Below are 102,841 nucleotides of genomic sequence, written 5' to 3' on the forward strand. Positions count from 1 at the left end.
TCATCAAAACAAATGAACTCTTTTCTGCAGTCAGGGGTGCTGCCATTAATGTAGTCCTGATTTTTGAAGGGTACACAAGGGTGAAGGGAGGAGGCTGTCAGCCAGAGGCTGCTAGTGCACTCCACTTCCTGACCAGCCTAAGGCTCAGGCACACCTATGGCCTGTTCACTCCACACAATGGTTTGGGGGTGTTTTCAGTGGTTCTCACTTTGGCTGAACATTGGAATCACCTGGGTAGCTTTAAAAGTGCTGATGCCAAAGTCATTCCCAGGGAAGTTGACTTAATTGGCCTGGGGTGTGGCCTGGATGAGGGAATTTCAAGCATTCTTACACAGGTAGTTACAGCACTAACCTTTGAGAAAACAGCTGTAAACTGTGGCTATTTGAGAAAACATTTCACCAAATAATAGCTTACCCTCTACTTTGAACAGAAGTGCTAAGTAAGGGAGATTAATCTTCCCACCTCTCCCTGTCTTCCATTCATTTTTTCCTTAGAGCAGTAGTAGTTCAAGTGTGGTCCCTGGACCAGAAGCATCAACATCACCTGGAAACTCCTTAGAAGTGTCCATTCTTGGGCTCCACCCTAGACCTACTGAGTCAAACTCTGAGGGTAAAACCTAGTGACATTTTAACAAGCTCTCTAGGTGCATACTTAAGCTTGAGAACCCACTGTAAAGGATCAGACCAGAGCTGATGTTTCAGGGAGGGGGGCGGGGCTTGTCAAATATCACCATCACTAAGAAAGATGATGTAGCATATATGGCTTATGTCATTAGGAAAGCCTGACTTTGCTTTTTTAGAGCTGAGACTCTCTTAATTGGAAAAAACTCGGAGCTAATTATTTGAGAAAGAAGGGTCTAGAAGCCTGGCTCTACCATTCACTGTAGTGTTTTGTGGTTGTTGTATGGCATCCCTTCACCTTTTTGAGCCTGTTGCCCATCTGTAAAATGGGCATCATATCTATCTTAGAGGGGTTTTAGGAGAGTAAAATGAGGTCAGGTGTGGTTCAGCAGTCCTCCAAATGAATGAACTTTAGAGCTTTACTACAGAAAACAGTGGCATCAGCATGACATGAGTGTGGTGCTCCAAGGACAATGATGCTTCAAGGACAAAGAACGACCCTGCCTGAAAAAGTTGCAGTGTTACACCCCCTACCGGACTCTTAATCGCCCTCCCCACCATGTTGAGATGGTTACGAAATTCCTGAGCCCACCTGGGCAACACCCACCTGGGCAGTGGGACCTGTCCCAAATAAGGAAAGGCATCTGGGCTGTCCCACTCGCACCCTATAGAAGGAAGGTGTATGTGCCTCAGCCAATCAGTAAATGAAATTTTCACCCCGGACCATTCTTTTGTTTTGTGGCTATAAAAACTGATCAATAGCACATGTTCGGGCTTGACTCTCCCAGACTGCTAGGAAGTTGGGCCGCTGTTAGGGCAGCGACCCTTCCCTCTAATAAATTCTATCTTCTTTACATTCTGCCTTGTGTCGAAATTCTTTTCCAACCCGCGTACGGACCACAACATTTGATGGCTCGTACGGGGATCTCCAGGGGCATCTCTTTCCCCACCTCCTCTCCTCATTCCTTGGGACCCTCTGTGAACAGGCAAGTTGCTGTGGAAGCAACGGAGGAACTCTGGCCAGCGCCATACCCTGTGTGTTCCGAAGGCTCCACGGTTCACTTCGCCCCAGTAACTGCCACCCAGAGCGGGTGAGGATCCCTCTGTCTTCCTTCTGACTGAGGACTAGGCCGAAGGGTATCGTGCGGGAACGGGTCAGGCATTTAAAAGCCATTAGGGCACCTGCTGCTTGAAGACTCCCGTGAAAGGGTAAGGGGGTCACGGAACCGACCAGGCTATTAGAGCGTCTGCCCCCAGCAAGACAACTTCCTTGCAACGCGAGGCACATTGTGGACGAAGCAAAACACACAGCCCCCAGTCCCTTGGCCACCGCCTCCTCGGGAGGGATAGAAGGCGGAATCCTCAGTCCTCTTTTTTTTTTTTAAAGATTGATTGATTGATTGATTGATTGCTATGTTGGGTCTTCGTTTCTGTGCGAGGGCTTTGTCTAGTTGCGGCAAGTGGGGGCCACTCTTCATCGCGGTGCGCGGGCCTCTCACTATCGCGGCCTCTCTTGTTGCGGAGCACAGGCTCCAGACGCACAGGCTCAGTAGTTGTGGCTCACGGGCCTAGTTGCTCCGTGGCATGTGGGATCTTCCCGGACCAGGGCTCGAACACGTGTCCCCTGCATTAGCAGGCAGATTCTCAACCACTGCGCCACCAGGGAAGCCCCCTCAGTCCTCTTTTCTGTCGCTTCTGCTTCTTTCTCCTCAGCTCGGGCTGACTACAAAGGACCTCGCCGCCTCTAGGTCGTCCCGGGAGCTCCTTCCCATCCCTGAGAGTCTAATAACGGTGAGTCAATTCCCGGCTGGCTTCCGGGGATTCCCCTCTCTGGTCACTGATGCCCTGGCCGCACAGTTTCTCACTGCTCTGGCCACCTCAGTCGGACGCGACTGCTGAGACAGTCGGCATTTTTGTGCCTAAGTCGCACGGATACGTCACTGAGACAAAGAGGGCACGTATGCCTGTCAGTGATTTTTTTTTTGCCTGTCAGTGATTCTCAATACCCCCATTCTACGGCATTGGGGCTAAGAATGGGTTCAGGTACGTCTGTCCCCTTAGACTCACCTCTTGGTTGTATTCTCAGGAATTGGAAGGAATTTGACCCAGACAATCTCAAAAAGAAGAGGCTCATTTTCCTTTGTAACACGGCTTGGCCCCAATACAAACTGGGGGACCAAGAACAATGGCCTCTTAATGGGACGCTAAATTACAACACGATCCTCCAACTTGATCTCTATTGTCGGAAACTAGCAAAGGATTCCGAGGTTCCATATGTCCAGGCCTTCATGGCCCTCAGTCAGAAGCTGAGCCAGAGGGACTCCTGTCACATGTGTCTCTCCATTGCTGCTTTAATGCCTCATCCTCCCCCCCTCCTCCTCCTTCAGCTTCACTACCTCGTCCCTCCGCATCTCCCCCTCCACCAGGTATCTTGGATGAGCCTTCTTGTCCCCGATCTCACCAGCCTCCTCCTCAACCTTCTGCTCCCCAACCCCTACCTCTGTACCCAGAAGCAGACCTTCCACCCCCTCCCCACACTCGGTCACCAGCAGCCCAATGCTCTGAATCGAGTCCCAATATGCTTCCCCTACGAGAGGTCGCTAATGGAGACCTAGGTACTATCAGAGTTCATGTCCCCTTCCCCATGTCTGATCTCTCTCATATTCAAGGGAAACTGGGCTCCTTTAGCCAGGACCCCTCCATGTTCATAAGGGAATTCCAGGCCCTAACTATAGCCTTTGACTTAACTTGGCCAGATATTCACGTGGTCCTAACTACCTGCTGCATTACGAGGGAAAGGCCAGGATCGGGGCCGAGGCTCAGGCCTGGGCAGATGAGGCACACGCCTGAAATCCTAATGAGAACCGAGCGGGGGCAGAGGCAGTCCCACGGGCAGATGCAAGATGGAGATACCAGGAAAATAAAAATGGGCCAGCAGGAGGGCTCACTAGGAGAAATTACATGATTACCTGTCTACTAGAAGGTATGAAAAAGGCAATCATCAAACCTGTCAATTATAAGAAATTCAAAGAAGTCACACAGGAACCCTCTGAGAATCTGGCCCTTTTTCAGGCCCAATTAGTAGAGGCTATTAGGAAATACACCAGCCTAGACCCTGAGACCCCTGAAGGTCAGGCTATACTTGCAGTTCACTTTGTAAGCCAGGCATCCCCATGCATAAGACAGAAATTACAGAAACTAGAGCAAGGGCCACAGACCCCATTTTCTGTCCTACTTGACACGGCCTTTAAGGTTTTTAACAATAGGGAGGAGGCTTCTAGGAACAGACGAGAACTAAGAGAGGAGGAAAAATTAAAACGACATGCTCAATATACGGCTCTTGCCATTACTCAGTCCCTCCCACAAAAGGGACCCACGGGAGCCCCTCTCCCATCTCAGAAACCACCGCTGACCTGCTACCAATGCAGTCAGCAGGGGCACACTGTCAGGAACTGCCACACCCCACCACCGGATACCCCGTGCCCTTACTGTCATCAAAAGGGCCAATTGGAAGAGGAGTTGTCCCTGCCGCCCTCAAGCAGGTAGGCCAATTCCACAACCACCCAACACTTGGGGTATTTTGGGTCCCAGCCCCCTGGGCCGAGGTCAAAGCCAATTGCCCCTGTCAGTGGTAATTGACTACCAGGAGCAAGAACTGGATTGCACTGTAGATCTGGGTGCTCCTGGATGTGGATGACTGAAGGTGCTCGAGGCTCAACCTACAGGACCCTATGTTCCCCACAAGACTGGAGGAGCCCCAGGTAACCCTGGATGTGGCAGGGGCTAATATAACCTTTCTAATTGACACAGGGGCTACTTATTCAGCCCTGACCTCCTTCTCTGGTCCCACTCGCCGTTCCTCGATCCTCCTAACAGGGATGGGAACAGGCTCAGCAGGACTCTTAAACTCCATTTTCACTGCCCAACAGCTCTCTCTCGAACTCACACAACAGATTGCCAACCTAGCAGCTCAAATTAACATGCTACAAGAACAAATAAATTCTCTAACAGGAGTGGTTTTACAAAATAGAAGAGCTCAGGACCTCCTAACGGCTTATCAGGGAGGGACTTGTGCAGTGTTAAAGGAGGATTGCTGTTTTTTGGTTAACCAATCAGGCAAGGTCCAGACCAATTTTCGGGCCATGTATTTTTAACCTCCTTGCTAAGTTTGTCTCTTCCAGAATACAAGTGGTGATGCAACAAGAACACCGGCCAGACAACACTCGTACAACCCCTTGAACAAGCTGCCATCACTTTACATGGGGCCCACACTCCTCCCTAGATACACCCCGACAGAGAGCAGGCAACGGGAACCCAGGGCCCCATGATGCCCCTGCTCAGCAGGAAGCAGTCAGAGAGTTCGTCATCCCTTCTCACAAAGGGGTTCCAGACTGCCTGAGAGGGAATTAGGCAGTTAGGTAGATATGAGCAGGGTACCCAATAAGGCCAAGGAATTGGCCCTATAAATAGAAGGGGGAATGTGGTGCTCCAAGGACAATGATGCTTCAAGGACAAAGAATGACCCTGCCTGAAAAAGTTGCAGCGTTACACCCCCTACCGGACTCTTAATCACCCTCCCCACCATGTTGAGATGGTTATGAAATTCCTGAGCCCACCTGGGCAACACCCACCTGGGCAATGGGACCTGTCCCAAATAAGGAAAGGCATCTGAGCTGTCCCACTCTCACCCGATAGAAGGAAGGTATATGTGCCTCAGTCAATCAGTAAACGAAATTTTCACCCCGGACCATTCTTTTGTTTTCTGGCTATAAAAACTGATCAATAGCACATGTTCGGGTCGACTCTCCCAGACTACTAGGAAGTCGGCCCGCTGTTCTGGCAGCAACCCTTCCCTCTGATAAATTCTATCTTATTTCATTCTGCCTCGAGTCTGGAAATTCTTTTCCAACCCACGTTAGGACCACAACAATGAGAGCTTGTTAAATGCAGATCTCAGGCCCCACCCAAACCGCCTGAATCCTGTAGATTTAAACAGCATATTAAAAAGGCCCCCATGGGGACTTTCCTGGTTAAGAATCTGCCTGCCAATGCAGGGGACGTGGGTTCGAACCCTGGTCTGGGAAGATCCCACACGCTGTGGAGCAACTAACCCCTTGTGCCACAACTACTGAGCCTGCGTCTAGAGCCCGTGCTCCGCAACAAGAGAAGCTGCTGCAATGAGAAGCCCTCACACCGCGCAACTAGAGCAAAGCCCGCGCGCACCAACACAGACCCAACGCAGCCAAATAAATAAATAAATAATTAATTTAAAAATAAAAATAAAAAATGAAAAGGCCCCCAGATGATTCGTAGGAGCATTAAAATTTAAGAAGTACTTTTAGACCAGAGGCAAGTGAAATAAGAGGAAGCTAGGATAATGTGAGAATCCAAAGTGGACACGTGGCACTCCCTAGTAGCTGCCCTCACTCGTACCTCCAAGACCAATTAACTGGGAGAGGTTATGTTTAAAGCACCATCTAGAACAAGGTGCGGCAAGACTTTGTTGTCAAAGAGGTTTCGGTAATTAGCTTTACTGTTTATAACAGAGACAAATGAAAGTTCCACACACTAAAATGTCACCTCCAGGATCTTGCTACCTCCCAGGCAATGCTGACAATTTTTCTTGGTTGTCCCTCCAACTTCCATTTGCTACAATATAAAATCCCCTCTGACACCAGTGCCAGCAGCCCCCAACCCCTTAGAATGAGTCATGGTTAATGAATAAAAGCATATGTATACAAGAATTTGAACACAGAACGGAGGTTAGAGTCAAGCCTCTCTTTACTTCCAGCACGAGACTGGAGCACCCCAAAGTCCTTAAAGCACCTCCAACCACCACCACTCATTTCACTCCCGACTCCTCACTTCCAGCTGAGAGAAAAGCCCCGCCTCCCGACTAAGGCCCGGCCCCCATGTTTCCGGGCGAGGGGCGACCACGTGGTTGTCGCCAATAACAACCCAGCACTACTCCCGCCCTCTAGCTAAAGCTCGAGAGCGATAGTCGACTACACCAATTGACCCTTAAAGGTTGTCTGAGCGACGGCCAAAATGACCAATTAATACGAGGTAGGTAGGAGTCTAAGGCGGGACTCTGAGTGCGGAAGCTACCACGGGAGGGAAGGAGAGAGGGAAAGACCCGGTGAAGGGGTAAGAGGCAGGTGAGAACCTGGAAGAACTCAGCAGTCTGAAGCGTGGCGGGAAGAGACAGGATTCCGGGCTAGAAAGGGTGCGGAAGCCAGCAGAAGAAGGCGGCTGAGTTCTGGTCGCGGGTGGAGGGAGGGAACGCACTTAAAGGGGCCAAGGCCCAGAATAAGGTAGACATTTAAAGGGACAGGTGCCCCAAAGAGAAGAGGCATTTAAAGGTGCAGATGCCCAAGATAGAGCAGACCCTAGAGGAGCCGAGCTCAACGGACAGAAGACATTTAAAGTGGTAGGTTCGGGAGAGAAGGACATTTTAAGGAGACTAGGACCGAGCGTAGAAAACATTAAAAGAGGTATGGGCTAGGGTTTGAGAACACGTTTATTAAAGGGACATGGATAAAGGAGTCGATTAGTCAAGGGCGTGATGAGGAAGACTGCACTCCTGCTCTCCCCCATTGTCCTTTCTGGCTCCTCCAGGTTCCTTCACCCCGGAACCCCAGTTCCCAGGCTATGACCCCCAGTGCCCTGTAGACCTGGCGGGCCCCGCGTGCTTGCGCCCCCTATTTGGGGGTCTGGGTGGCTACTGGAGGGCCTTGCAGAGGGGCAGAGAAGGCAGGACCATGGCATCTAGGGCCTCTGAACCTCCCCCAGGGCGCAGCGTGACGGCGGGCATCATCATTGTTGGAGATGAGATCCTCAAGGTGTGTCTGGGACAGAGGAGGGGGGAGGGGCAGCGTTCTCCCGTCCTCCGGAGCTTGCTCCACGTTCTGTTGAGGGAGGGTGAACCAGGGTGGGAGCCCCCTTGCTGCAGTAGGGTCCTGGAGTGAGTCCAATATATTGGAGGAAAAGTGACCCTCATTCTTTCAATTACTGTGTTGAAAAACTTGTAGCAAAGTCCCTACAATTTGCCAAGCACTATGGTAGGGGGAGGGGTGGCTTTACAGAAGTGACAATGCATGTATTATTTCAGAGTTATATCCAACCTGTTTGGAAAGTGATCCAAGGCATTCCACAGAGTAGATAAGTGAGATAGAAGGAAAGTACTAGAAGGGGGAAATCACTTCTGAATAATCAGGGAAGTCTCACTAGAGGTCATGGTGGGCATCAGGTTTGTAATAGTAATATTGAGTGCTTACTAGCACCTGGCAGTGTGCTTATTACATCACACATGTGATTTTACTAATCCTCACAACAACCCCATGATGTGGGCACTTTTTTTTTTTTCCCTGCTGAGCCGCCCAACATGTGGGATCTTAGTTCCCTGACCAGGGATCAAACCCACGCACCCTGCATTGGAAGCACGGAGTCTTAACCACTGGACCGCCAGGGAAGTCCGATGTGGGTACTTTTATTATAAATCTCAATGAACAGATTATGAGACTGAGGCTCAGAGAGGTTGAGAAACTTGCCCACAGTTGAACAGCTAGTAAGTGGTAGGTGGGATTCCAACCTGATTCTCACTTACTCCAGAGCCACCCTTAACCACTAAACTCTCTGTAGAGAAGTAGAAGATGGGGCTGGAAAAGAAGAATGGACACACACCATAGATTCACAGCCTCAAATATTCTGCAAATGAATTTGAACTTTATTCTGTATATGGTTGGAAACAACACATGGCTTTTGAGCCAAGAGTGATGCAATCACAGTGACACGTTAGGAAAGTTGTTCAGGAGGCACAGGGCAGAGCGCTGTGGCTGGAGGCTGGGATTCTGGCCAGGGGTCTGCCGCCACTGTTCAGGTGAAAGGTGCCAAGGACCCGTTTGGTGGCAGTAGGAACAGAGAGAAGAGAGCAAATGGAGAGACATTTCAGAAGTAGAATTGACAGCTTGAAGGACCTGATGCTGTGGACAGTGTCTGGAGATGCCATTGACCAAAGGGACAACAGCCAGGGATAGGGTGAAGATGCTCAGTAAGCACCTGGAGCCAGAGGACTAAAACTGTCAGGGTTGGTGAGGAAGTAGATGAGTTGTCCCCATACAGTTGATGATTGAATCCATAAGCAGAGATGAAGGCCCAAGGGGGATCACATTACCCCTGACTCCATTCACATGGATTTTCCCGCTCTTGTGCCTAGTCTGGGCTTCTGGGCAGCCCAAGGTGGTGTCCCCCAAAGAGCAGAGTGCCCCATCATCAGGCAGATGCAGCCTGATCCTTCCCCCTTTGCCTTCATCCCTACGGCACTGACACTCTCATCTTCCCCATCCCCAATCTCGCAGGGACACACTCAGGACACCAATACCTACTTTCTGTGCCGGACACTGCGCTCCCTGGGGGTCCAGGTGTGCCGAGTCTCTGTCGTACCCGATGAGGTAGCCACCATCGCGGCTGAGATCACGTCTTTCTCCAGCCGCTTCACCCACGTCCTTACGGCAGGGGGCATTGGCCCCACCCATGATGATGTGACCTTCGAGGCAGTAGCACAGGCCTTTGGGGACGAACTCAAGCCACACCCTGAGCTGGAAGGGGCCATCAAAGCCCTAGGGGGGGAGGGCTGGGAGAAGCTGTCACGGGTGCCCTCCTCTGCCCGCCTACATTATGGCACAGATCCTCTCACTGGCCGTCCGTTCAGATTCCCACTAGTCTCCGTCCGAAACGTCTACCTCTTCCCGGGAATTCCGGAGCTGCTGCGGCGGGTGCTGGAGGGGCTAAAGGGACTGTTCCAAAACACAGCTGTTCAGTTCCACTTGCGGGAGCTGTATGTGGCAGCTAACGAGGCCTCTATCGCCCCCATCCTGGCTGAGGCCCAGGCCCACTTTGGGCGCAGGCTTGTCCTGGGCTCCTACCCTGACTGGGGCAGCAACTACTATCAGGTGAAGCTGACACTGGACTCGGAGGAAGAAGGGCCCCTGGAGGAATGCCTGGCCTACCTGACTGTCCGTCTGCCCCAGGGATCGCTAGTCCCCTACGTACCCAACGCTGTGGAGCAGGCCAGTGAGGCCGTGTACAAACTCACTGAGTCAGGTAGGGGCCTCCTGGGGGAGGGGCAGCATACACCAGACCTTTGGTGCCACCCTCGGTCTCAGGAATACAGGGGCTGTTGGAGGCTTCCCACAGATCCAGGAGAAGGTAGAAGATAGCTACAGCTGATTCATTCATTCTTCCAATAGATATCAATTGAATACCTCCTTTCAGCAACACTGTGCTGGCTGTTGGGGGTATAGCTCAACAGGACAGAGGTATGCCCTATTCTGGACAAGGAGTTTAACAGGAGAGGGAGATGTTAAACAGGTAATCGTGCATGAGGTGTCAGTGATGGGGGGGTCTCCACAGCAGGGAGATCAGCTTTGATGTGGGGTCAGAGAAGGCTTCTCTGGGCGAGTGACCTATAAGCTGAGTGCTAAGGAGGATTTGGTCAGACCAGGAGGTGGGCAAGAGTAAACAGTGTGAGAGGGGGTCTGAAAGGAAGCAGCATGAGGTTTAGGAGAATGGAAAGAAACCAGGACCTCCAGAGGGAAGTCACTGAGGTGAAGAGTGCCATGAGGTGTGGCTGAATGGCAGGCTGGGGGCAGACTGCAGGGCCAAGTGGGCAGATGAAGGCATGGGGAACACTGGGAAGATATGGAAGGGTTTTAAGCAAGGGCAGCTTGGCCCCCACTGCCCTTTGACAGCCATATGTCTCTATCTGATGCCCTCTTCCCTGCCTGCCTGGCAGGGTCTTCTCTGAGAGAAAAGGTGGCAGGAGCCCTACAGACCATTGAGACTGCCCTGGCTCAGTACAGCCTCACCCAGCTCTGCGTGGGATTCAACGGGGGCAAGGACTGCACCGCCCTCCTGCACCTCTTCCATGCCGCTGTGCAGAAGTGAGCCAACCCCCTGGAGGCAAGACCCCAGAGATAGATCTGCCCCATTCTCTAGTTCCCCATCCTAAGAAGTAGGGAGGAAAGGGGGTGTCTGGGTGGGGTTTGGGAGGATGGTAGCCATAGTGACCTCTCAGTTCCATTCCCCCACCATATTTATTGAGCGTCTGACACCTGCCTGGCCCGGGGTATGGACGTGCAAGCCACCATCCCCGACAACAGGGTGGTCACAGTCCTGTCAGGGAGGTAAGGCTTACATACTGGAAACAGGAGTGTATGCTCCAGATTTGAGAGGTAAGAGATCAGAGTGGGCTTCCCAGACTGAAGTGGGTTCTGATGGATGGGAAGGATGAGAAAGGGAGAGAAGGGGAGGGTATCCATCCCAGGGTCCAAAAGGCAAGTTCTCTGGAGAGCATTTCCCTGCCCATCCTGGCAAGCCAATGGATTCTGCCCCCTCCCCAGGAAATACCCTGATGCTCAAGAGCCCCTCCAGATCCTGTATATCCGCAGCATCTCCCCTTTCCCTGAGCTGGAGCAGTTTCTACAGGACACCATCAAGAGGTACTAGGGACCCGAAGGTTTGGGTTCCAAGAGGGCCTTGGCAGGGCCCACTCTTGATTCCCACTGCTCTTCCTCAGGTACAGTCTGCAGGTGCTGGAGGCTGAGGGTGACATGAAGCAGGCCCTGAGCGAGCTGCGGGCACAGCACCCCCAGCTGGAGGCCGTGCTGATGGGCACCCGCCGCACCGACCCCTACTCCTGCAGCCTCTGCCCCTTCAGTCCCACTGACCCAGGGTGGCCTTCATTCATGCGCATCAACCCGCTGCTGGTATGGGGGAAGGGGATTTATCGCCTTCAGTCTCATGTCCCGTATCAGTCATTGCTCCCTGGCTACCTGAGGTGGGGGAGGTTAGACCCTGGGGCTTGGATGAAACGGACCCATCATCCAGGGTAGGCTGTGCTATTTGTTCGTTCAGCCTTTTGACCAATTTTTATCGAGGACTAATTCAACGGCAGGCATCCTGCTTTCTCCTGTGGACAGAACAATGACTTAGACCTGTGCTGTCTGATATGGTAGCCATGAGCCATTTATTTACACTCAAATTGTAATTAATTGAAACAAAATACAAATTGCTAAAAAAAAAGAACCAAAAAACTGAATTGTATACTTTAGAAAGGTGAATTTCATGGCATGTGAATTATATCTCAATTTTTAAATTAAATTACAATTCACAATTCAGTTCTTTAGTTCTACTAATGACATGTCAAGCGACCACCATGTTAGCACAGATAAAGAACATTTCCATCATTGCAGAAAGTTCTACTGGACAGCACAGGCTTACACAGACATAGATATCCTCTCCCTGTCCTCCTGGAACTTAGATGCCAGTGGAGGGTGGGTTGAGAAATGGAGAGGGACAGGATAAAAGCTTTCTCTTTCTTATTGGTTGGCCTACACAGAGCAAGATGTACCAGAGAATTGGGTAGCAGGCCCTCCCTCAGAGGCCAAGGGAGCCAAAGAGCCCCGGATAGGCCCCTTCCCAGGTGGCAATGGGTAGGTGTGGGAGAGGAAAGTATGTGTGACTCTTCTCTGACCTCCCAGGACTGGACCTACAGAGACATCTGGGACTTTCTGCGTCAACTGTTTGTCCCATACTGTATCCTCTATGACCAAGGGTAAGGGATTTGGGGGAAGAGGATGGGTGTGTGGAAGATGTGAGGGTGCTGGGACTGGGAGAGCCGAGCCCACCACACTCACCCATGCCCTCCATTCCCATCCCCCCGCCCCACCAGCTATACGTCACTGGGGAGCCGGGAGAACACGGTGCGGAACCCGGCCCTGAAGTGCCCAAACCCAAGAGGACAGCCCACCTACCGTCCAGCCTACCTGCTTGAGAACGAAGACGAGGAGCGGAACTCCCGCACGTGACCTCCCATTCCTGCCCTGTCCAGGAGGAAGGGAAGGGGGCCATCCTGGGGTCTAACCTGTCAATAAACCACCTCTCCTGTGCCTGTTGCTCTTGCTGTGTCTTCCTGCTTCAGGGGACAGGAGAAGCAGAAGTGGGCCAGGCCCTGGCAGCTCGGAGCCCTCAGTGCTCACTCTGGGGGGGGGGGGTGAGGGGGAGAGGAGGCTGGAAAGGAGCTCTCATTGTTGAGTTTTAGTGCCAGCCTCAGCAGGAGCCCACCAGAGGGCAGGAGCAGGGAGCAGTGCCAACCCCTGGGGGAAGGGATAACCGGGCAGGGCAGCCAGGGTTTCAAGGCCCAGGCTGGAGGAAGGGAAGCTGAGCTGGCCTGGCTGTGGAGGATGAAAGATGGAGTGGCCGAGCCCTCCTCCTACTAACCCCACCCCACCATCCCTGGGCACAGGGGCTGACTCAGCCCATTCTCGGGCCCAGAACCTTCCCTGTGCTAGACCCTGGGGCCTTTGTCCCCACAGTCATGAGGTCTGAAGGGGGCGGGGACAATGTTGATAAAAGGCACTAGAGGCAGCTCCCACACCCTTCCTCAGCGCTGCTGCCCACATGCAGTCCCGGACACAGCCCCTAGCCCAGGCCCTGCCCTTCTCCCTTGGAGGAGTTCTGCGAGACACTGGACTCCGGGTACCCGTTATGAAGATGGGCACAGGGTGGGAGGGCCTGCAGCGGACCCTGAAGGAAGTCGCCTACATCCTCCTCTGCTGCTGGTGTATCAAGGAGCTGCTGGATTAATGGCAGCAGGGAGCTGCCTCCTCCCCGCTGGCACCATGGCCAGCATCGCTCAGGTGGGCAGGGTAGGGCAAACAGACAGGAGGCATGGCTGCAGCTTCTGTGGCAGAGCCTGCCTCTCAGCTTCCCATTCTCTTTTTTAGCACCCAGCCCAACCCCCATCAAGACTCCTGGGGCCAGCTGTGCTTGACCAAGGATGGGCCACAAACGACGAGTGAAGTGTGATCCTGCTTTGAGTTTGTCCCATCTGTCAGAACTGCCTCATCTCTGGGCCTCTATTCCCAGGCCCCACCTCCAGTGCACCTCTGGTGCACAGGAGCTTGGCCTGCTGGCTAGGACCCCAGTCAGACTGCAGCAGGACCTGGCACTCCTCCAAGCCTGGTACAGTGAGCCCACCGGCCCAGATGGCTGATCTTACCATACCCTCTTAGTACCAGGAATGGGCTGCCCCCAGTATCTCTGTATGAGAATCACTGAGCTGTATGTACAATAAATAAGCCTTGAGACCAAAAGTTCTAAATGTCTACAGGGAAGTCAGAAAAAGTCAGCACTGGAAGAGTCTGGGAGCCAAGGAGGGAAGGAAGTTTTCCTGGACAGAACAGAATGAAAGCCAGGTTTCCTGACTCACTGGTGCCTGGGTGGGGAGGGCGTTGGGTAGAAAGGCCAGGTTCCTCCCAACTTGTAGATAGGGAGGAGTCCAGCTTGGGTGGGGTCTTCTTCTGTGAGGCCCTGTGTGTAAGGATCGGAACCCAAATAGAAGACCTGGTCTGGCCAGCTCCCTTGCCCCTGAAGATCCTGAGGAAACCGCTGAGCTGGTGCTAGTTCCCAGCTTACGGAGGAAGTCCAGCCCTGCTCCTCTAGCTCACACAGAGCTGCAAGAGAAAGCCACCTGTGTGGCCACGCAGGTCCCTCAGGCTTATGACAATGCATAGGACACAAACAGCCAGAATGCACAGAATTGACTCCTCACTTCCCCTTGGCAGCCACCAACACATGCTCTCCCTGAATCACTCCCAGTGGTAGGTACACACCAGCCATTTACATCATCTTGCTCCTGCCTAATGACATGCCCACTCACAGCCCCCCACGACCTCAGAGCCAGCCAAAGTGTCCCTGGGATCTCTACCCAGCACTCTCTGGGGCCCAGTTATGCCCTCCCCCCTCCATTCTGTCCTGAGACACTGGCCTGGAGATGGTGTATGTGGCCCTCCCTCACTGCCAGGGACCAGCTCCTCCTCAGACTTCTTCTTAGTTAACTCCTTTTTCTCTGGGCTTATTTTCTTTTTCTTGCTTTCTCTCTCTCTTTCTTTCTTTTTTTTTTTTTTTCTCAAAGTAATATATGCCTAATGAACTCTGATAGTAAAAAGTATCTCCCTCCCACACCCATCCCCCAGCTCTCCTGCCTGGAGGTAACCATGGTGACCAGTTTCTTGGACAGCATTCCAGAGATAGTCTATGTATATACTGCATCATCATTCATTCTTTTTTTTTTTAATTGAAGTATAGTTGATTTACAGTATTCTATTAGTTTCTGGTGTACAACATAGTGATTCAAAATTTTTACAGATTATACTCCATTTGAAGTTATTATAAAATATTGGCTATATTCCCTGTGCTGTACAATATATTCTTGTAACTTATTTATTTTATACACAGTAGTTTGTACCTCTTAATCCCCTACCTCTGTCTTGCCCCTCCCCCTTCACTCTCCACTAGTAACCACTAGTTTGTTCTCTATATCTGTGAGTCCATTTTGTTTTGTTATATTCATTCGTTTTATTTTTTAGATTCCACATGGAAGTGACAACATACAGTATTTGTCTTTCTCTGTCTGACTTATTCATTAAGCATAATACCTTCCAGGTTCATCCATGTTGTTGCAAATAGCAAAACATTTATTCTTTCATTTAACAAATATTATTGAGCATCTGCTATATGCCAGTCTGGCTGATTTGAATACAGCAGTGAACAAAATAGATCCCTGTATTCATGGAGTTTACATTCTGGTGGGTAGAGACAGAAAATAAAATATAAACATTACAAAATAAGTACATTGATGTTACTAGGTGATAGGTTCTATGGAAAAAGAGAAAGTCGAGCTAAGGATGGGAGTGGAGGCAGGCCTAGTAGGCCATGGTAAGAACTTGAGATTTTATGCTGAGTGAAATGAGGAACTGTTGCAGGCAGTTGAGCATGAACTGATTTTTTATTTAAAAGGCTCACACTGGCTGCTGGGTTGAGAATAGACTTTAGGGGACCAAGGGTAGAATAGTAGAGACCTTTTAGGAGGTCATGGGCACAATCAGGGCCAGACATGTTGGTGGCTCAGAGCAGGCTTACAGCAATAGCAGTAGGGAGAAGTGGCTGCATTTGCATATACTTATCTTTCTAGTTAATAACATACTCTATACCCTGTTCTGTACCTTGCTATTTTCCCTTCACATACCTTGTACAGGATTCCACATCAGTATATTTAGAGCCTTCCCATTCTTTTTTACAGCAGTATGGTACTCTACAGTACTCCAACTCAAGGTTATTTCTTATCCCTGGCAGCCCCTCTTTAGACATCCAGAAAATGCAGGTCAGTGTTCTTGCCTGGTGCCTTCAGAGCCCCAGGGCACAGCAGTGAGAAGGTCCTAAATCCAAGCAGAGAGAGGTTAGTGGTAGAGATGGACACAGAATTCAACTTCCCATCTGAATTTGGAGTTCCCTCTCCCCCTCATAGCCTGCACCCTGCTTGGCCAACTCCAGCCCTTCCCTGACTCAAGCTCTAGACCTTTGCCTCCTTTTCCTTTCTTAGACCTCACTCCTACCAAGCTGGGGCAGTGCCTGGAGGTGGATCCTGAAGTCTGAGGGTTCTGACTTTGCCAGGGGAGGGGATGTCTGGCAAGGGCCACTGGGGAAGTAGTAGGGGTGGAAGGCAGGGCCTGTGATTGTGGCAGGTGGTGGGAGCTGAAGAGGGGAGAGAAGTAGTGACTGCCAGTAGCCCAAGGAGAGTGTCAGAGCTGGAAAGAGAGTGTCAGAGCCCTGAAAGTGGAAGGACTGAGGAGAGGGATGGGGAGGATAACAAAAACCTCATATACCATTCCACAGCCCTTTTCAGCTACAGAGTGTCTGAGCCTTACAAAAGTCCACTTCAAAAGTAGGCAGGGGGCTTCCCTGGTGGCGCAGTGGTTGAGAATCCGCCTGCCAATGCAGGGGACACGGGTTCGAGCCCTGGTCTGGGAAGATCCCACATGCCGCGGAGCAACTGGGCCCGTGAGCCGCAACTACTGAGCCTGCGCGTCTGGAGCCTGTGCTCTGCAACGGGAGAGGCCGTGACAGTGAGAGGCCCACGCACAGCGATGAAGAGTGTACCCCGCTCGCCACAACTAGAGAGAGCCCTCGCACAGAAACAAAAACCCAACACAGCCATAAATAAATAAATAAATAAATTTATTTAAAAAAAAAAAAAAAAAAAAGTAGGCAGGACGAGGGCAATTGTCCCATCTTAACATGACGGAACAAGCCCAGAGAGGTGTGGTGACCCCTCCAAAGTCATATGAACAGCACACTGCAGTAGGGTAGTCATTTGGTGAATCCAGATTTTCTCATCTCAAATTCAGGGCTTCTCTCCTGCCTTCCTCTTCTGAACTGGTGCTTGGGATGGTGGCCTAAGTGGCCTGGGAGGCAGGGCCAGGCTAGCAGAAATGTGGAGGGGACTATCCAACCCTATTCTGCACCCACTCCATGCTTTCCCACTTCACCTCAACCCTAATCTCCCCTTGTTCTTGATTTCCCCCCTCTCATTTGGGAGGCCCAGCTACGCCCTTTTCATGTAAGCCACAAAGCCAGGAGATGGTTCCCTGGACTACACCTCCCCACTGGCCTAGAAGGGAAAGTGAGATGTGGCAGCTTCCCTGCAATGTTCTCTTCCCAACTAGAGTAAGTTCAGGTTTTAAGTGTCCAAACTACTGTCTCAAGAACTCACTGGAGGGGGATGAGGGGAGCAATAAAGGAAGATGTGCAGGCACCTAGACAGGGAGGGATGGGTAAGATCTCATCTACCCTTCGGCGCCCCGGGGCCCTCTAGTGGCCACAAGGGGTAGGGGACTGGGCGGGGTAAAACAGGGAAGGAGACCAGGCAGAACTGGAAGTGACCCCCAAGTACGACAGCATGCGGAGGAGCGGCCTGATATCCAGGATTCCCAGCTGATTACGTCGGATATAAGACCGTCAGTGGTGTGCAGAAGCTGCAGAAGAGGGGTCAAGAGAAGTGGTCTGCGGAGCCGTGCGCAATAAACTGGATATTATAGTAATAATCTTGGGAGGGTCCCACGTTTTCCCAGCTAAACTGAAAGACGGGCAGAAAGGGGAGTGTGTGGCAGTTGTTTCACTAGCGCCAGAGCGCAGACCCCCAAGGGCATAAGCTCTTATTGGCGTCCCTATTTGCATCTCGTTTGCATATGAGTTATTTCCCCTTCAAAAGGCAGAAGTCCTTTCTCAGTTATGCCCAGCTGAGACTGTCTACTCCAGTCTTTGCCGGCCTTGGGGGCATACCCATTCTTCTGGCCATTCTCTGACCCCTCTGACCTCCACCCCTCAGTACCCTCAGGTCGTTCTTTCTCATCCCCTTACCTACCCCAGCTTCAAAGCAGCGACCCGGCTTCTCGAGCCGGGGGACCTGCGCCGCCTGGTGGCTGTCCGGAGGAGGCTGAGGGCAGAGGGGTTCTGTTCCGCCTTCTCTGGGACGTGGAGTTTTGGAAAATGTTCCCCCGAGCTTCCTGAGGCTAAATTTATCTCCCCCGGCCCTGGGGGGCGCAGAGATCCCGGCGATGATTAGCGCTGCGCGACACCGGGCTCCCGCCCAGAGGCCCGGAATAGGCGCCGAGTTATAAATAGTGCAGCCCGCAGGTGTGGGGGGAGTCGGCGGGAGGGGGGCAACCCTGGCAGCCACGGCTCCTTCAGGTGGGTTGGGCGGTCGCGGTGGGGGCGCCGGGGGGCGGCAGGGCTGCGGTCTGAGCGCCCCCAGCGGTTTCCTGGGCGGCGGGTTTTTCGAGGGAAGCGGAGGCAGCCGGGGGAAGGCGGAGAGCGGGGAAGAGGTGGGCGCCGAAGCTGATGCGCCGCTTCCAGCTCAGCCCCCCACATTCCACAGCAGGCCCCTAGACCCACTCACTCAGGACCCCGCCCAGTCACAGCCTTGCCTTTCTTCCCGCCAGAAGCCCTTTCTCCTCCAGGCTCTGCAAGCATCCAGCTCCTCTGCAGCTCACCCTTGGCGCACGTGGCCCGGCCTACGGCACCTGGCCCTCACTCCGAATCGCTGTCCCAGCCCCAGGTGTGCAGTTCTCCCTAAAAGGGGTTAACTCCCGGCCTGGGCGTTCATCCTTCTCTTTGGTCAACCACCTCACTCTCCGGGTATTTACCCACCTCCTGCCACACAAAATTAAGGTCTAGTTGGTCGCCTGAAGACCACTGAACGTGCGGATCTTGGACGCTCCCCGATCCCCTGGAGGGCCCTTGGGGAGCCCACACCTGCCCTCCAGTTCCCAGTTCCCGTCCAGGCCTAGTGGCGGGCAGGGGTGGCTGCAGGCCCCAGGGGCCAGGCTGGGGTTTCGTGGGAGAGGGCGGGGCCCCCAGTTAGGGTTTCTTGGCCGACGCGGTCTCAGTGGTTTGGCGAGGTAAGGGCCCGGAGTTGGGGGGTAGGCGGGAATTTCAAGTCGGGGTTCCCCACTCCGACTTCTGAGTGAGGGAGCTCTGTGGACCAGAAGAGAACGTGGGAGGGGGCGTCACTGAGAAACTAACAGGAGGTTCCCGGACTCTCGAGACTCAAGTGAGGAATGGCATTCCAGCCACTGAAAAATCCAGGTGGGGTCCAACAAGACGCCTGGGGCGACCCCCAGGGATGGGGGACATGGAGAGCCCGCTGTTCGCTCCTCTATACCTAAAGGCTGATGCCAAGGCGCCCTCCCTTCTATTGCCTCTAGAGGCCCTGGCTCTACCCTCCCCGAGCCACTTTCCCGCCCTCCTTTTCCTCGGCCATGCCCTCTCCACCCCGAAGCAGCCCCCTCTCAATTTCACTTGTGCTTCTGGCACTGCCGTCTTGCCCCTGGCACGGCCCTTCTCCAGGCTAGCGCGACCCCGAGCTGGGGAAGGGAGGGAAAAACCCTGGCCTGGACCCCGCCGGCTTCGGGCGCTTGCGAACCAGAATCTGTCCGGCGGGGCCGAGAAGAAAACCCGGAGCAGTGACCAGCCTCGGGACCCAAGAGGGACAGGGACGATAGGAAAACCTGGAGCGGATTACCCGAGCGGGAGAGCCCCATGCCTGCTACTGCTACCCCCTCCTTCCTAGAGCCCCCCTAAATCTACAGTGAGATAATGTCTAGGGTGGGGGGCTGTTTGGTTTGGCCTGGGCCCTCAGGGGCGCCTCACACTTTCCGCCCCTGGCTGGGGAGCAGGGCAGCGGCCCCGAGGCTGAGTCACGGCCGGAGGGAGAGAGAGGGAGGGACCGGGACTCCGCCCCTCCCCCTGCTCGGGGATCCCGGGTCAGCCCGGGTGAGGGCCAGGGCCCCCCTGGCGCCGCCTATTGTGGTCCAACAGGTTGAGCTGGTGTCCCGCGGAGCCACCTGCTGGAAAGGGAGGGAGGCCCTCTGCGGAGGGGGCTGGGGTTGGAGAAAGCAAGTTCGACCCGGTTCGGCCCTGACGGCCTCGGGGAGCGGAACCTGGCCCACCGGAGCCGGATTTGAATCAGTTTTACACTAGTGGGAGGGGCTCTTTGGGGTACGTAGCGCCGCAGGCCCAGTTGGAAGCGTCCCAAACAGGCTACCTTCCTCAGTTGGGGGGCACTGAAGTACGTATCCTGATCCCTCCCCAAATCCACATACACATCGTAAAACACTCAGTCCCCTCTCGCCTCCCAGGTCTCAGAGCGAATCCAAGTCCAGAGGTCCCTCCTTCACGGAGACTCAGTTTCTCCACTTAGGGAACAGCGGGATGGAGGCGGGGAGCAGGAGCGTGAGCGTTCCTCCCCCTCCCCCTTCACGGACCTGGCCCCTCCCCTCCGACAATGCCAAGGCCGCATCGGGCACCGGCTGGAGCGCAGAGGCTGCTTGCCCAGGGCGCCGTTCCCTCCCCGCGAGGCGCCGTCACGCGTGGGGAGGGACGCAGGGTGCCCGCAGCCTCAATTCCCCCGCCTCCAAGGGGTGGGGTGGGGCGTAGGAGCTGGAGTTGATGGCCGGGTGGCTCCCCTCCCCCTACCTGCAGGGGCCCTGACCTGATTATAGCCCCTCACGGGACCCCCTCCCTCAATCCCCTAAGTCCCCGCCTCGCCCCCACCTAGTGTATCTTTAACCTCCTCATACCCTTCCCTCCCGAGGTGCTGACCCTACGGAAGCCCCTCTTGTAGGAGTGGGAGCCCTTGATGGGGGTGCTCGGTTCCCCGGCCGCTGCGGACACTGCCCCCTCCTCTTCCCCTCCTCCAGGTTTCGGGCCAGCCCCTCGGCTCCGCCCCCTCCCTGGCCGAACGCAAGGCGGGACCCACTTGGGATGGGCGGGTGTTCAGGCCAATGGGCGGGCCGAGAGGTGGAGTGCAGGGGGCGGGACAGAGAAGCGGCGGAGGGCTGGATGGGGGTCGGGGGCGGAGCTCGAGTTAAGGTGGACTGGGAGAGATAGGGGCTAGAGAAAGAGAGAGAGAGGGAGAGGAGGAGGAGGAGGAAAGGGACCGCGGCAGGTGAAGGGAGAAAGAGAGAGAGAAGGAAAGAAGGAGGGAAAAGAGGAGGGTGGGAAAAGCTCGGAGAGCAAAGTAAGAGCTTGGAATAAGAGAGCGAAAAAGGAGGGAGGGATCCATCTGCGCCCTGCAGAGACTGGCTGGACCAAGGGGTTGAAGTTTATGTCCTTATTGGGCGGAGGGAGGGGGGCCTGGGGGGGCGGGTGAAAAACCAGGAAGTGACAGAGGGTGTTGCTAAGGGTTGGGAGGGGGAGTTTGGGGGGTGGCAGGGGGCGGGGGGAGGGATGGGGGGAAAGCAAGCAGGAGGACAGGTGAGACAGCAGGACAGGTGAGGCGGGCCCTGAGGGGGGGGCGGGTGGGAGCCAGGTGAATGTACGGTTCTCAGCGGCCGAGGGGGGGGCGGGCGGCAGGAGGAGGCAGAGGGCTGCGGAGGAGGAGCCCCCCAGCAGAGAGCGGCGAGCCACTGACCGCGGCCTTCTGACCAGGACCGGAGCAGGGCCCCAAGCCCCCGGGCCTGGCGGGGGACGCGCCTCTCCCCACACCCGGAGCCTCAGCAGCTCCAGCCAGAGGACCCAAAGGCAGAGAGGTGAGTGTACCCCACTTTTGTCTCCTGGCTAGAGGTCCCCCATACTCGAGACTGCTGCAGTGTCCTTCGTCCGTCCTGTAAGTGGGTTCCCCCCACACACACACACGCACGCAGACCAGATTCCCACCACTCCCCTTCCCCGTGCCTTCCCAACACTCCGGGTCTTTGGAATTGATTTTAACTGGGAGGAAAGGTAGAGAAGGAACTACAGCCGCCCCCAACCCAGGGCGGATGGTCCCCAGAAACTTTCTCTGCACTTCTGGGATCAGACAGACTGGCGGCTCCGGGATGGAGAGAGGGTGAGGCGGCGCTGAGCGCTCCCCCAGTCTCCTTCGTGACTTTAGGGGGAGACCCCCGACCCGTCCGAGTTGAGGGAATGGAAACGCTGACGGATTCTAACTAGGACAACGCTCCCCCCCCAACTCCGCGCCCCCTGGCGCGGTGGGTTGGACCCGGGCCAGTTGCATGGGGGGTGGGGGGAGCACAGGAGGAGCCGCGGCTTGGGGGAAAGTTACCGGCTGGACTATTCGGTTTCTTGCGCTTCCAGAGTCGCGCTCTCTCGCCGGTAGTGGGACTCAGCGACAACCTCCGAGCGACATAGAACGACCCCTCTCTCCTCCTCCCCTCAATCCCACTCTCTTCGTTCAGGCTCCAGTACCGCCGCCACCTTTTCAAAGCCAGCTCCGGCCCCCAGAGCCCAAGAGCGAGGGTGGGCGACTGGGAAGAATTCTACCTACTACCCGTCCCCCCACAGGCGCCGGCGCACCTGCCCCTACCCGGAGTGGGGGTCGCTACTGTGTTGTTGTAGAACCTACTCTGAGCGCCGCTGGCAGAGGGCTGCCATTCAAAGGGGTGGGGGGCGCTGCTTTCAATTTCTAGCTTTCTCTCTCTCCTCCCACCCCACCCCAAGTAAGAGAGCGACGTGTCCCGGCCAGAGCGAGGGGGGGCCGGGAGTGGGGGGGCGGCGTGGGCAGCGGGTTGTGCCCGGACACGTGCCTGCCCAGGCGCCCCGGCCCTGCTGGTGTTTGGAGAGAGGGCGGGTCCCCTGCGGGTCCCCTGCCCCCCGCCCCGCACAACCCCCACGTATCAAAGGGCGGCTGAGACGTGGTGAGACCTCGGGGCGCCCTGGGGGGCGGGGGGCGGGGAGCCTGGGTCCGGAGCAGGGGAGGGGCAGAGGCGCGGGTGCTAGCTGACCCACAGGAAACGAGCGCTGCTGACCTAGTTTGGGACACCGGAAGTGGGTGCTGGGGAGAGGGGGAGACCAGCAGGCTGTCCTGGCTTCCGGGCCAGGTGGAGGGCGTTCTTGAATTGACCCCCACCCGAGTGCCTTGGAGACCCTTAGCTGCAGCTGAGAATGGGAATGAGTCAGCGCAGCTATTCCGCCTTCCCCCAACTTATTCCTGGAGGAGGGAGACAGTTTATCAAGGGGCAGGGGGAGCCAGATTGGGCGGTGAGGGGTTAAATCAGGATGGGAACTCTGTTTCCTGAGGTTGCATGTGTGTAGGGGGGTGAGACCTGGATGATTATGGGGTTGCCTCCTGCTCCCCCCCACACACACACACCAGCTGGTTTGGTCACCCCTGTACCCTCCTGGCACTTCTGGGAGAGCTGGCATGGAGTGGGCATCAGGTTGGGAGGGGAGAGTGGGCATATGGAGTGTTGTGCTGGGCTGGAGAGGGACATATTTGTGACTGAGTTTGGGTAACACTTAGTGTTCCTCCTTAGTGGTGACTGGGGAGAAGGGCAGGGGGCTCCCCCTGGAGCAGCTGATGAAACAAGAAGAAATCTCTGTCAGTGCCTCCTGTCCCTGGCCCCCGGGACCCCGGCTCCCCCAGCGTGCCTCTGTTACATGGTTGCTGTGGGCACCACACAGCCTGCTGGCACCCCCAGACACTGTCCCCTCCCTTGGGTACCACACCCCCCAACCTTAGCACAGGGGTCAGGAAGGGGTTAATACCACCCGAAGGGGGCTCTGGGGAAGAAAGAAGGCAGTGCCCACTAGGCTCAGGTGTCAAGGAGAGAGACCTGCTCTAATGGGGCACTCTCATCACTGCTCAGCTCTGGCTGACATGGACCCCAGGGACTGGGAGACAGGTGCTGACCTCTTCCCCCTTCCCCATGGTGCCCCCTGGCACCCAGGGCCCCCAGCTCCTCCTTGGCCTAGTGCCTGCCCCGGGAGGGCGCGGCGGGCAGCGGGGGCTGGGCTAACAATGCACCATCGGGCCCTTTGTGTGCTTGCACTTGGCACCCTGGGGAAGGGTGGGGGAGGGGACCCAGCGGGCATGGGGGGCGGAGCGCCTCTGGGGTGGGGACAGTGAAGGCTGGGGGAGAAAAGCAGAGAATGAAAGCAGGTGGGGAGGAAAGGGAAGTAGGTCAGATAGGGTGCTGGCCCCTCATTCCAAGTCAAGGCCTAGAGAAACAGCCCCTGATCCTATGGCTGCCCAGATGGCATCATGCTGCCTGAGGCACAGCCTAGTACTGGGCATTTGGGGTCAGAAGTCACTGCCCAGGGGACTGGTCAGATGGAGGAGGCCTAGCCTGGTACTGCCCCCTTCTTGGTGGCGAAGAGACCCAGTTCTGGCCTAAGGCCGAGGTCCCAAGACGGGTAGTGAATGGGCTCCAGGCAGGGCACTGCCCTCTGATAGAAGCCTCTGGGCCTGCTTTGGGGCTTCCTGCCTCCAGCCTGCTTGGTTCCCTGACCTTCCGAGAGTTAAGACTGCCCTGCCACCAGGCCTTGGGGCCTATGCCTGTTTTGGCCTAGGACTGAAGAGGAGGGTGGGGGAGGAAGGTGGGGACAAGCAGACGGATAGGACCCTGGCATGGGGTGTGCCTGCCCTGGCCTCTTCCCCCTCCTTCTGCTGAGTAAACTCGTGAGTAAACTTGACGTTTTGCCCGGACAGTTTGAAGTTGCCTCGCCGCCCCCCCACCACCACCAGTCCTGCCAACACACAGGCGGCCAGGAGCCAAGGCGGGCCTGGGGGACTGGGGGGAAGGGGTAAGAGCTACTGTTGCCCACCATCAAAGGCCTTGGAGAGGCAAGAATGACCCACCACCCAGCCAGACCCAGGTCTTGGCAAGAATCTTGGCTGGGGCCTATAAGCATCTGTCCCAGAACCTTGGGGAGCCCAGGGAAAGTGGCCTGGAAGCAGAGCCTCTGCCCACTTCTGACCTCCACCCCCACTAAGAAAAGGCACCCAGCTGCCATCTGGTCCCCTGAGTTGCCACCGTTAATGTTCACAGGCTGCCTGGCACAAGGGGAAAAGCTACCTTTAGCAAATTCCACAGGGACACTAGGAAGGGCTGCCCTCTTCATTCTGTCCCACAGCCTGGGATGGGTGGGAGGCTGGTGGCCTTCCTTGGCATCTTAGCCCTCTCTTCACTGAGGCCTCCCAGTTGCCATGGCCTCAGCCCTAGAGGATGGCATCCTCATTTGCCAGCACAATTCCTTGACCTCATACCTGGGCCTAACCCCATACATGTCTCCCTCCACCATACCCATCAGGCCTGGCCCTAACCTCCCCCAACCCCTTCCTCTTCCTGCTAGCATCCTAGAACCTAGTCAGCTTTCAGAGCTCTCCAGCCAGCAGATACCTGTGACAGATCCGGGAGTTGAGGGTGCCCTAGACAAAAGACGGCTGGTGGCAGGTAAACGGAGTCACTGACCCCCACAAACACACCAGTCTACTGTTACTTGACATCACTAATTCCTCTTATGCCTCCCCAGGCCACCAGAATGGTGCCGAGGCCCAGCAGGGGGAAATGCCTTCCCAGTCCCTGCTGAGCCTCGGAGTGGGGCTCCACCAGGCCCTTGCTTTCGACCTCATGTCTCTGGCTTCAGTTTCCTTCCTGTTTCCACCACTCCCCCCAACTCCTCCCCACCCATATGCCCCTTTCAACAGACATCCTCTCCTCCTTCCTTCCTCCTTTCCTCCCCCTTTGCCTGGGAGCAGGGGTCCTCTCCCCCTACCATGGACCTCCTGCCTTGTACCTCTTCTAAACACAGTCCCCTTGGAGATTCATAACCAAGTCCTCTGCTCTGCCCTCCCCACCACATCAACAAGGCTCTGGGGAAGAGGAGAGCATTGGGCTTCTCAAGGGAACTACAGCTCCCAAGGTACATGCAAAGCAATTGTGGTGCATACTGGGAGTTGTAGTCCTCCTTGATTTCTCAATTTGGTTAAGTCTGGAAATTTTTCTGGACGGGACTAAAAGTGGACTGGGATGATTTGGAATGTGGGGACCCTCTGCATCCCCCCACCTTGTCCTCACCATCTTGTTCACACATGACACCATGTACCCATGATTGACATCCATCCCCCCAGCTGAGACATGCTACCCATTCTCACCTGAGGGCCCCACCCAAGAGATGCCCACACCCTGCCCTGCTGCCCCTGGCAGGGGTGAAATGGAGGGGCCCCATGAACTCCCTCCCTGCCCCCTGCCCTCTAGGCTGGTTCCCTCCCTTTATGGGGATCAAAGGGCAGAGAGCAGCCCCACCCCACTCCCTCACAGGCTGCAGGCACTAGGGCACTCAGGAATATCAGGGACTTTGGTGCCCAAGCAAATGCTTGGGCAGGGGGAATGCCGGGAGGCCGGTGCCTGGTGGCAGGGAGAGACACTGGCCCCCACCTTGGGGAGTGGAGCCTTCAATAACTGCTCATCAAGCTGTCCATAGCCCCCTGGGCTCTCTTTGTGTAGGCCCTAACCCGTGCGCTGCCTCTTGAGGAGATGGCTTGAGAACAGGGTCTTGTGCCTTATCTGTAGGACCTAAGGGCCTGGGCCCGCCTAGCTGGCACCAAGGCACAGGGGTGACCCTCCCCCACCCGAGGCCCACAGTTGGCATGGGGCGCTGGGAGCCAGGGGGGTAGGAGGGAGAGGAGGGCAGGACTGCCAGCATCCTGGTGGGTAGGTGCCAACCGGGCCGGGAGCTGGTGAGGGGCAGCAGGCCAGAGGCATTGAGCCAGCAGCTGTTGGGGGGAAAGGGGAGGGGATATTTTAGGGGGCATTTCTGTGGTGCCCCCTCTCAGCCCAGTAGGACTTGGGATGGCCTAGTGTCTGGGGGACCTAGGGCACGCCTCGTTCCAGGAATAAGAGACCCCAGAAGCTGTTTAAGTGGAACTTTGTGGCCCACCCATCTCTGGGCTCAGAGCCCTCCTGAGTTACCCCTCAGGCCCAGGCGGGTCCCACCCAACCGGCCAGGGTGGCAGCAGCTTACGCAAGGGGTGGGGCTAGCCGCTTCCCAGCAGATGCCCCCTCCTGGCTCCTTCCTCTTTCGTTGCCCACAGCTCCCCCCATCTGTCCACTCCCCTCAGGCCAGCTCTGTCCCCCTGATCCTCCTGGCCATTGGGGGCTGGCACAAGTGCTGCCCCCTGGCCTGGTTGGCAGGGGCTGGTGCCCGGGCAAGGAACTGTGGTATGTGAGTGGGTTTGGGGTGAGGCATGGGGAGGGCGGGGTGCTGCCTTGCCCAGCCCCTGAGGGCCCCAGCCCAGTACAGAGAGGGGAGAATTCGGCCAGCTCCCAGGGGTGCTGAGGGACCTACTGGGGTCTGGAGGGCCTCCCTGTGTTCCCCTATTATACCATATGCCCTGAGGGGCTGGGACCTAGGCACCTGTCACCCCTGGCACTGACTGTCCAGGGTTCCCCTCCTCCCTCTTCTGGCCACTGCTGCCTCCTGTCCCCTCCCCTCCCTTCTTCCTTCTCCTGGTCCCACCTCCAGCAGCCTCTCCCATTGCTCCTCCTCACCTCTGTCCTCCTGGACTGTCCCAGCTCCTACCTTTCCTACTGCTCACCTTTTTCCCCTTTTAGGGCTGAGAAAGGACGGGCCAGGGTGGGTACAGCTGGGGCTTCGGGCACCACAGGCAGAGACTCTAGGCCCTCTCCCACGCTGCCAGCCCTCTGGTAACCCCTCCCTCCATCTGGGGGGAGGGGGGACAGCACCCAGAGGGTTAAGGCTGTAGGGGGGAGGGGCTGGGCCAAGTCGTGGGCGGCCCCTTTGAAGGAGGGAGCTGGAGCGGGGAACAGCCACCCTACCTCCCCCCCAGCCCGGCCCTCCCCCACCCCTCCCAACCTGCTCCCCCCAGGGGCCGAGAGGAGTTGCCGGCAAGGCCCCTCAGCGTTCAGGTGAGTAGGCCACACTCTGGCTTGGGAGATCAGGCCCCAGGGGAGGCTTGGAGGCCTAGAATTGGCCAAGGGTCAGAGAGGGACTGAAAAACAGGCTAGGAAGAGGGTGTCTGAACTTCACAGGGGGCGGTTTAGGAACTGAGGGGCTGAGGAGCTGGAGCCTGGAGAAGCTTCTGTGTCTGGGGGACCCAGGAGGACAGGAGAGCAGAAGAAGGGGCCTACGGGAGCCGAGGGGTTGCTGGGCCAGGACAGGAGGTTGGACAGGCTGGCAGGGAGCCGGGCTCCGGGGATCGGGCCGGGGTGTCCTCTGGGGCTGGGGGGCTCAGGTTTCTGCTGGCGGCTTGGCGGGTGTGGGGTTACCAGCCGGCTCGGTTACCCAGCCAGAGACGCTAGGCTGGGGGGAGGGGGTGGGCACAGGGCAGACCCTGGCACCCTGTGTGGTCTCCTCAGGCCCTAAGGGTATCTGGCAGTGCTCCGGCAGACCCCCGCTGGGAACCCTGATGACCAGGGTCTGTCCCAGTGCACAGTTGCCTGGCCTAGGGTGGGCAGCCTCTGGGGAAAGTCCAGCAGCTCCAGGGCTGGAAATTCTGACGGGCAGAGAGGCCTAGGCTGTCCCCCTCACCCCACCCCACATCCGCTCTCACTGTACCACCCCCCCATCTTCCCCAACTGTCCCCCGAATTTTGGCCCTGTGCTTCATCCAAAATGGGGCCGTGGGTACCTTAAATGTGACCATCTCATGGCAAGACCAGGCCTTGGAGGGCAGGCCTGGCATCTTGATTTAATTCCTCTGCCCCTCTCCACACTGCGCCTGCCTGGGGAGAAGAGAAGGGATGCTCGGAGCAAGGCGAAATGGAGGAAGTGAGGAGGCTTGAGGGAGAGAGCCAAAAGGGAAAAGAAAAGAGAGGTAGGGATGATTCCTCAGAGGCCTAGGGACATAGACGCGGTACAGAGGAAGCGGGAGCCTCGCAAGGGCTGAAGGAAGGAAAGCAAAGGATGAGTCGCGGAGAGGGGAGACAAGGGTCCGAGAAGGCAGTAAGGGGACAGGAAGAGGACAAGGAAAGGGGCCAAGAGTGGAGAGGGCCTTGTTCCCAAAGGACAAGAGGGGAGGGCTGGGGAAGACGGAGTTGCCCCCATTCCTTCCTCCGCCATCTTTTATCTCCCTCAGATTTCCCCTGATGCGGCCCAAGAGGCTGTGGACTAGGGCAGTTGTCATGGAAAGAAAATGTGGGGGGACACTGAGGTCTCCCTCCTGTCAGGAGCTGAAGCACCAGGAATTGGGGATTTTGAGGGAGGAGAGGCTTAACCCCCACGGCACCGGGAAGCAGCCAACTCCCCTTGCCTCCTTCCCCCTTCGTGGCTTGCGGTCTCTCTTCCCCGCCTCGGCCCCCAGGAAGTGTGAGTGCCGGGGGTGGTGAGGTTAGGAGGGGGAAGCGGCCTATGGGGGATGGGGAAGGCATGTACTAGCTTGGAGGGGCTGGGGTGGGGAGGGAAGGGCTCCATAAATGCCTAGGGCATCCCTGGGCCAAAGGCCTCTCCTTCGAAGCCATTCCAATCCTCAGGGGGATTCACCTCAACCCCTCACCCTGACTTCCCAACTGGGCAGGCCAGATGGCTTCAGCCCTTGGGCCTCAGAGGCCCTAAGAAGGGGTGAGAGAAGCTGGGGAACTAGGATTCCTGGGTCCCTGAGGACTTTGGACTGGCTGTCATATTTCCCCACCCCCCTGGTCCAGCCACAGGCCAAAGCCCTGGCTTCGTGCAAACTTAGCTCCAAAAAAACAGGAAGAGAACCTGAGGCTGGAGTTGGGGTGGGGGTTGGAGGGGCAGAAAGGAGAAAGGAGTAAGGGGGAAGGGTGGCCGGCCAAGGTGGGAAGAGTGGCAGGCCTCTCCATCACCCTGGCAGGAGGTGTCACAGCCTGGTCCTCATCCTCCCTCACCCCAGGTTGCTATACCTGGAGAGGACTGGCCAGGTCCCTCTCAGGCTCTCTGGCAGAGCCCAGAGGTGGGGGCCTCCAAGCCTGGGGAGGGGTGGCTCTCTGTGCCTGTGTCTCAGGCCCATATCTATTTTCTCCGTCGCTAATCCTGTTTCCGCCTGCTGCCCCCCACACTAAGCCTTACTCCCCTAATCCCCAGGGTGTGGGGAAGGGGGGCCAGCTTTATTCAGCTGCCCCGTTCAGGGCCTCATATCCCAGCTCTTCAGCTGGCTCGAGCCGGCAGTGTTGGCCCTGGTGCCCCCAGCCCTGCACTGGACACTGCCGGAGGTCAGCACCTGGAAAGAGTTCCAGCCTCCTTTTCCTTCCCATGCCAGGGCCAGTGCCCTCTACCTTTTGGTTTCTTGGTGGTGGACACACCTTGGCAGGTGCCCTTGGGCACTGAGGGGTAGGTGATAGGGGCTCCCACCTTTGCCCCCTCCCACCTGTCTAACCCCAAAGTCTTCCCCCCACCAAAGATGGGGCAAGCTTGACTCAGGGCCCAGTTTCAAGAGAGCTGCCCACCGGCCTGGCCGGTCTAGCAGGCCTGACAGTGAGAGGAGCCTGGGGGGGGGGGATGGCGGGAAATGGGGGAGAGATGGGGTGGGGCCCCCAGTTCTTCCCCCTACCAGGCAAACAGACCAAACAGACCTTGCCTGGCTCCCTGGCACAGCTGCCCCCCCCAGCCACCACACACGCCCATGCCCACAAGGTCTTAGCAAGAGGGGGCATGCCAGGCTGGGTGGGGACACTCATGGGTGTCGGGGGGCTGGGCCCTCTGGGATACAGATGTGGGAAGGGTGCCCAAGGTGGGGTGGGCATCCTGGCACCAGTGCCCCACCCTGGCAGAAAGAAGGGGGAGGCCTCCACCCCACCAACCCCTCCCAGATGATGGGGCTAGGAGTATCCCCTTGGCCTGGTTGGCACCAGCCTAGTTCCAGGTGGCACCTAAGTTAGCATGGGTGCCAGAGCCCTGGGTAAGGGCTAGGGGAGTTTCCCAGAAGCTAGAGAACCATGTGAACACCTCCCCTTCCCACGTGTGTCCTCTGCCTCTCCCCTCCTTCATTGGTACCTCGTGGCCACGGGGTTAGGCCCAAGGGGTTAAACACCCACCCCTGCCCAAGCCCTGAGTGAGTTGCATCGTGAACCAGCCAGAGCCTGTGACCTGACAGCGGGGTCAGCCAATCAGCGCCCCCGCCACACCAAGTTGCCTCGGAGACGGCCCTGGGGTGGGAGAAGGGAGGCGGGCTTAGCAGCGGGAATGGGTGGGGTGTGGAGGGAAGGAGGGAGAGGGACGGGGTTAGCCACGTGCCTGCGGGTGCCCAGCTCCGGGCCAATGGACATCGAGGACAGCCCCACCCATCCCCCTCAGGAGGGACAGGATTTGCTTGGGCCCAGGAGGGAGCCCACTGCTGCTTGAGTGGCCACTGCTGCTGCCCACCCGGTTTTGTTTGTTTCTAAGTCCTGGGGCCATTTGCCTCTTGTACTATTTGTAAAGTACAGGTAGGAGAACCAAAGGAAACTGGGAGTGCTCCCAGACTGCTTGGCCCCCAGGGAGAGAAGTGATTTGGGGACTTAAGGTGGGAAGGGGTGGGCTATCTAAGGGTGTCTGGCTGTGGCTTATGAGCCACATGGGTGCTGCTCACTCATGGCTTCCGCGCAGGCGTTCTGGTGCTGGGACAGGGAGGCAGGCAGAAACAATGCAGTTCTTGTGTCCTCAAGAGGAAACCTGTAGCCCTTGACTCCTCCAACCCCCCCCCGCCCCCAAAATCTTCCCCATCAATGGCCAAGACTGAGCAGCTGTTGGGAGTGGCAGAGAAGACACTGACAAAATGTCAGTGGGACTTGCCCTAAGGATCATCTAGGTCAGTCTTTAATTTTACAGATGAGGAAACAGGCCTCCTCAGGAAAGGAAGTGACTGGTCCAAGGTCATGTAGCTAGTAGTAACCTGACTCCCTGGGGTGATTTGAGGGAGGGAGACAGACTTGTTTCCCAGCAGAGACCATCTGTATAGTGGAATCCGCCTCCAGGTGAGGCCTTGTTTCTCCTTGCCAAGGCCAGAACATTTATTGAGCCCCTACTGTGTGTGTTAGGCATTGTGCCACCCATGGTCTCATTTAACCTTCACCACAGCCCGAGGAGTCAGGTAGAATGATCCCATATTAGAAATGAGGAAAGAGGTCCAGAGATTAAATCACTTGTTTAAGGTCACAGAGCTAATCAGCCGCAGACTGAGGATTCAAACTCAAGCCTGGATGACTCCAGAGCCCAGCTCTTTCCAGGCCCCAACTCTGTCTCCAGTTGCTCCAGACCCACCAAATGTCAGGGCTGAAGGGCTGAGCCCTTGGGGCTTCCATTCCCACGCCCTCCTTGTACAGTGAGGAAATTGAAGCACAGAGAGAAATGACTTGCCCAAGGTCATTCAGCAAGATAGTAGCAGAATACTTATAAAGATGTTAAATAATAATAATAAATAAATAAATTCTAATGGTATGGTTAAAAAAAAAAAGATAGTAGCAGAGCCAGGACTTCAACCAGATCTCCTCACTTCCAGGCCAGACTCCCTCTACTACCCCTCCCCTCCCCTCCACCAGCCTCAGGATTGCTGGCAGCTCTGCACCTTCTGTGGCTCTGCCTTGGAGGGGAAAGCATAGAGGGTGAAAGATGGTCCTCTGGAGAGGGGGGACTCTCCTGACTGGATGGGAATGGGGAGGGAGAGGTGGTGGTGGTAGCCCAGTGGGGGAGGGGTGGGACTGGAACTTGGCCTATTGGCAGTGGGAGAGGGGGCGGGGACGATGCTTATCGGTGCGGGGCAGGAAGCACCCGCGCCAGCCAGCGACACCCCAGCAAAGGGTGGCTGCTCCTTGGCCCCATGGGGGAGGGGAGGATGTGGGGGGAGGGATGCTGGGAGCTGTGTTTCCCTTTTGGCCTCTAGAAGGGGGGATCTAGAAGGGGAGATGAACTTTTAGTGGGTGGGGAAGGAGGAGGAGGAGGGTGCTGGGAAGCCACCTCTCAGGTTTGCATAGTGTTTTACTGTACACCAAATGCTTTAGGGAGATAACATAAGTTAAAGCACCTGACCTTGCCTTGAACAGTCCTTGGCGCAATGTGAATCTGAACTCTCTCATTGGCCTCTCTCTGGGCTGAGAGGAGGTTCCATCACAAAGACTGTTACCCCACTTTTCAGATGACTGAGGCTGGCTGCCAGAGCCACCCAGAGTCCTTCAGCCAGTTCTTCATGAAGCCTGAACCAGAACCCAGGCATCCTTTCTCCCAGTCCAGTGCTTCTTCCAAAGGGATGGGGAATGGGGCAGGTGAAGCAGACGGGTCTCTAGGAAAGGCCAGAAAGGCAGGGCTCCTGCTCTCACAGAGGCAGAACAGTGCACAGTGGTTAGGAACACGGACTCTGGGCCCATCGCCTGGCTTTGAACCTGTTCTGCACTTAACATAGAAAGTTGCTTCACCTGTCTGCACCTCAGGTTCCTGTCTGTGAAATGAATGATAACTGTTACTCTAGAAGGTTGTGGAAGATGAAGTGGGTGTAAAGTACTTAGAAGACCATCTAAGTAGTCTGTAGTCACCTGGCCAACGTTGGTATGTATTCCTTCCCTGGACCACCTTGCAGGGCTGAGCGCTCTTAACCTCCCTCTCTACTTGACTCTGCAGGAGAAGATGGGGAGCCCCGAGGATGACCTGATCGGGATTCCATTCCCAGACCACAGCAGTGAGCTCCTGAGCTGCCTCAATGAGCAGCGCCAGCTGGGACACCTATGTGACCTCACCATCCGGACACAGGGCCTTGAATACCGCACCCACCGGGCTGTGCTGGCTGCCTGCAGCCACTACTTCAAGAAGCTCTTCACTGAGGGCGGTGGCGGGGCGGTCCTGAGCGCTGGGGGCGGCGGGGTGGCTGCCGGGGGAGCAGGGGCCGGCGTGTGTGAGCTGGACTTTGTGGGGCCGGAGGCGCTGGGTGCCCTGCTCGAGTTTGCCTATACAGCCACACTGACCACCAGCAGCGCCAACATGCCGGCAGTGCTCCAGGCTGCGCGGCTGCTGGAGATCCCGTGTGTCATCGCTGCCTGCATGGAGATTCTGCAGGGCAGCGGACTAGAAGCTCCCAGCCCTGACGAGGACGACTGTGAGCGAGCTCGCCAGTACCTGGAGGCCTTCGTCACAGCCACGGCTTCAGCCTCGGGAGTTCCCAACGGTGAAGACAGCCCTCCACAGGTGCCCCTCCCACCGCCGCCGCCGCCCCCTCGGCCTGTCGCCCGCCGCAGCCGCAAGCCCCGAAAAGCTTTCCTGCAGACCAAGGGGGCCCGGGCAAACCACCTAGTGCCTGAAGTGCCCACAGTGCCCACCCATCCCTTGACCTACGAGGAGGAGGAGGAGGCGGCAGGCAGAGTGAGCAGCAGCGGGGGCAGTAGGCTGGGGGACAGCTACAGCCCTCCCACAGGGACTGCCTCACCCCATGAGGGGCCCCTGAGCTATGAGGCCTATGAGGGTGAGGAAGAAGAGGAGGAGCTGGCATATCCCCCCGCCTATGGGCTGGCGCAGGGTGGCGGGCCCCCGCTGTCCCCAGAGGAGCTGGGCTCAGATGAGGATGCCATCGATCCTGACCTGATGGCCTACCTGAGTTCCCTACACCAGGACGCCCTGGCACCAGGCCTAGATGGCCAGGACAAGCTAGTGCGCAAACGCCGCTCCCAGATGCCCCAGGAGTGCCCGGTCTGCCACAAGATTATCCACGGGGCTGGCAAACTGCCACGCCACATGAGGACCCATACGGGTGAGAAGCCCTTCGCCTGTGAAGTCTGCGGCGTCCGTTTCACCCGGTGAGCACCAGTGTGGAAGGGGTGCAGCAGGGGCCATGTCGAGGGGGAGGGAGAAGGGGATTATGAGACCCGAGGTGTGGAGGCAGGTGATCCTGGAGGGGATGGAGTGGTGATGCCCAGGGTGAGAAGAGAGACCAGGATAGGGAGACCAGGTGAAAGAAAGTCAAGGGAGGTAGGTCTGGGGCATGAAAGATTTGGCTGTGCTGGAGGCAGAGTGGGTGGTGGCCGGGCCCAGTTAAGCTGCGGGCAAGTCAGCAAGGGTCTCCTGGGGCAGTAATAGGGAAACAAATGGTGGGGGACGGGAGTGGGACAAGGCCTGGGAACCTGGCCAGGATGACCCAGGGATCGCATCCTGAACGGTTTCCTTGCCCCTCCCCCCTGCCTGTGCCAGGAATGACAAGCTGAAGATCCACATGAGGAAGCACACAGGAGAGCGCCCCTACTCATGCTCGCACTGCCCAGCCCGCTTCCTGCACAGCTATGACCTCAAGAACCACATGCACCTGCACACAGGGGACCGGCCCTATGAGTGCCACCTGTGCCACAAGGCTTTCGCCAAGGAGGACCACCTGCAGCGCCACCTTAAAGGCCAGAACTGCCTGGAGGTGCGCACCCGGCGGCGCCGCAAGGACGATGCGCCCCCTCACTACCCCCCGCCCTCTGCCGCCACCCCGACCCCTGCTGGCCTCGACCTCTCCAATGGCCACTTGGACAACTTCCGACTCTCTCTGGCTCGATTCTGGGAGGAGCCAGCCCCTACTGGGCCCCCAGTCTCCACCCCGGGGCCCCCTGATGACGATGAGGAGGAGGGGGCACCCACCACACCTCAGGCTGAAGGTGCCATGGAGTCCTCTTAAAGAGGGACGAGTGGCCGAGCTGGAGCAGCACGGGCCGGGACGCCCATGCTGAGCAGCGGGAGTGTGCAGCAGAGACGGCGCTGGGGTCCGGGCACTGAGCCTCCCTGGCATCGGAAATTGGGCCCTTCCCTCAGAGCTCTCATTCCAGTTCCAAGCTGAGAAGGTTTTGGGGCAGAGGCTCCCCAGATTGGGGTGCTCTCCCAAGGAGTGATACATACGATATTATGTATATATTTACAGCTCCATTGTAAAGGTGGGGTCCCTGTCCCCAGCTGCTCCTGGGGAGTAGAAGCAATAATGTATTTCTGATTTGTGGGGTCCCTCTTCGGCTATGCGGGTTTCTAGGGGGTGGGGGGCTTGGGACCAAAGCCTTGCCCTGCCCCCATGCCCCTTGGGGCTTTGGCTGTGTAAGGGGGTGAAGGACTGCCCCTCCCTTTCGAGACCCCTCCTTCCTGGTTTCTGTTCCCTTTTCCTGGCAGTGAATTATGCAAAGGGGGGCGGCAAAGGAAGGGTAAGTGGGGGAAAGCAAGGTAGAAGCTTGAAAGACTGGGGGACTGGGCCTGTAAGGAAGGAGCCATCCTAGTCCCCCTCCGCCCTGCTCCCAGCGCTGAGTCATGGGGTCCTGGAGAAGGGGGCGGGGTGGCCTGATTGGTTCGCCCGCCCCTGGGGGCAGCGGGAGGGGCCCCGCCCAACTACGGGAGCTGCTGCTGGTTCTCCTCCCCTCCCCTCCCCTCCCGAGTCGCTGGGCAGGGAATGTCTTGTTCCCGCCGCTCCCTCCCCGGGGCCAGAGGGCAGGGCGGGCCGGGCGGTGGCCTACCCTCTTCTCCTCCTCCCCGCCCAGGTGCAAGCCGGAGCCGCCGACACCGCTGCCGCCCCTGACTCACGCCGCCCCCGGGCTGGCGCGGTGCAGGGTGTGGGACAGGGTGAGGGGTTGGGGGGAGCCTTGCGGAGAACGGGCGAGCCGGCGCCATCTGGCGGCCGTGCCCTGCGCGGGCGAGCGCCCCTGGCGGCCACTTCCAGCGAGCCGTCTTCTCTCAACTTCCACCACCCCAGCTGGTGAGCGGCGCCCCCTTGCCAAGGCCGGGGCAAATAGCTTCTTGCTTGGCCGCAAGGAAAGTGGGCTGCGGACCTGTGGGAAAGGGATCCTTTCCCCAGACCCTTGCCAGCCGGGCTTCCTGTTGGGTCGGGGAGAGTAATCCCCTCACTCTACCCTTAGGATTGAATCCACCCCCGGTCTGTACATAGCCTTTTCTGTTGGTCTTGTTGAAATCTAGTTTCAGATTTTTAACTACCCAATTCTGCTGGGGGTGGGGGTATCTCCTCCCCACCTTCCTCGCTGGGTGCTGGACCCCATTCTGCCTGGGCTCTGCCTTGCACTATTTCCCCTCCCTGGCCTGGCGGCTCCTCCCCCTCCTTAAAAGGGGCAGGTTCAGGGGCCCGGTGCTCTCCCTCCCCCCCCCATGCACCCCCATGCCCATTTGCACAGCTGCCCAGGTACCCCCAATAGTGGGGGGGGGGTCACAGGGAGGGGGTAGCGGGACCAGTCCTTGTATCTATTTAAAAAGTGATGATGTAATATATTGGGGTAGGGGGAGGTCGGGTTGCCCTGGGCCTCATCTTAGCATTTCAGGTGATGGGAGAGCCCAGGGCTGAGGAGACCTGGGGCCTAGCCCCAGGGAGTGAGGACAATGTGGCCTCCCCCCTCCCCCCTTGCGGCTTCTCCACTCAGTGCCTTACGGGGTGGGGGGGAGGCAATCCCCCCTCTCCTGTTCCCCTCCCCTTGCCCTGCCCCCCACCTCGGGTGTAAGTGACAGGAAGAAATAATAATTTAAGATTCACACTTGTGTCCACCTTTGGTTTCTTTATTTTGGAGAAGGTGGGAGGGATCAGGAGGAGAGGGAAATGAGAGACAGAGGGACTGGGGGTTCTGAAGCGGAGAAGGGGCTGCTTTGGGGGCAGAGGATTTCTGAGGTGGTCAGGAGGGCTGAGGGGGCATGGGTATGCTGACAGACTGGGCCTCAGGTGGGCGCTGCTACCTGTGCCTCCTCTTCCAAAGCCCCTTTTCCTCATCCAGGTCACTAGCGAGGAAAGGAAGGGGTGGCCCAGTCACCAACATTCTGTTTTCACAGGTGCATTCCTGCCTCCTGCCCCTGCCCCATCTGTTCAGATTTGGCTCCTGTTACTTACCAGCCACTGCTGCTCTCACAGGCCCCCCAAGGCAAACGAGCTCATGGCTGTAGATAGCTTCTGATTTTAGGCTGAGAGATGAGTGGGCAGCGATTTGCCCAAGGTCATGTGGGTAGTAAGGGCAGAACCAGCAGTGACCTTGGGAATAATAGCCCCTCAAGGCTCAAGCTATCCCCTCTGGCGACCCAGCTTTTAACTTCACTGAGCCCTCTGGAACCTCTAAAAATAAAACTTTGCTTCCCCTTCAACCCCTCAACTCATTACTACTTCCAGTGCCCCATTCGCCCTGGAATGTGACCGCTGGAAAGTTTTTTTTGCAGTCCTCCCGAGTGAAGGTTGCTTGCCTTTCTCAAACTCGGCAGGCCTGTGGTGTATTGCAAAGCCCCTGGCTGCCATGGCAGCTACACCCCCGGGCTGCGGCCATCTCCCCAGGCCTCGCAGACACCCTGCCATACCCATCCAGGGTGCTGGTACCAGACTTGGGCTGTTGGCGTGGCCCAGCCGCCTCCTCACTAGTGGGCGGACTCTTCCAACACTCGCCTTTCAGTACTCAACCTCCTTGGCCATAATGACCTTCACCTCTGCTCCCACTCGGACCTCACCCTCAACCTTGGCCACTCTCTTCATTTATCCCCGAATTCTTCCCAGGCGTGGCCCATTCTCTGTGTCCCTCCTGGCCTCTGCTCTAACACCCCCGTCGAGACATAGACCTAGGACTGCCCCCTGGGGTCTCAGTGCCTTGTCTTCCCCAAAGTCAGTCATCTCAGACACTCTTGACTAAAGACACCCCAATTCTCTCCCCATCTTATCCTTCTCCTGACCTGCCCAGAAGAAACCTTCAACCCTGGAATCCTGTTCATGGCTACCACATTTGCTCGAAAAAAACCGAATAACCAAGCACGCTGGAGTCAGTCATTACACGTTATGGTTTTCAACTTCATCTGAGCCTGTAACGCTACCTGGAAATCTCTTAACCTCCCCCGCTGGCTCCTTTGTGCAGTCCCCAAGGCAGATATTTCAGCCTCCACCACCCACTCCTTGAAACTTTTATTCCACTCCCAGACCCCTTCTTTGCTGTCTTAGCAGGTGTGCTTGCCTCCTACCCCCGCCCCCCCACCCTCCCTGAGAAAAGCAAGGCCACCAGACGGGAGCAGGCTCAGCCCTGCTCAGAGGAACATACCCTCTCCCCTCCTGCCTCAGGTGAGCCCGCTCCTATCTGAGGCCACCCTGTTCACCTGGCCTTAGATCCCATCTCTCTGGCATCCCTCTCTCTTCAGCGCTCTCTTTTTCACCTCTGAAATGCTCAAATCTCCCTATACTTGGATAAAGAAAAATCCTTTAGGTTCCCTTCAAGCTACTCTTTTGTTCTATGAAGCTAACTCCCTCCTCTACCATCAAGCTTCCTTTTTTTAACTACAGCAGTTATATTAAAAAGAAAAAGAATTCTCAAACTTCTTGCAACAGTGACACAGAGCCGCGAACCCCATTTCTGTTTCTGAGTCTTCTCTACCAGTCACCCCCCCTCAACCCATTAAGACTGGTGTTGGCCTTCCCCACACCATGAGAAATGTTCCCATAAGCCACTCCAAGGATCTCTCAACCGCCAAATTCAATGGCCAATCTTCAGGCTTCATCCTACTTGATCATCTCACAGCGTTTGATATGCTTGGCTCTCTGTTCGTGAGCCTCTCCCCTCCTTGGCTTGTGATTGAGCCCCTCAGTGTTCTGTCCCTGTCCCCTCCTCTCCTGCCCTGCCCTCTGCCAGGGTGATCTAGCTCATCCTCTCTCTTACAGTCTCTAAGTCAACAACCCCCCCAAAAGACACCTCTGGCCCAGAGCCCTGCCCTTTTCTAACTGTCCCCTGGGCATCTCCCGCTGGATTCCCTACAGATACCTCAAAGGTCTCGAACTGGGCCATTCCTCTTTCTGCAGAACCTGTTTCTCCTCTTGCCTTAACACCGCCCGGTCCCAAGCATAAACTCCCTGTCGTTCTCAGCACCTCAATCCTGAGGCCATCACCAACTTTTCCTGAGATAAGACAGCCTCCTCTCTGGTCTCCCTGTTCCTGCCCAGCCTCCATTCTGCCTCCTTAGCTTACTGTCCTAAAAGACAAATATGATTATATCACTTTCTGACTGAGGATCTTCAGATGGCAAAGTGAGGCCCTCTCCCACCTCTCCCAGCATGCTCTGCAGTCTCCACCCGGCCACACATACATGTCTCCCTTAGCTCCGCCCGCCCCCACGCCCCCGCGCACCTCCTAAGTGTCTCACGTTCTCCAAACTCACACACAAAAGCCTCCCCCTGGAATGCTCTCCTCGACTCCTCAGCCTAACAAACCCCCGGAGTGCCCCCAAACCCACCTCTTTTTTCACTTCTTCTATGAAGCCTTCATTAATATCCCCCCATCCCAAACAGGTTGTTCTGTCCTCTGTGCTGCCCAGAGCCTGCTTCACTCCTCGATCGGGGCGCTCTCCGCATTTGTCACTGATCTATTTGCTGTCGCTCTCCCCCACCATTTGGTGGGCTCCTCCAGGGCAAGCCTCCCTTCCCTCCCCTCCCTTTATCTCCATCTCCATCTCTAGCACCCAAGAAGCCCTTGGTAAATGTGACAGAACGTCTTAGGCCTCCCAGGCCCCAACTCCTTCAGCTTTCTGCTCACCTGAATTCGGAGCTGGACTCCGATAAGAGGGGCCTGCCCAGCGTTTCTTGGAGCCATTGCTGCAGTAACGCCTCCTGCTCAGGACCCTCTCTGCGAGCTGCCGCCAGCCATAGGCGGGGGCCGTCCTCATCACTGGAGTCCCTGGAGAAGCCTCCCATCTCAGTAGCCCACAGAGGTCCTGGGGGAGGGGTGGCTGCCCCCACTGCCCCCACAGACTCCGGCCACCCCATGTCGCTGGAGACTCACAGCTCCAGGTCCAGCTCCCCCTGGTAGGAGAGGGGAGATGCACACACGGAGCAGGTGTTGTCCAGGAGGCGGAAGCAGGTGAGACAGAAGAGACCTGGAGGAGGCCGGGGGGAAAGGAGGTAAACTTGTACCCCCCCAACCACTGTGCTCCCCAGCTTTCAGCCCTTGCCTCCCCGACCCCACCCTTGGGAGGACCATCCTCATCAAGCGGTGCACACTAGGGAGTTGCTGCAACGCCACTTGCATATAAATTCTATTTGCACCGGAGGATTAAGGCTCACAGAGAAAATGAGCTACCTGAGGGCTCTGTGTAAATGAGGACATGCATAGTAATGAAGGGAGGGGTACAAAAGGTGAGGTACAGGAGAAGTCCGTAAAAGAAGGACAACAGCTGATTGTCATATGCAAATGTGGTGAGTCCCAGAAGGGAGAGGCATACTCCCCAGGCGTCTCACCTCGGCAGCCTGGGGTACTGCAGGACACCGAATTCTCTGTGTCCCCCTCATCCTGGGGCTGCCCGCAGCCCAGGCAGTAGGTCTGCTGCTGCCTAGAGTGGCTGATAAACGGAGCCAGGCAGGAGCACCTGAGGAGAGGGGTCCCAGACACTAAGCAGGCCAGCCCAATATATCCAGACAAAAATGTAATTCAAAAAGATACATACACCCCTGGGACTTCCCTGGTGGTGCAGTGGTTAAGAATCTGCCTGCCAATGCAGGAGACACGGGTTCGAGCCCTGGTCTGGGAAGATCCCACATGCCATGGAGCGACTAAGCTGGTGTGTCACAACTACTGAGACTGTGCTCTAGAGCCCGCGAGCCACAACTACTGAAGCCTGCGCGCCTAGAGCCCCTGCTCCACAGCAAGAGAAGCCACCACAATGAGAAGCCCACACACTGCAACAAAGAGTAGCCCCCACTCGCCGCAACTAGAGAAAGCCCGTGTGCAGCAACGAAAACCCAACGTAGCCAAAAATAAATAAATTAATTAAAAAGATAATACACCTCTATGTTCATAGCAGCACTATTCACAATAGCCAAGACATGGAAACAACCTAAATGTCCAAGGACAGATGAATGGATAAAGAAGATGTGGTACATATATACAATGGAATACTACTCAGCCATAAAAGAGAATGAAATAATGCCATTTGCAGCAACATGGATGGACCTAGATATTATCATACTAAGTGAAGTAAGTCAGAAAGAGAAATACTATGTGATATGGCTTATACATGATATCTAAAATGCGACACAAATGAACTTTTATGAAACAGAAACAGACTCAGAGACATGTGGTTGCCAAAGGGGAGGGGGGTGAGGGAGGGATGGAGTGGGAGTTTGGGGTTAGCAGATGCAAACTATTATATATAGAATGGATAAACAACAAGGTCCTACTGTATAGCACAGGGAACTATATTCAATATCCTGTGATAAACCATAAAGGAAAAGAATATATATAAAAAAAAGAGTTTATGTGTGTGTGTGGCTGAATCACTTTGCTATACGGCAGAAATTAACACAACATTGTAAATCGACTATATTTCAATTTTAAAATTAATTAATTTTTTAGAAAAAGCAGGCCAGCCCAGCCAGCGTAGCTAACCCTTGTCTTCTCTAGCACCATCCTCCAAACCAAGGGTAGTGCTTCCTGCAGGCTAACCTCCATCCCTCTGACTATAGCAACAACATCTCTGCTTCCTGTCCTCCTCCTCCTTTCACTCCCCACCCCTAAGAATTCTCATCCTCAATCCATTCATGCATGAATGCCATGCAGTGAGCACCCTCTTCAAACAAACCTCTGGACACCTAGGAAGGACAGTGATCCATTCTGACCTCTGGCTCTTTTTCTACCCCCTCTCACCCCACTTCATATAAGGAAGGACAGTGGGCTCACCGCCTGGCCAGCACCTGGAGGACACTCATGTGGCCCTGGTCAGCTGCCCGTCTCCTCACTGATCGGTGCAGGGCAGCCAGAAGCTTGGTTCGGCGGCTCAGAAGTACATTGTAGAGGTAGGAGATCCTCTCCTGCTGGAGGGGAGGTCAAGGATGGGGTGCCCTTGATCCTGTTTCTTCTACGTGGAATGCCCTCTGCTCCCACCTCACTCCCTACCTTTGCCTTCTGTCCAACTCCTATGAATCCCTCTAGGCTTGGCTCAATGCCCCTTCCTGGGGGAAGACTTTGGGACTTCCCTAGATGGATTCACCCATTCCCTCCTCTGGGTTTCCATAACACTTTATTCATTCCTTAATAAAAACACTTTTTTCATTGTAACATCTTGTTAAAATCCTGTCCGGGGGCTTCCCTGGTGGCGCAGTGGTTGAGAATCTGCCTGCCAATGCAGGGGACACGGGTTCGAGCCCTGGTCTGGGAGGATCCCACATGCTGCGGAGCAACTAGGCCTGTGAGCCACAATTACTGAGCCTGCGCATCTGGAGCCTGTGCTCTGCAACAAGAGAGGCCGCGATAGTGAGAGGCCCGCGCACCGCGATGAAGAGTGGCCCCCACTTGCCACAACTAGAGAAAGCCCTCGCACAGAAACGAAGACCCAACACAGCCATAAATAAATAAATAAATAAATAAATAAATAAAAGCCTGTCCGGCCTGCCTCAAGACTGTGTCTGGTTCACCCTGGCATCCTTGAGGCCAGCACGGTAACTGGCATACGGTAGATGCTCAGTGAGTGGGTCATAAATGAGTAAACAAATGGTGAGTTTCCATTCACACCTCAACATGTTAACATGGCTCCTGTCCCCCTAGGGTTTTAGCAAAACTTTGGAGGCAAGCTTTGTCTCAGAAAGCCCTGCCCCAAGAGGCACCAGTTCTGCCATCTGCAGTCCAGATCATTTGCTTTGGGGTTCAACCAGAGGAGAGAGAGCTGGGCTGCTGAAGGCCTCTTAACTCCCCCAAACCAAGACAGACAGCCATGATCTCAGCAGCCTGGGGAGGGGGGCAGGAACTGGCCACGGACCCCTCACCTGCTCCCGGGATGGGTAGTAGGAGGCACAGATGACCCGCCGCAGGCGACTGACATAGTTGCCAAACAAAGTGATGAAGAAGCACAGGCCATACATGACACCTGGGGGCACAGAAGACACAGTAAGCCACTGTTGGAGGGCACGAGGTGCCAGCCACGCTCACCCTCAGCAGTCTGCGCCTCCTTCCCTGAATGGTGTCTATTCCCCCAGTGCCCTCAGGGGTGTGGATACCGATGACTATGTAACCAGTGGTGTTGGGCTCCGAGGGACGCAGGAGGCAGCGCTGGGACAAGATGGTGATGTTGCCTTGCTGCAGGACATCAAATGCCGACACCAGGTCGCGGTAAATCTTCCCAGTAGAGCCGGTGCCTTCCACAGTTATGGATATTAGCACAGGGCCTGGCACCAAGACACTGTGTGAGGGATGCTCTTGGCAGCTGCCCACTCCACCATGCCGGAAAGGCCATACTTTCTGGAGGGTGGAGAGTGGACAGTGCAGGGCATAGAGATGGCCCCCAGGCCCTCAGCCAGGGGTCTTGGACGCCCTAGGCACCCTCATGGTGCCCTGGGGCCTAACATCAGCCCTTGGCACCTGGGACTGGCTCCATGGTCCAGAGCTGGCTGGCACTGGTGCCTGGTCTGCCTTCCCAGGCTACCAGATTTGAAATGATCTTAATGGTCAGTGAGTCCATCCCCTGACTCCGTGACCACCCAGAAGCATTTATTTTAAAGCATTTGCCTGGGGGAGGAAAGGATTGGGAGTTTGGGATTAGCAGATGCAAACTATTATATGTAGAATGGATAAACAAGGTCCTACTGTATAGCACTGGGAACTATATTCAATATCCTGTGATAAACCATAATGGAAAAGAATAGGAAAAAGAATATATATATTATGTATAACTGAATCACTTTTCTGTACAGCAGAAATTAACACAACATTGTAAGTCAACTATACTTCAATAAAATTTAAATTTAAATTAAAAAAAAATGAAGCATTTGCTAAGCATTGACTGTGTAGCGGGTACTGAACTAAGTGTTTTATGGATTGTTTTGGGTTTTGTTTTTTTTTAATTTATTTTTGGCTGCATTGGGTCTTCGTTGCTGCGTGCAGGCTTTCTCTAGTTGGGGCGAGCAGGGGCTACTCTTCATTGCGGTGTGCGGGCTTCTCATTGCGGTGGCTTCTCTTTGTTGTGGAGCACAGGCTCTAGGCATGCGGGCTCCAGTAGTTGTGGCACGTGGGCTCAGTAGTTGTGGCTCGTGGGCTCTAGAGTGCAGGCTCAGTAGTTGTGGCGCACAGGCTTAGTTGCTCCGCGGCATATGGATCTTTTCGGACCAGGGCTTGAACTCATGTCCTCTGCATTGGCAGGCGGACTCTCAACCACTGTGCCACCAGAGAAGTCCCATGTTCTGGGTATTTTTTTTTTAACTTTTTCTGTTGGGCCTCTGGTACACAGGATTAGATTCATTCTATTCTGTGGTTTGTGGCACACACTCAATCAAAGGTCCACCAGCCACTTAGTACATGTGGTCTCATTTACTCCTTAGAGCCACCCAGAGAGGTTGCTACCATGATTGTGCCATGGTTCAGATGAGGAAACTGAAGGTCTGAGAGGTTCAGCAAGGTTGCTCAAGGTCACCATCTGGTAAAGGACACTACTGAGATTTGAACCCAGGCCAGTCTGACTTTAGAGCTTGTGTTTTTAGCTATTCTGTTATGGTATAATCTTGAAATGGGCACAGCGGTTACCAGGCAGAGGATAGAGCTGGAAGAGTGGCAATGTCAGGGGCTGGTAAGTATGAGTGACATGGGGACATTCAGGCAATCCCCCAGGACTGAGGAAACTAAGGAGGTTCAGGCGCTCACTGCGGGCCACGATCTCCCCCTGCAGCTGGTACCGGGCCAGGTCCAGGACCCAGAAGATGGCATAGTCCAAGAAGACCAGGAGGAAAACGAGGAGGAGGTGCCGAATAAGGTGGAAGGTCGCCAGGATGTAAAAAATCTGCTCCCACTGGGACAAGAAGATGGAGCCTGGGTAGGGGAGAGCTGGTCAGGAGGATGCTCCCCAATTCTCCCACCCACCAGAACCCAGCTCCTACAGAGATCTCCCTCCTGGAGGCGGCTCCTGCCCCTGATCAAGCTGGAGCCTGTCTGCTCATCTGGAAGACGCGGAAGCTGTGAGGACCCCTGGGCAAAGGTGGGAAGCACTCTTTGTGGGCAGGGGCTCCGTGGCTAGAGGTGCAGGCCTAGCATCTCCACCTGGGCCTGGTGGCCTATTTCCAGTCTCTAGGAATCCTCCCTCCTGAGGCATCCTTGATACCCTTACCTGGCCCCCCACTTCACAGACAGCACTGCCCACCCCTGCCCAGCTGCATCACCTCCATATCAGCACAGGCACACTGCCTGCTCGCCACCCGCCCCCGCATCGAAAGCCTCCCCAACTTCACGTCCCTTCCTCCATATCCACTCCCCACCCATCCTTCCCTCCGTCCCGACATCCAGGGTGCTCCCAGAAGCATCATCTTCCCCTTCTCTCTCTGTCTGCGTGCTCTGAGGGACCCTACTTTCCCCTTTCATTCTGAGGGCTCCCCAAAGACAGGGTTGTGTCTCCCCGCCGCCGGAAATTTCCTTCAGCTCTGGCCTGTCTCCCCTACCTCTCGTCCCGCCCTGAGCCCGGCCTGTGCACGGCACTTCTGGGCAGGGCAGTAGGGTTGGGGGAATCCCTGGCCTCCCTCAGGGTCCCTGTCTCCGGGTCCCCAGGGCCCTCACCCGGCTGGATGTACTGTCTGGCCTCATGGGCACTGAGTGGCAGCACTGTGGGCAATCCCGCCACGGAGCGGACAGCATCCAGGCGCAGGAATCGGCTGGTGATGTAGAAGTTGTCAAAATTGTCCCAGTTCAGGTAGCGGTACCGGTAACACAGGGCTCTGGTGGGGCACACGTGAGGCCCCTCAGCACCCCCCGACCAGACCCCCCAGGGCAGGGCACCTCCCCCACCCCCCACCCTGCCCCCAAACTCCAGCCTCCCAGGATGCCATGGGCGTGGGCCGGCCCCCCAGCAGCCCTAGCTCTCCGCCCTCACACCCGTCCTCCATCCCCTCACTGGAGGTAGAGAAGCATGAGCAGCAGAGGCGTGGTGTAGCCCATCAGAGCCAAGGCCTCTCGGACGCGGTGCAGCTTCATGCTGACAGCTTCATGGAGGTCCAGAGCTACCTGGGACAGGCTCCGAGAGGCATTGAGATCCACAGAGAAGTGGTGGGTGGCTGTCATGTTGAACTCAAACTCCTGACGCACCTGGTTAATCAGCCTCCTCACGGCTGAGGTCCGCGGGTCCGGGGGAGAGGCAAGCAAGGAGAGTTAGGAGGGCGTGGGGCTGCCCTCGGGAGGGGCCTGGTCAGCCCAGGGGTCCCACGGCTCACAGGCCAGCCGGGAACCCCCAGTGTTGGGGCCTACAGTGGACTGAGGAGGGGACAAAGTCTCCGCAGTCTATGCCATTGCCGCTGCGTGCTTAGCACCAGCCTTACGTCTCCACAACGAACATCTCAATGACCTGCCACAGGGGCAGGGACCCTGCTTCTCTCCCCAGCTCCTGCTCTCAAGTCAGGCTTTCAGGAAGCACCTCCTCTTCTCTGGGCCCCAATTTCCTGGACACTGGCCTGGGTAACCTCTTGAGGTCCTTTCCTGCATTTTCATTCACGGTCTGGGAGCACTCCTGGGCTGGCACATCCTGGGATGGGGGAGGAAGGCCTCTCAGGAGCACCGCATGCAGCAGGGCTAGGAGGGGATCACTCACGCGTGACGATGCTCTCACGCAGGAAGGTTTGGATGTACCCGGGGATGATGCAGAAAACCTGGACCACTGAGAGCGGAGACCGAGTGTCAGCAGGGCCAGGGAGACACAGCCTGCCTCTCCCACCTCCAAGGACCTTGCTCTCACAAGGCCCCCTGACTTTTCACTTTTCCTACTAGCCTCCACACAGGCTCAGAACATTTTGGCTTCTCCTTATTACCCCACCCTCTGCATTGGTTCCTCCCTATCTGCCCCCAACAATCCCACAAAGGGCGTATCGTCCTTATTGGTCCCATATTTATTGCCCCCCGTTGGGCCCCTGGGCCCACCCTCCCACCTGACCCCTACATTTGCCGGGCCCCCAATCCTGCCAGCGAGCCCCCGGCTCTCTCACCACTGGCAAGTCCACAGAGCATCAGCTTGAAGGGCATGAGCACATAACACAGGTGGTAGGCTTGTGGTATGACCTGCATGCAGCTGTCCTTGGCGTCATCGAAGACCCGAGCACACTTCAGGTAAGGGTTGCCCAGCTCCGAGTTGCACACGTCACCGATGTGCAGGAGCCAATACCACACGTTCCGCAGGGCCCTGGCTGGGGATGGCTGCGGGGCTGGTACCCAGGAGTCCTGCAGCATCTTCTCGGGGGGTGGGTGGGGAACGCCAGGACAGCACCCAGAGCTGGAGAGGCTCACGGTCAGGGGCCTGGCTGCGCTATATCCAGTGGGAACTAGTCAACACCCAGGCGGGGCCCAAACAGTCCTGGATGGGGGGGTGAGGGTGAGGAGACTGGGTGAATTCTGACCCCCCCCCCCACAAAACAGACATGCTAATGTACTGACCTATGTGCTTCACGCCATCCATGATTGACCGGAAGAACTTTCGGACCCGGTCAGCCACCTCCTTGGCCTTCTGGGCAATGGCTTTAATCTTGTTCAGGGCACCTGAGAGGCGGGGGCAGGGGTACTGTCGGATCTCCTCCTCTGAGGGCTGGTTCTCACCATTGCCCTGGCGTAGGGAGTGGAGGGGGCCTGCCACTCGGGAAATGGGCAGCCCGGATGCTTGGGTCTGGGAAATAGTTCATCTGGCGGTGGAGCAGGGCAGAGAGCGAGGGTCAGGGGGTCTAACAGGGTGCTTTGAGGTTAGGGCCCAGGACCAATGGAGAGGAATGAAGCCAGAGGACTGTAGAATGCGGAGGACGAGGGGGAACTTGGGAGTCCGTGGAGATGGGCGGCCTTACTGACGAGGGGCTGCCTGGCCCTCTCCAGCACTTCGGCGGTCTGGTTCAGGGCCAGTTCTGCCCCACAGGCCACAGCCTCGCTGGCCCGGGTGAAGTTGCGCAGGGTGTTGGCACAAGGCCCTTGCAATACCAACCCAAAGGCAGCCACCAATAGCAGTGTCCGGCCCTGCTCTGGGGAGAGAGCTCCCTCAGAACCAGGCCCCCAGCCTGGCACATGGCGGCATATACCATACAAGTGCCTTATAGAAGCCTTAAGAGTATTTCCCTCAACCGCCCTCTCCCTCAAGATCCCTCCTGCCCCAGCCCCTGCCCCAGGGCCCACCCCTTCCACTGGGTGCCAAGCTCACTGGAGAAGGCCTGGGGCAGCAACAGGAGGACGGTGACTCGGACCTGGCGGGAGAATCCCATGCCCAGACTAAGGAAGGCGGCCAAAGTGAGGGTGCCCACCAGGCAGCCCCAGGGGCTGTGCCCTTCCACCAGCAGCTCCAGGAGCCCATAGGCTGTGGCCAAGGACAAGCCCAGGATAAAGCCCCCCGTGCTGCGGACCACGGCCCGCGCCATGCTCGGCTCCTCTGCCCCCAAGGGGTGCGCCGCATCCTTCATGACTTTGGGCATGGCTGCGGAGACTAAACGTTTCCCTGTCTCCAGGCGATGCCCACCAGGTTCTGTGGCTCTTAAAGGCCCTAGAATTTCTCACCGAATTCTAAGGTTCCGGAGGGCTTTTGCTGTATCTTGGAATTCTTTATCCAGTTGCAAAGGGATAGGTAGGTTTCTAATCTCCACATTTCACAGCAGAGGGATTAAAAGACACAGACCCCAGACAGGTTGTGGGTGAGGCGGTGGAGACAGAAGCAGAACCTCTCGTCCAAGGACATCTTCGAGGAGACTTCTGGGATGAGAGAGTGTTCATCCAGAACACACTTATGGCCATCAGACCTCATCAGAACGGAGCAAAAGGGCAAAAAAGGAAACTACCCCACACCAGTGAGTCAGTCACCAGAGACCCCGACCCTTCCCAGTGACTCCCAGCGACTCCCAGCCCCCACTCCTCTCACCCAATCTCTCCTCCAGGACCCCAGCCCCTTCCCCCACTTTGGGGTCCCCCAGCCTCCACCCCCTCATCCGGTGCCCTCCTCTGGCCTAGCCCTTTCTTCTTCTCTCGCTCATGTCTGCCCCACTTCCCCAGGGTCCCTCATCCTCCTTCAGGATCCCCCAAGTCCCTGCCACCCTCATCCAGATTCCCCCGGCCTCTACCCCGCTGCAAGCCCCTAATCCTAATGAACCACGCCCCAGCCGGAAGAGTGGTATGTTGGCCTTGCTGGGCTAAACTCTTCGACCTTTCAGCGGTGCAGAGGTTCCTGAGCTGGGGGCTGCCCGTCTCCTGTAGCCGATTCCTGTGGCGCCAGCGGGGCGAGTTTCCGGTCAGTGCTTTCCTGCTGGGGGCAGGCACCGGGGGGCTCCTGGCCATAGGTGAGTATAGAGCAGAGGTCAGGGGTGGGGCCCATCTTTTGACCTTTGGCTTGACCCTGTATCCTTAGGTCTCTTTCAGCTCCTGGTGAACCCTATGAACATCTATGAAGATCAGAAGATGGTGACGTTGTACAGCTTGGTGGGTTAGTGCCAGGCTAAGGACAGGGACACAGCCCAGCCCTGGGTGCCCAGGAAGGAGTCTGCACTTGTTTCTTCTGTTCCCAAGTGTCCCTTGTAGCCTCAGCCTTGTCTTGGGCTTTGAGAGGAGGGAAGAGGCCCCCAGTCTACAGAAGAAGACACAGTCCTTGCCCGCTAGAGTCTCCCCAATCTGAGGGACTCCCTATTACCCTCATGATATGGTCCAAACCCCACGACCATTCATAATCCCCATCTCTCCTGACCTCTCTGGTCTTGTTTCCTGCTGCTTCTGATAAATTCAATTCATTCACTTATTCATTCATTTAGCACTAACTGAGCACTTGCTAAGGATTCAGCAGTGAACAAGGTTGACAAGCACCCAGCACTTTTTACAAAAAGTTTTACACTCCTAGAGCTTATAATATATAACACATATTACATACACATACATACATTGTAATATATAGTGCATACTTGTATATATACATGTGCAGTGACAGCTACAATATAAATCTAATGATTTCTTTTTTTTATAATGATTTCTTTTTTTTCTAATTGACATATAGTTGATGTACAATATTATGTTAGTTCCAGGTGTACTACACAGTGATTTGACATTTGCAGACATTATGAAATGATCACCACGATAAGTCTAGGAACCATCTGTCCTCGTACAAAGTTACTACAATATTATTGGCCATGTTCTTTTTTAATTGAAGTACAGTTAATTTACAATGTTATATTAGTTTCAGATGTACAGCATATTGATTCAATATCTTTATAGATTATACTCCATTTAAAGTTATTATAAAATATTGGCCATATTTTGGTCAATAGGGATATTGACCAAATTCTTTATGCTATATATTATATCCCTGTGACTTATTTATTACATAGCTGGAATTTTGTACCTCTTAATTCCCTTCAACTACTTCCCCCCTCCCCGACCCCACACCCAGCTCTTTCAGAGTTTACGTTCTCTTTCAAGTTTACATTCTAGTGGAGAGAGTTAGACAACACATGAACAAGAAATAAACAAGAGCATTTCTGATGGTGACAAGTGGTATGAAAAAAGTAAACCAGGGGGATGTGATAGAAAGGGATTGGGTGCTAGCTTGAGTAGTCAGGGAAGGCTTCTCAGAGAAGGTGACATTTGAATGGAGACCTCGTATCAGGAGGTGTTGGGCCGCAAGAACAGAAAACCCACCTAAAAGTGGTTTAACCATAGAGGGAGTTTATCATCTCATATAACAAGTTTCAAGGTAGAGTGGTTTTGTAGTTTGGATAATTCAGCAGCTCAGTAAACCCACCAAGACGCAGCTTCCTTTCGACTTTTTTCTTCTGCCGTCTTTGGTCTGTAGATCATTCCTCTTCGGGTCATGAAATGGCTGCAGCAAATCCAGGCATCACATCCTCATACAGGAATGTCAAAAGAGCAGAACGTTCCTTCCTCATGTCTCTTATAAGAACAAAGAAAACTTCCCGTAACCCCCCAGCCAACTTCCCCCACACCTCTTCGGTCAGAGCGACAGCATGTGTCCCTTCCTAACACTGTCCCAGGCAAGGGGCTCGGACATGGCATCATCCCCGGTCCACTGAATGATCTACCTCTATGGGATACCAACAGGAAACTACTTTTTTCCCTGACCACTGTATTCCAACCTTTCTCCCACTGATGACCTCTCACACAGACCCTTAGCTTTCTGGTGATTTTAATCTAGAAGACCTAGTCCTGCTTCAGTAATTATGACTGTTTTTAGGGTTTAAGAGGTCCAATCCAGTCTACGTCAAGATTTCAATCTCACGTCCATTCTCAAACATCTTCCCTCCTTACCGCCCCCTTGCCCCGCAGCTCAGGCCTGATCCCTGGCGTGAGGTCCCGCGGTGGAGAAGGGGGCATGGCCTGCTCACTCACTGTTTTTCTCCACTTCCTTCCCCTTCTGGTTCTTCTGATGTCAGAAAGGGGATTAGAAGAATTAGAGGAAAAGGGACAAAAGTCTGAAGTCATCGATACTGTTTGAATTCCACCGCCTCTGTGCGGCGAGTGCTCACATCCTGGCGGTCTCAGGGGGCCCATTCATGGTCCCGCTGGAGGCTCTGTGTGGACCACACAGTGCCCAGTTTCCTGCTGAGGGCAGTTCTCTTTGACTGACTTCGAATGAAGCTCCCTGTAGCTCCTACAGGCCACCTGCAGCCTCTTACTTTTGGATGCCTCCACCCAAGCAGGCAGAAGGTCCCCATCCCAGAGGGATGGCTTGAGGCTTGCTGCCCTCCACGGTCTGCTTGTCCCAGAGGAAATGCACACATCCTTGCCCTGCCAAACTGGGAAAGCAGGGCCCCTTGCAGCTGCCCTCTCCCCTGTCATGATGAGAAGCGAGTACCACTCTCCACGTTCATGTTTCCCTGACACTCCCGGGAGGCCCTGCTGAGCACGTCCGTGAACTCTCCTCCCTCTCTGTGCTCCGGTGACAGCCCTGGGGTGGCCCTGCCAGGCTCTGCAGCTCAGCGGACGTCCAGCTGGGAGGGATGAGCCAGGTTCCCCTTCTTGCAGCACCAGCTTCAGAAGGATTCTCTTGGAGTCTGTCACTAGGCATGAGGAAGTGGACACCCATCCTCTCCTCAGACTCTCCTCCCATGTCTGCCTACTCTCACCACTTCTCTCTACGTCCAGAAAACTCAGATTTCTGGTCTTGTCTTTGTATAGACTGGTTGGGGTAGAGGGGTGAAAAACCAGTTTTGCTCTTTTGGTAAAGCCCAGACTGGGATCAGCAAGTTCCATGGGGCTCTCTTTAGAATGTAGAGCAACGCTTGGTCAACAGTCATCCTCAGAATGTAGGACAACTATTTGTCCACTATCGTCCTCAGCTTGAGTCTTGGCCAAAAGGCCAAAAGGCTGGTGGAGCCGGCCAGGTGAAGACTAGGAGGAGGAGTGCTCCTGGCAGGGGGAACAGCGAGGGCAAAGACCTGAGAGGAGGAATGGGCTTGGCAAGTTCTAGGAACAGCAATAGGCCAGCGTCGGCGGACGCGGTGGGCGAAGGGCTGAGTAGCATGAGATCACTTAGGCAGGGGCCAGATCACGAGAGTCGGTAGACCGTGTTAGGAGAGCCTGGATTTGTTCCCAAGTGAGATGGAAAGTCATTGCACGGTTTCAGGAGGAAAAGGGACATGATCGGATTTACATTTTTACAAGATCCCTCTGGCTGCCTTGTGAAAATTGAAGTTTAGGTTAGCAAGAGAGGAAGTAGGGGACTAGTTAGTCCCAGTGAGAGACGCTGGGGACTCTACGAGGGCAGTGCAGATGGAGGGAAGAGTCAGGACTTGGGATTTGCTTTGGCGATCCTTGGGAGAACACTCTATCCACACAGGAATCTTCTAGGTTCCCTGACCAGTTTATGCTGTTCCTTTGGCCTGGAATGCCTAACAACACTTACTCATCTTCCAGGCCCAGCTGACACATCACCTCCTTTGTCCAGCCTTCCCAGCCCCACCCGCCCCCGCAGAAACACCCGCTCCCTCCTTGGCTCCCACAGCTCTTTGTAAGCACCTCCCTGTGCACTTAGCACTTGGTGTTGCAGTCATTTGTTTACCCGTCTGTCTCTCTCCCTGGATTATGAGCTTCAAGGAGCTCACTGTCTCCCTGCAGAGACCACAGGGAGACACATGTGAAACTGCTAAAACATACCAGGAGGTACACGATTAAGGGCTAAAATTAGGGACCGAGATGGTGAGTGCGGTAGGTGTCAGAGCATGGGGAATACTGAGGTGGCTGTGACCTCTCTTCTGACTGCTCTGAGCACCAGTGCCTGTTTCCAGAATTTTTCTCTTGCTCTCTCTGCTCCCTCAGTACCTAGGGTTAGTGTGAATCCAGCCTGGAAAAGGGAAGTATTGGCCCCCTTCCCTAACACAAACCCACACACTCATACACACACCAAGTCAGTCATCGACCATGGCTTTTCAATCTCTAGCCATCTCTCCAAGCCCTTCCACAGGCTGCCACACAGTCGAACTCTGTAAATGGCTCTTCAATAAATGAATGCATGAGTGGCCTAGAAGGCCTATCAGAGTCAGTGTAAATGGGACAAGGGCAGTACGGTGATGGTTCTAGAAGGGAGTTGTGGGGGGGTGCGTGCTCTGCTAAACCTGGTGGCTTAGCGTCCTGACTCTGCCTCGCCACCTCCTGGGCTCTCCTGACAGGCTTGGGGGCCATAAGCTGGGGGACCTCCCCTCACATCCGCTGTGCCAGCCTCCTGCTAGTACCCAAGATGCTGGGCAAGGAGGGCCGGCTCTTTGTGCTGGGATACGCCTTGGCCGCCATCTATGAGGGTGAGTGTGTGCTCCTGGGTACCAGTTAGTGACACTGAAGCAGTGACCCTGGGTGGGCCATCCATTGAGAGCCAGGCCTGGTGAAGGAGAAAGAGTAGGGGTCTAATCCCAGCTGTTCCAACTTGCTGTGTGTCCCTGAGAGAGTTCCTCCACATCTCTGGGCCACCTTAGTTTACACAGAGAAAAAAATCAGGGGTTGAATGAGATGACCTCTCACCAGCTTCTGAGGCCCATCAGTGTACAGTTCTAGAAGGTGGTCACTGCCCGCAGAGCAGGAGCTAGGGATGGGCTGAAGAAAGTTAATTGGCTCTAGAGGGAGATAATCTACCAGGGCATCTTCCCCCAGGACCAGTGGCCAACCTGCGGCACAACCTCAATGAGGTGATAGCATCGCTCGGCTGCACTGTGGAGCTGCAGATCAACAACACCCGCTCGGCCTGGCGTGTCTCCACAGCCCCCCTGCGGGCAGTGTTCAAGGACCTGCTGGTCAGGACCCTACACAGGCAGGGCCTAGGGGTCCCTCTCCCCGCAGGGCCTAGGTGACCTGAGCTGGGACCCTGGACTTACAGTTTCCCAATGGGGGCGGTACTGGCATTTTTGACAGAACTGTTCCCAAACATTGCAGGATGTGCCCTGGTCCCTGGGCACTAAATGCCAGGAGAGCCCCCGCCCCCAGCCACTGGGACACACCACACACACACTTCCAAACACCTGAGTAGGTTGTACTCTGGGCAGATGAGCTAGAATGTCAGGAAACTGGGGGCCCTGGCCTTGAGGAGTTTGGAAACTTTGAGGATCAGGGGAGGAGGGAATTGGGTACTGGAGATTGGAAGAATTGGAAAGTTGAGGAGTTGGGGAGAGAAGGGCTGAGGGGCTTGGGAGTCGGGGACACTGAGATGGCACAGTGGCCTGAGAGGTTGGTGATGAGGGGTGAGGTCCAAGGACCGGGGAACCCTTCCTTGACTAACCAGGACCTGGGATGGGAGGCCTCAGGAGGAGCCAGGAGGCTGGGACGTAAGCGGAGCAGGGGCACCTGGGGAGGAGAGAGGGCTCCCAAGGACTAAGAACAGTGGACAGTTTGAGGCGAGAGGCCATCTCTGGGCCCAGGCTCCCTATAGGCTTGAGGTAAGAGCCCAAAGCTTGGCTAATAGAGGAAGAACAGGCTGTCTGGCAGCAGAAGCTCTAAGCTCGCATGCCTGACCCCTTTCCTCCCTCCGACTCCAGAGCAGCAAAGAGTCATTGAAAGCCAAGACTCAGAACGTCACCAACTCCTTTGAGGAACTGGATGCCCAGGTGAACAGTGAGAGTGGATACGCGCCCGAGGACGCCGAGGGCTCGGAGGAGACAGCCCCAGGCAGAGAGACCCTCCGCGCCTCAGCCTTCAGACACCGCCTCTCTACACAGAAGATGTATGAGCTGAAGACCAAGCTGCGTTGCTCCCGTGAGGGGGGATCCCTGGGCAGGAGAGGGCGGGGAGGACTGCCGGGCCAGGGCTCCGGGTCAGGGTGTGGGGACCTCAGACCCCCCATTGCCCCTTCCCGCAGATGTGGTGAACAAGGCCATGATAAACTGCCGCCGCTGGTTTGACCAAAAGCACAGAGAGTGCACTCAACGCATCTGGGTCCCACTGCTCAACCACCTGCTCTGCCTGCCCATGAAGTTCAAGTTCTTCTGTGGCATTGCCAAGGGTCAGCATAGTGGCAGGAGGGTGGGGAGCACCAGGGATAGGGATCTGAGTCCTCGGGGACCACTGGGCAGGTGTAGGGCAGGAAGGCATTCAGGAGGGCAGGCTTTCAGCTCTGAGGACACAGCATCCCCAGGGTCCAGCCCTTCCAACCGACCAGCTTTGTGACTCAGGTGAGTTTACAGCAAGGCTCTCAGCTTCGTCTCTTCATCTGAAAGATGGGCATAATGATAGTACTCATGCCATTAGGGGTTTTTGAGGATTTAAGGGGATAACACATGTAAAGCAGGTAACAGAGCTGGCCCACAGAGGAATTGCTCTATTAAGTACTGGCTATCATAATTAGTGTTTGGTATGGTTATAGACAGGTGAAAAAAATGGGGGAAAGAATTCAAGGAGAGTGAAGAGGGGAAAGACTCAGGGTGGTAGAAAGTCATGGGCAGGGACTTTCAGTGGTTAGGGCTCCGCACTCCCACTGCCAAGGGCCTGGGTTCAATCCCTGGTCGGAGAACTAAGATTCCACAAGCCACATAGCGCAGAAAAAAGAAAGAAAGAAAGAAAGAAAGAAAGTAAGTCATGGGCAGAGAGACAAAAAAGCAGCATGAAGAGGATCACGGGAAGGGAGGACTGGAGGCCGGGCCCAGGGAGACCCCTCACCTGGGCCCCCTGTCCACCAGTGATGGAAGTTTGGTGCCGTAGTCGCATCCCAGTGGAAGGCAACTTTGGGCAGACCTATGACTCCCTCAACCAGTCTATTCGCGGCCTGGAAGGGGAATTTTCAGCCACTATTAACCTCAAGGTAGGAGAAGGGCAGTGTGAGGGTGGGGGGAGATGGAGAATGGGAGGAGGGCACAGTGTCACTGCCCGCAGTGTCACTGCCCGCAGTGGGCGTGAGGAAGAACAAGGGAGCGGGCACAGGAGGGAGGTGGCTGGCTGTGAGGGATGGGGAAGAGACGAGGAGTGGTGCTGGGACTGGGTGACAGGAGAGGGAGGGTGCCGCGCCTGCGGCACGCAGGGACCTGACTCTGGATGGGTGGTCGGCCAGGTGTGAGGAAGTGTCAGCTCATACAGGTACAAGACTGTGGCAAGGAGGGCAGCGAACAGAAGGCAGCGGCAACTCCCAAAGGTCCGGGGACAGGAGTGGGGGCATCAGGGGAGAGAAGCCACAGAGAGGCTGGGAGGCTGGGTCTGGGCCTCTGAGTCGGCACCCGGGCCCGTCCACCAGGAAGAGAAGCGGGCTGGGGTGCTGGGCCTCAACACGAGCTGGGAACACGTGAGCACCGAGGTGCGGGACTACGTGAGACGCCAGGAGGCCCAGCTCGAGTGGGTCCTGCGGCTGCTGCACGTGCTGCTCTCCTGCACCTTCCTGCTCGTCCTCCACGCGTGAGTCCTGAACCTCCACCCAGATGCCCCTTCCTCCGCTCTGGATTGGAGCCCTGCCCTGAGGGAGGCCCTAAGAACGGAGCTGCAGAGCCCTCCTCCGACTCTGAATGTGAATGTTCTTGTGCCTTTAACTTTGCCTTTTTATATAGCTGGGATCGCTGTTTACCCAAAGGTAAAGGAAATGTGGACATTTTGTCAGAAGAAACGTTACCCATGTTCCCACCACCTTAAAAGGGCGACCGTCTTCATTTATCTACCTCCTTCCGGCCTTTATCCCAATGCTGACTTTTTTTTTTTTCCACTTTTAGCTTTGACTTTTGATTTTTTTTCTTGCCCTTCATATTCCCCTTGGCTCTGACTTTGTGCCATTTTTATCGTCCAACTCTGCTTTCATTTTCTCCCGCCTGCTGCGTTGGCTGCTACTTTCCCTCCATTTGGACCAAAGTCCTCAACCCCACCCAGCCTGGCGTCCAGCTGGGCTGCCCTGAGCCTCACTCAGCTTCCCTGCTGACCTCTGGACCCTCTATTTCCTGTCTCCACCCCCAAATGCCTGAGATGGGCAGGGGCTGGGCAAGGGCGGCCACAGGGGCGCCTGCTCTGGCTGCCCCTGTTTGTGGGGCTTAGGGTGACTGCAGGTGAGTGGTTATGTGTGTGCCCAGGGCCCTGTGGGAGGACAAAGATCAATGAGCCACATTCCTGCCTTCAAGAAGCTCAGGGTCTAGGGGAGGCAGGCGAGGCATCCACAAAACAGAGATGGTTCAAGGGCTGTACTATGGACTGGCTCTCGGGACTGGTATGGGAGCTGAGGAGGGCCCCTACAAGGGCCATAACTGGGCTTCAAAAGGCTGCAGATGGGGAGCCATGGTCAAGAAGAGGAAAGGTGTTCTCTTGGACCAGGAATCTGGCATTTGTGGGATGTGGAAGGCGGAGGCTGGGGTTGAGGACTGGGCTGAAGTGGGCATGGCCAGAACAGTCTGGAAATCCCTGCAGGAGGGCCCTGAACTGCCCCCCAGCTGCAAGGTTGCAGGGTGGACTGGAACAGCCTGGAGGCAGGGAGGCCAAGGTGGGTCAGAGATTAGGGAGCCTGAGTGGCGTGGGGCGTGGCAGGAAGTTGGCCTGAGATGGAGGGAGGTAGGGGGAAGGTGCAGCAGGTCTCAGAGCCAGCTTGGGGAGGGAAGGAAGGAGGCACAGAGTCAAAAGCCACTTCCAGGTTTTCAACCTGGGTGAGGTCACTCACTGAAGGGGCTGAGCTGGCTGAGGGGCGGAGACCAGACTCAGGAGGCCAGGCCCAGCAGCGCTAGGTCTCTCCACAAGGGGGCGCCCACAGTCTTTCTTTGCATTTATAGTTACTTCTATCCTAAAGGCAAAGATGTGGATTTTTACAGGGTCCCAGAACCAACAGCCTTGGAACTTATGTTTCACAGTTTACAGAGCTTATTTAATGTAATTTTACAGTTTTAAACACATTTCCAACAATTAACATTTTTTCCTCAGGAAACTGAATCATTATGTGGGACTTTGGGAGATAGATACACAGAGGAGAGTTACACTTGCGCGGGCACACACACGCACACACGGAAAACATCGTCGTACTCAAGGGTGTGTCAGAGGAGAAGGGAAATGATGCTTGAGACGAGTTTTGCTTGCAGTGACCTCCGGGAGATGTTTTGAGGGCTCGGCCAAGAGGCAGGGACTTGAGAGGTGAACGTGGGAGTCAATGGATCAGGTGATTTCTGCAACCTCGAGGGGTTTCCTTGTCTCCGTGCCTTTGCTCCTGCTGTTTCTTCTGCTTGATATTCATCCTGAAAGTTCCATGCCTGGGAAACCTTCCCCTACCTCCCAGGCACACGCATGCACTTACACGACGCTCCCTCCCCTCCTCACCTCTGTTACGTCTCACCAGTGTGTATGTGCATGGCTTTCACTGGACCGTGGACTGCTGGAGGGCAGGGCAGAGCCTTCTTCTCCTAGGACGCAGATGGTGCTCAGTGTGTGCTGGGTGGCCAGCTGACTGTGCATCAGGGAGGCCCATGGTTGGGGGTGGGTGAACCTGGAGGCGATGGAGACACCCTCGTCCACAGGTGCTTCTCCTATGTGGACAGCTATAATGGGGACATCCGCTTCGACAACATCTACATCAGCACCTACTTCTGTCAGATCGATGAACGCAGGAAGAAGCTGGTGAGTGGGCGCAGCCCTGCCCAAGGGTGCCCTGCTCTGCGCCCTGTGTGGCTTCACGCTCCAGGAGGGCAGAGGGGAAAGGGAGAGGGCGCTCAGTGTTCTCACCGTGTGGACATTTTTCCCAGGGCAAGCAGACTCTGCTGCCGCTCCGCAAAGCCGAGAAGAAAACCGTCATCTTCCCCTGGGACCCCACTATCCAGGCCTCAGAAATGAGAAATGTGGTGAGGATGGCATGGAGGGCAGGCCCCTGGATCCTACTAGAGGCAGGGATCTGCGGGGTGGAGGGCAAAGGCGTCAGAGGGGACTCCATGCCAGGGCCAAAGGCGCTGCCCAGCTCTGCCCCTCCTGCTCCCTGGGCAGATAAGGGAGCTTGCGGAGACACTGCCCGTGCTGCTGCTGCTACTACTGCTGTGTGGCCTGGACTGGGCTCTCTACTCCATCTTCGACACCATCCGCCACCACTCCTTCGTGCAGTACTCCTTCCGCAGTGAGCCCGTCCCCACCCCAGGCTCCAGGCCCAAGAGACAACCCCCTGGAGAACTCCCACCCCTGTGCAGCCGCCCCACTCCAATTCTTCCAATTTCCTCACCTCCTTCTGCATCTCGGCCCCTCCCTGTCCTCCTTAGGGTCAAATATCAGCCCTGCAACCTGACAGCTATCACTGGGGGTCTCTGTTTCCACCCCCCTTTATATCTACCAAAAGGAGGAATTAATACTCAGTGAAGGGATGGAAAGTCCTGTGCAGTTGAGAAGTATTTGTATGCCTTGACCTCTCCCCTACATCCAGTCCCCAACCTGCCCCATCCCCGTAACCCCAACTCTTTCCTGACTCCCCGCCTCACACACACCACGTCCCCTATCCTGGCTTCAGGCAGTCATAAACTGGAGGTGAAAGTCGGGGGAGACTCCATGCTTGCCCGGCTTCTTCGGAATACCATCGGGGCCCTGAACACCTCCTCGGAGATGGTGGTGGAATCCAACAACATGCGTGAGTGATGCTGAAAGTTTGGATCAGAGGAATTGAGGGCTGGGAGGGCCAGGGTCTTTCCAAGACAAAGAGTTCGGGGACTGGGCCTTGGCTGTGGCGAGATGGGGATTGGCGTGCTTGCATTGGAGAAATTAAAGTAGGGAACATCAGGTCAAGCTTGAAGAGTTGAAGGATGACAGGCTTGGGTCAGAGGAGTCTGAGGGCTGGGGCCTTGGGGCCATCTGGTCCCAGCCCTCTGGAGCAGTGCTGTTCAACAGAACTTTCTGCCGTGATGGAAAATTTCTACATCTGTGCCAAGTTGAGCAAATAGCTTCATGGGCCTAGTGGCTATAATACCGACAACACAGCTCTGCAGGGTGAGGGGCAGGCAGGAGGAGAACAGGGTAATCAGAGATTTAACCCACACCCCACTGGCATGGGGAATTCAACCCAGAGCCGCGGCCGGTCCTGGCCAGAGCCCTGACAGGCCTGCCTCCTCTGCCAGCCTGCCTGCCCCAGCCCGTGCCCCTGAGTACCAGGGCCTGTCTGAGGGCTGCACTACCAAGCAGCCTGCTAGTGTGTCTCTGCCTGCTCCAAGCTTTCGGCTACCGGCTCCGGAGGGTCATCGCAGCCTTCTACTTCCCCAAGGTGCGCCTCGCCCCGCCCTCTCCACCCCTACATGCACACACACGCCAGCCTGAGCCCAGCTCCCCACAAGCCCCATCTTTGGGGAATGTCTTCCTCCTCTGTACTGTCTCCCTGGCCCCAGCGTGAGAAGAAGCGGATCCTTTTCCTCTACAACGAGCTCCTGAGGAAGAGAGCAGCCTTCACCCAACTGAGGAGGGCCACCATCGTGAGGCGGGCGCGACAGCAGAGGGCTCCTGTAAGTCCAGGCCTGTGCCCCTGGCTGCGTCTGAGAACTGACGGGGAGGGGCATCTCCCCTCAGTCCACCCAGCCCCCACCAAGGTCCCAGGCCTACTGATGCTCAGTGAGTTCTGATGGGATGCATGCCAAGGGCCCTGGTCATCCAGCTCCTGGAGGTCAAGGCTGTGTCCATCTCTGTGCCCCAGGATTCAGCCCAGCCTGAGATCCTAAGTGGACCATTGGGAAGCAGGCAGAAAAGGGGAATCAGATTTGATACCATCAGGTCAAAGGAGAGCAAGAGGTGTTCATCAGAAACAAGGGACCCAAGGCAAAACCACAGGTTCTTCTGAGAGGGCTTCAGACCAGAACCTCAGTGCAGTTCCATCGGTGGGTGGGGTGGGAGAGTTGGTGGATGAGGGGAAGCAGGTGGGCTGGGGATCAGGGAGGCTTCATGAAGGGGCATGCAGTGTACAGAAAGAGCACACCGTCGGAAGAACCAGGCTCCAGTCCACACTCCCTCATTAAGCTGTGTGACCTTGGCCATGGTCTTCACTGGACCTCAGTTTTTCCTCTGAAGAATGGGGAGTTTGGACAGATCTGTAAGGCCTGCTCACTAGAGATCAGTAATAGAGTGGTGGTCAGGTGTGGGGCTCTGGTGCCAGAGAGCCTGGGTTTGAATCCTGGCTCCTCTCCTTATTACGATGACAATTGTGTGATCTTGAACACACTTAAATGCTGAGCCTTGGTTTTTCCCTTCTGTAAAATGGAGTTAACTACTCCATCTAGTTGTAGTAAGGATTAAATGAGTTTCACAGGCACATAGCAAGTTCTATACGTGTGTTAGTTGTCACTGTGTGATCCTAGGCAAGTGATCACCTCTCCAAGCGTCAGTTTTCTTGCCTGAAAAAGAGATGATAACAACAATATCTGCCTTACATGGTTATTGTTTGAATTGAGTTAATTTACTTACAGTTTCTTGGTACAGTGCCCAATACTATTTCAAAAGCAAGTGGCAGCCACTCTTATTTAATCAGCCCTAACAAAGCTCATAAAAGTGAGAGACTGTGTTTGCTTAACTTTTTCCTCCAGTGCCTAGATCCCATAACTCCCATGACACACAGTAGGGGCTGAATGAATGTCTGATGAAAAAATGAACATACTACAGGAGGAGGTGAGCTCCATGTCCTTCTATTCCGCCATCTTGATCCAGCCTCCTAAGAAACTCACTGAAAATGAACATACTATGATTCCATGACCAGATCATGGAGTTAACTGGATTTTGATGGGTAGATGGAAATGTGAAGGGCATTCATTCCAAGCTAAGGGAACAGAATGTGCAAAGACTCAGAGTCCAAAGGGAATGCCAAGTGCCAGAGCTAGTCTAAGGAGAAACTGGCACAGAAGATGCGAAGTTCAGGGAGGGGTAAGTTGGAGCAGAGGCTAGAAAGAGACCAGACCGTGGAAGGCTCAGAAGGCCAAGCCCAGGAGTTCTGCCTTTGTTTGGCAGGCAGTGGAGCCCCTGGAGTTTCTTTCTTTCTTTCTTTCTTTTTTTAATATTTATTTATTTATTTGGCTGCACCGGGTCTTAGTTGAGGCACACAGGATCTTCGTTGCAGCATGTGGGATCTTTAGTTGTGGTGTGTGGGATCTAATTCCCTGACCAGGGATTGAACCTGGGCCCCCTGCGTTGGGAGCACGGAGTCAGCCACTGGACCACCAGGGAAGTCCCAACCCCTGGAGATCCTTTTTTTAAAAAATATTTATTTATTTATTTGGCTGCGCCGGGTCTAAGTTGCGGCACGCGAAATCTCCATTGCTGCCTGCGGGATTTTCTTTCCGGCATGCGGGATCTTTTAGAAGCAGCACGCAGGCTCTTAGTTGTGGCATGTGGGATCTAGTTCCCTGACCAGAGATCAAACCTGGGCCTCCTGCGTCAGAAGCACGGAGTCTTAACTACTGGACCACCAGGGAAGTCCCCCCTGGAGTTTCTTGAGCAAAGAGCATCTGATAAGGTGGCCTGAGAATTCCTGGCAATTGTGCGGAGAGAGGGTGGGAGAGGGAGGGAGCATAATGAGCCAGGCTTGTGATTTGGAATCAGGGTACCTGCGTCCAGGCAGGTTTGATTGTTCAGTCTGTGCCTTTGGGAAAGTCACTTAACATTTATGAGATTCATCTTTCTAATCTGTAAAGTGGGGGGGAACACAATAGTGATAGTCTTATCTGCCCTACTCACTTCTCAGCCCCACGGTGAGAATCAAATAAGGCGATTTATGGTAACGTGATGATGGTAGTTGCTGTTACTGGCTGGCAGAGAATCGAGGCTTCATCCTCCCACTCTCCATCACGGAGTGAGGGAGGCTCTCTAGGACCCACTTGCATAGCACCCTCGCCCTCCAGGGGTCTTCTTTGCCCAATCCAGCTTCCTCCAACATGTGGGCATAGTCAGGGGTTGAGACTTCAGACAAGAAGCGCTAACAGGCTCTAAACCCCCTTTGCCTCCCAACAGCGCCGCCACCTGGCGGACATCCTGCACCGCCGCTGCCTGCCCCTCTTGCGCCCCTGGCTGCGCAGGCGATGCGTGGTGTGCCAGGCACCCGAGACGCCCGAGTCCTACGTGTGCCCTACGCCGGATTGCGAGGCGGTGTACTGCCGGTCGTGCTGGAACGACATGCGGCAGCGGTGCCCGGTCTGCACACCCCGCGAGGAGCTCTCCTCCTCCGCCTACAGCGACAGCAACGACGATGCTACCTACGCGGAGTGAAGGGGCGTCCTGCTGGCTCTCCCACCCGCTCCTTCCTGTTTAATAAAATGCTTTGTACACGCCTGCTGCCCGCGCTTCGCAGGGGTCCGGTACGGGAGGGCGAGCCGGGCAATCGGGGGAACTGGCCCGCCTGATCCGACAGAGCCTGGCGGCTGACTTGAGGCCAGAGGGCAGTGAAGCTGCTAGGAAGGCGTCGGGACCCAGGGCCGGGTGGAGGCGCGACTACCAAGCCGGTCGGACCGGGCCTCGGCTCCCATTTTGCACAGTAGCCGGGAAGCCGCTGTGCAGATCAGCGCTGGCCCTGCGGGAGTCGGAGTCATGGGCTAGGTCCACGCCTCTTTGGGACCCGGCGCGCTGTGGGGGCGGGGCCTTCCGAGGGCGGAGCCTGGCTCTGGGCCGGGTGGGAGGGGGCGGGGCGGGGCCTGGTGGCTGCGCCGAGCCGCTAGGTGAGCGAAGCAGACCCGGCAGCCGCGGCTCCTCGGCACTCCGCCCAGCACCTGCTGCCCTCGCCCGACCCCAGGCGCTGCTGCCATGCGGCTGGCGCTGCTCTGGGCCCTGGGGCTCCTGGGGGCGGGCAGCCCTCTGCCCTCCCGGCCGCTCCCAGATATAGGTGAGTACCCTGCCAGCAGTGGGCCGGGGGGCGGACTGGGAGGACGCGCAGGGAAGTCGGGAAGCACTGGGGTCCTGGGGTCGGCCGGAGACCCTGAGAGACCCCAACCAGAGTGCAGCCCGCCCTGGTCTGCTGTCCTGGGCCGAGGGCCCAGAGACTGGGCGATGGAGTGGGGAGGGAAGGAGGAGGGATGCCGGCGCCCCCTACTCTGTCATCCTCTGCACAGTCCCCGCGGACACTTTCAGGCTCCGGGACCAGGCACCGCAGGGCCTGGCCCAGCGCCCCCTCAGGATCGCGGTAGAGGGTCTCTGCTCCCCAGGACTGATGTCTTCGCTCCTCTGGGGCCTAGCTGACCGTTCCACCCGGTGCCAGGGCGCCGAGTAGGCACGTCTCCTAGGGTTTGGCGAAGAGGATACTTCCTGGCCCCCATCCCAGACCTGAGCGGCCAGGCACCCCTCACCCTGGTGCTGATGCCACCAGAAAGCTGGCTGAACGGGAGGGGGCCCGGGAGGAGCCAGGAGTGGGGAGAATTGGCCAGGAAAGAGGCTGGGACACCAACTCCTCCTTGGAACTTTCACTTCCCGCTGCTGTCTTGGGCTGGGGGCCGAGAGGGCAGGCGGGGGTGGAGTGTCCGGAGGAGAGAGGGCCATTGTGGGGATGGGGGACGGACTCCGGGAGGAAGCGGAGGCTGTGGGGAGCGGGTGTGCCTAACTGGGCATGAGGGGTATTTAGGGAGGGGGGTGTTTGCAATGCTCACCCAGAAATGGGCGTTCCCGGCATCTCTGATGTGAGGAAAGGGAGGGTGAGTGGGCACCGGGCCACAAGTCTTCGCCCAGTCCTGAGAGGGGGCGTTCCTGGGGGGAGGTGGTTGGGTGGGGGTGGGAACAGGGGGAGGGTCCCTGTGAGAACCTGGGATTGGTCTGAGGGGGACGGGGGGGGGGGTGGTGCACAGACTGGGCAAACTGAACTTCTTTCTTTGGGGACTTGTGGATGGGTTGGTGGGATGAAAGGGAAAAATTGGAGAGAAGCCCCCGCCCCCTCCCTCTAGTATTCTTTAAGTCCCAGCATGCAATGCAGGGGTCCTTCAAGCAGAGAAGGGCCTTGATGTGCTGGGAGCCAGGTGGGTCAGAGGGCGCCAGCCACCCCCAGCCGTGGTGCTGATTCTCTCAGCACTCTGTTGGGGTGTCCTGGGAACCCTGCAGGTGGCACTGAGGAGAAGCAGGCAAGGCCAGAGAGGGCCCTGAATGGGTCTTCGGAGCCCCAGATCCTTCAGGACAACCTCACGCTCAGCCTAGCAGAGGTGCTTCAGGTGAGCCTCTCTCTCCCCTCGAATAAAGAAATGCACCCGCACCACCCACCACCCTGAATAATCAGGTGTCTCCAGGCAAAGACTGGCTGAGGAGTGGGTGAATGGACCTCACCGTAGCATGGCCATCCCAGGTCTGGCTGCCTCTCGCTCCGCACCCCAGCACCTGGCTTCACTTATCTCGCTCTCCCCTCTGCACACACATCTGTCTGCCTCAGCCCCACCCAACCCTTCCATCTCCAATGGGAAATTCTGAGGCCAGACTTGCTTTCTTGGTCTCATGTTGTCAGCTTTTTCAGTGGGGAGACTTGGAGAGGGTCAGGGCCTCACCAAACACCCTCCCCTCCCAATTCTAAAGCTGAGTCAGAGGAAGGGCTGGGGCCTGCACTGGGTCCTCCATGATGCTTCCTCTCTGGGCAGGAAGCCGAGAAGGGGCGGCTCGGATACCTTCCTTGACCTCCCCACACAACCCCCCAGAACAATACCCCAGGCCAGGCAGGGCTTCCTGGCCCCTCCCTCAGGATCCCCCCACCAATGATCTAATCATTGGTGCTCTCCTAAGGGCCTGAGGTTTTCTGGTTAGAGAAGACAGGAGTTTCAGACAGGGCCAGGGAGGTGACATGCCCTCTGGTGCCCACAGACCAGTCTGCCTGAGGCTTTGCGGATCAAATTGGAATTGGATGGTGAGAGTCATATCCTGGAGCTGCTACAGAATAGGTAATAATGATAGTGGTAACATTAACAATAACATGGCTAACAACTTATATAGCATCTACGATGTACCAGGTACTAAGAGCTTGAACTCATTAAATCCTCGTAACAACTCTATAAGGTAGATACTATTATGTATTATTATTGGCCTCATATATGAAGAAGTCAAGGCACAGAGAGGTTAAATAACTCTCCCAAGGTCACACAGCTAGTGGGTGGTGAAAACTGGATTGAAACCCAGATAGCCTGACAGAGTTTGTGGCCCAACCACCATACTCTGCTGTCTCCAGGGGAAGCAGGAAGCTTGCGGGGATTGCCCAGCCCCCAGCCACCCCTCTACCACCTCCAGGTCTCAGGCTGTCCCTGCACCACTCTGGGAGCACTGCCCTCCTTCTTCTTCATTCCACAGGGAGCTAGTCTCAGGCCGCCCAACCCTGGTGTGGTACCAGCCTGATGGCACCCGGGTGGTCAGTGAGGGACACACTCTGGTGAGTCAGGTCATCTCGTGCCCTGTTTCTGGCCCGAGGGAAGAAGGAAAGGGGCGACTGGAAGGTGCCATCCCTGGAGAATGGGAGGACACTGCCTATCCTCACCCACAGGCTAGCCTCCTGGGCTCAAACCTTGGCCTGGCCTTCACGTTGGCACTCATGTTTCTCTGCTGTAGGAGAACTGCTGCTACCAGGGAAGAGTGCAGGGCCATGCCGACTCCTGGGTCTCTGTCTGCACCTGCTCCGGGCTCAGGTACAAGGGGTCGATTCCATGAAGGTGGAGAGAGTGAGCGTAAACGAAGCATGGAGCTGAAAAGTTTTCTGACTTCCTGCATCTTTGCATAGGGGCTTGGTGATCCTGTCCCCAGAGAGAAGCTACTCCCTGGAGCTGGGGCCTGGGGACCTTCGGGGTCCCCCTGTTATCTCCCGGCTCCAAGACCTCCTCCTGCCAGGCCACACTTGTGCCCTGAGCTGGCCTGCATCTGTGCCCACTCAGGCTCCACCAGAGCACCCCCTGGGACAGCGTCACCTTCTCCGGGTGAGGATGAATGGCAGGAGGGCTGGGCTTCTATTGTCCCCAGGGCTGGCCCCCGGGCCCTCAGAGCTATTTGTTCACAGTAACAACTGCTCCTGCTAATGGAGCAATTTCCCAGTACCAGGCACTTTATGAACATTATCTCCTTTACTGATCCCAGCAACCCTGGGAGGTAGGTGCTATCCGTAGCTCTATTTTAGTGAGAAAACTGTCTCAGAGAGGTTAAGTGACTTGGCCAAGGCCATTCAACTAATAAATGGTATATCCAGGATTTGGATGCAGGTACTTGACTCAAACTCCTCATCTGTCTTATGACCCAAATGCAGAGAGCTCTCACTTGGATATAGCAAATACATAGTTACTGATCATAAAGAACTAAGAAGCCAATTTCCTCATTTATTCATTGGGGATAATAAAACTACTTACCTTATAGGATTACTGTGAAGATTAAATAAATCTATATACATACATATATATGTGTAAATGCTTAGAACTCTGCCTGGCATACATTAAGTATTTGATGGTGTTGTCTATTATTATTATTTTTTATTTGGAAAAAGCACTGAATTTGAAGCCAGAAAAGCAGGGCTCTACTCCCAGCTTCTAAACCTATTGTTTGTCTATCTTGGGCAGGTCCCTAGCCTCTCAGGTTCTCAGTGGTTCTCTGTGAAATGGGTTCTTCACGCTCTTGTTTGACCACACAGAGCGGGTGTGGACACAGCCCGGTCAGCCCTGCGCGGCTGCCGGCGGTGAGCGGTGGGTGTGCCTGATGCGCCTTCCTCTTGTCCACAGTGGAGGCGGGACGTGGTGACAGAGACCAAGATTGTTGAGCTGGTGATCGTGGCTGACCATTCCGAGGTGAGCTTGCTGGCCCCCGTAAGTCCTTCCCTGACCTCTGCCTGCCCTGCTGCCTTTCACGGTCACCTCTCTTGACCCACAGGTCCAGAGGTACCGGGACTTCCAGAGCCTGCTGAACCGCACGCTGGAAGTGGCCCTCCTCCTGGACACAGTGAGTATCGGACCCAGCAGCATCCTTATGGCCCCCGACCACGGGAACCCCTCTCCTGAGCCCCAGTTCTCTTTCAGTTCTTCAGGCCTCTGAATGTCCGGGTGGCGCTAGTGGGCCTGGAGGCCTGGACCCAGCGTGACCTGATAGAGATAAGCCAGCACCCAGGTCTCACACTAGACAGCTTCCTCCGCTGGCGCCGGACAGACCTGCTGCCTCGGTTGCCCCACGACAGTGCCCAGCTGGTGACGTAAGACCCCCCAGGCTCAGCCAGCGGGGCCCAGCTCTGCCCCGGACTGGCAAATTTCACATCCCAACTCCCTACCTGAGGCCCTGAAGCTCTGGCCACCTTGGCTTTGGGCCCTAACCTTTGCCCTCTCAATCCCGCAGTGCCACTTCATTCTCTGGGCCCATGGTGGGCATGGCCATTCAGAACTCCATCTGTTCTCCTGAATTCTCAGGAGGTGTGAACATGGTGAGCTATTTCCATGTCTCCTCCCCATTCCCGTTCAGCTCCTCCCCAGTGTGGTACCATGTATTCACTGAAACCCCCAGCAAAGTTACCAACCCCAAAGCTGAGGGTATAGAGGGCGGGGGTGCATGACGTGGCCTCTGCTGTCAGGATACCCTCACCTGTGGCCAGCTCATTAGTGTCTTCACCTATGAGCTCTTCCCATTTCTTGGGGAAGGAGGAGGTAGCTGAGGCCCAAAGAACAAAGGTGCTCTCCCAGGGCCATATAGTTAGAGAGGGGTAACAGAGGTGAGCTAGAACCCAGGTTTCCTGCCACCCAGGCCTGGGCTCTCCTCCTACTTTAGAAGCACTTAAGGAGGGAGGCGGTGCTTGCTCAGTGCCCAAGAGGTCAGATGAGGAGAGAAGAGGAGCAGTCAGGCTGGTGCTGGACCTGGGGTATCCCCTCCCCAATGACAGGACCACTCCACAAGCATCCTGGGAGTTGCCTCCTCAATAGCCCACGAGTTGGGCCACAGCCTAGGCCTGGGCCATGACTCACCTGGGAACAGCTGCCCCTGTCCAGGTCCAGCCCCAGCCAAGAGCTGCATCATGGAGGCCTCGACAGAGTGAGTAACTGCAGGATGGAGAGGGCAGGGGGCAGGGGGCAGGGAGCCATCCGCAGCCCCAACCTTCCTTGCTGCCATCGCCAGCTTCCTGCCAGGCCTGAACTTCAGCAACTGCAGCCGACAGGCCCTGGAAAAAGCCCTCCTGGGTGGAATGGGCAGCTGCCTCTTTGAACGGCTCTCCGGTCTGCCCTCCATGGCCAGTGTCTGCGGAAATATGTTGGTGGAGCCCGGCGAGCAGTGTGACTGTGGCTTCCCCGGTGTGAGCCCCTCACCCAGAGCCTTGCCCCACTCACTTCTGTGCCCTCACCCTGGCTCATCAGCCATCTCCAAGCCTCAGGAACCCCTCTCCCCACCTCCCTGTCTGCGGGGACTGCACATAGATTGTTGGGCTCTGGCTTTCATTTGCTGTGTGCATCCTTTTGGGTTCAGGCTCTGGGAGGGGGTTAGGGCAGGCTCTCAGGCCCAGCCTGCTCTGACGCTCGGTCCCTCTGTGCCCTCGCCCATAGGACTGCACTGATCCTTGCTGTGATTACTTCACCTGCCAGCTGAGGCCAGGGGCACAGTGCGCGTCCGATGGACTCTGTTGTCAAAACTGCCAGGTGGGCACAGACTGGACTGGCCACCCAGAGCCCACCTGCCAGGGGCCAGTGTGGAAAAGGTCATTCTGACTCCCAGGGCCTGGCTGGACTTGCCCAGCACCCACACTGATGCTTACCCACCCTCCACAGCTGCGCCCGGCTGGCTGGCAGTGCCGCTCTACCAGAGGTGACTGTGACTTGCCCGAGTTCTGCCCAGGAGACAGCTCCCAGTGCCCCCCTGATGTCAGCCTGGGGGACGGTGAGCCGTGTGCTGGTGGACAGGCTGTGTGCATGCAAGGACGCTGTACCTCCTATGCCCAGCAGTGCCAGGCTCTCTGGGGGCCCGGGGCCCAGCCCGCCGCGCCACTTTGCCTCCTTACTGCCAACACTCGGGGGGACGCCTTTGGGAGCTGTGGGCGCAGGCCTGATGGCAGCTATGTGTCCTGTGCCCCTAGGTAAGTGAGGGAACCTGGCTCCTCCTCTGGGTTTGTGGGAGTCTTGGCTCCGCCCCACTTACCCTACACCTCCTCCCTAACCCCAGAGATGCCATTTGTGGGCAGCTCCAGTGCCAGGGAGGGAGGGCCCAGCCTCTGCTGGGCTCAGCCCGGGATCTTCACTGGGAGATGCTGGAAGCCAACGGGACCCAGCTGAAATTGAACTGCAGCTGGGTACACCTGGACCTGGGCAACGACGTGGCCCAGCCCCTGCTGACTCTGCCTGGCACAGCCTGTGGCCCCGGCCTGGTGAGCAGCCTAGGTGGGCAGTACCAGGTGGGGAGGGATATCTGGACTGCTGCAGGCAGCGCCCAGGCCTCACTAGCCACCGGTGAAGAAGGTGCAGACTCTGAGGGGAGTTCAGATTCTCACTTCAGATGGAGCAGAGTCCCATCATCCTCTGAGCCTTGGTTTCCCCATCTGTAAAAGCGGGGTGGGCTTCGTTTATGTTGGCCTCCCAGTGCCAGTAAAGCTCTTGAGAAGGTGATCTTTGCCCTCCTCTCACCATCGGGCAGGTGTGCATCAACCATCAATGCCAACCGGTGGAGATCCTGGGAACACAGGAATGTCGAAGCAAATGCCATGGGCATGGGGTGAGTTGGCATGGGGGGAGATGAAAGGGGAGCAGGGAGCCTCTGGGAAGGAAAAGAATGGTGGGCTTTGGAAACAGACACACCTGGGTTCTAATCTGTGCTTTACCACATCTTAACTGTTGGATCCAGGGCAGGTTATTAACCTCTCTGAGCTCAGTTTCCTCCTCTAACTAACGGGCATAATAATAGTACCCACCCCCTGGAGGCACATGAGATGAGTATGAAAGCTTCTAGCACAGTGCCTGGCAGATAGAAGGCACTCACAATGTGAGTTCAATCTAATTTTCTCTGGCCCAGATAAAGACTCTCTCTCTCCAGAACGCTGGCGCCCTCCACACTATCATGTTCAGCACGCCTTCCAGTTGTGGACATCTGAGATCTTGAAAAGCTGGGGACAGGGAAACACGGCCCCGGAGGGCACAGCTCCTCACTGTTCAACCTGTACCTCCTAGGTCTGCGACAGCAACAGACACTGCCACTGTGAGGAGGGTTGGGCGCCCCCAGACTGCACCACCCACATCAGAGGTAGCATGAGGTGGGGGACAGGGGCAGCTGAGAGAGCATCCTTCACTGCCCCTCTTTTTCTGACCCCTTCGCTGCTGGTTCCCTGACTCTCTGTGACCCCTGACCCCTTCACCTTCTCTGATCACCTGACCTCACTCCCTGCCCCCCCCCCACCTCTTCCTGGATGTAGAGTTCTTAGCCCTGCCCACCTTCAAACCTGCCTTCACCCACAGCAAACAGCTCCCTGACCACAGGGCTGCCCCTCAGCCTCCTGTTGTTGCTGGTCCTGGTGCTGCTTGGTGCCAGCTACTGGCACCGTGCCCGCCTGCGCCAGCGACTCTGCCAGCTTAAGGGACCCAGCTGCCAATACAGGTACCAGCCTCCCTGCTACCAGCTTTCTCCACAGCTCTGTTAAGGACAACAGCTCTGGAGCCCCACCCCCGCCCCTGGGCAGCCCCTGACACCTGATTCTGAACACAAGCCCCCCAGACCACACCCCACACACATCTCCCTTCCCTACATGTGCCCCGTAACTCTTCACCTCACATGTAGACCCAAGTGGGGAAGCTGGGGTGCTAAGATCATTTCTCTCCAGGAACCCCAGTGCTGGGTAAGTGGGGCCCTCCCTCAGGCTGATCAGCTTCCCCTTCCCACTTCTGATTTGGCCTGCACCGTGCTCCAAGGGGCCACAAAGGGTTAACCCCACTCAAAGGCTGCAAATGGGTGGAGAACAGGGTCCGAGGCTGGGCCCTCTCTCTCCTTGCCTTTCTCCATGCTCAGGGCAGCCCAGTCTGGTCCCCCCGAACGTCCAGGACCCCCGCAGAGGGCTCTGCTGATGCCAGGTGCCAAGGTACGTCTGCATGCCAGAGGAGAGAGGGCCCATCCTGGCCAGGCATCCAGCTTGGGCCCTGGGGTGGGGGGTGGGGGTGGGTATTGGAGGCTCTAGACTCAGAGAAAGACTTGCATTGCCCAAGAGTCAGTCAGAGGAGTCAGGGCCAGCCCTCCCCTCCCGTCCCCTGGCTGCAGGCTGAGAAGCAGAGTCCAGCCTGGACTGGGGAGGGGCAGTCACCTAGAGGAGGGAGAGCTGTGCTCTTTGAGCTGGCCTAGCCGGTGGCTTTGAAAGGTGGGTCTACCTGTGCTCCCAGCAGTGATGCCCCCTGGAGGGCATGAGGGGGTGGTGCTCAGAGTGGCCTTCAGTGTGCCAGGACCTGATGAGGCCCTGGTCACCATGTGTAGAAGGGCTGGTGAGTGCCCCTGCCCTGAGCCCTCTGGATCTGATGACAGAAGAGTGTGTGTGGAGGTGGTCTGCACGCCCACTCCACCACTTGTCACCCCCTCTGCATGAAATTGAATAACCGCATGCACAGCCCCCACTGCCCCCGGGCCCCTGGCTGCCCATCCCTGAGCACTAACACCTCTCTGCCCACATCTATCTCTCTGCTCCCTCTCCCACCCCCCCCACCCCCACTCTGCCTGTCTGCTCTTCCTGCTCTTTCAGCAGGCTAGTGCCCTTGGCTTCCCGGCCCCTCCCTCCAGGCCGCTGCCTCCTGACCCTGTGCCCAAGAGACTCCAGGTAAATCTGGGCCAGGCCCTGCCCTGGCCCAGGGCAGGTGGGAGGCTTGGTGCCCAACTGCAACTCTCCTCCCTGTTCCCTGCCAGTGGCGCTTTTCACTAGGGGACCAGGGTGCCCCTCAGCCTTCAGACACTCCCCAGAAGTAGCAAAGGGTGAGCCTCCTGCCTTGGTCTCTACCACCATCTGGTGGTCAGTGGTGGGACTGCAGTCTGCCAGGGACACCACAGGTGACCCACACCTTTCTCCCCTAAGGCATCTACTGGCATGCACTCAAGCCCCATGCGCATGCCCCCGTTCTCTCCTGCCCCCTGGCTGACTTTGCATGTTGACCTGAACCCCTCGGGAGACCCACTGCATGCCCACTGCTCCTGGCTGTGCTCTCATAGTCACTGCCCCTCTCTCTGTTCAGGCTGAGCTGGCTGACCGACCCAATCCCCCCAACCGCCCTCTGCCCGCTGACCCGGTGGTGAGGTACCCGAAGGTAACAGTGGGGGGAGAGAAGGGCACAGCCTCTCCCCCCACCCAGGGCTGTGGTGCTGGTAGCCTTGCCAGTGGTGCTAGTAGTAAGATGCCCCCTGTGCCTAAGGGCACATAACCCAGTGGCATCTTTAATGGTGACAGGTTTGTTTGCAGACTAAGGTGTCCTCTGGTGCCGCCCCTCAAGCTGGTGTTCCCCAGCACCAGTGTGTGGGAGGTGGGCAACATGATACCCCCTCCCAAGCTGGCCTCCTGCCTTCTCTCTCTCAGTCTCAGGGGCCCACCAAGCCCCCACCCCCGAGAAAACCACTGCCTGCTGACCCTCAGGGCCAGCGCCCTTCGTCTGACCTGCCTGGCCCTGGAGCTGGAATCCCGCCCCCAGTGGTACCCTCCAGGTAGGGGAGGAGGGGCGCTGAGGATGGGCTGGTGGGGCGAGTGGTCTGGGGGGACCTCTGACCTTTTTTCTCGGCCTCCCGCACCCCAGGCCTGCGCCGCCGCCCCCAGCAGTGTCCTCGCTCTACCTCTGACCTCTCCTGAGGCTCCGCTGCCTCCAACCTGGACTTAGGACTTCAACAGGCAGACCCGACCCCTGGAGTCCCTCGCGGTGACTGAAGGAGCTGGGGCCTGGACGCTACGGAGCAGGAGTCTTAAGACACCGACACTGGGCACCTCCACTTACTGTCGAGCAGCACCCTGGGGATCCGCCCACGCAGTGGCACCTGGGGGTTGGGGAGTGTCTGGGAGCTGGACGGAGCTGAGGGAGGTGCGCACAGCCTGTCTCTGCAGAACTGCAATAAAAGTGAGGTCTTGGGAGTGCGCCTCGAAGTTTGTCTGCTTAGGGAAGGAGGGTCTCCCCTGCCGCGATTCCAGATCTGGCCGCCAGGAGACGCTGCGCCTCAGATGAAGACAGGATAGGGAGGGCGAGAGCCCCAGGCTGGGTCAGCGGGTGTCCCTGGGATGCTCGCGGCTTGTTTCTGCCCAGTCTGGGATGACCTTCTGCACAATCCAGTACCACAAAGGGCGCTGTACGCCCTCTGCCACCCCCAGTAGCCAAGTTCTCGCCCCCAACGCTGCGCGGCCCCTTGGCGGCGACCATCGACAAACCGGCCAAGCTGTTGGACTCGCTGTCCCCACCCTCTGACCAGCGGCTGGGAAAAATGGAACTGGCTGGCGTTCTCAGAGCCCCGGAGCCGGGGCGGGGCGCGGCGGCGGCTCCCACGATTCCAAGGGCGCGCACCTGCCTCTCCCCTCCCCCACCCCACCTGAGGGTTCGGGAACAGAAGTGCTTTGTATGCGCCGCAACCACCTCATTACTTCGTCTTTGAGACTATGGCCTTCGTTCGCCCAGAACGAAGGTGTGGGGCAGAAAGGGACAGGGGCCAACCCCAAGGTGGGCATCGAGCTCGCCATCTGAGGTTCTGTAAAGGGGGGGTGAGGGTAGGGGGGGTGGTCCCAGGAGGCGATTTGTCCCTTCCCCTCGCTATATCCCTAGATGTGCAAAGAAAAAGGAGCAATGCTGCCTAAGATGGCTGGACAACTTCGTGGATCCTCTCCCGTGCCTCACTTGCCTCTTTCTGGGCAAAAGGCGTGGGCCCAGAATCTTCCAAATTAAATCTTCCAAAGATTTAATAAGGCTTTCTACCCTGTACCAATACAGACACGAAAGACACGACCTCCCTAAAACAACTCCTAGACAGTGGAATACGTCCCTCCTCGCCGCCCCCTTGAAATGCGGTCTAGCCTCAGCAAGAGCTTGCCTAAGCTGGCGCGCGCGCTACAGCGCACAGAAGGTTAACAAGAGTTGGCTTTGAATGAAGAGGCGGAGACGCGCCCACATTGGTGGAAAGTTATCCAGGGGCGTGGCCTGTGAGTCTCAGCACCCCACCCCCCTTCCCGCAAGTCCCCCCCCCCCCCGCCCCTCCCGCACTTTGTACCTTTCTCGGCGCGACTGCGAAGCGGGACGGGACGGGCCCGCCCGGGCCAGAGCAGACCAGACCCCGGGGGCGATGCGGCTGCAGCCCCTGCTGCGGACTGTCCTCTGGGCCGCGCTCCTCAGCTCCCCTCTGCGAGGGGGCTGTGGCCTCCGCCACGAGGTCTACTGGAACTCCAGTAACCCCAGGTAGCAGGGCTGAAACCTGCGGGCTCCGAGCCGGGCCTGCGCGCTCCCGGGCCGGGCGCGCGCCCGACACTCGCGCTGTGCGCGGCGCCGCCTGGACCCGGCCGCGCGCCGGGGCTCCTTTGTTTGAGCCGGCGGGGGAGGAGGGAGGGGCGAGGCGTGCCCGGGGTCCCCAACCCCTGCCCGCACGCGTTGGGGGGCGAGAGGGGGACCCCAGCCCCGAAGGCAATCGGTGGGGTCTCGGAGCCGGCAGCCGAGAGACCTCGGCCTGCACTCCGAGCCCCGCCCCCCTCGCTTCTCTCTTGGTGATCCCCAGCCTCCCAACGGCCCGAGCTGGGGCGGGCGGACTTGCGGCCGGGGGGCTTTACTCTTGTGAAAGAAGGTTACTCTCCTGCTCGCTTGGCCTTCCCTTTGGTGCTACTCTTTCTCCTGATCTCATTCTGTAACTCTGCTTTCATCTCGTCATTATTAGTCCTATTTCTGTGCAGCCTCGGCCCTGCCCTTCTAGCTGAATCACCTTTAGGCAAGTCGTTTGACCTCCCTAACCTCAGTTATCTCATCTGTAGAATGGGCTAATAATGCCTAGTACCCTGGGAAGTCAGGCGGACTAACTGAGGTCATGTGTGTGAAAGAGGTGCAGGCTACACAGATACAAACTATTATTTATTTCTCTCTCCTGAGCTGCCTGCCTTTGAACGTCGATATTTTTTCCTGTTTCCATCCTCCTCCCCAATTCTCCCTGCCTCCCTCTGCTTTCTCCATCTGTTTTTCTTTCTGATTTTCACTTAAGACAATCTGTGACTCCGTTTGTTCACTCACTAACATTTATTAAGCGTGTACTCTGTGCCGGGATCTGTGCTAGGGTGCTGGGGGTTAGAGATAAGACCTAGGCTCTGCCCTCTGGGAGCCCAAAGAACCCCTGGGCCAGCAAGCTTCGGGACAGGTCATTACAATACCAATGCTGTGTGATAAGAGCTGTTGTTGTCCTCCAACTCTGAATTCCTCACTCTGTTCTAGACTAGTGCCTCTGCATCACTTGGAGGTTTTGTTAAAAATTCAGGTTGCTAGCCCCTAAGCCTGAGGTTTCTGGCTTATTCATTCAATCTACAAATATTTATTGAGCGCTGTCCTTGTGCAAGACACTTTTCCAGGCACGGGGGATGCTGTGGAACAAAACGTACAAAGGCCCAGCTTGTGTTCCAGTAAGTCTGAGCTGAGCCCAGGAATGTGCATTTCTAATCAGAACTCCAGATGCAGGTGGTCTTGAGACCACCCATTGAGAGACAGTTGGGGGCCTTTCATAAGTCAAGTTGGACTCTGTGTATGGTGGGGATGCGGGGGGGGGAAGTGGTTCATGCTCTATTTGATGCTGGAGGGGAACAGCATGTCCCAGGTTTTCCCACCTGCACTGGCTCCCCCAGACAGGTGGAAGGGCGTCCTGAGGAGGCCAAAGATTGATTGGGAGATATGTGGAGGGGGCTCCCCTCTTTGTATGGCACTTGATTGTCCTGGCCACAAAAAAAAAAAAGGGAGGTTCCCACCATCCACTCTCTCTTTTTTTTTTTTTTTTTTTTTACTATGGCATTCTTTTCCGCATTGAATTGAGCTCTTAAAAGGCAAGCCTTCCTCTTTATGCATCTGTTAATGAGGATATTGTTCCCAGTCTCCATCTCTAGTCTGTGACTGCTCTGTGGGCCCAGATCTGTACCCCTTGCCTCTGTGCCCCAGCTTCTTCACAGCAGCCATCCACCTAACATTTATCAAGCACAGGTGCTACACCAGGCCCTGTCTTGGGCACTAGGGCTAGATAGGTGGGTGGCAGCTCCCACCCAAAAGCTAGGGTGTGGTGAGCGGCCTTCTCACATTTGGGCCATGTGGTTATAGGCACTGCAGTCCCTTAACCTCTCTGAACCTGTGAATCGGTTACCTCATCCTTTTCTTGCACTCTGTCTCTCAAGAGGTGTCAGTCTGGGGAACTCGGGCCTTCCTAAGCTGCTCCCTCTCCAGTAGGTGGGGGATTGGCTGGCGGGGACCATTGGGAAGGGGTATCTCTGACCCTCGTGCCCCAGGCGTGCCGTGCCATGAGCCCCTCCGCCCTCACCTACCTTATGCCTGCAGGCTGCTTCGAGGAGACGCTGTGGTGGAGCTGGCCCTCAAGGATTACCTAGACATCTTCTGCCCACACTATGAGGGTCCAGGGCCCCCTGAGGGCCCTGAGACATTTGCATTATACATGGTGGACTGGCCAGGCTATGAGGCCTGCCAGGCCAAGGGGCCGGGTGCCTTCAAGCGCTGGGAGTGCTCCCTGCCTTTCGCTCCCTTTGGCCCTGTTCGATTCTCAGAGAAGATTCAACGCTTCACGCCCTTCTCCCTTGGCTTCGAATTCTTGCCTGGAGAGACCTACTACTACATCTGTGAGTGAAGATGGGCACACTGGCTGCCTCCTGGGGAAGGTGGGGAGGGGAATGGGGCTACCTGCCATTGCCAGCAGTCAAGGCAGAGATCCTGAGGGGTGGGGGAATGAGAGGACTGGGAAGGAAGGCTAGGCCTAGGAGGGGGGAGTGGGCAGGGGGCCTGAGTCCAGGACCGAGTACGAGGACATCTAGAGTGAACCAATAGAGAGGAGAGGAAAGGAAGAGGAACCAGGAAAGAGGACATGAGTAGGGTCACAGATGGCACCTAGATGTGGCCCCAAAATAAGGAAAAGCTTTCCAGGGAACTGGAGAGAAAAGAAGCTGGGAGGGTTTGAAACGGAGTCTGAGGCATGCAAACTAGCCTGTGCTAACTTCTTCCTCCCAATTTCCCACCACCCAGCAGTGCCAACTCCGGAGAGTCCTGGCCAGTGCTTGAGGCTCCAGGTGTCTGTCTGCTGCAAGGAGGACAGTGAGTGGGTTGGGGCAGGGGAGCAACCCTTCTGGCTAGTGTGGGGCCCTCAGGAATGAGGGGAGGAGTGGGAAGAATGTGGGAGCAGCAAACTCTGAGGAACCTCTTCTCCCCCATTTAGTCTGTGGGAGCCTCCCTTACACAAAGGGAGTGGCATCTCCAGGGGCAAGGCTGTCCAAAGCCTTAGCCGAACTGGTGGTCTCTAATGGCAACTAGGAGGAGACTTGGAAGTTGGGGCTTAGAGGTGATGAGGTGGTAGATTATGGGAAGGGATTGGCTAGTTCGGGAGACCCCTTAGAAAGGGGTGGGAGTGAACGGGTAATGGGGAGAGCAGGAAGGAGGCTGCTGAAGCAGGAGGACCCATCAGTGCTACCCCCTCCCCCCACAGAGCCTGAGTCAGCCCATCCTGTTGGGAGCCCTGGAGAGAGTGGCACGTCAGGGTGGCAAGGGGGGGCCACTCCCAGCCCCCTCTGTCTCTTGCTGCTGCTGCTGCTCCCAATTCTGCGTCTCCTGAGAGTTCTCTGAGCCAAGCGGACCCTTCCTGACACCCCCAGGAACCAGAGCCCTCCCAAGACTCCCTGGAGGAGGGCCCCTGCCCCCTACCTGAGCTGGGAGGGCCAAGCCAGACAGACAAGATGGAATAGTGATGGGGGAGGTCAGAGGGTCTGGGGTGACCCTTCCAGGTGCCGGCCTCCTCATCACAGGCTGAAGAGGAGCTGCAGGGGAGCTGCAGACAGCCCTGGGCACCCTGGAACAGAGGCAAGACAAACATAGGGTCTCTGTCAGCTGCTTTGATATTCTCATCCCATCCCCCAGGAAGACTGGGATTTGATAGGATCGGATCCTTGAGCCTGCTGGGGGCCAAGGCCGAAGACCTGGGGACAGGTGATTGCTGGACCAGGTCAAGCAAGAAGCCCAGGCTTGCCATCTGTGCCCAGTGCCCTGTGGGCCTCTTCCCTGGGGCAGCACCTTTCCTCCCCAGGGGGTCACCCACTTGTCTTCTGTGAAGACGGACTTGCCATGAGGTCGAATTTCATGCCAATTTGTATTTTTATAAGTGTCTGGACCAAGCCTTCAATAAACCACCCATCTTTTTGTTGCTTTCCCCAACCTACTGCCCTCTGGCTCCTTCCCTGACATTGGGGGGGGGGGGGACTCCCTGCAGCCTCTGCTCTCAGCTTGGCTTGGCCTGACCTCCCTGCCAGCTGTGCCCAGACCATCCATGCCAGGCCTCAGTAGGCACCCTCTGGGCAGTGTGGGGTGGGTGCCAGCAGCAGCTGTGGAGCTTGGCACCCTCTACCATCTCCCTAGCTGGCTTCCTGTGCTGGGGAGGGGACAGGTGCTCCTGATAGCCCACCCACTTGGGGCACTGCGGAAGCTGTGATAGCACCAAGCAGGGCATTGGGGCAAAAGCAAGGGGTAGTAGAAAGACAGCACCTGGGTTTCAGAATGCCTGGGTCCCTGAGAGCTGGGCGTCCCTCCCCCTCCCCAAGGGCAGTCTGGGCGGTGCCTGGCCTAGAACTGGGAAGGTGGGGTCAGATCAAAGCCTCCTTCCCCAGCGGCCTCTTTGTTCTCCGCTTTTATAAGGAGGAGGAGGTGGGGCCGAGGAGGGAGGGCCCCCTTTGCTCTCAGCCTCACTCTGTCTCTTCCACCTCAGGCAGGCAGAGGTGGCAAGGCTATGATCCACCCCAAGACTAACCGGGGTCCTCTTTCTGAACGGTGTCCTGGGTGCAGCCAGGGAAGGGGTGCCCCTTCCCCCGAAGCTATGCTCTACCCGTCCCGGTGCCCCACAGCCTGCACTGGCACAATGCCGGCCCGCCTGGCACCCAGCCAACGATCGATAGGTGGATGTTGTGCTGATTAGCTCGGCGGGGCTGCGGCGGCTAGAGGCGGCGTGTGAACATGCGCGGGGAGGGGGGTCGCCGTGGAGGGTGCTGGGGGTCCAGAGACTGACAGACCAGACCGAAGTGCTGGAGACTGCGAACCGCTGCCCCACCCCCTTGCACACCTGGGTCGGACCCCGGTCCCTCTGGGTTGGTTCCATTGCTCTGGCTGAGGCCTGGGATGGAGGAAAGCACCGCGGACGGAGCATACATGAGTGGACCCTCCCCCCCCCCCTCATTCAAGGCCACTTTCATAAAATGCCATGTCTGTAGGTACGTGTGCCTGCGTGTCAGGGCCCTCACCCCGAAACAAGATCCTTAGCGGGGGCGAGGGGCTGGAGTGGAGAGAGTGAAGTCTGAGCTGAAGCATGAGCTATGGGTTCGGTCTTCTGGTCCCGAGTTCGAGTTTAGTCTCTACTGTCATCCAGGAGGGTGTCTATATGTCGCCTTGGAAACCGACTGTACTGCTACCTCCGCCCCTCTCCGGTGAAAGCAGAGGCGGCGCAGGCCGGGGATGACTGGTTAGCCTGGCACTGAGGACCGTGCGGGTCTCATCCTGCTCCCAGCGGCCCCAGACACCCTCTCTTCGCGGACCAAGCCGGGCGCGCTCGCTCCCGAGTCTGTGGCCGGCGCGCGGATCCGCCGCTGATAACGCATGTGCGAAAGAGACGCGGGGCCCAGTCGGCTTTCCCCGGCACTCAGACACACGCCCTCACTCTCAGGCAGACGCGCGCACTTGACACAGACACACACCCTTGCTGGCCGCCTAAGCTCCCTGCAGGTGTTAAGGGTGGACACCTGGGCAGCCACGCACTTGGCCTGGGGGCGGGGGGGGGGGGTGCGGTGAAAACTCAGGCCCGCCGGCTGCAGGCCTCAAGCCAGCCCCTCCCTACACTCATTTTCCTTACAGCCTGGGCCCTGTGCGGACAACTGTTTCAGTCCTGGGGCGCGTCTCCAGCGAGGGCCAAGTCCGCTCATGGGACCTAGACGAGCTGAAGGCTCTGGGCCCTACCCATGAGAAGTCCTCGAGGCGTGTTCCGGGGCGCGGTTCCAGGAGGCTGGGAGACCTGCAGGTTTTGGGGCGTCACCGATCTCCCCAAAGCTCAGCGGCGCTAGATGGCCAAGGGTGGGGCCCTCAATTTGCTGGGCCTGCCCTAGTCTTTCCGGAATGATGCAAAAACTCCCCTCATCTTTGCATCACTCTATCTTGCTGTCCCGAGAACCTGAGAGCCCGAGTCTCCGACCTGGATCCTGCTCCCCACTTTCTGGGGTTGCAAGTCTTTCCCTAGAGGCTGAATCCTGGAGTTTGGGTCTTTTTATGTGACCCCACCCTCTTTTCTTCTTCCCTTTCATTAATCCCTTCCTTCCTTTCCTTATTCATTCATACAGCAAATTGTGAGCTCCCAGCGCGTCCTTCTTTCAGTCGGCCACACCAGCTGGGGTCGTCGGGGGATCCCCAGTGGTGACGCAGTTGGAGAAGGGCACTCTGGCTTCCAAATAACCAATAGAATGCCGGGGCCTGGGGCATGAGGTCATCAGTGGTGATGCCCATTGGTTCAGGCCTGGACGTGGAGGGGGGTCCCCATAGCAACCGACGGTGCGTCCGAGCGTAACCTGGAGAGTGGTCTTTGCTTGTGCTTCAACGGCAGCTTGGGTGGTGCTTGGGATGGGGGCGGGGAGGCGAGGGTGGAGCTCTGTTTCCCAGGTCCTGCAGTCCTAGCCCAGCCAAGCTCTTATTTTTCTTGAGATCATTTTTCTCACTCAAAGTAATGGGCAGTGCCACTTAACCCAGGAAGGTTAGGAGGGGAGTATTGGCAACAGCGTTGGGGTCCTGGGTATGGAGCTGATGCCACCTGGAATGATAATTATGAGCTCCTCGCTTTCATCTGCATATCGTCTGCATCTCATTTGCATTCTCTTCATTTAAGGTCAAATTGGGCAGACGTCTCCACATCCCCAGCTCTGTTGCCTGTCTGTATCCCAAATCTATCCCTTAGCGGCTCTCTAATCTACCGCTCAGTTATCCAGTTCCTTACCCCACCTCTCCTCCCAGCCTCCGGTCTCTCCAGGGGTGGGAAGGGGCACAGCCTAGCTAAAGGAGAAAGGATAAGAAGTCTGCCTCTCCCTCTGGATGTTTGGTGACAGATGGGGAGGGCTGGTCTGTACTGCCTAGAGACTAAATTGGCAAAGCAAATGGTGGGGGGAGGTGCCCCGGGCTGAGATGAGGGTCTCCAGGGCCAAATCACCCACATGCCCGACAGGGTGCTGGAACTAGGGATGCCTGCTTCCAGCAAGGGGTAGGCCTGCCCACCTGTCTGGTGCCAGGGCAGCTTCCTTCCTCCAATTAAGCACTAATGAGGTGTCATTAACCCTTACTTTGCCTGCCAGCCCTCAGGTGGTACTCAAATTCATGGTCTCGCACTGAGCAAAAAAGAAGGAGGGACTTTGAGGAAGCTAAGAGGCAGTAGGGTCAGGGGACCAGGAGACAAGAAGGTGGGACTGGAGGCCTGAGTAGCATGCACTGGTTATGCTCTGTGTGCTTCTGAGGGATTCTAGGCATGGTTGTCTCACTATCTGAATGCATTTATTCTTCTGTTCATCAATTCAACAATTATTTATTAAGCACCTCACCTATTCCTATTAACTAAATACCAGGCTGCATGCTAGATGCTGAGGATATACACTTGCATAAGACAGGCTCTCTTCCCTTAAGGAATCTTCAGATTACTCTAGAAGACAAACTGGCCAGCAAATAATTACGATACCAAGTGCAAATGCAGTTATGGAACTGTGCAGAAAGTGCTATGGGAGCACAGGGAAGATGGACTGTCAGAGAAGACTTGGGTTTTTTTTTTTTTTTTAAATTCCTTTTCTTCTTTTTTTTTTTTTTTAATTATTTTTATTTATTCATTTATTTATTTTTGGCTGTGTTGGGTCTTCGTTTCTGTGCGAGGGCTTTCTCTAGTTGCGGTGAGCGGGGGCCACTCTTCATCGCGGTGCGCAAGCCTCTCACTGTCGCGGCCTCTCTTGTTGCGGAGCACAGGCTCCAGACGCGCAGGCTCAGTAGTTGTGGCTCACGGGCCTAGTTGCTCCGCGGCATGTGGGATCTTCCCAGACCAGGGCTCGAACCCGTGTCCCCTGCATTAGCAGGCAGATTCTCAACCACTGCGCCACCAGGGAAGCCCAAGACTTGGGTTTTGAAGGACAAAGTTTATGGCATGGAGGAGTGGTGTAGAACTAACCATGCTTGTGTGTTTGACTCAGTGTATGGGTCCATGTTTAGCTGTGTTTTCAGTACTGCTGGTGTCTGCCCTCCCAGAGCTGTATGTTTTGCATCTGTGTGTACGTGTGTGAGTGTGTATGTGTCTCTGGATTTTCTGTGTCTGGAATCCCTTCTCCCGAACACACATTGTGGTTTTATTACAGATCAGTGTTTGCTGTGAAGCTCTGGCGCAGATTAGCCTGAACCTGCCCAGCCCATGGGAGGGGAAGTGGAGAACTGATGTTGGCTCTTTGGAAAGAGGTGGGCAGGCACCATTTTCACACCTGGGGGCCCAGACCCTTGACACCCCAAGTAGCAGCAGGCTAGCCAAGGGAGACAAGGGCTGGGCTACGGCCTAGGGTGTGCCCAGGCCATGGCCCCCTCTGCCCCTGGCTCCTCACAGGAGACGTGGGGGTTACAACCAACACTCCCCACCAAGATCTCAGGCCCCCTCCCCCAGCCTGTTCCTCTTCTGTCTGTGGAGGAGCAGGTCGGCTCAGGCCTGTCTGCTGGCTCTCTCCCACTGGGAGCGGATCCTTTCCAGGGGACACGAGAGGGCTGGGGAATGCTAGGGCCTAGTGGGAGGCCCCAGGTACCCCACCCTGGCCCTGTGCAGCTCTCTCCAGCCTGGATTCTCCCCACCCACTCTGGGGTGCCACTTCTCTGGGTTTTGCCCAGACATAGCCATCTTTGTCAGGGAAGCACTCAACCAACAGGCAGAGGTTAGGGGCTAGAGCTCTGGCAGTGAGGACTGGCCTGGGGACGGGTGGGGTGAGGAGATTGTGATGCTACTCAGAGGCTCTACCCCAATTCCTTCTGTCGCCTTGCAGCCACTTGCTAGAAAGCTAAATTTCGGTGGCAGGAAAGAGAAGAGACTGTGGATCTAAGGAGAGTTTTAGGGGTTAAGGAGAGGCTCTGGGGTCTGAGAAGAAGGTCAAGGACCCCTCCTTTCACACTGTCAAGGATGTGAGCTTCTTTTTGGCTGTAACTTCTCCTCCCCCCTCATTCTATCTAATCTTTTCCTATCCCATCCCTACTCCCCAAGCCCAAGGTCACCTCTCCCACTATGATAGCTATTAAGAGAAGTTTGGAGATGGGGAGGAACAAATGAAAAAGAGAATCTGAAGCTAGTTTAGGTGGGCAGACCTCAGGATAATAATGATGATGAAGCCTCCATCAATCAAGCACCTTGTGGGTCCTAAATTCTGTGCTAAGTGCTTCCCAGACATGGATCTTAATCCTCATAACAGCCAGCTCTTCAAGGAAGGGTGTCATTATCCCCATTTTACAGATGAGGAAACAGTCTCAGAGAAGTAAGGTGACTAGCACAGTCAGTGAATGGTGGAAATGGAATTTGAACCGAAGCCCATCCTGTTAACTGCCAAGCCCAACTGCTTCCCTCTCAGCTTCTCTAGAAGCACGTTCAGAGTATGCACACGCACCTCCATTGTAACACCCCAGAGATGCCTCTCCACTTCAGGCTTCTGAGCTTGCTGGACTCATTTGAGGGATCAGGGCATGACTAGAATCAGAGGTTATGACGCCTCAACCCCACCCACCAAGCCCTGCATCCTAATTTCCTGTGTCCTGGACCACACATCAGTGCACCGTGTTCCCTGCCGTCAGTCATGTGTGTGGGTCCATGTCAACTCATGGACATCAGAGCACCATGTAGCCGTGCTGACACACACATCACACTTGGAAGTCAGAAGACACGGGCATTGCCCTCCTTGTTGGCACCCAGGGTCCCACGTTAGGACCACGCCAACAGGCTGCCTGCACTGGGGCACACACATGGGCCCTGGGCAAGGTGCGGAACCTGTGAATATTTCATGTCTGGAAGTGGCGGCTGCCTCTCCCGCTCACATACGTGCCTGATCCTCCCTCTCACAGGCTCCTTGTTTATTTGTTTAATGAATTATTTACCCATGGCCCCCCTTCCGTCCTGGCCTCCCCCTCCCCCAGGCCCTAGTCTCCATGATTTATTGAACACAGCTCGGCTCTGTGGTTGCCACCCGATGTCCCGGGAGCCGCCTTGGGCCACGCAGCCTGAGTACTCCCTCTGCCCTTGACCTGTTCAGCTCCCTGCTTCCTTGGCCCCAGGGGGAGGGGTGGGTGGGGTAAGGCACCACATTCACAGAACTCCCAAGGGCCTGAGCTCAGTGCCCCTGGAGAGAACATGGCAGCCAGCAGCATACTGGCAAGCCTGAGGGTCAGAGGGAAATGTAGGCAGAGCCTGCAGGAGAGGAGAAAGAGGCCTGAGGCCCTAGAGAAAGAGGATCAGCCCCGTGGAGAGAACCCCAGCTTCCACAGAGGCCGTCACTCTGCAGAGGGGTGTCGGTCAGGGCCCAGGCCTTAGAGTGTTTCAAACTATAGATTGTAACTGATTAAGGGTGATACAATCAAGGAACCAATTTTCTGGGTCTTAACGAGCTTTGTACTTTATTTAATAAATTTTTAAGAATAGAATAGAAGAAAAATATGAGTGCATCTTCTGTAATAAGGGAAAGTATTGCTTCATGAAACATTATTTCAGTTATATGTGAATGCGTGTGTGTCTGTGTGTGTGTGTGTGTGTGTACTGTATTGCAAATGCAAAATATACATCTTATTGTGAGTCACAGTCAGGACAGATTTGAGTCACTCTTATAAACAGAGGCCCTAGGCCCCACTGATGGAGGCCTGGGTCCTTCCATGACCCAGATGCCACAGAAACAGGCCTAGGTCTCAGATCCGGTTCCAGGCCTGTAGACAGTGGCCCAGATCTTTCTTACACACAGAGACCCAAACCCTAGAGAAGTCCAGACCCCATGAATAGAGGCCTATTGACAGGCCTAAGCATTACAGCTGGAAGCACATATCCTATACTCAGAACTGCCACATACACGTGTGTGGTTTGTGCCTGGCACAAAGGAGCCACCCAAGAAGTAGTAGAGGCGATCAGCCCAAGCTCCCTCACTAAGATAGAGAGACACATAGGGCCACCTCCCACAGAATGAAGCGGCACCTTTGTTTTTGCACAAAGGCACTGCTTGCCAAGAGATGAACCCTAAGGACTGGGTCTGCATAGAGGGGTGGCTTTTCTAATTCACCCAAAAGCCCAAATCAGCCAGCACCTGATTTAGATAGGGGCCCAGATAGACAGAGCACCATATCCCATAGACAGAGGCCTAGGCTCTATAGAGTGTCTCAGAACTTAAAAACCAGAGGCTTAGACCCCATAGAGAGAGCTGCTTAAATCCTGGAGAGAGAGCTCCAAACTGTAGAGAAAAGAACTCAGTTATTGAGCAGGGGTTGGGGGGGAGCATGCTAGATTCTAAAGAGGAGTATCTGAGCCCTACAGAAAAGGGCCCAAATCCTTAAGTGGGACCCAGATTCTATAAATAGGACTTCTAAAACGGAATTTAAAGTCCTAGGCCAAACCAGCAAGCTCCCACTCCCTATGAATGTGGGCAGCCTCTCTGCCAACTGTGGGCCCAACAGAGAGAAGCCTCCCTTTGCAGAGCAGGGATGTGGGTAGGCAGGGAGGAGGCTGGGATTTGTGGCACCTGGAGTAGGCAGGTCAGCATCATTTGGGTGAAACAAATCTCCTTGGGGATGGAGTCTGGGGGGAGGGAAAGCTGTTTGCAATGTCCCCCATTCCCACCTCAAGGGGCCTAATTTATTTTCTGGCTTCTGAGAAGAGAGAGATCTCCCGGGGTGAAGAGGAGCCCAGGGAGGACAGAGCCTGCCCTTGCCTGGCAGCAGCTAGGCACGGGGCTTTTTCTGGTTGGCACTGCCCCTCCCCCAAACCCAGCATCTGAGGCCGAATTGTGGTCAGGACTCCTTTCCCACCAACAATAAGCAGATAAAGAGTGCCTGTATGTCCTCTCTCCTGCAGTAAGAAGAAAAGAGCATCATGCCTGTCACCCTGCGCACAGGTGGTTGGATTGGTTTCTAAGAGTCTGCTCTGAGAGACCTGGTCCTCCTGATCACGCTTAATCTGAGCCTCTCCAAAAAAGGGGATGAGGGGTGGATACCCCCTAGGTCCGGATTCTAGACCCTTTCCCTCAACTTCTACTTCACAGGAAAAGAGAGAAGAGGAGAGTGCAGAGCTGTGTGTGTGTCAGAGTGTGTGCATGGTCTTGTGTGTGAGTCACTGTGTGTGTGTCTGGGTGTGTGCTCCTAAGTCTCTGTGTACCTAATCCCTGTGTTTCTACAGATCTCTAGTTGTCTGATAGTACCTTTACCTGTGTGTGTCTCCAAAAGGTTATCTGTGTGTGTGTCTGTACGTCTGTATCAAATGCCTGTGTTTCTATGTTCTCTGCCTCTGGGTGTCTGTGCCTTTTCTCCTGAATGTGTGAGTGTAATGTCCGTGCCTGGGTGCCACTGTGAGGACAATGACTATGGTGAGAGCTGGAATACAAGGTGCTCTGCCTACTGCCCTCTTGTTAGCATCTGTAAGAGTAGCAGTGAGAATGCCTGGGGACACCACTGGCTGCGCTGGGAGGGGGCTCTGGTTGAGTGTGAGTAAAGAATCCTTTGTAGGTGTCCCAGGGAAGCCTGTTTTGCTCTAGCTGACTCTCCTTGGTCCCTCCTCTGCCTTGGGTCCTGGACTGCCGAAGGCCCTTCCAGCACCCAGTATTGACATTCTTGAGGGCTGAGCTACTCTACACTACCTCCAAGAAAAATAAGCCGCCTGCTCAGCTGGGGGCTTCAGGTCAACAGCTGTCAGGTCCTAGGTGGCAGCTGAGGGCTTCTCGGCCACCCTCTAGAACCCACCTGACTCCTCATGCACATGGGAAGAGGGGCATGAAGGGAGCAGAGGACCAGACTGTTCAGAAAGGAGGGGGGCCTAGTTCTACTTATTAAGGGGTCCTGGACCCCCAGCTTCTTTTCAAGTCTCCTTCGCCCCATCCCAGAAATGAATGTTCACAGGAGATCAAGATCCCTGTCTTGGCCTCCCTAATTCTTCTCCTGGGAACTCCAGACTGGGGAGCAGAAGGCCCAGGACCGGCGGTAGCAAATTAAACCTACGAGTGAGAGGCGAGTAGCGCTCCGGTTGTTCCCGAGGGGGCAGCACGGTCCTCACCTCCCACGCGCCGCGCGGGCTCCGGGCCCGAGCGGGGCGGGGCCTGGCGGGAGCGCGCCAGGGGCGGGGCTTCAGGGACGCGCCCGGGAGGGCGGAGGGAAGGGCTGGGGGCGTGGCCTAAGGCTCTGGGGCCGACGGCGGCGGCAGCAGGGAGCTGGGAAGCAAGAAGCCGGGAGCGCGGGGCTCAGTCGGGGGGCGGCGGCGGCGGCGGCTCCGGGAATGGCGGCGGCTCCACTGCTGCTGCTGCTGCTGCTTGTGCCCGTGCCGCTGCTGCCGCTGCTGGCCCAAGGGCCCGGGGGGGCGCTGGGAAATCGGCATGCGGTGTACTGGAACAGCTCCAACCAGCAGTGAGTCGGGGGCCCAGGGAGCCCATGCGTCCCGCGTCAGTGAGAGGGGGAGGCCTGGGAAGTCCTGGTGGAACCTGGGGTGGGAGTCCTGGGAGACCATAGCTGGGGGCTAGGAGGCGAGGGAGAGGGGGAAACACTCTGTGGGCATCTATGACACTCGGGGGGTGTCTGAAAGAGGCTGTTAAGGTATAGTAACCAGGGCTTGGGCCGTGCTGAGGAGGCTGCTCGGGGACACCCCACCCTACCTTGGCTTCTCTCCACACCCGCCTCTGGAATAGCTTACCCCCACCCGACAGTCCCCCCATCTTCCTCTCCTTCGGCCGGGCTGGGGTTTGGGAGTACCAGTGTGCTGGGGATAGGCCGCCGCACTTGGGGGACCCAGGGGTGACCTGTTTTCAGCCGTGAGAGTTTCAAGGGGTTCTGTCTATGACCGCTGCTTTTAAAAGTGGAGTCCAGAGCTGAGGCAAGGAGTCCGACCAAGCACCTCCTCAGAACGAAGGCGAATGGGTTACCCTGGTTGTATGGATAAGCCCGGTTGGGGTGAGCTGGGGCTGGGCTGCCAAGTTGGGGGGCTCTGGAGGTGCTGCTTGGATAGGATGGGAACGTGGGGTACCGGCGAAAGGGAGGGAGGCAAGGAGATGGCGTGTCACACACACACACACACGCCCGGGCTGGGGACGGCGTGTGGCTCCAAGAGTGAGCGGGCGTGCGCGGCTGTCAGTGTGCGTGTGTGTCTGAGTGTGTGATTTGTGTGTCTGCGTCGGCGATCGTCTGGGGGTGGGAGCGGGCGACGGGTCGGGGATGGGGCTGCGGTCGCTGTCCGCGTGGCCGGCCGCTTCTGGGCTAGGGTGGCTGGCCGCGGTCTGGGCGGGTGTCAGGGCGGCCGTGTGGTTTCCCGGGGTATGTGAAGCGGCGGCTGGGTGCCGGCTGCGGGGCCAGGTCCTCATTCTGCTCAGTCCTTGCTGCCCTTGTGTTCTCCTCCCCGCCGAGCCGCCGTGTGTATCACCCCGGCCGCCTCCGTGTGTGTCTCTGTGTGTGTGTGTGGGGGGGGAATCCCTGGGGACACGGGGGTCACTGTCACACCTACCCAGGCGGCGGCGGTGGCACTGTTTCTGGCTCCCCACCCCAGGGGGCGACTAGGGAGCAAATGGCGAGGCCCCACGGGAGGGGACTGAGAAGGCCGGGCGGCCGCGACCCCCAACCTCCCTGGGGAAGGAGTGCCGCTCGCCGCTCCGCTCTTTGTTGTTTGGGGCTCTGCGCCTCCCCCTCTCTCCCTCCTCGCGCCCGGAGTGTCAGACTGGGGGTGGGGATGAGCCAACGACGCCCCCCTCTCGCTTCCCATGGAAACCTCGGGGTTGGGGATACGGCCCCTCCCCCCCCGGACCGAGACTCGGAGAAATCCGGGGGGCGCTGGGGGCTGACTCCCCTGCTCAGTCTAGCTCGTCCCCCTCCCCCAGACTCACACGTCCGCCCCCCACCCCGCTAGAGTCTGGCGGGGGGCGGGGAGCAGAGAGCGCGCAGGTGAGGGGCCCCGGATTCCTCACCACCGTCAGGGCACCCCCATATTCTTAGGAGAAGCCGGAGCCAGGGGGATGCGGGAATGGCGGGGCGGGGGGAAGGGGAATGTTGTCGATCAGGTTCCCCTCCCCTCATACACCTGGGCGCAGGTGAAAGCCCTGGGAGGGGGTGGAGGAGCCCAGGTTCCCAGAGCCTCCTTTCTGTCTTCCCCGCTGCCCCACAGGTCTGGACCGGCAGAGATGGGAGGGGGCGCGCACCGGGCCGGGAGGCCGCCGCCGCCCCCGCCTCGCTTCCTCCGCCTTTGTTGCCGCTGCGCCCGGGCTCCCCGGCTCCCTCACTGCGGCAGCCGCGGCCCCATAAATCGTGAGAGCGACGTGCTCCGGAGCCGGGAGCGGAGAGGGCCAGGGAGCTGGGGGCGGGGCCGGGCCGAGCCACAAGCTCCCGCGCCCCCTCCCCCCGGTCACGTGAGCTGGGCTCCTGGCTCCCACCCCCCGTCATTGCCGAGGGTCTCTGCCCCTTGGGATCACGTGGAGAGGGTCTTGCGACCCCGCCTCCTGGGGGTCACGTGGGAGGGTACTGGTGGAAATTGTGCGCTGGCCTCTTTGACAGACCTGGGGGCAGTGCCCTGCACAGCGACCGTGATCTCTCTTCCTATCTCCCACTCGGCCCCTCCGTTTGGTCCTCTGGAATAGGCGAGACCTGTTCCCAACCTGGCCCAGAAACTAGGGATTGGGCGAACTATACTGGAGGAAAGCGCGAGAGTGTGAGGTCGAGGGGTCCCCTGAGCCCGGAATCGAATTGGGGGGGGCAGGACTGGCCGATGGCCAAATATATGCGCCCAGGCCCGTGTTTCATTTCTTTGTAGAAGTGTGCAAAGGTGCTGGTCTTCGCCCCTGTCTCAACAAGCGTACGGAACATCTTTCTCTAGCTGTCTCCCTACCTGTCTCTTTATCTCTGAAATGTTTGTTGCTTATCTCTCTTTCATTCATACATTTATTGAACAAATATTTATTGAGGCTATATACTACGTCCCTGTTGGTCCTTCTCTCTCTCTCTTTTCTCTCTGTCACCGAGTCTCTGCCCTGAACCCCTTCCCCGTCCCTGATATTCTGCTTTGCGTCCCTCCGTCTCCGTCTTTGCTGTCTGTGGGCCTCTCTGGAGCGGCCTCTACGTCTCTCCCTTTCTCCAAGCCTCTCTCCCGTCTCATTCTCTTCCCTCTCTCTCTCGGTTTCTGGATCCCTCTCTTTCGCTGTGTCTCACTCCCTTTCCCCTCTCAGTGAATCCGGTTTCTGTACATCCCCCCTCTCGGTGTGCGTCTCCCCCTCTCTCCATTTCTATGTGTCTCGCTTTCGGCGGGTCTCTCGCGCTTCTCCGCCGCTGCAGATCAATAAACCTTCGCCGCCGCCGCCGCCGCCGCCTCCGCCGCTGTCGCAGGGAGGAGGGGCGGGGATATGGGGCGCGCTGATTTTCTCCCATCCGACGCCGTCCGGAGAAGCCCGGGGCCCAGTCCCGGGCTGGCAAGACCCAGTGCGGTGGGGCGCCGAGGCCCGGGGCGCCGGAGGGGTGAGGGGGTGTCAGCGTGAACGCGCCGCCCCGCGAGCGTTCTCGCCAGTCACCCACCCAAGCCCGGGTGCGCGGACCCCACGCCGCACACACGTGGTCAGGCCTAGTCTGCTGGGGTGAGCGGCGCGCAGCCTCGGGGGCGCGCGCTAGAGAGAAGGAGAACCGGGGGCCGGTGTCTTTATCCCTCCTCCACTTCCTTAGCTCTGCATCCTGGCGTCTAGGGGTGGGGGCAGGGATTTAACAAGTTCAGCTCTCTGGGGATCCTTCCCCTACTCCCTGGTCTGTTAGACACCCTGTTTACCTGCCCCTAATTGCCCCAGGGGGAGAGGTTTGCTCCTTCCCCGCTCCCCCACCGCCCACCCCACCAGGCTCGAACGGGTAGGGCACTGAAGGAGTGAAAGTGAGGGGTCGGAATGCGCACCGGGGGCGGCGAGAGCCGGGAGAAATGAAATAACAGGGTGAGGGGGCACCCCCTCCAGGTGGGGTGTGTTGACACGCCTTTCTGCAAGAGAAGTGGGAGGCTAGGAGGGGATGAAGTGAGGAAGAATAGAGAACTGTTTGAAGGGGCAGGCACGACCCAGTCCCCAGATCCCAGCCTGTCCTCCTCTCCCGTGGGGCGGGGCGTGGGGTGTGGCTCTAGGTTAGAGAGGTGCGGCCCTGGAGGGGGGGTGAGCTGTGGCGCTAAGCCGGGGCCTAGCGGCACCTCCCTCTTCAGTGCCAAGGCTGGGAGGATGACAGATTCAATTAAAGCGCCCAAGCCAAGCAGACACCTCAGGTCTCCCAGGAGGTGTGGCTGGGGATTCCTGGCACCCAGCCCTTTGCCCCCTGTCTACCAGCTACCAACTGGGCACAGTCATTCCACAAGCAGTTCTTTCTCCCACATGCCCAGCTTGCGGGGGAGGTGCATTTCAGGGGCTGTTCCACTCAGCCCAGGGATGGGAAAGAGGTGGCTTCTCTTCAGTTGTGGTTGCCCAGCAACCTTTGTATAAGGCTACTCCCCTCTGTGTTGAGGAAACTGAGGTACCTGTTTGGCTTCCTCTCTGCTAGAGCAGGGTGTGTTGTGGAGGAACTGGTCAGTGCCCTAGGGAGGCGCTACTTCAGAGTAGGGCTGGAAACCTGGGCGAAGCTCAAGGACAGAGGCCCCAGTGTGCCTGTGCAGCTGCTCCAGGCCTGGCACTGGTGGCCCCCTCCTCAAAGCCTGTGGAGAAAACAGTAGACTTTGGGCTTGGGGATAGAGAGGCAAACCTGGGGTGGTGGCTGGGAGCTAGGCCTGGTCTAACCCGTTTTCCTGCTCCCAGTGCCCCAGGCAGAGGCTCCTGCCCACCTGAGTGCCAGGGCCAGGGAGGGGCCAGAGTGACCCATCACTCCCATGGGAACCGAGTGGGGCTGGTGGTATTCCTGATGATTCAGGGAGGCTGTGCCCATTCTTACTGGGGTGCTCAAGCACCAGCTCTTACCTATCTGCCTTACTGCTAGGCTTGGAAGGGAGTGTCTGGGGAGGGGGTGGCACAGGCAAGGCCAAGGAAGTAGGGTGAGGTGAGGAGGGACCCTCAAGGCCCCATGCCATCCAAAGGCCTCCAAGCTCGTTTCCCTAATGGACCTAGTTACTGTTTGTGGAACTGGGAGGTGCCTGGCGACATGGGGAGTGAGTCTCTCCCCTCAGGGAGTTCCAGGGACCAGGGACCCCAGTGGTTTGATATTTTGCCAAGTACCCCATGCCTTCCTGTGTCCACCACACTCCCCTCTCACTGCCAAGATGTGTGCATTCTTATGCTAAGGAAATTAGGGGAAACTCCTGCCTACTTCTCTGAGTTTCTTTCTCCATTCAGATGCTTCTCCCATCCCCACACCACTCAGTACCACCATGGAGAGCAGTAAGACCAACACTTTGATGATAACTAGCAAGGCAGGTGGGGATTACAAGGGACCCAGCATCTGCTTCTCTGCTCATAGAAGGATCAGGGAAGTAAGAGGCACAGCCATCTTGTCTGGGCACTATGCCCACTACTTTTCCCAGCATCATCATCACCTGGGGCGTTGGCGTCCAGGTTGAGGAGGGAGGTGTATAGAGACAGAAGTTTTGGCTAGTTAGCGTGGCACCACATGGAGCCTTGGTGTTGAGTCCCTTAGCTCCCTGATCTATTGTGTCACGTTATTGGGGACCTAATTGTCCGTGGCCTCAGGGTGGAGGTCAGTGGGACTCAAGGTACAGAGGCCAGTCATACTGTAGAGGGAGCGTGTGCCAGTGTGTGTGTGTATGGGAAGAGCAGGAAGAGAGCTTGAGATTGCTGGGGTCAACCAATACTGGCATGCCAGTCCAGCTCACATATCACCTAGTTTTTCTATGTGTATGCCGCCTATGAGTGGGCGGTGGACATATTTGTGTGTGTGCCATAGAACTTGTGCATGTATATGCATGAAGCCTCCATACATGAGTCTGTGAGGGCAGGTCCTGTCCGACTCGCCTTTGGGGGCGGACTGGCAGCAGCAGGAAAGCATGCTGGGAGAGGCGATGGAGAGTGCGCATCCCTCGAAGGGATCCCTCCCACTTTCACACTTCCATTCCTTCTATCCTTCCTCCCCACTAGTGAATTATGGGGGATGGACAGAGGAAATCCGGGCCTGGGTCTGGGAGTCGCAGGGGCCTGCGCCGTTTCTGTGGTAACCAAAGCATAAGTTCCCTTCTTCCCTCCACCCTTCTCCCCCGCCTCTTTTTCTTCGGAGGCCGGCCGGGCTTCCCTGCGCCTTTGCTACCCTCTGGTGGCCACTATGAGAAGGGCAGAACAAGGAGTGGGCCTGGAAGGATAGTGGCGGGACTGCCAGCACTAGGGCCCTGGGGACAGAGACAGGGACTGAGAAGAGAGGAAGCTCAGAAGAAAAGCCGGGAGGCTCCGAGGACCCTGGGGAAGGTCTGCGGAGCGGTGAGGTGGAAAGTGGGTTGGCTTTGGGTTTGTTCTCTCTGACCCGCTTCCTCTCCCCACAGCCTGCGGCGAGAGGGCTACACGGTGCAGGTGAATGTGAACGATTATCTGGATATTTACTGCCCGCACTACAACAGCTCAGGGGTGGGCCCGGGGGCGGGGCCAGGGCCCGGAGGCGGGGCGGAGCAGTACGTGCTGTATATGGTGAGCCGGGCAGGCTACCGCACCTGCAACGCCACCCAAGGCTTCAAGCGCTGGGAGTGCAACCGACCGCACGCTCCCCACAGCCCCATCAAGTTCTCGGAGAAGTTCCAGCGCTACAGCGCCTTCTCTCTGGGCTACGAGTTCCACGCGGGCCACGAGTACTACTACATCTGTAAGTGACGGCCAGGCGGCGGACCAGGGCGGGACCTAAGAGTGCCAGGGAGTGGAGTCCCGAGGGGCCGGGGGCGGGCCAACGCTGCAAGGCACTAGGTCTCCGTCTCTTGGAGTGATACCTCGGGATGAGGCGTTGGGGCTGGGGACCTCAGGGTTCCAGCTCAGAGTCGTGAGGCTAAGAAAGAGGTTTAGTGGCACTCCAAACTTTGGGTCGCAGAGTCACTGTTTCTGTGAGGGACATTCCGGGGCCGGGACCTCAGGGGTCATTGTTTCTTGAGGGATGGGACCCAAGGGGCTTCTAGGGCTGACGGCGGAGCCACCACGACCAATGCGCAAAGGGTGGAGGAGGTACTGAAGGACACTGCCCAAGAGGGGCAGTTTGGAGGGGGTGAGAAAGAGAGTTTCTGAGCGAGGAGGGCACGGGGTGTAAATCTGGAGAAAGCGACTCAGGCCCAGTCTCCTCCCCAGCCACGCCCACCCACAATCTGCACTGGAAGTGTCTGAGGATGAAGGTGTTCGTCTGCTGCGCCTCCAGTGAGTATAATAGGCTCCCAGCCGCGACCCCATCCTCGGCTCCCCTGCTTTGGGGCTCCCCTGGCTTCCTGGGGGTGGGGGCGGAGGGCACAGGCGAGGGGGACTCGCTCCTCAGCTGTAACAGGGGGAGGGAATCCTGGCCCTGACTATCCCCTCCTCTCCCCCCCCCCCCGCCCCCCCCCCCCCCCGCAGCATCGCACTCCGGGGAGAAGCCGGTCCCCACTCTCCCCCAGTTCACCATGGGCCCCAATGTGAAGATCAACGTGCTGGGTGAGTCTGCGCAGCGCCCTCTGGTGGCCACTGCTGGAACCGCAGCCCCCTCCCCGGTGGCTGCTCATCTTGCATGTCTTTCCCGGGGGCACCGATCTTTACCACCCCCGTGGGTGATCCACGTCCCCCGCTCCATTGCTGCTGCCGCTGCCGCGTGCCCCGCCCCAGCACGCAGCACAGCTCTCACCAGTCTGTCTGTTCATCTATCCACAGAAGACTTTGAGGGAGAGAACCCCCAGGTGCCCAAGCTTGAGAAGAGCATCAGCGGGACCAGCCCCAAGCGGGAACACCTGCCCCTGGCAGTGGGCATCGCCTTCTTCCTTATGACACTCTTGGCCTCCTAGCTCTGCCCACTCCCTTGGCGGGGAGAGGTGGAGTGGGGCTGGGACAGAGCAGGGAGGCTTTGGCCTCTCCAAGGGAAGCCTAGCCTTGGGGCCTAGACCCCTCCTCCGATGGCTGGAACTGGGGTCTGCACCATACATCTGTGCCCACCCCTTCTGCCCCCTCCCCACCAAGTAGGGCACTGTAGTGGACCAGGCGCAGGGACAGCCAAGGGTTCCAAGTGGCCTTGTGGCTCTGGTAATGTTTGGTACCAAACCCGGGGGGCCATAAGGGGCAGTGCTCAGGACTCCCTGCCCCCTGGTACCTTTCTCTGACCCCTGGTGCCCTCCCCCCTTGAGAGAGACAAATGTGCCCCAGAGAGAGCAAATCGAAGTGTGGGAGACACCCCCAATCACTCTTTTCCAGGGGCAGAACATGGGGAGGGGACTGGATGGGCGAGGGGATGGCACCGCCTGCTGCCCCCTTCCCCTGTTTACAGCAATAAGCACGTCCTCCTCCCCCTACTCCCACTCCCAGGATTGTGGTTTGGATTGAATCCAAGTTTACAAGTAGACACCCCTGGGGGGGCCGGCAGTGGACAAGGGTGACAAGGGGTGGGCATTGGGGTGCCAGGCAGGCATGTACAGACTCTATATCTCTATATATAATGTACAGATGGACAGAGTCCCTCCCCCTCCTTAACCCCCTGACCTTCCTTGACAACCCCTTCCAGCTTCAGACCCCTTCCCCACCAGGCTAGGCCCCCCACTGGGGGACCACCTGGCCCCTCTTTTGTCTTCTGTGAAGACAGGACCTATGCAACGCACAGACACTTTTGGAGACCGTGAGACAACAACGCCCCCTCCCCTCCAGCCCTGAGCGGGGACCCAGCTCCCAGGACCTTGCCCTGCCCATCCTCTGTGGTCCCCACCCATTCTCCTGGGCCTTTTTCAAGTGCTTTGGCTGTGACTTTCATACTCTGCTCTTAGTCTAAAAAAATAAACTGGAGATGAAAATAACTGAGTGTGTGTGATTTCCAGAGGCCATCACTCTTCTGTACATCGGTTAAATAAACCCCACAGGTCACAGGGCCTAGGGAGGGGACAGGACTCTAGGGCCAAAGGGTCAACTGAACACCTTGTTCTGTGGCTCATCTCCCCTAAGGAGGCAGCTCTGTGTGAAGGGAGCAATAAGGGCTTCCGAGCAGGGCATGGATGACTTTGGGCAACTCATTCAACCTCTCTGAGCCTCAAGTATCTCATCAGAAAATTTAGGTTATAATACACTTCTCACAGGGTTGGTGTAAAAATTAAATGGCAGAGGGAGTATAAGGCTCAATCAGTGATGGTTTTCTCCTTTTCTTCCCATTCCATTCTGTAACCAGAAGTTCTTGACTGGAGTCTATGGATTTCAGGGGGGTGTGAACCTAGATAGGAAAAAATTATATCTTTATTTTCACTCGCCTGTAACTGAAATTTAACATTCTCCTACGTACTTGGGCAATAAGCCACAGTAGTGGGCTTCCCTGGTGGCTCAGTGGTTAAGAATCCACCTGCCAATGCAGGGGACACGGGTTCAAGCCCTGGTCGGGGAAGATCCCACATGCCGTGGAGCAACTAAGCCCGTGTGCCACAACTACTGAGCCTGCGCTGTAGAGCCCCTGAGCCACAACTACTGAGCCCACGTGCCACAACTACTGAAGCCCACGCACCTAGAGCCCCTGCTCTGCAACAAGAGAAGCCACCGCAATGAGAAGCCTACGCACCACAACAAAGAGTAGCCCCCGCTCACCGCAACTAGAGAAAGCCCGCACGCAGCAACGAAGACCCAACGCAGCCAAAACTAAATAAATAAATAAAATTTTTTTTAAAAAATGTGAAGGTAAAACAAAGAAGCTTTAAAAACAAAAAATAGCCACAGTAGTTTAAAGAGCGCCTGTGACTTTGTAACAGACACAGATGTGTTCAGACTGCGTTATAGTTTTTGAAAATATCTCAAAATATCATTTACTCTCAACACTACTTTGAAATAACCGTAGTTGTTAGATCTTGTTTTTAAGGTGTTAATAAAGAAGCATATATATTACTATACCAAAAAATGTAAATGTTCTGATAACTGTGTTTCAATATAATTGGTTTCCTTTATAATCCTTTGTAATTTTATTTTTTTCATTTAAAACATTATGGCCAAAAGGCTGAGAGTTTGCTGGTGTTGGAGCCGCACATAACTACAGCACCCTACATCCATCAGGAGAGTGAGGGGACAGAAGGCAAAAGACGGGACAGTGGCTGAAGCAGTCAAAAAGGTCACAGCCCCACCTAAGCCCAGTGAGGTCAGGGTTGTACAGGTGGGAACTTCAGGAGGGCGGTGAGGGGTTGCTGATAGGGACCAAAATCTATCCAGGCTTCCCTTGCCCAGCCAAGCTCCCTGGCCCAGGGAGGGGGTGCATTTTTCCTCATTGCCAAGCAGTGACTCCAGCCCAACCAGGGCACTGTGTGGGCAGGCTGGGTCCTGGGTGAGTGCCCCTCCTGCGTGCCCTGTGGCTCTTGCCAGCTGCATTGTGAGTCTCTGAGCAGCAGGGGCTGTGTCTTCTCCCCCTCTGTACTCATAAAACATGGGAAACGGAATTTTGACTGGACCGCGGAGAGTGTGTAGGTTTCCCACTGGCAGAGCTGGGAGGGGTGGGGGTGGGAGGGCAGGTGGGGAGAGGATCAGGGGCAGCCAGTGCACTAGTCTGAGGCTCCCCACGTGGAGACAAGACTTGAAAAGGTAGGCTCATCGATCTAGTCATTCATGGATTCAATCGACATTTACTGAGCGCCTGCTGAGTGCCAGGCCCTAACCTGGGTACTGGGGATACAAAGAAGACAGTCTCTAGCCTCAGATAAGCTCATAATTTCGCATGTGCTGATATGTGACGAGGAATCAGTGACACACACACATATGGCACTATAACCAGATGTAACATGGGTAAATGCCAGGAAGCTATAGGAACATGGGGGAAAAAAATCACACTCTAGCCTGGGGACATAGGAGGAGGAGGTACTCATAACTGGGGCCCTACTAGGCAGTCTTGAGGGCCTTGAAGGCTGAGGAGTGTGGGCTTGTCCCATAAAGAAGTCCAGGCTGCAGACTCCCTCCAACCCCAGGGCTACGTGGGGCAGGAGCTGGCCAGCTGGGATGGGGAGGATCTAGTGGGTTCAAAAATCCAAGAATGGGAAGGCTGCAAAAAAGGCCAGGCGTTTGGGAGCAGGAACTAGACCAAGCCAGCTTCCATTCACTGAGCGCCTACTACGTGCCAGGCACTGTGCCCAGTGCTTTACATGCACTGTGTGCATCATGCCCTTGGAAGCCTTACTACCCCAACAGCACAGATAGGAAAACTTGAGGGTCTAAGAGGCTATGTCCCTCAAGGCTGACATTCAAAATGGGTCTGTCTGTCGCTGTACTCTGACCATTGGACCCTGCACCACCACCTGGAACCCTTTCCCACAAATTCTGATTGCCTCCTGTCATCCCCTCCATCAGAGTCACTCAGAGTTTTTGGAGAAAGACATCAAAGGACTTCAGCTCTGGATTGGGGGAGCCAGTCCAAACCCCACATTTTACATATGTGAAAACCGAGGCTCAGAGAGAGCAAGTGACCTGCCCGCAGTCACTTAGATGTCCATGGCAGAGCCAGGACTGGAACTCAGGTTTCCTGAGCCCCCATTTTTTCCTATCGTATTGTGATGCCCCAGAAGGGAAGATCTGCACCTTCCCAGGAATTGGAGACTGGTCTTTGAAACACCTTAATCCCCCACAAGCAGGGATTAAGGAGGAAGCACGACTCACTTCAAAGATCTCTTTTCATTTCCCCCGAGGCTGGGGCTTCAGGAAGTTCTGGGGTGCTGCTGGGATCCCCCTCAGGCAAGGCTTTAGTTCCTAGAGCACGTAAGATGGAGTGGGGTGAGGGCTCAGCACTTAGATGCACAGAAGACATGACCCTGAGCCCGCCTGTCACAGGGCCTCTGCCTTGTGGCACCAAGATCTGCATAGCCCAGGGTGTCCTGGCCAAGGCAGAGGTGAGATGATGCCAGTGGTGGGCCTGAGGGCAAGGGCTGGAGGTGCGAATGAGGGCAGGGGTGGCAGGAAGGAAGGAAGGAAGGGGGCCTACATCCAGACTCAATACCTGCTGATGGAGAGGATAAAGCAGGGGAGGAGTGCACAGAGCCAAATAGAACAGTTTGGGTTATGGGACTGAGCAAGATACTGGGGGGAGGGGGACAGAGGGCAACAGGACAACAGCAGGGCAAGGGAAAGCCAGGCTAAGCCACCTTCTTCCTGCTGCCACATCCCAGCACCTGGGATGCCCCTAGAATCTGCTGATGGCTGCCAAATGGTGCCCCAGGACCTGACATTCTGCTAGTGTCCTGTCCCCACCCCAAAGGACAGGGCCCTGAGGCCAGGGAAGTTCAATTCAGTGAGCTGTGCCAGCTCCAGACTGGCAAAGCCAGCTCCAGATGGCAGCGTGCCCACCCTGAGCAGGGTCCTCTTCCTCCTTGTTCTCTTGTTCTGGCCGCCTCCACAAGGGCCTCAAGAGGGGTCATATCAACACACGTTGGAATTCCCAGAGGGTCCTCATAGGGACATCCCAGGACACAGCCAGACAGAGACTCTCACATGGCCCCTTCCTTCCTGCCCTCCCCAGGGTGAAAAACAGCAGCCACAACAAACAACTCAGCACAGATTTTGGCTGGTGGAGTGAAGTTCAGAGCCAGCCGCATCCTCCCCTTCTGGACACGAGGTCAGCAGGGCCGTTTGCAATCCAGGCTGGGTTCAAAGCCTTGTGCCCTGGGTTGGGGGCCTGCAAGGGTGGGTGCTGGCCCTTGAGGCGAGCAGAGGGCCGCGCTGGAGGATGCTTTAGGCTCAGCCAATTCTGGAGCCTGGGGCAGAGTGGAGACATCCCAGTCCATCCTCCTTCTCAGAATTTCTCTGACCTCTTACCCCCTTCTCTCCCTCCCTTCAGTTCTAGATGCTATGGGGCTGAGAATGGACTTGGGCCAAGTCCACACCTGTCCAGCTTAGAGCTACTCAGCCCCAAAGCCTTACGCAGTCTCCCTTGCCATCCTTGTTCTGCCTTATTGGCAAACCCAGGACCATGAGCTGAGCTGGGGGGACATGGGTCACGGGTTAGATGTGGTGGTGCCATGGGCTGGGATGGGACAGAGATGGAAATGGAGGGACATGAGCTAGGACCAGGAGACATGGACTTGGATGGGGGGACACAGGTGTGGATGAAGCACATGAGCTAGGTGGTGGTGGGGGGGCGAGGGCTAGCATGAGGGACAGAGGTGGGAAGTGGTGGGGACACATAGGCTGGGTAGCTCAGCCCCTGGATGACACACTGGCAAGTGTGGTGCTGACACAGGGAACAGCCCAGATGCGCTGGGGCCAGGCCAGCCAGGACACTTTGGGTCCAGAGCAGGAAGAGCAGCTGCAAGCAGAACCCAGCGATGCTGGCCTGAGATCTGAGCCGGGGAGGCCTGGCCTCTGGCTTAAACAGAGGTTGGGGGGCGCGGGGGCAGATACAGCCCCTCCTCCAGAGGGTCAGCGTCACACTCTTGGCTTTCACCACAGCA

General features: G+C 56.7%; 8 protein-coding genes and 1 long non-coding RNA gene across 31 annotated transcripts; 7 read left to right on the top strand and 2 right to left on the bottom strand.

The window, feature by feature from the left end:
• Nucleotides 1-6,664: 6,664 nt before the first annotated feature.
• Nucleotides 6,665-12,569, top strand: FLAD1 (flavin adenine dinucleotide synthetase 1). Of its 4 annotated transcripts, none has more exons than XM_036830854.1 (8): nt 6,665-6,687; nt 7,240-7,463; nt 8,979-9,723; nt 10,415-10,562; nt 11,022-11,120; nt 11,198-11,387; nt 12,162-12,235; nt 12,353-12,569. In XM_036830854.1, the coding sequence occupies exons 2-8, from the start codon at nt 7,383-7,385 to the stop codon at nt 12,486-12,488; spliced, it is 1,473 nt and encodes a 490-aa protein (XP_036686749.1). In that variant the 5' UTR covers nt 6,665-6,687; nt 7,240-7,382; the 3' UTR covers nt 12,489-12,569. The 4 variants fall into 4 exon arrangements, with proteins under 4 accessions (XP_036686749.1, XP_036686742.1, XP_036686766.1 ...); XM_036830847.1 differs by lacking the exon at nt 6,665-6,687 and adding an exon at nt 6,715-6,779; XM_036830863.1 differs by lacking the exons at nt 6,665-6,687; nt 11,022-11,120 and having other exon boundaries at nt 6,796-7,463.
• Nucleotides 8,325-9,094, bottom strand: LOC118883736. Its single transcript, XR_005017088.1, has 2 exons — nt 9,006-9,094; nt 8,325-8,492 (listed from the first exon to the last, which is right to left on the bottom strand). It is a non-coding gene; the product is annotated as an uncharacterized LOC118883736 (long non-coding RNA).
• Nucleotides 12,570-12,696: 127 nt separating the features above from the next.
• Nucleotides 12,697-13,761, top strand: LOC118906617 (lens epithelial protein). Its single transcript, XM_036874123.1, has 2 exons — nt 12,697-13,319; nt 13,407-13,761. The coding sequence occupies exon 1, from the start codon at nt 13,081-13,083 to the stop codon at nt 13,264-13,266; it is 186 nt and encodes a 61-aa protein (XP_036730018.1). The 5' UTR covers nt 12,697-13,080; the 3' UTR covers nt 13,267-13,319; nt 13,407-13,761.
• A 7,484-nt stretch (nt 13,762-21,245) lies between these two features.
• On the top strand, nt 21,246-37,155 carry ZBTB7B (zinc finger and BTB domain containing 7B). 3 transcript variants are annotated; one of them, XM_036861939.1, is made up of 4 exons: nt 21,246-21,293; nt 21,451-21,551; nt 33,309-34,474; nt 34,866-37,155. In XM_036861939.1, exons 3-4 carry the CDS (start codon nt 33,315-33,317, stop codon nt 35,329-35,331), a joined length of 1,626 nt encoding a protein of 541 aa, XP_036717834.1. In that variant the 5' UTR covers nt 21,246-21,293; nt 21,451-21,551; nt 33,309-33,314; the 3' UTR covers nt 35,332-37,155. The 3 variants fall into 3 exon arrangements, with proteins under 3 accessions (XP_036717834.1, XP_036717826.1, XP_036717840.1); XM_036861931.1 differs by lacking the exon at nt 21,246-21,293 and having other exon boundaries at nt 21,322-21,551; XM_036861945.1 differs by lacking the exons at nt 21,246-21,293; nt 21,451-21,551 and adding an exon at nt 27,102-27,671.
• DCST2 (DC-STAMP domain containing 2) lies at nt 37,131-49,044 on the bottom strand. The gene is given in 15 exon segments (XM_036861920.1): nt 37,131-37,409; nt 40,181-40,321; nt 40,427-40,520; nt 40,882-41,009; nt 42,320-42,450; nt 43,402-43,502; nt 43,633-43,800; nt 45,269-45,433; nt 46,172-46,329; nt 46,506-46,719; nt 47,196-47,261; nt 47,587-47,784; nt 48,032-48,133; nt 48,430-48,600; nt 48,777-49,044. Coding segments are annotated over 15 exon segments (2,355 nt in total). The 3' UTR covers nt 37,131-37,159.
• A 308-nt stretch (nt 49,045-49,352) lies between these two features.
• On the top strand, nt 49,353-64,230 carry DCST1 (DC-STAMP domain containing 1). 2 transcript variants are annotated; one of them, XM_036864177.1, is made up of 16 exons: nt 49,353-49,413; nt 49,774-49,899; nt 49,968-50,042; nt 54,232-54,360; nt 54,707-54,846; nt 55,585-55,801; nt 55,905-56,048; nt 56,722-56,843; nt 57,270-57,427; nt 59,509-59,608; nt 59,734-59,829; nt 59,969-60,095; nt 60,480-60,596; nt 61,081-61,223; nt 61,345-61,458; nt 63,947-64,230. In XM_036864177.1, exons 1-16 carry the CDS (start codon nt 49,353-49,355, stop codon nt 64,199-64,201), a joined length of 2,124 nt encoding a protein of 707 aa, XP_036720072.1. In that variant the 3' UTR covers nt 64,202-64,230. The 2 variants fall into 2 exon arrangements, with proteins under 2 accessions (XP_036720072.1, XP_036720075.1); XM_036864180.1 differs by lacking the exon at nt 49,968-50,042.
• Nucleotides 64,231-64,626: 396 nt separating this feature from the next.
• On the top strand, nt 64,627-75,320 carry ADAM15 (ADAM metallopeptidase domain 15). 11 transcript variants are annotated; one of them, XM_036864113.1, is made up of 23 exons: nt 64,628-64,811; nt 66,014-66,120; nt 66,758-66,834; nt 67,238-67,316; nt 67,493-67,569; nt 67,662-67,854; nt 68,644-68,709; nt 68,792-68,860; nt 68,938-69,107; nt 69,248-69,332; nt 69,786-69,934; nt 70,019-70,193; nt 70,441-70,533; nt 70,663-70,967; nt 71,054-71,255; nt 71,522-71,599; nt 72,052-72,124; nt 72,337-72,475; nt 72,884-72,953; nt 73,605-73,676; nt 74,086-74,157; nt 74,424-74,548; nt 74,638-75,320. In XM_036864113.1, the coding sequence occupies exons 1-23, from the start codon at nt 64,733-64,735 to the stop codon at nt 74,678-74,680; spliced, it is 2,598 nt and encodes an 865-aa protein (XP_036720008.1). In that variant the 5' UTR covers nt 64,628-64,732; the 3' UTR covers nt 74,681-75,320. The 11 variants fall into 11 exon arrangements, 7 of the variants coding, with proteins under 7 accessions (XP_036720056.1, XP_036720008.1, XP_036720027.1 ...); XM_036864106.1 differs by having other exon boundaries at nt 64,629-64,811; nt 73,602-73,676; nt 74,638-75,319; XM_036864132.1 differs by lacking the exon at nt 74,086-74,157.
• A 764-nt stretch (nt 75,321-76,084) lies between these two features.
• On the top strand, nt 76,085-80,258 carry EFNA4 (ephrin A4). Of its 2 annotated transcripts, none has more exons than XM_036864182.1 (4): nt 76,085-76,272; nt 78,388-78,683; nt 79,084-79,152; nt 79,541-80,258. In XM_036864182.1, exons 1-4 carry the CDS (start codon nt 76,160-76,162, stop codon nt 79,675-79,677), a joined length of 615 nt encoding a protein of 204 aa, XP_036720077.1. In that variant the 5' UTR covers nt 76,085-76,159; the 3' UTR covers nt 79,678-80,258. The 2 variants fall into 2 exon arrangements, with proteins under 2 accessions (XP_036720077.1, XP_036720083.1); XM_036864188.1 differs by having other exon boundaries at nt 76,097-76,272; nt 79,087-79,152; nt 79,541-80,254.
• A 9,244-nt stretch (nt 80,259-89,502) lies between these two features.
• EFNA3 (ephrin A3) lies at nt 89,503-98,851 on the top strand. 6 transcript variants are annotated; one of them, XM_036831911.1, is made up of 6 exons: nt 89,503-89,715; nt 91,457-91,697; nt 95,780-96,093; nt 96,564-96,629; nt 96,822-96,899; nt 98,605-98,851. In XM_036831911.1, exons 1-6 carry the CDS (start codon nt 89,588-89,590, stop codon nt 98,612-98,614), a joined length of 837 nt encoding a protein of 278 aa, XP_036687806.1. In that variant the 5' UTR covers nt 89,503-89,587; the 3' UTR covers nt 98,615-98,851. The 6 variants fall into 6 exon arrangements, with proteins under 6 accessions (XP_036687806.1, XP_036687796.1, XP_036687835.1 ...); XM_036831901.1 differs by lacking the exon at nt 98,605-98,851 and adding an exon at nt 97,113-98,231; XM_036831940.1 differs by lacking the exon at nt 91,457-91,697 and having other exon boundaries at nt 98,605-98,847.
• The last annotated feature ends 3,990 nt before the right edge of the window (nt 98,852-102,841 follow it).

This window comes from Balaenoptera musculus, chromosome 1, assembly GCF_009873245.2.
Source record: "Balaenoptera musculus isolate JJ_BM4_2016_0621 chromosome 1, mBalMus1.pri.v3, whole genome shotgun sequence".
Lineage (NCBI taxonomy): Eukaryota > Metazoa > Chordata > Mammalia > Artiodactyla > Balaenopteridae > Balaenoptera > Balaenoptera musculus.

Coding starts and splice junctions, on each gene's coding strand:
- FLAD1 (XM_036830854.1), top strand. CDS start 7,383: ATGGCATCTAGGGCCTCTGAACCTCCCCCAGGGCGCAGCGTGACGGCG. Junction 9,724..10,414: donor GTACAAACTCACTGAGTCAG/GTAGGGGCCTCC, acceptor CCTGCCTGGCAG/GGTCTTCTCTGAGAGAAAAG. Junction 10,563..11,021: donor TTCCATGCCGCTGTGCAGAA/GTGAGCCAACCC, acceptor CCCCCTCCCCAG/GAAATACCCTGATGCTCAAG.
- LOC118906617 (XM_036874123.1), top strand. CDS start 13,081: ATGCAGTCCCGGACACAGCCCCTAGCCCAGGCCCTGCCCTTCTCCCTT.
- ZBTB7B (XM_036861939.1), top strand. CDS start 33,315: ATGGGGAGCCCCGAGGATGACCTGATCGGGATTCCATTCCCAGACCAC. Junction 34,475..34,865: donor TGCGGCGTCCGTTTCACCCG/GTGAGCACCAGT, acceptor TGCCTGTGCCAG/GAATGACAAGCTGAAGATCC.
- DCST1 (XM_036864177.1), top strand. CDS start 49,353: ATGGCCATCAGACCTCATCAGAACGGAGCAAAAGGGCAAAAAAGGAAA. Junction 54,361..54,706: donor CTTGGCCGCCATCTATGAGG/GTGAGTGTGTGC, acceptor ATCTTCCCCCAG/GACCAGTGGCCAACCTGCGG. Junction 60,597..61,080: donor GGTGGAATCCAACAACATGC/GTGAGTGATGCT, acceptor CTCCTCTGCCAG/CCTGCCTGCCCCAGCCCGTG.
- ADAM15 (XM_036864106.1), top strand. CDS start 64,733: ATGCGGCTGGCGCTGCTCTGGGCCCTGGGGCTCCTGGGGGCGGGCAGC. Junction 70,968..71,053: donor TATGTGTCCTGTGCCCCTAG/GTAAGTGAGGGA, acceptor CCCTAACCCCAG/AGATGCCATTTGTGGGCAGC. Junction 72,125..72,336: donor CTGCACCACCCACATCAGAG/GTAGCATGAGGT, acceptor CTTCACCCACAG/CAAACAGCTCCCTGACCACA.
- EFNA4 (XM_036864182.1), top strand. CDS start 76,160: ATGCGGCTGCAGCCCCTGCTGCGGACTGTCCTCTGGGCCGCGCTCCTC. Junction 76,273..78,387: donor TGGAACTCCAGTAACCCCAG/GTAGCAGGGCTG, acceptor TTATGCCTGCAG/GCTGCTTCGAGGAGACGCTG. Junction 78,684..79,083: donor AGAGACCTACTACTACATCT/GTGAGTGAAGAT, acceptor CCCACCACCCAG/CAGTGCCAACTCCGGAGAGT.
- EFNA3 (XM_036831911.1), top strand. CDS start 89,588: ATGGCGGCGGCTCCACTGCTGCTGCTGCTGCTGCTTGTGCCCGTGCCG. Junction 89,716..91,456: donor TGGAACAGCTCCAACCAGCA/GTGAGTCGGGGG, acceptor GCTGCCCCACAG/GTCTGGACCGGCAGAGATGG. Junction 96,630..96,821: donor GTTCGTCTGCTGCGCCTCCA/GTGAGTATAATA, acceptor CCCCCCCCGCAG/CATCGCACTCCGGGGAGAAG.